The sequence below is a fragment of the Muntiacus reevesi genome, chromosome 3, assembly GCF_963930625.1.
Source record: "Muntiacus reevesi chromosome 3, mMunRee1.1, whole genome shotgun sequence".
NCBI classification, from domain to species: domain Eukaryota; kingdom Metazoa; phylum Chordata; class Mammalia; order Artiodactyla; family Cervidae; genus Muntiacus; species Muntiacus reevesi.
In genome coordinates, this window is record NC_089251.1 from 102,542,710 (window position 1) to 102,682,365 (window position 139,656).

General features: G+C 54.4%; 4 protein-coding genes and 1 long non-coding RNA gene across 14 annotated transcripts in view; 1 reads left to right on the top strand and 4 right to left on the bottom strand.

Annotated features, from left to right (window-relative positions):
• Positions 1 to 533: 533 nt before the first annotated feature.
• MFAP2 (microfibril associated protein 2) lies at positions 534 to 6,706 on the bottom strand. Of its 6 annotated transcripts, none has more exons than XM_065929902.1 (9): positions 6,588 to 6,706; positions 4,638 to 4,793; positions 3,188 to 3,274; positions 3,001 to 3,027; positions 2,807 to 2,893; positions 2,640 to 2,684; positions 1,405 to 1,492; positions 1,203 to 1,276; positions 534 to 1,014 (listed from the first exon to the last, which is right to left on the bottom strand). In XM_065929902.1, exons 2-9 carry the CDS (start codon positions 4,672 to 4,674, stop codon positions 911 to 913), a joined length of 549 nt encoding a protein of 182 aa, XP_065785974.1. In that variant the 5' UTR covers positions 4,675 to 4,793; positions 6,588 to 6,706; the 3' UTR covers positions 534 to 910. The 6 variants fall into 6 exon arrangements, with proteins under 6 accessions (XP_065785974.1, XP_065785973.1, XP_065785976.1 ...); XM_065929901.1 differs by having other exon boundaries at positions 3,188 to 3,277; XM_065929904.1 differs by having other exon boundaries at positions 4,638 to 4,713; positions 6,588 to 6,682.
• Positions 6,707 to 9,918: 3,212 nt separating this feature from the next.
• Positions 9,919 to 31,489, bottom strand: ATP13A2 (ATPase cation transporting 13A2). Of its 4 annotated transcripts, none has more exons than XM_065929864.1 (29): positions 31,302 to 31,489; positions 25,929 to 26,023; positions 25,439 to 25,621; positions 25,096 to 25,154; positions 24,819 to 24,933; positions 24,303 to 24,379; positions 22,478 to 22,555; positions 22,236 to 22,305; positions 21,300 to 21,434; positions 21,151 to 21,217; positions 20,940 to 21,068; positions 20,277 to 20,432; positions 19,772 to 19,882; positions 19,647 to 19,693; positions 19,373 to 19,561; positions 17,568 to 17,774; positions 16,769 to 16,864; positions 16,533 to 16,689; positions 16,329 to 16,449; positions 16,099 to 16,223; positions 13,443 to 13,603; positions 13,207 to 13,323; positions 13,029 to 13,108; positions 12,469 to 12,621; positions 12,292 to 12,388; positions 11,384 to 11,607; positions 11,149 to 11,300; positions 10,399 to 10,568; positions 9,919 to 10,307 (listed from the first exon to the last, which is right to left on the bottom strand). In XM_065929864.1, exons 1-29 carry the CDS (start codon positions 31,309 to 31,311, stop codon positions 10,173 to 10,175), a joined length of 3,516 nt encoding a protein of 1,171 aa, XP_065785936.1. In that variant the 5' UTR covers positions 31,312 to 31,489; the 3' UTR covers positions 9,919 to 10,172. The 4 variants fall into 4 exon arrangements, with proteins under 4 accessions (XP_065785936.1, XP_065785937.1, XP_065785935.1 ...); XM_065929865.1 differs by having other exon boundaries at positions 21,300 to 21,407; positions 24,303 to 24,385; XM_065929863.1 differs by having other exon boundaries at positions 24,303 to 24,385.
• Positions 31,490 to 31,598: 109 nt separating this feature from the next.
• Positions 31,599 to 34,987, top strand: LOC136164644 (uncharacterized). The gene is made up of 2 exons (XR_010662386.1): positions 31,599 to 31,998; positions 34,006 to 34,987. It is a non-coding gene; the product is annotated as an uncharacterized lncRNA (long non-coding RNA).
• A 4,241-nt stretch (positions 34,988 to 39,228) lies between these two features.
• Positions 39,229 to 69,826, bottom strand: SDHB (succinate dehydrogenase complex iron sulfur subunit B). Its single transcript, XM_065929894.1, has 8 exons — positions 69,528 to 69,826; positions 56,311 to 56,438; positions 47,749 to 47,834; positions 45,401 to 45,537; positions 44,640 to 44,756; positions 42,141 to 42,242; positions 40,746 to 40,868; positions 39,229 to 39,449 (listed from the first exon to the last, which is right to left on the bottom strand). Exons 1-8 carry the CDS (start codon positions 69,597 to 69,599, stop codon positions 39,372 to 39,374), a joined length of 843 nt encoding a protein of 280 aa, XP_065785966.1. The 5' UTR covers positions 69,600 to 69,826; the 3' UTR covers positions 39,229 to 39,371.
• Positions 69,827 to 93,525: 23,699 nt separating this feature from the next.
• Positions 93,526 to 139,656, bottom strand: part of PADI2 (peptidyl arginine deiminase 2) — a 56,654-nt gene continuing 10,523 nt past the window's right edge. The window contains exons 2-16 of one of the 2 annotated variants that reach the window (XM_065929893.1): positions 134,748 to 134,931; positions 133,327 to 133,399; positions 126,464 to 126,525; positions 116,797 to 116,914; positions 115,926 to 116,051; positions 110,523 to 110,701; positions 107,625 to 107,728; positions 106,824 to 106,935; positions 106,169 to 106,276; positions 103,684 to 103,835; positions 101,684 to 101,828; positions 100,859 to 100,952; positions 99,155 to 99,240; positions 97,172 to 97,300; positions 93,526 to 96,530 (exon numbers count right to left, since the gene is read on the bottom strand). In XM_065929893.1, coding sequence (XP_065785965.1) covers positions 96,297 to 96,530; positions 97,172 to 97,300; positions 99,155 to 99,240; positions 100,859 to 100,952; positions 101,684 to 101,828; positions 103,684 to 103,835; positions 106,169 to 106,276; positions 106,824 to 106,935; positions 107,625 to 107,728; positions 110,523 to 110,701; positions 115,926 to 116,051; positions 116,797 to 116,914; positions 126,464 to 126,525; positions 133,327 to 133,399; positions 134,748 to 134,931 — 1,906 coding nt within the window. In that variant the 3' untranslated portion in view covers positions 93,526 to 96,296. Of the gene's footprint in view, positions 96,531 to 97,171; positions 97,301 to 99,154; positions 99,241 to 100,858; positions 101,022 to 101,683; positions 101,829 to 103,683; positions 103,836 to 106,168; positions 106,277 to 106,823; positions 106,936 to 107,624; positions 107,729 to 110,522; positions 110,702 to 115,925; positions 116,052 to 116,796; positions 116,915 to 126,463; positions 126,526 to 133,326; positions 133,400 to 134,747; positions 134,932 to 139,656 lie in introns of both variants that reach the window. The other variant, XM_065929891.1, reaches the window with a different exon arrangement.

The following is a 139,656-nucleotide window of genomic DNA, read 5'->3' on the forward strand; positions in this document are numbered from 1 at the left end:
CCCGCCGCACAGGCTAAAGGCTCAGAGAGGACTGCGTGCTGACCCTCAGACGGAGCCTGGTCTCCCCGTGCTCGTCAGAGGGTGCTGTTCAAACGGCCGGCCTGCTTCTGCCCTCTGAAATGCACCAGGCCTCCCTCCCCGCAAACGCCCTTGACGCCAGAGCCCACGACCCAGCCCTGCAGCACCCTCAGGTGCCCGCACAGGCGGCCTCCACTCTGCCGGAGCCCTTCCCGGTGACGGGGGCCTCAGACCCCCCCGGCCCTGACGGCGAGGAGGCTGTGTTCCAGAACCTTCCGTTTCTGATACAGCCTCCTCCAACCACACAGAGCCCGGGGGCAGGGCGGTTGTCAGGGCCCACCTTTCTGGGCAGAGCTGAGCTGAGGCGGCCGCGAGGGGCACGGCTGGCACTGCGGGGGCCACGGCCAGAAACGGCTCTTCCCCAGGGGGGCTGGGCAGCCTCGGGGAGGACAAGCAGGGCTGGAGGTCCGCGGCCATCTCCTCTGCACTCCCCACCGAGAAAGGGACTCCACGTCTTTCATAAAAACCTGTTTTTAATTTTGTATAAAACAAAGGTAGTCTACGCCCAGGGGCTGTAGGAGATTCAAGCAGACCAGCTGGGGTGGGGGTCACCGCCTACCTTGGGGGTGAGGGATGGTCCTGGGGGGGGACGAGGGACGCACATCGGGGGCCCAGGTCCCACAGAGCGCCCGGGACGTCCCCCACCCGGGGGCAGAGACTGGCCCTTCGGGAGCCCCCTTGCGGCCCCGGGGGTGGCCCTAGGCTAGGGGAGCGGCCGCGGCAAGCCCCAGGCCCGCAGCTCTCTAACAGGACGAGAGGAACGTCAGACGGGAGGAAAGCACCAGGTCGGGCAGAGCCTGGGGGCCCCGGGTCGGCAGGGGGCCAGCTCCCCCTAGCAGCCCCCGCAGCTCCGGGCACAGGCGGCCGCCACAGACTGGCACAGGCCGCTGCTGGCCAGCACGCCGCACTTGGAGAACTTGTCACGGCACAGGTCAGCTGAGGGAGGGCGGAAGGGGCTGGGGTCAGCACAGGGCCAGGTGAGGGAACGGCCACGCGCCCCAGCATGGATGACCGGGTTGTCTGAGGATGAGACGGGCCAGGAGGGGAGCCTGGCTCGGACCCACGATGGATAAACGTCAGGCGCGGGCTGGGGCCAGGGGAGGGGCGGGGTGGGGGCTGCCTACCCCGCAGGAGCTCCTCGTGGGCGCAGACCGTCCGGACGCAGATCTCCTTATTGACGACATACACGCGGCGGAGGCTGAGGGGACGGGCCAGGAGGGCTCAGCCCGGGGAGAGGACCCCACGCCCACCCCCGACTGGGGGCTCACTTCAGGATCACTGTCTGTCCCCACCCCACGGGGCTGGCTGGAGCTCCCGCCCCCTCACCTGTAGAAGCAGACCTCATTCAGACACTGCTTGCAGGGCTTGTGTATGGAGTAGAGGCGGGTACACGGGTACTGCTCCTCGCGGCAGTCTGGGTGACACGTGGGGTCAGCGCACTGCAGCTCGGGGCTCAGAGCTGGGGGCCGCCCCCAACCGCACCCCCAGGGGCCTGGCTCTCGGGGCCAGGAACCCCTGCACCCTCAGGCCCAGCCTAAACACACGAACACACACACTTACAAAGACACACATGCCCACGCACACACACAGCACTGCCCGACCTTCCAGGCTGCCCAATTTTATCGAACACTTTTATACACATGTGAACTCACAACCGCACCAAGAGGCCTATATCCAAACAGACTGAAGTTCAAACACAAACCTACAGCCACACACAGGCCCAGAAACGCACGGCAGCCTCACAGGAGGGCCATCACACAGGACAGGTCCCCCACACACAGGCCAGCGGGCTCTTGGCCGGGGCAGCCCCGAAGAGCTGGGCTTCCTGCCCCCCAGCACCACCCAGCGGGGGGACTTCCTGCCAGCCACTGCCCTCCCCGTGTCTAGAGGCTCCTCCCAAGGCCACAGCCAGTCCAGACCCCTGCCCAGAGCAGGGCAGAGGGGTCTCCCGGAGCTGCCAGGGGCCCTGCTGACCTCAAGCAAGGGCGCCTCTGCAAAGCCCCCAGCCCACCACCTACCCCAGCAAGAGCGAGAGGCCTGGCTGTGTCTGACCTCCCGGGCCCCCCACCCCCCAACTCCCGGGGCCCCCTCTGTCTCCGACCGCGCGGGACCCCCCCACCCCCTACCTCCCGGGGCCCCCTGTCTCCGACCTCCCGGGACCCCCACCACCCCCTAACTCCCGGGGCCCCTCTGTCTCTGACCTCCTGGGCCCTCCTCCACCCCCTAACTCCCCGGGCCCCCCTGTCTCCGACCTCCTGGGCCCTCCTCCACCCCTAACTCCCCGGGCCCCCCTGTCTCCGACCTCCCGGGCCCTCCTCCACCCCCTAACTCCTTGGGCCCCCCTGTCTCCGACCTCCCGGGCCCTCCTCCACCCCCTAACTCCCGGGGCCCCTTCTGTCTCCGACCTCCTGGGCCCTCCTCCACCCCCTAACTCCCGGGGCCCCTGCTGTCTCCGATCTCCTGGGCCCTCCTCCACCCCCTAACTCCCGGGGCCCCTGCTGTCTCCGACCTCCTGGCCCCCCCCACCCCCTAACTCCCGGACCCTGCCCCGTCTCTCTCACCCAGAGGCCCCGGCTCCGTGGGCTCCGTCTCCACAGTCCCCGGTTCTGGAGTTGGGGGAGAGGCAGGCAGAGACCATTGGGACAGACGGTCCCAGGCAGGCTGGGGTCACCTCTCCAGTCTAGGCAGCCCTCCCCACCCCCAGGGTTGGCTGGAGCTGGCAGCCTACCTAAGGTGGGGGCTGGGATGACTTCCTGCTGGACTTGCTGCTGGGACTGGAACTGGAACTGCTCCTCGGGTGGCCGAGGCGTCATCTCTGCCAGGAGAGGGTAAAGGGGTCTGCTCCCTCCCCCGGGCCCCGCGGGCCTGCACGGACTCCCCACGCCACTGCCTGTCCATGCCATCCTACCCTCAGCCCTTTACCTGGGTAATCATAGTAGTCTGGATTGTCTGGAAAAAAAGATGTGGGATTGGTGGGGGTCAGGCTAGCCCCCAGGCACAGGGCAGCCAGGGCCCACAGCCCTGAAAGTCTGTCTCCCACCACCCCACCTGACCCCCAGCCGAGCCACGCCAATGTACGGAGCGGGCTAGGGGAGCCTGGCGGGCTTACCGATCTGGTCGCTGTAGTGGGTGTACTGCACGTGGTCTGGGTACGGAGGCAGTGGGTCCAGATCATACTGGCCCTGAGCCAGCAGGCCTGCTATGGGGAGACAGAGCTAAGTGGGTGTCCAGCAGGGAGAGGCAGCAGGAGCCCGGAGGACCCCTGAGGAAGGCAGAAGCCCCTCAGGTAGGCCTGCGAGATCCCCAGCAGACTCAGACCCACAGGATGCAAACGGCTTCCTTGTCCACAAAGGCCCTTACACGCCCCGGTTCTCGGTTGCCTCCCTGACCCGCTCCCCCATGCTGGCTCTTGGGCGCTCCTGCCTGCCCCAGGGCCTTTGCACTTGACTCTTCCTGGGCCTGACAGCCTGGTTAGCTTCTCCTCCTTCGAGTCTCTACTGAAGCTTCTGCTCTGCTCGGGGGCTTCCCAGGAGGCCCAGTGGCAAAGAATCCACCTGCCAATGCCGGGGACTGGGGTTCGATCCCTGGGTCGGGAAGATCCCATGGAGATGGAAACGAACAACACCACACCAGTGTTCTGCACTGGAAAATCCCACAGACAGAGGAAACTGGTGGGCTATAGTCCATGGGGTCACCAAGAGCGGGACAGGACAGGGACAGGGGACTGCCCTGGCGGTACAGTGGCTAAGATTCTGTGCTCCCGGCATGGGGCCCGGGTTCAATCCCTGGTGAGGGAACAGAAGCCCACACGCCTCGACTAAGGCCACTGCAAAAGATCCCACGGGCCACAACGAAGCCTGAGGTTCCCGCGTGCTGTAAGACGCGGCACAGCCAAAGAAATTAATATTGAAAAACAAGAGAAGCCTTCGCTGGCCTACCCACCCACACCATCGCATCTTCCTGTTTATTTCCATCACAGCACTCAACACAACCTGGTGTTTATCACCTCGCCCTTCTCTAGACCGGCAGGTGAACACCACGCAAGGCAGGCATTTGCCCGCTAGATCACTGTGTCACCAGGGCCTATCCCAGTGCCTGGCACAGAGGAGGGGCTCCACAGATACCTGTTAAATGAATGAATGTTAGACCTGGCAGGCCCTCTGGGATCCCCACCGACAACTCTTGCAAGTGACGACCAGGGGCCTCTCCAAGGTCAGGACTGTAGCTGAGTTGGCCCCAAAGGAGTGCAAATCCCAGGCCTTCAGACCCCCTTTCAGGGGCCTCCATTCTTGCACGGCGGCTCCCGGGAGGACCAGCCAGTAAGTGGAAAAGCGTGGACCCTGGTGCCTGGGCCTAGCCTGCTGCTGCAGAGGGTTGGGAGGCGCCCAGAGATGCCTCCAGACTTTGTGTGGGGGGAGTGTTGGCCAGTCCAGCCTGTGGTCCAAGGGGTAGGAGGCCCAGGGGTTTGGGAAACTGAGTTCCGGCCACAGGATAAGAGCTGGAGGCCAGCTCCCTGTCTGCACCCACGCGGGCGCCCCAATAGCCCAGGTGCCGCTTACCAGGCAGGATGAGCAGGAAGAGGGAGGCAGCTCTCATGGCTTTCAGTGAGTGGGCTGCGCCGGGGTCCGGGGACAGCTGGAGAAAGAGGAGGGGCAAGCTGCTCCCCAGGCCAACACCCCAGGGCTGCAGGGCCACTTCTGCTCCCGGAATTCAGCCTGGAGACGGGGGGCCCAGAACAGAGGCCAGGCAGACAGAGGGTTACGGAGAGTGGGCCTCGGGGGTGGCGACCACTTTGGAGGATCTGTCCCTGAGAGCCCACTGGGCGTTCGGCACCTGAGGGACTCCAGAGCTCCAGAGCTGATCGTGACAACAGACCCTACCCTGCGCGCCCACACTCCACGGGCATTTCTAATCCCTGGCCCTGCTCTCCCCGCCACACAGATGCCCACCCTCTGCTCAGCACTTCTCCAGGAATCTAGTGCCCAGACCACGACCCCAGGCCCATCCTTGGGACCCCAGTCCTGCCCAACCAACATCACAGCCCAGACTCAGCAGTCGGCCAGGCCAGATCCGCACCTGCTCCCAATTAGCCCGGGGCCCAGGCCTCCTGCTCAGCAGGAAACCACATGACCCCAGGCCTGCGGGACGGCCAGGCCAGGCTGGGCCAGGATCCCGCCCCGAAGACGCCTCTCCCGCCAGGCCTCCCAGGACCCGGCTGACTCCATCACACGCTCACGGGACTGAGGGCTATTTGTCTGCTGGGCAGGAAGCACTCAGGGCGGGGTCTGGAAAGCGTCTCTCCCGAGCCTGGAGGGCAGCGCTCAAGGGGACTGCAGTCCCAGGGGCTCTGGACCGCCTGAACGGTATGAGGAGAGTTGCAAGCGTAGTTATGGGGGGAGGGGGCAGGCTCTTGAAGCTCGAGAAGCCCTGGGTGAGTCCCGTCTCCGGTCTGGCCCCACGGTGGACTTGGCAGAGTCGACAAGTCCTCACGGCCAGCCCCAGCTCAGTGGGGGGCAGCCTCCAGACTGTCCGCCTTCGGGCGGCGGGGTGGGGGGGCTGGGAGAGAGTCCTGGGCTCACCCACGGGGGGCCGGCCCTCCCACAACATGAGAAGTACTTCCAGACGGTTAACTGGAAACCTGCCTGCCTACCCCTGCCCCCTCCAGGCCGCGGGGACTCAGAGGAGAGGGGGGGGACGGGGGCAGAGACATGGTACCTCTCCTTCTGTAAGCGCCTCCAGCCCTCCACCACCGGGTACCTCTCCTTCTGGGACCCGCTCACTGCACACACTCCTCATCTCACTCCCCTCTCAAGCCTTACTGAGGAGGGAAGGGGAGGGCAGGGGTGGGGAAGGTGAGGCCTCTGACCCAGCTGTCCCGCCGGCTGGGTGTCCGCTCTGAAAACTCCCGGCCTCCTCCTCCCCGGGGACCCAAGGCCTGGAGCGCCCCCAAGTCCTTCCTGTCCCCCAGCTGGCTCCCAGGCTGGTTGGCGCTGTCACCACTCGAAGGCCCACTTGGGGAGGTGGTTGGTGGGGTGGGTTGGGGTTCTGTCTGTTCCCAGAGCCCCTCCTAGGCCTCGCAGCCCCCCGCACGGGGCGCCCAGGCTCGCTGGGGGAAGGGGCCCCGGGCCAGGCCGTCTGGAGGAGAATCCCGCGGAGGAAGGGGCCCCTCCAGGAGACGCGTCTGCGAGCGCGTCCAGACGGCGGGAGACCGGGCGGGGAGGGAGGCCGAGCCTGCGGGCCGGGGGAGGCCCAGCGGGCCGGGGACGCACCCTGGGGGCCGGCCTGCCCTGCCCTTTGTCTCCGTCCCCGCCGCCCCGCGGACGCCCCCGCCGGCCGCCGCCCCTCTCCTCCGGGGAGACAAAAGCCGCCCCTCCCGAGGGCCCAGGCTTCCCGGCGCTCTCTCACATCTGCTTAGACGGCCCCGGGCCCGGACCCTCAGCCCCTGGGGGCCCGCCGACGTCGGAGCCCGCGCCCCGCGCCGCCCGCCCGCGCCCCCGGCCCGAGCCTACCTGCGGGTCCCTGCGCGCCGCTCCGAGTCCGCGCGCCGCCGAGCCGCCCCTCCGCCCCCCGCGCCCGCTCCGGGCCCCCGACGGGGCGGGCGCCGCCCTCCCGCCGGATCCTCTGGGTCCTAACGCGAGCGCCGCGGGCCGCCGTGCTCCGGGAGGCGGGGGGCGCGGGGCCGGCCTCGCGTCCTCGCGCAAGTTCGCACCTCGCAGGATGCGCCCCGTCCTGTCCCCGTCCCGCCTGGCCCGCGGTCACCGCGGTGAGGCGGGCGTACCGCCTCCGCCGGACACAGGACGGAGCCAGGCTCCCGAAGGGGACCGCGCGCCCTGCCCTCCGCTCCGGCTTCTCCCGGCTTCCAGGACGGCCTCCCGGGCCGCCTGCGTCTCCCCAGGCAGCTCGCGGCCGCAGCGGGCTTCCATAGCCAGCAATTCTCTGGACCCACGGGCCACAGGCTGCGGGCCCGGCCCCACCATGTCCCCCGGACCCCAAACTCAGCGAGGATTCAAGTCCAGAATCACAGCCTCCTGAGCCTCACCGGCCCGGCCTCGGCCCGGTCCGGAAGCTGTTCCCTTCAGGGAGTGAGCCCGCCACTCACACAGCTAACCCCCCACCCGCAGCCCGCCGAGCCCCCACTTCTCATCCTGCGTCCCTGATACCTGCCATCTAGGCCTGCCCACGTGGCACTGGTGGTAAAGAACCTGTCTGCCAAAGCAGGAAACGCTGGCTCCATCCCGGGTCCGTAAGATCGCCAGAGGAAGAAATGGCAGCCCACTCCCGAATCCTTGCCTGGAGAGTCCCATGGACAGAGGAGCCTGGCGGGCTGCAGTCCCCGGGGTCACAGAGTCAGACACGACTGAGCCAGTTAGCAGCAGGAGGAGGCCTTCCCGGACAGGCCCGCCCTCACCCACTCAGGGTGGGCGAGGGGAGGCTTCTACCCGAAGCCTTGCACGGGTGTCCCGAGGTACCTGGGAACAAGGCTGAGCTCCCCTGGAGACCCCAAGGACCCAACCTTCACCACAGCCCGGCTCTGCCTTCCCATTCCCTCTGCCTGGCCTCCCAACAGCCTCAGTGGCTTTTTGGCTGTTTCTCATCAAACCCCTTCCTCTGCCTGCCACAGGGCCTTTGCCCAAGCTGTGTCTCCCTCCTGCAACACCGATGAGTCGCTCCCCCGTCAGATGACAGATCAAACCCCCCATCCTGAGCAGAGGCACCCCCTCCCCGTCCCCAGCCATGGCCCCGGTGGCGCCTCTCCCCCCGAGCCCGTCCACCGCGTGGAGACCGGGACAAGCTCGGCTTCAGCCCATCCTCCGTTTTGCCCACTCAGCACAGAGCCAGGCTCAGAGCAGCTGTTCAGTAAACATGTGTGGAATGAATAAACTAACACACAGTGGGTTCTCCTGGGAGACGAGCCAGGTGTGGGGGTTGAGGTCTCCGGCCTCTGGGGCCGCCCTGCCTGGGCACAGGGGTCTAGGCCTGGCAGGGGACTCGGGCTGGGAGGGGGACTGAGACGCCCTCAGGCCCCCTTGCCTCGCCTCAGGCCACTTGCCCCTTAGACTCTGAGTCCTATCAGGCAGGACTGAACACAGTCCAGGGGTTATTTGCTCCCCAGTGCTGGTTTGTCAAATGAATGGGTGGATGGATAACTACCTGCCCCCCACCCACTGCTGGGAGAACAGTGGGGGTTTTTGTCACTGGGAGCACCCAGCCCCCTGCCCTCCCTAAGCACCCCCTGCCCTCCCTAAGCCGCCCCTGCCCTCCCTAAGGCCCTCCCCTGCCCTCCCTAAGCGCCCCCTGCCTGCCCAGCCCCCCTGCTGCCGGGCGCAAGCCCACTAGGGTGTGAGAAGGAACCCCCTGGCTGGTGGCTCAGTGGGTGAAGCGCCCTGCTGCAGGGCAGGAGCCCCGGGCTCCATCCCTGGGTCGGGAAGATCCCCTGGAGAAGGAAAGGGCGACCCACTGCAGTGTTCTTGCCTGGAGAATCCCACGGACAGAGGAGCCTGGCGGGCTACAGTCCACGGGGTCCCAAGAGTCGGACACGACTTAGTGACTAAACCACCACCACGCTTGACAAAGGGGGACACTGAGCCCCAAGCTGCTGCCTCTGGATATTGACCCCCAGACCCTCCACTTCTTGCACACGCCTCTGTCTTAGGGACACGCGCACACCGGTGGCAGCTCATTCTGAGTGGGTAGCAGGTAGGGCACTCTTGTCCCCATCTCCTTGGAGAGCTGCCCCTTCCCGGCCCGCCTCTGACACCACGTCTTACGAGCTGCACCCAGGCAGAGGTCTTGTCTTTGTTCGCTGCTGTGCGCTGTACCTGACATGTACATGGCTGCCCAGCGCAGGCAGGAGTGACCAGTTAGGGGCAGAAGGGACTCACGCCCAGGCCTGGCGGTATCCTCCGACCCCCGAGCAGCATCTGCCTCCTGAACTGCCGCTGAGACTCAGCGTCCGGCGGAGGGTCTGTGGATGCCCCTGGTGTCACAGAGGATGCCCCTCCACACCCCACGTCCTGGTCGTCAGTTTGAGCCAACATTCACTGATCTCCCACGAGGCAAGCTGGGAAGGGGGGGACCGGGGCTTCCAGGAATGAGGCTGGGGAGGGGCTTTTCTTTCCTGTCGCCCCCGCCCAGCACAGATGACTGGATGACCAGCCCCATCTCTACAGCGGGGCTCGGCCAAGGCCTACTGCTGGGATGACGTCAGGAGCACCCACCCTCCCTGGGGGACAGGGTACATGGTTCTAGCTGAGCCTGAATCTTCGTGTGAGGGAGGGACTGGACCACAAACACAGCCCAGGATGTGGCGGCTCCGAAAGCAGGGAGCTGCCCCCGTTAACGCCTCATAGGTGCTGGCCTCCTCTGAGGCGTCCTGTTCTCTCCTGCCTCCACAGGAGGGTAGAAAGGTTAAGAGCGTAGACTCTGGGGTCAAAGTGACCTGGTCCCAGCTCTGACTATGTGCTGCACGACCTCTAAGCCTCAGGTTCCGTGTCTGTAAAAGGGGGGCTGGCACCTCCTTGGTGCTCCAGTGGTTAAGACTTCGTGATTTCACTGCTGTGGGCCCGGGGTTTGATCCCTGGCTGCGAAACTAAAATGCTGCAAACTGCGTGGCACGACCAAAAATAAAACCTGAAAGAAGAAGGGGAGGAACAGTACTCCACAGTCCTAAGGATTAAATGACGATCCATAAAAACGATGAACAGAGCACCGCGCACGCGCGTGAGCTGGAACTGTTACTGTCAGAAGAGGACACGGACGCGCAGAAAGGGGCGCTCCACCGTCATCTGAAGAATTCAGGGGATGCCAGGGGCAGACACACGAGGGGGTACCCAGGTCTGTGGTGTCAGGCAGGAGGCAGGCACGGCCAGGAAAATAGGATGACTTTATTTGCTACGTTGACAGCAGCTCTGCCTGGGGCAGTGGCTGTCGTCTACATGGAATGTCCGGAGTGGGGGACGCGGATAGCTAGTGTCTCCCCGGGGTCGGCGGGAAGGCACGGGCTCGGGGCTGTGGAGGGGGATGGCGGAGGGGCTCGTCAGTCGAGGCTCAGAGGCAGCAGGTCCAGTGTGCAGGGCGCGGGCCGGCGGACGGCACTACCTGACGGGCCCGGCAGGCAGTGGCCACGGCCGCTCCGCCAGCTCCCGCTCCAGCTGCTTGAAGCGCTTCTTGGAGGCCCGTTTGGGCCGGAGCCGCCGCAGGCAGCCCGGGAGGTACTGGTCCAGCAGGCTCTGCGGGGACAGGGCGGTGCGAGGGGCGGCTGAGGCCGAGGTCCCCCCCCACCTCCAGGGCCCCCCAACTCCAGCCCGGGGCGGGCCCCACCTCCAGCATGAAGGCTGCCACGACGTTGAAGGCGACCAAGCCCAGCAGCAGCAGCTTGAAGCGGGTGTTGGTGATGCTCTTCAGCGTCAGCGGCCCCTGCAGGGGCCCGGGGGCCAGCACGAGGCCCACCAGGACGAAGCCCAAGAGCACCAGGGCCGCCAGGAAGGGCACTGTGGGGGACGGAGCCCGTCAGAGCAGGGGGCCCCGCGGGCGCCAGCCCCCCAGCCCATCGTCCAGTGCGCCACCCCCGTCCAGCACGTCCCCCCGTCCAGTGCATCCCCCACGTCCAGCACGTCCCCCCACCGTCCAATGCATCCCCCCATATCCAGTGCACCCCCGCCGTCCGCGCATTCCTACTCGTCCAGCACGTTCCCGCCGCCCAGCGCGTCCCCCCCACGTCAAGCGCGTCCCCGCCGTCCAGCGCGTCCCCCCCTCGTCGAGCGCGTCCCCGCCGTCCAGCGCATCCCCCCTCGTCCAGAGCGTCCCCCCCCCGTTGAGCGCGTCCCCGCCGTCCAGCGCATCCCCCCTCGTCCAGAGCGTCCCCCCCTCGTCGAGCGAGTCCCCGCCGTCCAGCGCACCCCCCTCATCCAGAGCGTCCCCCCCACGTCGAGCCCGTCCCCGCCGTCCAGCGCATCCCCCCTCGTCCAGAGCGTCCCCCCCTCGTCGAGCGCGTCCCCGCCGTCCAGCGCATCCCCCCTCCGCCTTCATCCAGCGCATCCCTGCCCAGCGCGTGCCCCAGCGTGGCAGCACCGTTGGTGTACAGAGGCCGCCGGAAGGGCGCGCCCTTGGACATGGCGGCGGCCAGGATGAGGTACTGGAAGCTGGACAGGGAGAAGACCACCGTGTTCTCGTAGTTGGGCAGGTTGTCCGGTGCGGGCACGGTCCCGTTCAGGGGCACGAACCTGGGGGCACAGCGCCTGGGGTGAGGGAACGCGGGGAGGGGGGACGGGCCGCGGGAGGACGTCGACCGGCTCCCGCTACTCACCAGGGCTGGGCTGCAGCCAGGAAGTAGCCCCCCAGCTGCACGCCGGCCACCAAGGCCACCTGCAGCAGTAGGCTGCCGAGCACCGGCCCGCTCAGCAGGGACCCGGGCGGCCGCGCCCGCCCCAGAGCCCGTGCCGGCCCCGTGCGGCTCATGAGCACGGCCACCGTGGTGGTGATGACCAGGTCCACGGCCAGGAACTGCAGGTCGCCCAGGTTGGTGTTGACCTGCCGGCGGGGAGGAGGCAGGACAGCTCCCAGTCTGCCGGGAGGACCCACCCTGCCCTGAAAAGCTCTGCTGCGGGAGGCGTCCTGGCGCCCTGCCTCTCCGGAGCCCCTTGCGGGTCTGGGGAAGGTGTGCCCGCTGACCTGGGCGGCCTCCGTCTGATGGGAGCACCCAGCCTGAAGGCGGTCCTGGAAGACCCAGAGCTCCCACCCTCCCAAGGCTGTAGGTGGACACGAGGCAGAAGCCAGTGCAAGGCCTCCGCTGCCCGTGGCGTCACCTGCTTCTGGGGGTGGTGCTCAGTGTGTGCTCCCAGCAGAGAGGGGACGATGCCCGCTGGCAGGATGCTGGGGGCACAGCTGAGGTCCGGGTCAGGGCACGTGGGGAAAGGTCGCTCCGTGGGGGAGAGGCCGCCGCCTCCTTCACCTCAGCCCGGGCTCTGCCTTAGTCTCCCTGCGGGTGGAAGCTCCCGGGGAGTGGGAGGGTAACGTGAGCCCAGGACAGCTGCTCTGGTTTCTGAGGACCTACTGTGCACCAGGGGCTCAGCGCTTTCACCATCTCAGACAATCCTCACCTCTGAGACCCACAGTGCCCACGCCACGTGGCTAGAGCAGGATCTGCAGCCACGCCGACTATCCCAGAACCTGCTGGCTCCTCACCCCCCGGCCGAGGGCCCAAGAGACGCTCACCGTGTATAGGATCAGCACAGAGATGAACTGGGTCAGGCTGTACAGGGCCATGTACTTGAAGACGCTGAACGACGTGTCCAGGGAACAACGGCCTTCCCTGGGGAGCGGGCATGGGTGTGGAGGGTCCAGGCCCCGCCCAGCACCCCCCGGCCCTTGCCGGCACCCGGCCCTCCTTACCTGATGACCATGGGCACACACTCGATGCTGGCCACACTCGAGGTGAAGGGCGAGACCACTGAGGCCTCGGCCTGGGAGAGCGAGATGCCCACGTCCGCCGCCTTCAGCGCCCCGCAGTCGTTGGCGCCATCACCACACATGCCCACACAGTATCTGGTGGGACCGGAGGGTGGGCGGCCCGGCTCACCCGTCAGCTCTGGGCCCACAGGGGCCTCCGTGGCTGGGACATGACCCCCCGCCCCGAGGCCTGCAAGCAGAGCAGGGCGCTGGCTGCACCCCCTGCCCACTGGGTGCCTGGGAAATGCTCGGGAATGGGGCGCCGTGTGCCCCAGCAAACAGGTGCAGTTACGGTGTCTGCGGGGCCTGAGTTCACGGACGCAGAGGGTGGACAATACTAAGGCCATTTTACGAAAGGGTCTTGAGCACCTGTGCGTTTTAGTATCTACAGGGACTCTTAGAATCTGTCCCCCGCAGATACCAAGGGCTGGGGTGCCTGTTAACAGGACGGACCCAGGGCCCGCAGGCCAGCCGCCCCCTTGGGCCCACCCGCAAGCACTCACTGGAGCTTCTGCAGTTCACACACCAGCTCTGTCTTCTGCTCGGGCGCCATGCGGGCAAAGACGGTGCCCTGGACCAAGACCTGGGGGCGCAGGGAGGTGGGAGGGGCTGAGGCAGCCCGGAGGAGGCAGCTGAGCAGGCGGGGGGTGGGGTGGCCGGGGGACCCCGGGGCGGCCCTACCTTGGGCAGCAGCTTGGGGAAGTGCTTCACAAGGACACCGAAGCTGGACCCGCTCAGGGCCAGGTGGCTGGACCGGGGGTCTGACTCCATGGTGTAGCTGGCGGCTTGGTCAGGATCCTGGGGGCCCGGGAAGCTCAGCTCAGTGCCCCCTGCCCCCTTGAGAGCTGGGTCCTCAGGCAGGTGACACAGGGGAGGGGGCGTGGGGGGCTGCGGCCGGAACTCGGGGTCAGCCTCACCTGGGCCCCGTTTGTGGCTGCGAAGGACTCCACTGGCTGGAGCTCAAGGGAGGCTGGCTGGCCCCGCTCGGGGGGGGCGGCATGGACGATAACCAGGTGCTCCCGGGGGCCCACCATGCCGCAGCCCTGGGCCACCGTGACCGCCGTCTGCAGGTTGTCCCCTGGGGGTACGGGGCAGGGTCAGGGTCCGGCTGCCCTTGGGGGGCCATCCTAACCCTGACGTGTGTATAGCTGGGAAAACTGAGGCTGGACGGACTCCGTCCACTAGGACTGGCTGAGAGAGCTCAGGCAGGGCGCCAAGGTCTCTGAACCTGGGTCTCCTCATCTGTAAAAGTGTGTGTCAAAGGGCCTAGGAGAGGGCTTCCCTGGTGGTCCAGTGGCTAAGAATCTGCCTCCCAACGCAGGGTCACCGGTTTGACCCTTTGTCTGGGAAGGTTCCACGCGCCACGGGGCAACCAAGCCCGTGTGCCACAAGCACCAAAGCCCACGTCCTGAGGCCTGCGAGCTGCGACCACTGAGCCCAGCGCGGCCACCGCTGAAGCGCGGGCTCCGCAGAGGAGCTCCGGGAGCCCGCGCACCGCAGCAAGAGGCGCCTTGCTCGCTGCAGCCAGAGCGCCTGACACAGACCCAGAAACGACGCGCAGCCAGGACGTGGGCCAGCAGACGTTCAGGCTGGTCTCGGGAAAGCGGGGGAGTGGGTTCCAGTTCCACACGTACTGTTTAACGCTGTGGGGCCTGCTGGGAAGAGTGTGTGTGTGTGTGTGTAGGGGCGGGAGCGCAAGGGAAAGGACACAAACCCACTGAGCCCTTCCGTGTGCCTGTGTGTGTACGTGTGTGTGTGTGTGTGCATGTACGTGTACATGTGTGTGTGTGTGTGTGTAGGGGCAGGAGCGCGAGGGAAAGGACACAAACCCACTGAGCCCTTCCGTGTGCCTGTGTGTGTACGTGTGTGTGTGTGTGTGTGCATGTACGTGTACGTGTGTGTGTGTGTGTGTGTGTGTAGGGGCGGGAGCGCGAGGGAAAGGACACAAACCCACTGAGCCCTTCCGTGTGTCTGTGTGTGCGTGTGTTCGTGTGTGTACGTGTGTGTGTGTGTACACGTGTGTGTCTGTGTGATTACGTGTGTCTGTGTGTGTACGTGTGTGTGTGGAGGGGTGGGAGTGCGAGGGAAAGGACACAAACCCACTGAGCCCTTCCGTGTGTCTGTGTGTGTGTGTGTGTGTGTACGTGTGTGTGTACGTGAGTGTGTCTGTGTGTGTACGTGTGTGTGTGTGTGTGTGTGTGTAGGGGCGGGAGCACGAGGGAAAGGACACAAACCCACTGAGCCCTTCCCTGTGTCTGTGTGTGTACGTGTGTGTGTATGTGTGTGTGTGTACGTGTGTGTGTGTGTGTGCGCGTGTGTACGTGTGTGTGCACGTGTGTGTGTGTATGTACGTGTACGTGTGTGTGTGTGTGTGTGTGTGTGGAGGGGCGGGAGCGCGAGGGAAAGGACACAAACCCACTGAGCCCTTCCGTGTGTCTGTGTGTGTATGTGTGTGTGTGTGTACGTGTGTGTGTGTGTATGTATCTGTCTGTGAGTGTGCGTGTGTGTACGTGTGTAAGGGCGGAAGGACAAGGGAAGGACACAAACCTGTTGAGCCCTTCTGTGTGTATGTGTGTGTGTGTACATGTCTGTGTACATGTGTATGTCTCTCTCTCTGTGTATACATGTCTGTGTGTATGTGTGTGGGTGTACGTGTCTGTGTGTGCACATGTGTGTATGTGTGCATATGTGTATGTGTGTCTGAGTGGGTGTACATGTCTGTGTGTACATGTGTGTGTGTGTACATGTGTACGTCTCTGTGTGTATGTGTGTGTACGTGTGTGTGTGTGTGTACATGTGTATGTCTCTGTGTGTACGTGTGTGTGTACGTGTGTACGTGTGTGTGTCTGTGTGTGTACGTGTGTGTGTGTGTGGAGGGGCGGGAGCGCGAGGGAAAGGACACAAACCCATTGAGCCCTTCCGTGTGTCTGTGTGTGTATGTGTGTGTGTGTGTACGTGTGTGTGTGTGTGTGTGTATCTGTGAGTGTGCGTGTGTGTACGTGTGTAAGGCGGAAGGACAAGGGAAGGACACAAACCTGTTGAGCCCTTCTGTGTGTATGTGTGTGTGCGTACATGTCTGTGTACATGTGTATGTCTCTTTCTCTCTCTGTGTGTATACATGTCTGTATACATGTCTGTGTGTCTCTGTGTGTACGTGTGTGGGTGTACGTGTCTGTGTGTACACGTGTGTGTGTCTGTCTCTGTGTGTGTACATGCGTGTGTATCTGTGTGCAGGGGCTGGAGGACAAGGGGAGGACCCAAACCCACTGAGCCCTTCCGTGTCGCCCTGGCTGGGGTCTTTTTTCCTCCAAGAACCGGGAGGCCGCCCGGGCTGACCTGCCCTTCCGCCCTCAGGGGCGCTCACCCAGCGGGTGGGTGCCTGGCTGCCACTCCTGCCCAGCCTCGCCTCTGTCCTCCGTCAGCTGGGGTGACAACTATCCTTCGGAGGTAACCGTGAGGATACTGGAAATGTCTGAAGAGGACCAGACCAGGAGCAGGAGCCCGGCAGAGACGCCCCGGAGCGGACGCCGGGCACCCTGCCCTCTCGGGGCCCACCCCGCCAGCGGTACCTACCTGTCACCATGACGGTGCGGATGCGGGTCTTGCGCAGAGCCTGGATGACGCCCGGCGTCTGCGGCTTCAGCAGGTTCCGCATGACCAGCAGCCCCAGGAGACTCAGCTCCTGCTCCACCGTGTCCCTGGGAGGCAGGCCCGCGTCAGAGGCCGCAGGCCACGCGCCTCCCCAGCCTCCACAGGGCACCAGGCCTGGCCCTGCACGCGCGAGGCGGGCGCTCAGTCCCCACCTGGGCAGTTGCTGGACGGCTTCCAGGCTGGACGGGACGGGAAGCGGCTTGCCCGCGAGGGCCACCACGCGGTAGCCCGCAGCAGTGTAGCTCTGCAGCCTCGGGGCGAAGTCGGCAGGCACTGCCGGGGGACAGGCGGGTCAGGGGGCGGGGCGGGGGCAGGGGCTGGGCGCCCACCAACCTGCAGCCCAGGGGCCCCTTCACCTGTCGCGGGGTTGCAGAGACTGGCCACCAGCTCGGGAGAGCCCTTGACGCAGGCCTCGGGCTGGGCGGTGCCAGGCCAGGCCACCACCACGCTCATGCGCTGCAGCGCCGACAGGAAGGGGAAGCGGCCAAGGATGCTGATTGGTGCCGGGGGCTCCTGCAGGGCAGGAGGGCAGCTGAGGACTGACTGGTGGGCCCCCACACCCCCACGCCCCAGGGGCGCCCCCGAGACTCACCATGTCCTGCAGGTGGGGCTCCTGGGGTGGGGGTTTCATCACCGCCAAAACCTGGGTCCCACATGTCGCGTCTGCAGCTGGCCCCTCCTCCAGGACCTGGGAGGCAGAGAAAGGATGCAGGTATCAAGGGGCCGGACGCTGGCTTGGCCTGGGGCAGCCAACCTTTGGGCCCGGGAAAGAGGCAGTAGGAGAGGCTAGAATTAGACCCGTGGAGGACTTCCTTGATGGGAGATCGGATGGAACAGATGTCACAAATGTGGGCTCTGGAGTTGGAAGGACCCGAGTTCAAACTCTGGGTTTGCCATTTACAAGCTGGTTGGTGACCTTGGGGGCTTCCCTGGTAGCTCAGAGTTTAAAGCGTCTGCCTGCAATGCAGGAGACCTGGGTTCAACCCCTGGGTCGGTAAGATCCCCTGGAGAAGGAAATGGCAACCCACTCCAGTATTCTTGCCTGGAGAATCCCATGGACAGAGGAGCCTGGTGGGCTACAGTCCACAGGGTCACAGAAGAGTCGGACACGACTGAGCGACTTCACTTTCACTTTCACTTGGTGACCTTGGACACGTTATTCCAAACCCCCCCATTTACTCCTAGTGAGGCAGCTCTTAAGCTTCCCCCCCCCGCCAAGATGAGGCCCCTGCAGCGGAGTGCTGGCACGGGGTCGGCACAGGCCGTGGCCTCTGCCGTTCCTGGTGGTGGGTGAGAGAGAGACCCCTGGGAGTCGCACAGTGGAGCTCAGGGGGGCCTCAGGGAAGGCCCGGGTACCCAGAGGCGGGGGTGAACCTGCTTGGGCTCCTCACCCAGCCAGTCGACTCCACCATCTTGAGGTCCATGGGGTCGCCCACCAGGGTGTCCCGCAGCCGGCTGAGCGTGTGGCAGGCGGCCAGTGCCCGGAGCAGGGGCCCCACGGGCAGGCGGCGGGGCTCCGAGACCAGCGGCAGGAACTCCTGCCCCTTCAGGGGCACCACACCCATCACATCCAAGCCGTCCTCAGTGAGGGTACCCGTCTGCAGGGGGCAAGCGGGCAGGTCAGTGGCGAGTCCTGGGTGAGCTGTCCTGCTGCGCGGGGCGCCCGCGTCGCCGCTGGGGGGCTGGGAGCCCCAGGGGCCAGGGCTGGAGCCAGAAGAGGTCTCCGTGCTTCCGGGCCTTTGGTAAAGCTGGTCCCTTGGCCAGGATGCCCCCCCAGGCCCCGGGGCTTCTCTGGCATCATTCCCTCCAGGGAGCCTGCTTCCTCGGGGCGCCCACCCACAGCCTCTTTATACCTTGCCACATGTCCACTGTGGCACCAGAGGGCCTGGCTGTACCCGGCTCCCAGGGAGATGAAGGAATGAATGAATGGATGAATGGGGTGAAAGGATTCCTGCATTTCCCGCACCGCGCTTCAGCGGCTCAGTTCCACACTGGCCCTTTCACAAGCCTGGGAACGCTGCGATCTGACCACGCTCCACTCTTTCAGTTTACATAATACCCGGGGCTTCCCTGGGGGTGCAGCGATAAGAACCCGCCTGCCAGCATGGGGACACAGGCTCGATCCCGGGTCCGGGAAGGTCCTACATGGCGTGGGCCACTAAGCTCGTGAGGCACAAGTACTGAGCATGCCCTGCGGCAGGAGACGCCGCGCAGAAAGGCGCCTGAGACAGGAGACGCCCCACAACGAGAAGCCTGCACACCGCCAAAGAGCAGCCCGCTCGCTGCAACGAGAGAGCGCGGCAACAAGGATTCATCACAGCCACAAACAAGCTGCGGATACCGTGCAGCCTGCTCACCAGGGCTGCCAGCCCTCGGTCAGCCAGGGCTCTGTGGGCCTCGTCTCCTCACTGCTTCCCACAGTCTGTTCCTCCAAGGAGCCAGGAGCCACACGGCGTACCCCCTCCGCTGGGCCAGCCCCGCTCTCATCGCGGTGGGGGCCACCCCTCAAAGATCACTGCGGGACTCAAGGAGCCCGACTGCCCTCTCTCTAAGGGTGTCCCCCCGCTGCCTCTTCCCATGTACCCCCTCTCTTCCCTCCCTAGAGCCCATCGCCATCTACAGCTCTCCATGGTCCCTGCTTCGCTCATGCTGGTGGCGGGCACATTTCTGAGGGGCTGCTTGCCGGATCCCCCGTGTTGCCAGCAGCCCTGGGTACCCAGGGTCTTCCCAGATGGTGCTATTGGTAAAGAACCCGCCTGCCAATGCAGGAGACAGAAAAGACACAGGTTCAATCCCTGGGTGGGGAAGATCCCCTGGAGGAGGGCATGGCGACCCGCCCCGGTGTTCTTGCCTGGAGAACCCCATGGACAGAGGAGCCTGGCGGGCTACAGTCCGTGGGGTCGCACAGAGTCGGACACGACTGAGCGACTTAGCACGCACACTGGGTACCCAGTAGGCCCTCAGCGGTCTTCAAGCAAATTAGGTGATTTCAGACATTTCTCGTTTCAGAACGTGAGCACACAGGTGGAGCTGAGGGTGGAGGGCGCCTCTGAGTGTCTCCCTCCCAGGACACAGGGTGGGGGCCGGGGCTCAGAGCAGGGGCCACGGGCTGGCAGCACGGACCTTGGTCAGCGCTGCGGGTGAGGGGTGTGTGTGGGGGGCCCGGCCGTGACGTCGGCGTCCCCGCAGCCCCTACCTTGTCGAAACACACCAGCCGGAGCTTGCCGCCCAGGTTGATGCGCGGCGGGTGGATGCAGAAGACACCGTGGCTCTCCAGCCGGCTCTGGGCGTAGAGCGTGCACATGGTCATGGCGGCTGGCAGGGCGGGCGGCACGGCCACCGTCACCACGTCCAGGGCCCGGATCACGATCTCGCCCAGGGGCACCTGGCGGGAGGCGCTGTCAGAGCCAAGGGCCAGCCCAGGTGGGCCGTGGGCCCTCCCTGGAGCCCTCCCAGCCCCCCAGGCTTACCTGGTTGCGGAGAAGGATAACAATGCTGTAGACAGTGCCGAGCAGAGCTGGGGAGACAGGAGGGGCTCAGCAGGGCTGGGCCGGGCTCCAGGCCCCTGCAGGGCGGGGGGCGGGGGGCCACTCACCCACGACCGAGAGGGCGGCCACGAACTTCATGCTGTGCTTGTAGAACTTGAAGCTCAGCGGCCGGGGGTGCAGGATGGAGCTCACCAGGCCCCCCTTGGCTGTGCAGAACCCTGGGAGGGGAAGCGAGGGTCAGGAGGGGTCACCTGGCCCACCCCCACACCTCCCACAGCTCTGGAGTCAGTGATCACCCAGCTGGGGACCCACAGCTCCTGCCCAGACTTCACAGGTTTACTTGACATAGAACCAGTAACACCAGCTACAAGCTGGGTGGTTTACTTCACATCCAGATTGCAGCTCTGGCTGAAAAGAAGTCCAATCTGGTGACACTGGGACCCCTTCCCATGCAGCAGGGGCCTCCTGGGGAGCACAGGGCTGCTCTCTCCCTCAGGGAGTCCTTCCTTCTCGCCAAGGTCCCGCCCGCTGTGGCCAGCTGCCCCCCGGCACTGTGTCCCCTCTCTCCCGGCTGCTGACCCTGGTGCCCCTGCCCGAGTCCCCGCCTCGCACCTGTCTGCGTCACCACTGCCAGGACGTGGGGTCCTACGAAGGCCCGGGCCTGCAAGATGAGGGTCCCGCAGAAGAGCGTGTGCCGCCGGTGGGCCTCTGGGAGGTAGGGCGCTGGGCCCTCAGGCAGGGCCGTCTTCAGCACTGGGACGCTCTCCCCTGGGGGGTACAAGGCATGAGGCCCAGGCGGCCCCCCCACCAACCAGATCGAGCCCTAAGCAGAGAACAGTTACGGAAGCCCTGGGCCTCATTCAGCTCTTCTAACTGCGTGTGAAGGAGTCACTGCCCCCATTTTACAGAGAGGAACACTGAGGCCTGGAGCGCGCAGAACACAGGCACAGCGAGGCAGTCTTGGCCCAGGACCCGTCTCTCAAGGGAGCCGGGAAAAGCTGGGGGGCCAGGGTCGGGAAGGCACTGCTGTCTGTCCACTGGGGTCACTGTAACCAGCTGTGTCACTCGTGTACTCACACCACCACAGAGACTGACTCCAGCCCGAGCGGCTGCCTGCAGACAGCAGGGCCTCGCCCGGGCCTGTGGGGCGGGAGGGGGTGAGGTCAGGACGGTTACCTGGGAGCAAGGGGGAAGAGAGCTCCAGCTAAGATGGCTCTGAAAGGCAGAGGAGCTCAGCGGCCGGGGTGGGGGGCAGCGCCCGGGGCAGGGGCTGACCTGTCAGGGAGCTCTCGTTGACCACGCACTCGCCGGCCACCAAGGCCGCGTCACAGGGCATCAGGCCACCCTCCTGGGGCAGCACCAGGCAATCTCCGGGCACCAGCTCGCTGGAGTCCACCCACTCCTCTGCGGGCAAGCCAGGGGTCAGCAGGGCTGAGGGGCCACTGCCTCCTCCCTCCCTCATTCTCCCTCCTCCCCGGCTTCTTACCTCCCCCAGGCCTGCACACGCACACCCGTACAGACAGCTGGACCATGTCCCTCAGGGTCTGGCTTTGCTGTGGGCAGGCGAACAGCAGGGCGCGGGTGGGTGGAGGTCCCGGGGACACCCACCCCATCCCTGCTGCCCCGCCCACCCACCTTTCTGGTCCTGTAGACAGACAGGCAGATGGAGACAGCGGAGACGAGCAGGATGCACAGGGCGTACCAGTAGTAGTGGTCAGCCAGCCACAGCGCGATGCTGAAGGCCTGGAACCCATAGTAGGGGTTCAGTGCCTGGAGGGGTGGGGAGGCAGCGTCAGGGCCCAGGGCTCCCCGGGGGCGACCAGCTCCAGGTGGGGCCTCCCGTGCCCCGGAGTGGAGGGACCGACGGCTCCGAAGGACGGAAGGCAGACCTGCTCCTGGTCAGTCCCGCCCCGACTCCCTTGGCCCCGCTCCCTGCTCTAAGGGGACACAGGTCTGCAGGCCAGGCCCCACCACGCACACCGTCCGCCTGTCACACAAGGGTGAGGGCAGCTCCACAGGCCGCTGCTGCCAGCTCCACCGTGCCGCAGGGGCGCCGGGGCACGGAGGGCTCAGTCTCTGCCTGACGGCCTGCACGGCCGACGGCCCGCACCAGGCCGGGCTCCGGGCCTCCCGTCTCGCCGGCGTCCGCCTGGCTCAAGGGCGTGTCAGCCCGTACTCCCGGTGTGTCGGGCACCGGCTTCCCTCCGTCCCGTGTGACCCTGCCCGTCGCCCCCAGACGGAAGCTCCAGTTCCTCGTGTGTGAAAAGTGCCTCTGTCCCGAGGCTGGGGGAGCAGGAAGGTGGGCAACGCATGCACGGACCCCGGCGCTGGAGCCTGGCCCTCAGCAAGGCGGGAGCCCTGGCCACGTGGTGTGTCTTGGCCTCTGAGCCCCGCCTGGACCAGAACTTCCGATCCCTCTCCCTGAGCCGACCGGGGTGGGATCTGAGTCATCTCCACTGCGGAGAAGAGGGCAGCAGGCAGGACCTGCCTCTGCGAAGGGGCCCAGAGAGAGCAAGCCCCCGGTCCAGGTCACAAAGGGCCAGAGCTGGGGCGAGGCTGGGACAGCCCTACCTCATCCACCAGCAGCTGGGGATAGGACTTGACTGGGACGCTGATCACGTTGGGGCCATAGATGGCCTTCCTGTAGATGGGTGACAGAGCCGTCAGATGGGAGGCGGGCAGGTGAGCCCTCCGGCGGGGATGGAGCGCCCCACTTCACAGCCGGGGAGACTGAGGCCAGGGAAGGCAGGAGACTGGAAACAGTCTACACCCCAGGGTGCAAGACAGAGGCCCAGCCCTCAGGCAGCTCCCACCTCACGGTGTGGTCCTGCAGGCTGAGGCCAGCGCTGGAGCAGTGGAGGTCATCACAGGTGCGGCTGTGGTCCAGTAGGCTGGGCAAGGGGAGAGGGGCTTGAGCGGGCGGCAGGGGCTGAGTCCCCCTGCTCCTGGACCACCTCTTCCACCCCAGCCCCCTGGAGAAAGCGCGTCCCACACTAACTCTGGGCTTGAAAGAAGTGAGTGTCAGTCGCTCAGTCATGCCTGACTCTTTGCCACCCCGGGGATGGCATTCTGCCAGGCTCCTCTGTCCAAGATCACTGGAGTGGGTTGCCATGCCCTCCTCCAGGCGATCTTCCCCACCCAGGGATCGAACCCAGGTCTCCTTCATTGCAGGCAGATTCTTTACTGTCTGAGCCACCGGGGAGGCCCTAACTTTCCCCTTTTGTTCCTCTGATTGGGCCTCAAACCCTGTCACCCAAGAAAAATAGTGAGAGATGATGAAAATACTTAGCAGGGACAACAGCTGCTATTGTTCAGGGACATTTAGTGCCGCTATTATTTACTGACATCAATGCCAGAATGAGTAAAACATGCATAACATATTTTAAGCATTGTTACAAGTCCTCCGTTAACAATTTGTGTGCCTGGTGCTCTGATTTTGAAATACATATATATATATATATATATATATATATATAGATGAAGTTGACATAAATTTTGTTAAAGCAACTCTTAAAAAAAGATGCCGCCTTAGGTAGGTCACTTAGCCTCTCTGGCCTCAGATGTTCACGTGCAGGATGGAGCCGGGGACAGCATCACGTCCCGGGGCTGCGGGTGGGGTCAACGGGAGAAGGTATGCACAGTGCTCAGACACTGACTGAGCCACAAACTCGGCAGTGACTCCTGCTCTCTCCCAGCGGGGGCTCCTGGGGCATCCGCATGCCCGCGGGGCGCTCGCCCCTTGGCGGTGCTGCCTTTTACTGCAACCACATGCGGTGGCTTCAGGGTCCTCCCGACAGCGTGAGCACGCTCTGCACACGGCCCAGGAAGGCCAGAATTGTCCCCGAGGTCGCGCATTGCGTGACCAGTGACGGCCGGGAGAGGACAGGGATGGCCCCCCGGTTTGCTTCTTGGGTGAGGGCACCGCCAGGCGTGTGCGCATCACTAGCTAAAGGGACCCCCGAGGCCTGTGCCCCGGGCGCCCACGACGAGCCTGCCACGCTGCCTTCTCTTCCCTGCCTCCTGTCCCAGGCGTCTCCTGGCGTCACCATCCAGACTCCCTGCACCTGAATCCTGTCTTGCGGTCTGCTTCTCGGGGCTCAAACTCAGACACAAAGTGAGCTCGCGTTTCTCAAGCCCTTAGTAGGTGGCAGGGCAGCTACAAGACCCTGCTCTGTGCCAGGAGGTCCGCGTCCAGCGCTGCCACCGTGGGCCGGGTGCTGGGTCAAGCCTTGCGCCCCAAGTGCGTGCTTTACATTCTAAACAGCGCTAGGATGGGGCTTCCTTGGTGGCCCAGCGGTTGAGAGCCCTCCTGCCTACGCAGAGAACACAGGTTCTAGCCCTGGTTGGGGAAGACCCCACGTGCCCCGGGGCAACCAGGCCTCCAGCTACAAAAGAAGGCGCCGCCCTAACTAGAAAACAGCGCCCCCAGCGGCGAAGACGCAGCACAGCCCGAAATAAACAACCGCAGTAGGCCAGAATCCCCTTCACGACTTATTTACAGAGAAACACTGAGGCCCTAACAGGCTCCGTGACCTGCCCGGGGTGGCGGCGGTCGAGGCCCAGAGCTGAGAGCGGAGTCCACGCGGGGCAGCCCCCCACCACCCCTTCTGCCCGGCCCAGCGCAGCCGCGGCGCCCACCTGACTTGGCGGAAGGCCTGATGCGTCTCCAGCCAGACGTAGCGCTGGCCCCGGAAGACGTAGTAGCGCAGCCTTCGCTGGAGCTGGGACAGAGAGAGGTGTGAGCGCCGGGCGGCGGAGGCGGGCTGGGGCACGGGCGCGCACTGGGGGGCGCGCAGCAGGCAGGGGCGGCGGGAGAGCGGCGGGAATGCAAGAGGTGACCCAGCAGGGACGCCCTGGGGCTCCGACGGCTGGGACCCCTCGCTCTCAACGCAGGAGCCGGGATTCCATCCCTGGTCAGGCAACTGCGAAGAGATCCTGCGTGCAACTAAGGGCCAGCGCAGCCAATAATTAATTTTAAAAAATGAATAAAAAATAAACTAAGTTCAAAATAAGAAAGGTAATCAGCCGGCATCCTGGCCTCTTAGGAGAACCAGAGGTGCCTGGAGCACAGTGGAGGCCAGCTCTTATAGCAGAGGGTGTGACACTGGGCCCCGGGACGGGCAGGGCGTGTCTGGAGCCCTGCTGTCCACTTACCGGCTCTTCAGGCCTGTGGAGCTCCGTGGTGTCCTTCCAGGCGTCCTCCGGCTCTGCCCCCACGGCCGCCTGGCTCCGGCCGTCCTCTGCCCGCGTCTGTGGGGGTGGCTGCAGGCTGCGTAGGGGCTGGGGTTACTGTGGACCCCAGGCTGGCCCAGCACCCCCCTGTCCCCAGCCACCCTGTCCCCACCCTGGGACGGGAAGCCCGGGTCAGCGCCTTCCACTCGCGGGAGGAGTGGGAGCGGGGCTCCTTGGAAGGGGGATGCAGCTGCCTCACCCGTCCGCACAGATGTCTTCCGTCTGCACTTGGACCGTACAGAGCTGCCACGAACTATCCTGGAACACGGAGGCATGGACTCGGTCCGGGAAGCGATCCCTCCCCTCCCCAGCCCCACCCCACGGCCAGGTGGTCCCCGCTGGAGGACCAAGGGGTCAAGGATCTTGGGGACCTCCTGCCCTGCCCCATCTGCCCACTGCTCAGATGGGAAGGCTGAGGTCTAGGGAGGAGATGCTCCCATGTCAGGCCCCACAGAATGCCAGCAGCCAGGCTGCGCTGGGAACCCAGGCGTCCTGCGCCCCGAGCCCGACGCACAGGCACCCGCCCCGCCCCGCCCACGCACCTCTCTGTCCCTTGTTTCGATGACGAGTGTTTCGGCGCGGGCCAGGGTGCAGGCCCGGAGCCGCAGCCGCACCCCCCACAGGGGCTTCCACCGGAACAGCAGCAACGGGAGCCCCGCCAGCATCCAGACCACGGCGTGATAGCCGATGGCTCTCCACGGACTGCCACAGTAGCCGCTGAGCCTCTGCGCGGCAGGACGAGGCCAGGGCGGCTGGGCGGGCTGCCCCACCCCCACCCGGAGCGCGCCCGCCCCTCCCCGTCCACATGCGCGAGTTCAGTCACATCCGACTGAGACCCCCCAGGTCACGACTGCAGCCCGCCAGGCTCCTCTGTCCGTGGGACTGCCCAGGCAAGAACACTGGAACGGGCTGCCATTCCCTTTCCGGGGGATCTTCCTGGCCCAGGGATTGAACCCACGCCTCCCGCGTCTCCCACGGCAGCAGGCAGGTGCTTAACCACTGCGCCCTGGGGACCCTGCCCCGCCCACGTACCACGGATGAAGCTGAGGAGCTGAGGGGATCCACAGACGTCTCGATGGTCAGGGTCCCATAGCCGGCGGGCGCGCTGCCCACGAGCGGGCTGCTGTCTGTGGGCAGAAGGGGAAACGTCCTTGGTGGGGGCTCCTCCTCCTTCATCAAACACGACTTAAGCTGATACACCCAGCAACTCGAGTCTTCCCGGCTCTGTTCTCCACGTCCTGCTGGCTCTCGCTCACAGCGTCTTTCTTCCTTGTGCCCCTGGTGATTTCTGACTGGCCGTGGCCCAGAGGCAGGGCCCCGGGCCCGCCCGGCTTTGCCAGCACGCACACATCCAGCCGCTGGCTTCCTGGGAGCGCTGCGCCCCACTTGGCACCTGGTCTCCACCCCGAGGGCAGGGGACAGGGCTCTTCATCCTTGATTAACCTTCACACCCAGCACAGGCCTGGCCGTGAGAATCCGCTCACGCTGAGAATCCGGACCAATAAAACGTTAAGGGCAGCCTCACCGTGGGGATGAAATGAGGGGGAGGGAAGAACCCCATCACTGGGGGTGGGCTGGAGGGGGGAATGAGCTGAGCAAGCCCCCAGGGCCCAGAGGAACAGCGGGCAGCTTCCTTCTGTGAGGAAGGGGCCCATTTTAAAGATGGGTAAACTGAGGCTCGGGAAACCATGGTGGGCATTTCTACTGCAGAAATCATTCTTCTCCTGCTCCCCCTACTGCAGAACTACGGTCCTAGCAGAGCAGGCAGACAGAGGGCGATCTGGGGCCCTGGAAGGGGTAGGACTCGAGGCTCCCAGCCTCTGCCAGTGGTCCCCAGACCTCTTGGAGAAGCTGTTAAGACATGACAATGCCCGAGCCCCTCCCAGACCCGCGGGCGTGAAGGCGGTGGTGCTGGGCAGCTGCATGCTTCCTGGGAAGAGCTCGCTGCGGGGGTGGGAAGCCGGGCAGGTGGGGAGCAGCCTGCTGAGCTTCTGGGCTCCCTTCCCTGCCTCTCCAGACAGAGCCCTGCAGAGGCCTGAGCTAAAGGTCCCACCAACAAACCCAAGGTGTCCCAGGCAGCTGATCCCGTCGCAAGCCCCAGCCCCTCAGGGGCTCTGCCCCCAAACACGCAGGTTTCTGCAGTTGCTCCAACCCCCAAGGCAGCCAGGAGGGCCAGCGTTTCCCAAGGACCCACAACGTGTGAGCTCTGCTCCCGTTGCTTCTTATGTGAGTAACAGTGACCCTGCCACGTGAGCACAGTAACAACCCCCTTTTAACAGAAGAAAGTTAGGCTCAGAGACATTAGGTAGGATTTTAAAGCCCATGAGATCAGACCAGTCTATTCTTTCCTCCTCTGGCCCCCATGCCTCCACCTAGGGATGGTGATAATAATTACTACCGTAGTGACCAGAGTCGGAACTGCCAACGTCCATTAAGCACCTCCCGGGTGACAAGACTGGCTTGAACCTGCCGCAGGAATGAGTTCCTTTCACTCTCCAGCAACACGAGGAGGAGCTGCTTATCTTTCCCGTGCGAGCAAACGGGGGAACTAAGGCTGAGTCACAAAGGCCCCCAAGCAACGGCGGAGCCAGGAAGTCACAGCCCAGATCCTGTGTTCTGGGGGCAGTGGGCACCATCGGAGCGCCCGGCACACACCTGCGCTGCCTGAAGCCTCGCTCAACAAGGTGACTCAAAACCCACACACACCCAGGCCCCGCCACGGCCAGTCCCCCCGTCCACTGGGCGACTCAGAATCCATGGGGCCGCCACCAGCTCCAGGAAGGGCCTAGTCTGGGGAATACACGCAGACACACACAGACACACACAGAGACACACAGACACACAGAGACACACAGACACACACAGAGACACACAGAGACACACACAGAGACACACAGAGACACACACACACAGACACACAGACACACAGAGACACACACACACAGAGACACACACACACAGAGACACACAGACACACACAGAGACACACAGACACACACAGAGACACACACACACAGACACACAGAGACACACACAGACACACACACACACAGACACAGACACACACAGACACACACATAGACACACACAGAGACACACAGAGACATACACACAGAGACACACAGAGACACACACACACAGAGACACATACACACACACAGACACACACATAGACACACACAGAGACACACAGAGACATACACACAGACACACACAGAGACACAGAGACACACACAGAGACACACAGACACAGAGAGACACAGAGAGACACACACACACACACACACACAGAGACACACACACACAGAGACACATACACACACACACAGACACACAGACGCACACACACTTGAAGCCTGCAGCTCTCAATCACCTGGCCTGGTCAGCCTTCCGCCCCGGGGCTCACAGAGCCCCCCGGGGGTGGTCCCGTTTGCTTCCTGGCCCCGGCCCAGTCGGCCTCTGAGGAAGGCTTGTCAGGGTCAGGGTTAGGGTTAGGGTTAGGGTTAGGGTCAGGGTTAGGGACGGCAGCGCAGACAGCAAAGGGCCCGGTCCTCTGCTCTCTGCGGGCGGCCCTCCTCTCTCTGCGGGCGGCCCTCCTCTCTCTGCGGGCCTGTGCGCCTCCGTGGCTGCAGGTGGGGAGCAGGCGGCTTGCCCTGGCGCAGGACGCTGGGCACTCAGGACCCATCCAGCCTGGCGGCCCGGCTCTCGGGACCTGGGCCCCCGGCAAGCTCAGCCCTTTTCCTGTTCCTGCTTCAAAGACCACAGTCCCCGCTGGCCTTCCCACCAGAGCCCCCGCCAGCCCTGGAGACCCGCCTCCTGAGGGGGCAAAGTGGGTGGTCTCTCCCCTTCAGGGCTGACCACGGGTATAAGGGGAAGAGCACCTCAAGGGGGAATTCCCTGGCGGTCCAGGGGTTAGAACTCTGTGCTTCCTCTGAAGAGGGCACTGGTTCAATCCCTGCTTGGGGAACTAAGATCCCCTGCAAGCTGCAAGGTAAAAAAAAAAACCCCAAACCACCACCACAACAAAGGGGCTGACACAGGCCAGGCACCGTTCAAGGGCTTGACACACTTCGATTCACTCCTTCCTCACCACTGTCAACTGGGAACTGCTCTTATCCCTATTTTACAGATTAGGAAACTGAGGCCCGGAGGGGTGGAGTAAGTCGCCCAAAGGGCACGAAGCCAGCGGGTGGTGGGATGTGATCCAGGTGGTGTGATCACAGGGTCCCCGCTCTTAACCGCAGCGCCACGCCTGCCATCACTGCCGTCCCCATTGGTGACCTATCACAAGGGCCTCAGCCTCTCCAGCTTCCCCCTCTCCAGGATCATAAGCCCGAGGCAGCCGGCCCAGGGGGTGTTTGAAGTTCCTGAAGCGTGGCCTACAAGTTCCTGAAGCGTGGCCTGTGCAGGAGGGCGTCACCGGCTCCTCTGCCAAGGAGGTGTGGCTTCCGCCCCGACCCATTTCTCGGGCTCCCTTCCACGCTCCCATCGACCGGTCTGAAAACCCATAAGCTGTGCGCGCAGCAGCCACTCCGCGGCCCCCACGCCCCCAGGCCAGCGGCCAGGCTGGTGCCCACCAACGTGTCTTACAACTGGAAAGGGCATTACTCCAAAGTCCTCTCTGCCCACTTCCCGCCTCCGCCGAGAGCAGCGCGTCAGGCCTGCACAGGCGTCACCCGCTCCTGCTCACAGCACCTAGAACCTACTGAATGAACGAATGAGGGAATGGCTGCACACCTCGGCATAACAGGGTAGGGAAGCAACGGGCAAGGGTCACTGAGTCCCTCTCCCGCCCTGGCCCAGCTGGCAGGTGCAGAGGGACCAGCCTCGTCTTGAAGGGCCCCGCTAGAGCCCACCTGGAGCTGCCCTCACCATCTCACTTCCCCCAGGATCTAAACAGTGTTCCCTCTGGAAGTTCTTCCTTGTGTCTATCACACACTCATCACTTCTCCCAGTCAACCTAGGGAAGGAGCAAGGCAGCTTGAAGGAGGAAGTCACATCTGTGGAACACTCTAGATTCCCAGCAAGGTCAAGTCCAGGGCCCGCTTTTGCAGGACACCTGTCAAAATACTCAGGAGGCTTTGATTATATCTTCTCGCGTCTCAGGCTCCCCAGGGATGGCACACGAAGGTCGGGGCAGTGTCTGATCTCTTTCGGGACCACTAGCTGCTTGAGATGAGCATACTTTCACAAATGACGGCATTGTTCTTCTCAATAACAGCAACCAATCTTCACGCGTAACCCTCTGAGGGAGGGACTGTTATTATCCCACTTTACAGCTGGGGAAACTGAGGAACACAGCTTCAAGGTCCCTTGCCCAGGCTCATAGAGCTTGAAAGGGGTGAAGCTGGAAATGAGTGGGTCTGAATGAACACATTCCTCCCATTCACCCTCACAGCCACCTCTCAGAAAGTAAGGATTAGGATCCCCATTTCAATGAGGCTCAAGGAGGTTGATTAACATGTCCAAAGTCACACAGCTCTGAGTGGTCAAGACTAGACTTGAACCTAGTCTGATTCCACAGCCCCGGGGCAATGCCACGAGCACTGCAGAGCTGAGGGCTGGAGTCAAAACCATTTGGGAACCTCTTGTTTCCTGCGGAAGCACTGGTTTCCTGCTGATGACCCGGCGGAGGCCCAGGGCAGCCTCCTCCCTCGCTGCGCTTCTCCTGCAGCCCAGGAGCTCCTCTCCCGGGCCAGGCTGAGTCAGAGACAACCTGCCAGGAGCTCCCTGACCTTTGGATCTGGAGTTCAAGAGCCACAGTCCCCCAGCCGGTCTGCACTCTAGAGTCAGGGCTGGGGGAGTGAGGTGGGAAACAAAAGGGAGGGGCCTGAAGGGTCTGAAGCTGCAGAGAGGATGTCCGGGTGTTGGTGGCCCTTGGCTGGGAAATGAGCACTCTAAACACCGGAGGTCTACTGGTCCCCTTCGCAGCAGACGGGATTTAAATTAGATGGTCTGCAGACACACGGCTTGGGACAGGTGACTTGGATGGTGTGGTCCGTGGACGGGGCACTGAGGCTTCCTCTGGGGGCCTGAAGTGACATTTGTACCCCAGGGCACTCCAGTCCAGAGATTCAGGAATCCTTGGCTCCTCCAGCTCCATTCATTCATTCAGCCCAAAGGAACACCTGCTCAGAGGCCCGGACGCAGCGACCTCCACGCCTCTCCCATCTGGACGCCGGTCTCCGCACGGGGAGGCCCGCGCCCGGGTTAACCCCCTGCACGGCGGTGCCGGGCGCTAAGCCGCCCGGGCTTCAGGAAGGTACCACCCCGGGCTCCCGGGCTCTCTGGGATCTGGAGTCGGGGCGGGGGGGCCCGGCGCGGGGGTGTCGAGGGGCCGGCGCGGGGGTCTCTCAAAGACAGTGGCCCGCGCCCGGGTCCCTTCTGCCCCGGCGGCGCGCTCACCTGCGCTCATGGCGGCTCCTCGCGCTCATCGCCGGCGCGGGCGTCGCGAGGCCCTGCGGTGGGGGCCGAGGCGGAAGGCCGGGGGCGCGGGGCGCGGCGGAGCCGGGCCGCCCGCAGCACCTGCGGGATCGGGAAGAGGGAGCGGCGGCCACCGTGCCGCAGTCGGGTCTGCGCCCCCCGCGAGCCCCGCCCCGCGCCCCGCCGAGCCCCGCCCTCTGCGCCCGCGCGCCCCGCGGGCCGCCGGGACTTGTAGTCCGAGCCGGCCGAGCCCCGCCCTCTGCGTCCGCGCGCCCCGCGGGCCGCCGGGACTTGTAGTCCGAGCCGGCCCCGCAGCGGGCAGGGCCTGGGCTCCCGGAGACAGAGGCGAGGACCTGGGGCAGAGGCGCACGGAGAGGGGAAGACGGGGACCCGACAGGACGACCCTCAGACGCATGAGCACAGGCGCGCTCAGAGAACTGGTCCTCAGACGCACGCGCGAGTGCGCAGCCCTGCCCCGCCCTCCGGATTCGCGAGCGGGGTTGTGACGGCTCCATGCGGGGAAACTCACGGCCTTGTTACACAACCACCTCAGACACACGCGCGGACTCGCACACACAGGCCTGGCTCCCGGAAGGCAGACACAGCTCAGAGCCACACGCAGGGTGATGCTCAGACGCCAGACACCCGCACCTGGGAGCGCGACCCTCAGGAGACACGGGTAAGCCCAGGCCGCCACCCCCCCGTTAGGTACAAGGCACGCCGGCTCAAGCTGCGCCCCCGCTTCCCGGCCCTGTGACCTCGGGCAAGCCACTGGGCCTGGGTCTCAGGTTTCTTTCTCTTCTTTTTAAAGCATAGTTACATCTTATTTATTTATTTTTTGATGTGGACTATTTTTAAAGTCTTTATTGAATTTGTTACAAGGTTGCTTTTGTTTTATGCCGCTTGAAACACACCCCACCCAAGTTGAAAGGCAAAGTCTTAACCACTGGACAGCCAGGGAAGTCATTTATTGACCTTTAGGAGGGTGTCTGACGTGAGCAACACCTGCTTGGTACTGTTGTGAGGCTTACAAGAGGAAAAGTATGTAAAGCACTTGGGACAGTGTCTGGCACCTCTGGATAAATGTCAGAGGAAGAAGGCCCACCTGCCCAGAGACTCACAGGCTCAGAGACGCCCCCCAGAGCTGTGTGTGCACGCCTTGCGGCCCGGCACTGACGCACAGAACGCGTCTGACGTGCCAGAGGAATGGCAGCGTTAGGGTTGGGGCTTCCCTGGCGGTCCGGTGGTTAGGAACCTGCCTCGCAGCCCAGGGGACACTGGTTTGATCCTGGTCCAAGAAGATCCCACGTGTCTCGGAGCAGCTAAACCCACACAACACAACCACTCAGCCTACATGTCGCAGCCGCTGAAACCCGTGTGCCTAGAGCCCGTGCTCTGCAACAAGAGAAGCCGCCACAGAGGGGCCTGCGCCCTGCAACGAGAGAGACGCCCCACTCACTGCAACAGGAGGAAGCCTGGGCGCAGCAGCCAAGACCCAGCACAGCCAAAAATAAATAGATAAGAATTTAAAAATAAAGAAATAGAGGCATAACCTGGATCTCAGAAGCCTCACAGCATACTGCAGACAAGCCTGCACAGATGGGAACAAGGAAGCCCCTCAAAAGCACCAGGGCCCCGGGCTTGTATGCGGCGTTAGCACGTTGTCCCATCGCGACAGGCTCAGACATGGTGTCCCCTGACCCGGGGGTCGGTGGCTTCTGGACTAAGGATCTCCAAAGGATTAGAGACCCCGGGCTCCAGGGCAAACCAGGAAGGGTCACATAGAGACCAGAACTGGGCCCAGTGCATCATTACGCATTTCTGCAATGCCAGGAGCTGCTCTCGGAGCTGGGAACAGAAGGGTGAACAGACAGACATGGGCGGCAGCCGGGGCAAGCAGAGGAAAACTCCAGAGTAACCTAAAGGGGAAAGGGCTGCAGGGAGACAGGGCTGTGATGAGGAGCACCGGTGCGGGGAGAGACTCCAGGGGAAGGCAGAGAAGGCCGTGGCAGTGTCTGGTACATACCGGACTCCGCCCATGCGTTTGATAAAGGGGGCGGTGCTGGCAGGACTTGCTGATGAGTGGGAGGTGGAGGTGCAGGTGTGGAATCAAAGGTGCCTCTCCTCACTGAGTTTGCTCTGAGCAGGTGGGGAGCAGTGGCGCCGTTTGCTCGGCTGGGGCTGGGGGAGCAGGCTGCCACCGGGGGGGTGGGGCCGGCTTCCCTCGGTTCAGGTGAGAAGACCCGTTTCTTCTGCAGACGCTCCAGGGAGGGCAGCCTACTCCTCTGAGCCCCCGTTTCCTCCCTCAGAACTTAGTAGGTGCCTGTGCAGATCACTTAACCAGGGAACCCTGATTTCTGTGGCATGCTGGATGGCTGGTTTTGCATAAATGACTTGTTCAGATGCCCCTACCAGGAGACTGTGTGGTACAGTGGCAAAGGGCTGGACCTGGCCCCGGGGAGACCTGGGTTTGGATGCGCATCAGCTGTGTCTACTGTGAGAGCTTTAAAAAGTCACTTTCCCCTCTGAGCCTCTCTCCTCATCTGTGAAATGAACTCTCGAAACGAGGTGGCAGGAGCCAGCTGCTTTCATGAGACCCTGGCGCTGGACTAAAAGCTTCCTAAAAGCAGGGGGCTTGGGGACTGTATCTCAAGATTTGTCCCTTATTTTTGATATTGCTTTTTAGGGCTTCCCTGGTGGCTCAGATGGTAAAGAATCCACCTGCAATGTAGGAGACCTGGGTACGATCGCTGGGTTAGGAAGATTCCCTGAAGAAAGGAATGGCCACCCGCTCTAGTATTCTTGCCTGGAGAATTCCATGACAGAGGAGCCTGGTGGGCGGCAGTCCATGGGGTCACAAAGAGCCGTACATGACTGAGCCACAAACTCTTTCAGTTTCACTTGGCATTTAAAAGACTGCAACCTCTGAGCCATCTGGGAAGGAGACACACCTGTCACGTGGTCCACGGTCTTTATGGGAGGAGGCCAAAGGAGGCTCCCTTCCAAACCACAGAGGATCTGGGAGGCCCTACATCTGCCCAGGGTCACCTTTGGGGAAGCGGCTCTTCCTGTGGTCGTCGGGCGGTCTGTGGGCTAGGATCCATGGAGGAGGTTCCCTCCTGCGGCTGCTGCTCCCTCGGGGACCCACAGGAAGGACATAATATACCTGGTTCTGTAATCCGATAGCGTAGGGGAGCCCTGGGGGAAGAGCATCAGGCATGGCTTTCTGGACATAAGAGAAACCTTTTTGGCCCAAGCTGTTCTGTGATCAAAGCCTGTTCACGATGCTTGCCCTAGACCAGGTCTCAGTAACTAGTGACCTTAAGGGAACAAAAGAATAAAGGATTGTTATTCGGCAAGAGAAGTAACACTAGCAAAGATAATACATCAATTGTAAAGACTCTCAGTTCTGTATCAGCGATGACGATTAGCCTGAAATGCTCAACCACCAGATCAACTGGAACCTGACGTCGACCTTCTCCGACCCTTGTGACTTCAGTCAACTAAAGCTTGGACTCTGCTGACTGCCCAGGCCCCTTCATGAGTGTGCGTGTACCCTTAGCTTAAAGCTTCCCTAGTGTTGCTGTTTGGGAAGATGCTGCTTTGGGGCAGATAGATTCCCTGGTGTTCTCTTTTCTCTGCAAGGAATAAATCTTTCCTAATCCGGATCTTTTGGCTTGACATTCCCCAAGAGGCAAACACAGTTTTCGGGTAGCAGGCCCAGTGGCAAAAGACTTGAGAATGCACTTATCTGGCCTGGTTTACTACAGAGCATCGCCTAACTTCTCCATTTCCCTAGTTTCACTAGATCTTTGCAACAGAAGGGATTTTCTCATGTAGTGACAAACCCCATGACAAGATGATTGCTGTCTAGACAGATAAAGGGGAGTTTCAGCAGTTTGTCTTGCAGTTTCCCTGGCAGGGAGGAGGTGGGAAGAAGACCTGCCTGTCCCGTGTCGATGGCACACCCCCTGGCACCCGGCCATCCGTGTGACGTGGGCGGTGAGAAGGTGAGAAGCCTTACACAGACAGCCCCCCCTCTGCACAGGGGGTCTCCCCCTCTGGCCACGTTGGAAATATGCCAGCAGTGACAGTTCTGATGGCTGGCGCCCAAATCTTGCAGGATCTCAGTTCCTGAATCCAGGGGTCTAACCTGGGCCCTCCAAGGTGAAAGGGTGGTGTCCGAACTGCCGAACCACCGAGGAATTCCCAGGGGATTAATCACCTTGGAAATGTGACTCAATCTTCCCCACAGTAGGTTTTTGAGACAAGCCAGTTAATTGAGTTTACAGAGCATTTACTCAACTGCAAGCGAGAAGCTTCTTTTTTTACATTATTAGTTTTTTAAACTCATAAGTGTTAGGTATTTATTTTTAAAGTTTTTTTCAGCATAACTGAAGTGTAACTGAAAGCAGTGTGAGATATTTAAAGTGCATGATGTGGTGATTTGCTATACATTGTGAAGAGTTTTTCCCTCCTCAAATTCAATTAACATATTCATACCCCACAAACTTTTTTTGGGGGGGATGGTAAGAACTCGTATTTATTCTTCTTTTTAAAAATGCTTGTTTATTTATTTTTGGCTGTACTGGGTCCTGTTGCCGGTACACAGGCTTCCCGCTGCAGTGGCTTCCCTGCTGCCCAGCACTGGCTCTGGGGCAGTGGGCTTCAGTGGTTGCAGCTCACGGGCTCTGGCGTGCAGGCTCAGCGGTCCTGGTGCCCGGGGGCCTGCAGCATGCGGGCTCTTCCTGGACTAGGGACTGAACCGGCCTCCTTTGCACTGCAAGGCAGATTCTTAACCACAGGACCACCAGGGAAGCCCCACATTTATTCTTATGGAGACTTTACCCACAATTCTGAGAGGCGAATGCACTTAATTCCCATTTTATAGATAGGCAAATAGAGGCTCAGAGGTTCAGCAACTTGCCCAAGGCGGGTAAGAAGGGATGGCTGACTTCAGCCCGTAGGGAAACTCGAAGTACTCCACAGGATGCCTTTTTGTGGATGGAAGCACATCATCTGGACCAATTAGGGCACAGAAGGAGCGTGAAGGACAAAACACCATCCCTGTTCAAGCCTGCAGTGTTATTAGAAAAGTCTGTGTGACTTAAAATAGAACATCTGCCTGCAGTCCAATTGAAGATTAAATAAGCAGTAAATTAAACGATCAGTCGATAACATATTCTAATTTAGCTCGAGTTTAAATGGGGTGAGAGATCTACGGTTGCAAACGACATCTGATGAAGCTGATTTGAAGTGGCAGCTCCCCTGCTTCTTGTCAGTAGCTGGCTGGCGCAGAACTCATCTATAAAGCCATTAAATTAGTCCCGAGAAAACCCATCTTTCCCTACAGGTCTAGAGATTAGAAGCAAAATCAAATTATCCAGGAATGCAACCTCCCCGCGAGGCTGTCGGAGATCGGTTACGTGTGAACAGAGCTGGAAGGCCGTTTGTGCCCTCCTGCCACCCAGCCCGGGGTAGGGAAGCTGTAGAGATTTTTCCAGGTCTCACTTCCAAACCTGGAGCTTGAACATCTGAAGACTGTGTACTGCGTGGTCTTACTGAGGTGGTCCACAATTCTGAGATGCTAATGTTAGGGCTTCCCCAGTGGCTCAGATAGTGAAGAAGCTGCCTGCAATGCAGGAGACCGGGGTTCGATCCCTGGATCGGGAAGATCCCCTGGAGAAGGAAATGGCAACCCACTCTAGTATTCTTGCCTGGAGAGTCCCATGGAGAGGAGCCGGGTGTGCTGCAGCCATGGGGTAGCAGAGTTGGACACAAGTGACTCAACAATAACAACAGCAAACGGAAGGGTGAAGACTGTGTTTTCTAAAGTTCTAATAATTTAATGTATGTTCCTGTTTTCTTGGTGACCTTGGCTCCTAGGGGGGAGGGGACAGGCCTTGCCCCTCACCTCTTGTGGTATCAGACGAGTGCCTTTGAATGGTCCCCTTTCATTTATGGGCTCAGTCTTTGTCACGGTACACGGGCCTCCTCTAGCAGCAGGAGCCTGGGGTCTCCCTGTGATGTCCCTCCCTGCAGGCTCTTGGGGAGCGGGCTTCCTCTAGTAGCAGGAGCCTGGGGTCTCTCTGCGGTGACGCCCCTGGTTGGGGGCGCAGGCTCTCGGGGAGCGGGCTCAGCAGCTGCAGGAGCCTGGGGTCTCCCTGCGGTGACGCCCCTGGTTGGGGGCGCAGGCTCTCGGGGAGTGGGCTCTAGGGCAGAGGCTCAGTAGTTGTGGTGTCTGAGCGTGACTGCCCCTTGGTCTGTGATCTTCCTGGACCAGGGATCCAAATTGTGTTACCAGCATTGGCAGGCGGATCCTTTTTTTATTTCTTGCATGGCATGTGGGATCTTAGTTCCCCACCAGGGATCAAACCCATGCCCCCTGCATTGGAAGTGCAGTCTTAACCACTAGACCACCAGGGACGTCCCACGGCTGGCCGATTATTAACCGGTGGACCACCAGCTAAGGCCAAACTATTTAAGCCAGAAATGCCCATTAAGTTTCATTCTCAGTGAGTCAGACATTTTTCTTAGCCTCCTGATACAAGAAGCCTTTGTTTCCTGGATAATCTCAGTGCTACAACTTGAAAAAACAGCCTTGGAGTAGTATTCCTCAGAGTGAATGCACCAGAACGTGTATTTAAATGGGTAAATGGGTAAATAAGTTACATCCTTGCCAAAAAGCAGAGAACCAGTGGGTAAATAAGCTAAAGTGGAAGGTAGATTTCACACACACACACAGATCTTTAGTAGCACCGTGGACCTCATGTATCCTGGGGTAAAAGAAGAAAGCTACTGTTAGTCACAGTAGCTAAAACATGGAAGCAACCGAAATGTACATCAACTACTGGATAAACAAAATGTGCTGTGTACATACAATGGGATTCTTCACTCTTAGAAAAAGGGATTCTGACACTTGCTGCAACAGGAATGAACCTGGAAAACTTTATGCTAACTGAAAGGTGTTACAAAAAAGACAAACACCATTTAATTCCACTTATATGTGGTAGACTAGTCGAAGTCACAGAAATACTAAGTAGAATAATGGTGGCTAGGCGCTATGGAAGGAGAAATTTTAAGTGTTTGACAGAGTTTGAGTTTTGCAAGATGAAAACAGTTCTGGAGATGAGAGGGCTGTGCAATAATGTGAATACTAATACCACTGAATCGTCCACTGAAAAATGGCCGAGGTGGTAATTTTGTTATGTGCATTTTACCACAAGGAAGAAAAACAATAGAAACTTGCTACTATCTTGAACCTCATTTTTGAAGGGAATGAAGAACTCCACACATCTGAGATGACAAAGCTCTAGAGGAAAGAAGTGAACGGTCAGCAGGGGATGTGAAAGCTGGCGAGCTAGGGGGGGTTTCCATTTTTAAGTTGACAAGCTGCCACCTTTTTCTCAGCGTTACCACTCTGGGGGCAGCAGCAGAGCCAGGGCGGCCGTGGTGGGAATCCATGCTTCCCGAGGTCGAGGGCTCTGGAGGGCCCTGTGGAAGTGGAGTTCACAGCTGTGCTGGGGGACTCTGTAATGCTGTCTCCACGAGACGGAGACGGACTTGGCGAGACGTGGTTTTAAGCAACTCTAATACTGGGAGCTGTAGAAACCGGGACGCTGCACACCATGGGCCAGAGCCTGCGGAGCACCCAGGGTGGGAGGCGCCCGCACTCCAGGGGCCGAGGAGATGCCCCTCCCAGACGGGCACGCGGGGCAGCAGAGATGCCGTGTCCGGGGTCGTCCAGCTGGCAAGCGGCAGAGCCGGGAGCGAGCCCACGCGGCACCGGTCTGCGCCTGCGCCCGCGCACGCCCCACGGCCCAGCTCTGGATGCGGGTCCCCTTCTAGACGGGCCCCTCCTCACGGCACCTGCACCTCCCGCTGCCGCACGTGTAAGGAACAGGCTTGCTTTCTTTTGTTAATAAACTAGAATAACGTTTATTTCTTGGACTGTTTATTGTACATGCTCTATTTGTGGGAAATCACGACCTCTGAAGGAACTCGGAGGTCAACTGCATTCTGAGCCTGCTACAGTCAGGTTGAGCTCAGCAGTTAGGCAGAAGCCTGCTTCTCTTTGTAGGTTGCCATCATCTTCTTGATTTCAGCAATAGCTTTCCCAGGATTCAGCCCCTTGAAAAAAGGAGAAGAGCATCAATATGACATGGAAGTGGCACTGAACGAAGAGCCCGATGACCTTGGGCGAGACTCCTGCCCTCGCGGGCGCTGGGAGGCGGGTGGCGGGCCTCTAGCCCTGCCCCAGCCCGACACCGCCCCGGCTGCGGGCTCCGCTTCCCCGTGTGTGAAAGGCGCGGACTCGATGGTTTCAGGGCCTGTGTGCAGCCTCCGAGCGCAGTGCACGCCCCCGCTTTACCGAGGGGCGGGCGGGACGCTGGGCCGGCCCCTGGCTGGCCCGTCTGCTGCCCTCTGCAGTGCACACGTTCACGCCCAGGAGTCTCTGCGGAACTTTTAAGAAACATGCACACAAGCCAGGCCGCCTCGGAGCGGCTGTTCTCTGACGGACCGGCCAATCCGGCCCAGGACCTAGTTTGTTCTGAATAGCGGAAGGTCCCCTTTCCTGAGCGCTCACTCAGGAAAGCGCTCACACTGTCCTGAGGACCCGCCTCCGGGCCACACGGCTCACTGGGCGGAGCCGGGGAAAGGCAGGCAGCGTGCCTGCGGCCCGCGCTCTCCGCCCGGCAGCACCCAGCAGGCCCGCCAATCCCCGCGTCGACGCCCCACGGGCAGGCTGGGGCCGGGAGCCCAAAACAGGGCCATGGCCCAGTCTGGACTTCACTTCCGCTGAGATATGCCGCCTTTTTTTTTTTAAACCGCTAACTGGCTGGGCGCGAGTCTTCCATCTTACTGCCTGTCCTTTAAAAGGAAACTGCTCTGCCCACAGTCCCGCGCGGAGGGCGGTCCTGGCGGCTCCCCGCGCACGGGCCGGAACACAGCGGCCGCCATGGGCTGTGCTGGGAGAGCTGAGCTGGGCCACGAGCCTCCCTGAGAAATGAGGAGACAGGCAGCTGCTGAGGCGGTGGGCAGGGCGACCCCCAAGGTGGGAACAGGAAGAGGGAGTGAAAGCTAAGCAAGCAGAGCTCCGAGGAGGAGCGCGGCGGGCAGAGCCCTCGGGCCGGGGGACCGCAGCCCCCACGGCTGCCTGTGCTCGCAGCTTCCCCCCGGCTGCCTGTGCTCGCAGCTTCCGTCCTGAGGTTCCTGCAGTCAGGGCGAACCCAGCGGATCCGAGAGCAGGAACCTGTGACCCGGCCAGCGGGAACCCTGCCCGAGACCCCTCCGGAGGGGCCGTGTCTGCGCCCACGGGACCCTGCGCACAGCGCCGAGGTGCCGACACCCCCGGGTCCACACCGAAGCGCCCGCGGGCTCTGCCTCCCAGGGGAGGCACACGCAGGCGCGGGCCGCGGGCCGTACCTTGGGGCAGGTCCGCGTGCAGTTCATGATGGTGTGGCAGCGGTACAGAGAGAAGGGGTCCTGCAGCTTGGCCAGGCGCTCCTCCGTGAAGTCGTCCCTGGAGTCGATCATCCAGCGATAGGCCTGGGGGGGCGGGCACTGGTGAGCCGGGCTGAGCCCTAACTAGCGAGCAGCCCTCTGGCTGACACCAAAGCTCCCGGCGCGCAGAGCCCCTGCTGGCCCGGCCTAGAGGTGGTCTCCACACCCTTCACTTCCCGTCCTCTTTCAGAGAAAGGCTCTCCACCCTTTCATAACATCTTCTGATCACATCGACTAATGCGGCCCACGAACCTCTGAACCACAGCACCTGGTCCCTGGTGCTTAATTATACACCAGTGGGCGTCATGTCTTCAACTACTGATCTCCTGCTCTCATTAGCCTGCTTCCTAGACATGAAAGAGCAAAGGCAAGAATGGGATGCTTGACTCTCTTTAACTGCCTCCCCAGCACCCACTCACCTTCTCTGGGTAAACAGACAACTTAAGGTTTATTCTACTTATTGATTCTTTTAATTAGCACAGCCAATCGCAGCCTGAGACCAGCCATCTGAGCGCTGACTAAGCTCCCGACCACCAGGCCTGCTCCAGCAGTGTGACCGAGAGGACTTCTCCGCCTCCCAACAGCTCAGACACTGGCCTGAGTGCCAGCTATGAACAGGCCTCACTATTCAATCTTTAACTTGGGCCAGGATCAGTACTGCTAACTGGTCACAGAACCACAGAACTTCTCTTTTTGTGGGAAAATGAGAAACAAGAAGTTGTTTTTCGAGCTGCTTAAGGGTCTATGAAAAGCACTGACCACAAATCTAAAAAGTATGAGCTTTCTGGGAACAAAGACAGTGACCCTTGGCCATGAACTATACATCCAGTCAGAGGCCATGAAAAGCAGCTCGCCTCGACCCAGCGCTGCGGGCTTTCATCAGCCGGGAAACCACCTCCAACTTCGCACTGGGTAATTGCCCCTCAAAGAAACTTCTCTCTGCCCTGCCTGCACGCTGAAAATCCCTGAGGGAGGTGAGGACCTTTCTGACAGATGGAGTCAGGGAAAGCGGGCAAGTGGGCAGCAAAGAGCCAGCTGCACAGGAAAATGTCTGAAACACTTGCACGGCACGGCCTGCCGACCTGCAGCCACCAGCCCCTGGTGTGGCCGCTGCCACATTCAATGAAGGCAGCCTGCAGAGGAAGCCCCAGATTCATCGGAAGCCAAGTGAGGGCGCCGCGCCCCATGACCCTGTTTGTAAGGGTGCCAGGGAAGGACACCACCGCCCCTCGGAATGGCTGCTTTCCAGCACACTGTCCTTCTGGAGTTCTGGATGCCCGAGTTTCAGCCTCCCTCACGGTAACGAGGGCACCTCACCTGCATGAGGACCGCGGGGCCCAGGTACTTGTCTCCATTCCACCAGTAGCTCGGGCAGCTGGTACTGCAGCAGGCGCAGAGAATACACTCATAGAGCCCGTCCTGTGTGGGGAGAAAGGGCAATCAGGAGCCCATCACGGGAGAGACGGCTGTGACCTGAGCTGATTAAATGTGGCATGTGGGGTCAGCACACGGACAAACTGCACTGAGTTTTGTTTGTTTTGCACGAGTTTTCTTGGCGAAACCCTAGGAGTGGTTTGCAGAGATTTACCAGGTTCATAAAAAAGATCTTGGAACTATCTTCAGACATGTGCTGGATTAGAGCCTAGAGTTCTTAAGCCCACATGTACTTATCCTTTAATAAATAACACCTCACTTATCTTAGAAAAAACCAAAAAACAAAAAACATGAAAAGAACTTACCACCTCAAATGCAGTCTAGCAGAAATTAAAAAGCCCCCAAGTGCTGAGGCATCCGGAGTGTACACCAGCTTCTGCCCGGGGTCAGCAGGGGTCTCAAGGTTTCCAGGGGGACACCAATACTGTCCCAAACAGTCAACCCGCACTGAGCACTGGGTGCCTCACTGCCTAAATGACCTCACTTAACTGGCACAACAACCCTGGGTGAGTGTTGTTAGATTCCCATTTTACAAGTGAGGCACAGAGGCTCAGAGCAGTTAGGTCCCTTGCCGAGCATCACACAGTTGCCAACAGCAGAGCTGAGACGGGCCGCCGAGCGGCCTGCTTTGGAATGCCTCCTCTAACACGGCCACGCTCACAGACTCAACCTGCTCAACAGGCTTCAACAAACCGGACTTTGATTTGGGGAACAACAGAAACTGCTTACAAGTGGCGAAACAGAAGGGCAAGCTGACACCTGAAGTGACAGCTGTAAGCAGACAGCAGAGCTGATGGTCACCACGGTAACCACAGCTCTCCAGCAAAACCTGTGTTCTCAGCTGGTGAGCGTGTAAGCTGGCCCCACGGTCTAGAAGGCGTAAGGTCACAGCTTTTATGACCTTTTATTAAGGTCAAAGCCTTAATAATAGTCATATTATTTAGTCTACTTGATATGATAGACTCCCTGAAGTTAGAAATTAGGGGTAGCTACGTCCCGAGAACAAGAAGCTCTTGAAAGAGAAGTTGGCTGCTTGCTCTGACCTACATCACCATGCTGACCCTTGACGTTTCCATGATGACAGGCCTGGTTCGCACCACGACTTTCCATTTGCTCTCTGAGCTGCACCGTGTGGCACATGGGGTTTGGTTTCCTGACCAGGGACGGAACCCACGCCCCTCACGGGGTTCCTGACCAGGGACGGAACCCACGTCCCTCAAGGGGTTCCTGACCAGGGACGGAATCCGCGCCCCTCACGGGGTTCCTGACCAAGGATGGAATCCGCGCCCCTCACAGGGAGCTTGGGGTCTTAACCACTACACCACCAGCAAGTCTGAAGGACTTTCCTTTCCTAACGTTTTATGGGGAAGAGGTATGTGTGAGTGCATGCTCAGCTGTATCTGACTCTACGTGACCCCATGGACCGCAGCCTGTCAGGCTCGTCTGTTGGTGGGATTTCCCAGGCAAGAATATGGAGCGGGTTTGCCATTTCCCTCTCCAACAGGGAAGAGAAGAGAGGCTAAATATTCCCCAGGACCTAAAAAGGCAAAATTCATTTACTCACTCACACAGTTAGTATTTGCTGGTAAGACGGCTCATGCCATGGAACCCAGAAGGGGTGAGGCACGGCCCGCCGCTGAGGCGGGCTCGGTCTGCCAGTGGACTGTCCCGTAAATGAACGAAGCGGTGACCTGAGGCAGCGTGAGTCCCTGCCTCATGCAGAAGCAATGCTGGGACCTGTCTCCGTCTGGTCCCCCTTTCCACCTCTTCCTCTCCAGAGGAGTGTCCTGGGAGTGTGCAAGCCAGAGACTTGGAGGAGGTTAAAGTGTGCGAGAGACTAAACCCTTGATAACAACCCCGTCACCTTCGGAGACTTCACAGCCTGCCACAGGGGTGGCACCTCCCAGAGAGAGCAGGCCCGTCGCAAGCCCACCCCGCGTTACCAGAGCGCGCAGCAAGTCCTAGTCCTGGCTCTGCCATCACCTCTCACTCCCGTCCCTAGATAGAGTGGTGGCAGCCGGGCCGCAGACGGCCAGCATGTGCTCTATTCGCCTGCACTGTTACGGGAGTAACTGACGCAGCTGTCACTTGTCAAAGCCTGGCAACCGACAGACTAGCTTCCTGTGAAGAAGACGAGGGTCTGGCGCCGCGGCGGCATCGTGCTGCTCCAGTCCCCAGTCCTCTCTGGGTCCTCTGTGGGTCCTCACTACCCACCTGGCTCTGACAGGCTGTGTGTCCAACCCTTGGACAGTTAGTTCTGAAGTTCCTTTCCGGAAGATGCTGAAGTTCCACACGCCAGCCTCCCCACCCCCATCCCAGCCCCCTGGGTAAACATCTCTGCAACAAAGTCCTCAAGTCAGACAACAAGCGGGGACTAATGACCAGTTTCTCACGGTCTTCTATGGACTGCAGGTACTGCTCCTTGCCTCCCTGGGACTCATCCTTCTTCTTTAAGTAAGGCTCGATGGACTTGTACTGAGCATAGAAGTTGCTCAAGTCCTGAGGTGAAGAGGAAGAAGAGGAAGAAACGGGTCAGATTCCACCGCCACCCTTAGCGTTCTCATTTACCCATTTCTTGGACACTGTCCCCGTTCCCGCCCTGTGAAGCGTTCTTATTTCCCCCACTTCTTGGACACTGCCCACGCTCCCGCCCCGTGACAGCAGCAGCCAGCCTCTCTTTCTTTGGCACAGCTACACGCAAAGACCACGAAAGGAGAAATGGTCGCATGTAAGCGTGGTCAGGAAATCTCTCCTTTAGCCATGTGAGAAACTTTCCCATCCTGCAGTCCTTTCTCCTGATACCCTTGAAAGCACCCAGTGAGTGAAGGGAAAGGTGGTCAGACATCAGGACATGGTAATTCAAGCACACAACAACGGCTGCTTTCCCAACGGAGATTTTCCACATGAATTCTTTGTCGTTAGGGTCAAATTGTTCATTTCTGAAACTGTTTCAAGTGTAAAATCCTGTGCCCTGTTATTCCCAAACAATCCTCACCAAACAAGCGGCTGGAGGACCTTCTAGGCCAGTTACCTTCTGCCGTTCACATTCCTTAATTACACTCACGGCAGGAAAGAAACCTGCCCTGAAGAACTACAGCGAAACACACACACCTCCCAACCCATTTAGCAAATAGAAAACTTACAGGAACAAGATCCTTTATCACATACATATGTGGCAGAGGGTAGATTTTGGAAACTTTGTTGAGGTTGGTGTCAATCCTGCGGGTACACGCCAGAGTGTTGCCTCCGTTGATGTTCATGGCACAGGAGCCGCAGATGCCTGGAGAGAGCATGGGGCGCCGTGACCGCTGCGCCGGCTCCCTTCCAGGCTCCAGCAGCCACGGGGGTGCCCGCCGCCTTTCCTACCCGCCCTTCCTGGAACGGAGACTCTGGGCAACCCTGAGGCTGGAAGGTGCCCGCCCAGGACGGCGCTGCTGGCGCCCGAGGGCCCCCCTGGTCCTAGCTCCTCGCCCCATGTCTTCGGAGAGAAAAAACCGCCTTTTCTGTGTGTGTGTGTTTAAAGTCACTGTTACTTGAATTATTCTTAAAAATTTTAAAAACAATTTATTTATTTCTAATTGAAGGATGACTGCTTCACAGTGCTGTGCTGGTCCCCACTGAACCAAACTTTCTTTTTTGGTGTAGCCATGCTGCATGGCTTGTGGGATCTTAGTTCCTCAGCCAGGGATTGAACCTGGACCCTTGGCAGTGAAAGCTCAGAGTCCTAACCACTGGACTGCCAGGAATTCACTAAACTCAAACCCTCAACAGACTAAGACTAAATAAATCAACACTGTCTGGGTCATCTTAAAGCTGAGGCCTGGACACAGGGGCCTCGGAGGTTGCTCTGAGTCTGTCTCCACAAAGCAGCTCGGTGCCTACTCTCTGGGTATGAAGCCCATTTGAGTTGCCTTAGCACCGACTTCCCAAGGAGGATGAACTAATGTGAAACCAACCAAAGTAAGCAAAATAAGGTGCTGAGTAAGCACCATGAAATAAGAAACTCCTTAGCTTGCACTCATTTCCTGTGTATGGAATTTCCTAGGTATTTCAGGGTTACAAATGACTACACAGTCTAACCCGCGGCCACCACATCTCTAATTAAAAAAAAAAAAAACAATGAAATTTCCAGGGCTTACCTGGAAATTTTCTTTACAAGAGAAACAAAAGTAGCCACAGTCACTATCATCCTGCCTTTTTTACTTTTAGCTCACATGGGCCACACCTTGTGTTCTTGGCTCAGAAGGATTACTGAAAAGTGTCTTTATTTCCTGTGCTGTGAGGCTGGTATTCAATTACAGCAGGATGTTCCCTCAACAGCAGGATCCAGCCAAATAATCATACGTGTCAGCAGCATAGGCTACATTAAATCCAGCCCTGTAAGATTAGCTGAATCAAAACAGACGTCTTAGCAGCAGGACTTTAAATGCTTGAGTCTACAGCAGGACACAGATGAAGCGGGTGGGCTGACAGCTGTCACGACCTTTCCTTGTACGGAAGGTATTTTAGGGAGAAAGTCAGCCACAGCCCATGGTCGGCCCCAGAGACCCTGTTCTGGTTTTACCCCAGGCTTCCAAGCCAGGCTAAGTGAGTGTACCGCCTGAGAGGACTAATTCCAGAATCCGACAGCTCTGCCTAAGTCCTGGCTCCCCACTCCGGGGACCACCTCCGGGGCCGTCCGGAAGCCCAGACCCTCCCCAGGCCTCCGTCTCCTCACATGTCCGCAGAGTGTCGATGACCGCAACGCCTGTGTGTCTCACGTGAAGCGCCCAGCATGGAGTGCGCGCAGTCTGTGCTCCACAACCGGCAGGATCGTCAGCCGTCACAGCACTCCTGTGGTTTTCCCCACACCAGAGAACTCTCTGGATGATTACTTAGGAGTTTTCTTTAAATCAGCTCCTTTTAACTTAAATTCTTATTAAAAAATCGTTTCTATCACGGTTCCACTGTCACAATTATATTTTTCTAGTACGTAGCTATGAAAGTAAACAATGTCGGTGCACACTGCCTGGAATCAGCAGCGCAATGCAGCAACCGCTGTTCCCACCCAAAACTTCCCACTGACCACCTGCTCTGGGCATGTGTGATGCTGGGAGCTGGCAGGGGACGCGCGACTCCCCTGCTGGACAAGTGGTGAGTGTCTAGAAATCCACCCCCCACCACCTGAGTGGAGGGGCTCTGTGGCTGCCAGGCAGAGTATCTGAGCTGGTCCCCGAAGCGTGCAGCTGCTCACAGAGGCCGTCAGACGCATTAACCATGCAAGTGAAAGCTCCTCAAGGGAAATAAACTCAGAAACCCGAACCTGTATCCGGAGTGCAAACTCCTAACACTTCTGCCCCAGAAAAGCAAGTGTGACTTGTGGCGGGGCTACCTGGCAAAGCGCTACAGCCACCGTCCAGGTAGCCCCAGTATTGGTTCTGGCCAGCCCAGGCCTCTTTTGGGAACCAGGGCAAAAGTGTTCGAGCCTAACAACAGGGAAGCAAAGGCTTACCTTCTCTGCATGATCTTCGGAAGGTTAAAGTAGAATCAATTTCATTCTTAATCTTGATTAAAGCATCCAACACCATAGGACCACAGCTGACCAAAAGAAAAAAAAGTCACAAAAATATCAGATGCAGCTGTATTCATGTGAAGCCCAATCTCCTGACACATTACCATGATATAGCCTGAGACAGCGACACGTGTTAGCGGCTCTTCTTGCCCACCTGGCCTTCTGAGGTCACCTTCATCCCAGTTTTCACTGTGCGCACACAATAGAACGTGCACTCTCACAGTTTAAGGACCACTGAGCTCTACTCTGAGGACCGCACCGCACGTACATTTCTAGGAAACGGAGCGTGAAGAAATGGAGACGTGTTTAGACTAGGGAACAACTTCTACACACTGGCAGCTTTTGTTTCTTCCTCTAAAGCTCTCTGAAGAGTTTTCCCAAATAATTTATTTCAAATTTCAGTTTTATTTTTTTGGATGAAAACAGTAAGTAGCTTTAAATGGTTAGTTAACAGCTTCTCAGCTCTGAGGCACAGAGAGCAATCACACAGGACTGCTGCAGGTGAATTAACACACAGTGAAAACAAAACACTGAAGAGCAGTGTCTGCCACATACATTCAGTCTAACTGTGACCGCAGAGACTTTGATTCAATGAAAATGGCTTATTCTCTCAGAGCCTCAGTTTCTGCATCTGTAAAATGGAATTAATATTTATATCAAATTATGAAGATTAAATAAAAACATGCAACAAGGTCCTACTGAACTATATTCAATATCCTGTGATAAACCATAGTGGAAAAGAAATGAAAAATAATATGTGTAACTGAGTCATTTTGCTCTACAGAAATTAACATAATATTGTAAATCAACTACACAGTACTTCAATTTTTAAAAAAGTGCAATTTTCAGAGTAGCTGGCAGATACATGTTTAGCAAACCTATCTCCTGGTTGACACCTCCACCCTATTCTCAGTATTTCTCTATGCATGAGGTTTAAAAAAATATGCCCCCTCCCACAATTTTCTATATGCCGTCTTTCTCTCCCCTACCCAACTCTGAGACTACGGACATAGACTGTGTAAACTTAAGGCATGCTGTCGCTACTGTTCAGTCGCTCAGTCGTGTCCGACTCTCTGCGACCCCATGGACTGCAGCACGTCAAGCTTCCTGTCCTTCACCAACTCCCAAATTTGCTCAAACTCATGTCCATCGAGTCAGTGATGCTCTCTGACCATCTCATCCTCTGTCGTTCCCTTCTCCTCCGCCTTCAATCTTTCCCAGCATCAGGGTCTTCTCTGGTGAGTCAGTTCTTTGCATCAGGTGGCCAAAGTATTGGAGCTTCAGCATCAGTCCTTTCAATGGATATTCAGGACTGATTACCTTTAAGACTGACCTTTAAGATTACCTTTAAGATCTCCTTGCTGTCCAGGGGACTCTCAGGAGTCTTCTCCAACACTACAATTCGAAAGCATCAATTCTTCGATGCTCAGCCTTCTCTATGGCCTAACTCTTATATCCAAACATGACTACTGGAAAAATCACAGCTTCGATGAGACGGACCTCTGTTGGCAAACTGACGTCTTTGCTTTTTAATACCTGTCTAGGTTTGTCATAGCTTTCCTTCCAAGGAGCTAGCGTCTTTTAATTTCATGGCTGCAGTTACCATTTGCAATGATTTTGGAGTCCAAGAAAATAAAATCTGTCACTGTTTCCACTTTTTCCATTTCTTAAAGTGTATAACATGATAATCTGATATATAGTGAGAGGACTGCCATAACAAGGTTGGTTATTTAACACATCCGCATTATCTGTTATGTATTTCTACCAACAATATGTCACACCCTTTCCACTGTACCTCTGCTAACACTGGGAATTGTAACCTTAAAAAAAAAAAACCCTGCTATTCTAAGAATGGAGATGTGTTATCACTGTCACTGTCTTGAGATTTTTGAACACTCCAGTGGTTGAATATGTGGCATAAATTCACTGATCTTTCCTCACATCAATTATTTATTGAAAGTCTGCTCTGTACCAGCTTGTGTTCCAGGCGTTAGACATCCACCAGAGGACAAAGCAGATACAAATCCCTGCCATAGGCAGCACTCATTCCAGTGGACTAATCTCACAGACTCAGTCTCTCCACGCTGTCTGCCTCTTTGTTTACTGAAGTCTGGGGAGTTTTCCTTTTTAAGGTCTGAACCACCAGCTTCCAGGAGAGAAACTCCTCTGTTTCTCTCTATGCTCCTCACTCCCAGGACTTCACTCCCGGCCACCAACTGTGGGTGTTTTCTCCATGCCAAGTGATTCTGCAACATCAAGTGGGAATCCCAGAGTGGAACTCAAAGCTGACACTATCAACTGGAGGTCCTTAAGACCCGCTCCTCGCCTGCTAAACTGACCCCCCAGAAATAACGAGCGAGCCGCCTGCTGACCAGCTCCCTGGTTGTTACCAGCAGTCTCGGGGAGAGGCGCCGGGGGAGGCGTAGGCAGGGCGCGGGCACCCGCGCCGTCTCCATGCAGAGGCCGCTCTACGCTGGCGCCCCGGGCTCTGAGCCCTGGAGGCAAGCGTTTCAGTGGGGGCTTCATCACGTAGGGAGGGCTGACTACACCCCTGGTCACTGGTAAGGGTTCAACCTCTAGCCCCGCTCCCCTCCTGGGAGGGCAGCCCTCCAATCTCACGGTTGGTTGTCCGAGCAACCAGTCCTAACCGAGTGGATTTAGGGGCTTTTAAGAAATCACTTAATAAAACTCAGGTGTGGTTGAAACGCGCGTGCTATAACAAAAAATACCCATTTCACCTCTATTACTTATCCGAAGCTGTCTGAGGAACTGAGAGTGAAAACAAAACAAAAGATGACCCTATAGTTGTTTGAGATTACAAGGGTTTTAGAAACCAGAAACCCAAGACCAAATATATACCACAGTATCACACATCTAACATCTGATGCTAATCCTGCTTCCTCCCTCAACCAGCAATTGGCTATGTGACTTCTGATTTTGGAAGTCAAAATTTTAAAACATGCAAAAAATTTAAATGTTCACACTGTTAAAAGTCGACCACTTTTCCTTTTATGATACTGTCCTCTTTTAAGTCTAAAAGACCATGCTCCTTCCTGAGGCCAGATGAATATTTTGTGTTTTCTTCCATTTCTTAACATTTTCAAAGTGTGTGCATGCATGCAGAGTCGCTTCAGTCATGTCCGACTCTTGCGACAGGCTGCACTGTGGCCCCCCAGGCCCCTCTGTCCATGAGATTCTCCAGGCAAGAATACTGGAGTGAAAACAACAACAACAACAACAAAAAGAAAAAGAATACTGGAGTGGCATGCCAGGCTCTCCTCCAGGGGATCTTACGACCCAGAGACTGAACCGGGTCTCTTGTGCCTCCTGTATCGGCAGGTGGGTTCTTTACTACTGGTGCCACTAGGAAGCCCTCTTTTCTGCCTTCCTTTAAGTAGTATTTTTACATTAGTATTTTAAAAATTCTATTTTAATATATATTTAATTTATATATTCCAATTCCATTTTACCTATGTCTCTTGGCATTAAAAACAGTTGTGTGTGTGTTCAGTCACTAAGCTGTGTTCGGCTCTTTGCAACCCCATGGACTGCAATATACCACGCTTACCTGTCCTCCACTATCTCCGGGAATTTACTCTAATTCATGTCCATTGAGTGATGCTATCCAACCATCTCATCCTCTGCTGCCCCCTTCTCCTTTTGCCTTCAACCTTTCCCAGCATCAGGGTCTTTTCCAATGAGCTGGCTCTTTGCATCACGTGGCCAAATTTTAAAGCTTCAGCATCAATCTTTCCAATGAATAATCAGGGTTGATTTCCTTTAAAATTGACAGGTTTGATCTCCTTGCCATTCAAAGGACTCTGAATAGTCTTCTCCAGCACCACAATTCGAAAGCATGAATTCTTTGGCATTCAGCCTTCTTCGTGGTCCAACTCTCACATCTCCATGACTACTGGAAAAACCATGTGTGTACCAAGTTGCTTCAGTCATGTTCGGCTCTTTACGATCCTATGGACCATAGCCCACCAGGCTCCTCTATCCAGGGGATTATCCAAGGAAGAATACTGGAGTGGGTTGCCATGCCCTCCTCCAGCGGAGCTTACTGACCCAGGGATCGAACCCAGGTATCTTGGGTCTCCTGCATTGGCAGGCAGGTTCTTTACCACTAGCGCCATCTGGGAAGCCACAGCTTTGACTATACAGACCTTTGTCGGCAAAGTCTGCTTTTTAATACGCTGTCTTTTAATTTTGAGGCTGCGGTCACTGTCTGAATTGATTCTGGAGCCCAAGAAAATTAAAATTTGTCACTGCATTCACTTTCCCCCCTTCTATTTGAAGTGATAGGACTGGATGCCATGATCTTAGTTTTTTGAATGAGGAGTTTTAACCCAGCTTTACCACTCTACTCTTTTACTTCACGCTCCTTTTTTACCCCTCATCAAGAGCCCCTTTAGTTCTTTGCTTTCTGCCATTAGAATGGTATCATCTGCATATCTGAGGTTGCTGGTATTTCTCCTGGCGATCTTGATTCCAACTTGTGATTCACCCAGCCTGGCATTCTGCATGATGTACTCTGCATATAAGTTAAATAGAGTGACAACACACAGCCTTGTCATACTCCTTTCCCAGTTTTGAACCAGTCAGTTACTCTAGAATTATATGTCCTTAACTTCTCAATGGATTGAGAGTTAATACTGTATCACTTCAGGTAACCACCTTCCAACTTTATAGGTGAACTTGCTCTCAGTTCTTATGATGGATAGCAGTTATCAGGACTTCCCTGGTAGTTCAGCACTAAGAATCTGCGGGCCAGTGCAGGGGACGTGGGTTCAGTTCTCGGTTTGGGAAGATCCCACCTGCTGTGGAACAACTAAGCCTGAGCGCCACGACCCCAGAGCCTGAGCTCCACAGGGCCCGGGAGCCACAGCTGCTGCAGCCTGTGCGCCCAGAGCCCGCGCTCTGCAGCAGGAGAAGCCACTGGAATGAGCAGCCCACGCACAAGACCAAGAGTGCCCACCGCCCGCTGCGACTACAGAAGACCCAGCGCCGCCAAAAACACAGGAGACAGTCACCACACGCACTGCATCTGTGAGAGTCATACTGTATGTAATACCTTACAGATTGTTTTAAGGTTATCATCTACTTTAACAGTTAAGAGGAAAAGGTTTTATATTGATCATATCTGGTGCTTTTTATTATTTTCCTAAGAACTGAGATTCCACAAGGTATTTTTCTTCAGCTTGAAAAACTTTCTCTTTCATGTGGCACAGGTCTCTGGCGATTACTTCTTTCACTTTTTGTTATCTGAAAATGTCTTAATTTCATCTTCATCTTGAAGGATCTTTGTGCTGAATATAAAATTCCAGTTCACAGAGCTTTCTTTTTAGTAATTTAGAGAAGTCATTCCATTGTGTTTCAGCTTCTGCAATTTCTGATGAGTAGTAAACAATCATTCACATCTCCGCATGCAATGTGTGTTTTTTCTCACGGCTTTCAAGATTTCCTCTGTATTTTTATCTTCAGTAATTTGACCATGATGTGCCTGGTGGTTTTCTATGTACTACCCTGCTTGGAATTCGTTAAGATTCTTGAGTATGTCAATTATGCTTTTCACAGTTTGAGTGATTCTTGGCCATTACCTCTTCAAATATATTTTTTGCTTATTCTTCCATTGCACTTCTTCTGGGACTCCAATTCCACGTGTTAGAGCTTCTGATACTGTTCCATGGATCAATGAAATGCTTTTTAAAAAGTCTCTTTTTTCCTTTTTGTCTTAAGAACAGACAATTTCTAGTAATTTTCTTTTTTTAATTTCTAGTAATTTACTTTCAGATTCACCAAAGTTTCCTACTGTCAGTTTCAACCTGCTCTTAAACTAAGCCCATCCAGTGAATTTTCTACTTCAGATATTGTACTTTTCAGTTCCAGATTTTCCATTGGTTCTTTAAGTTTCTAACTCTCTGCTGAGATTTCCTACCCAACTATGAGTATATCTTCCTTTATCTAAGAACACAATTGCTTAAAATCCTTCCTGCTAGTTACCACAAGTGGGTTGGTTCAAGGCTGGTCTCTGTTGAGTGTCTTTTCACTTGAGCATGTACCAAGTCGCACTGCTTCTGTGTATGAGTAATCCTGTGTATCAGTAATTCTGGGTTGTATGTTGGACCATGCAAATAACACGATGCAGTAACCCTGGACTGTACTGTGCTTCTCAGAATAGTGATGATTTTTTTGTTGTTGCTAAAGCAACAATTAGTATGACTGAACTCAAGATCTGGGCAGTTCATGAACAGAATTTGGGACTCCCCCTCTGCACCCCTTTCCAGGATTTCCTCCTCATTTTCTGGTTGCTGTGGTAGCTTCCAAATGCATATTCTGGTTATGGAAGCTAGTGACCACAGTAAGACTGGTTTTTTAATTGCCTTTTAGCCCTTGCACTCCCGCATCAGTGGGGGCTTGCCCTCAGTTAAAGAACATGCAAAAAGAGTTGATTTTTCCAAGTAACATTCTATACTTCCAACTGTCAACTCTGTCTCAGCGTCTGCCTGCTTCCGTTGCTCTCCTGAGCCTTTGCTTTTTTTTTTTAAGATTTACGTATCTTGCTTGTGCTGGGTCCTGGCCGCAGTGCATGGGCTCCTCGCTCAGGGCCCCTGCTGTGGGGCAGACTCAGGCACACGGGACCAGGACTTGCGGCATGCAGGCTCCTCCCGAACCAGGAGTCAAACCTGTGTCCCCCGTGGTGGCAGGCAGATTCCTAACCACTAGACCCCGAGAGAAGCACCACTGCTTCTTGTATTTATTTTATAAACCAGAGGAAGGGTCAGGGCTTCCCTGGCGGCTCAGATGGTAAAGAGTCTGCCTGCAATGCAGGAGACCTGGGTTCGACCCTTGGGTCAGGAAGATCCACTGGAGAAGGAAATGGCAACCCACTCCAGTATTCTTGCCTGAAAAACCCCATGGATGGAGGAGCCTGGTGGGTTACAGTCTATGCAATTGCAAAGAATTGGACACGATTGAGCAACTAACACTTTCACTCTCACGAAAGCTATTCTGCCATTACCGGAACTAAATGTAATTATCAAAAGAAATTTAAAAAAAAAAAAATTTTTTTGTCATTAAAAATGTTATAAATTTAACTCCTCCAGTTTTAATCACATTCTGTTTTAATTTGCAAAGTTTTTATTTTTTAAGTATCTGATAATATTTTTATTATTCCTTAATCAAATACTTATTTAAGAGTGTTTTTTAGTTTCCAAGTAATTATGGTTTTTTGCTGTTAATATGAAATTTTAGTTTTATTGTATTATGGTCAAAAAGTGTGATCTATACAATTTTCCTTTATTTGGATTCTATTAATAATTTTCAGTTGCTAAATATTTTATAATTTTGTCTGAGAAGATCATATATCAGTTAACTCTATTAAAAGAGCTTATGGGTTGACAGAATTTAAAAAAAGCATTTAGAATATTGGTAGTCTTCAAACATTTTTTTTGGTGCCATGGAAGCTTTTGTTCAAAGGAAATACTCACTTATAAATAGAACAGTGCTGGTGTTACTGGAGAGGCAGAGGTAGGCGGTAGCGGGAAGCTAGAGCCCAGCTCACTAGACTCTTCCTTCCTTGGCTCTCCGTGAGCACCTTTAAAGATGACGGAGTGGTTCAGAGATGTAACATAAGGGACGTGACCTGCTGCTGCTCTGAAGACGTGGACTATGAGCCAAGGACTGAGCTGGTCTCTAAACACTGGGAATGGCCCTCAGCTGACTTCTGCCAACAGCTTGAAGGAACAGAAAAGATTCTCTAGTCTCCAGAAGGAACACAGCCTGCTGACACCCTGATTTTAGTCATGAAACCTTTATCAAACTTCTAACCTATAGAACTCTAAGAGAATAAATCTATGTTGTTTTAAGCCACTAAATCTGTGGCAATTATTACTACAGAAAGAGAAACCTAATAAGTAGGAATGGATCACTTTTAATATTTTAACTACATCCTTATCTTGGCCCATCACCATTCCGGACAAGTTTATGGTGCTTATAAACATACATCCGTATTCATAAGTTAACATACAAACAATGAGTATTTTTAACTGTTAATGTGTTAATGGCTTCAGATCTATGCATAAAACCTTCACTACTGTCATACTTTGAGATGGAAGTATTCCTAGAAACGGTTACACTTTGATTTGGAAGAAGGAAAAGAATTTCATAAAAGCTGTTCTTCTTGGTATTATTGTCTTTTAATCTAAAATCCCAGATTCTTTTTTTAAATTTAATTTTGATTGAAGGAGAATTACAATATTGTGTTGGTTTCTGCCAACAGAAACCAACATATGGATTAGCCATAGGTATATATATGTCCCCTTCCTCTTGAGCCTCTCTCCTGGTATTATCTTTTTCAATCAGGTATCGACGTCATTCTTGTTTTAAAAACTGGATACTCTCAGTTTTAAAACCTTCCAAGGATGGGAAAAATGTGTCCCTGAATCACATCAAGAGCTCACCTTCATTTATCAAATAACTAGCTTTCACAGAGATACTCACTTATTCAAATCAATCTCATAAGTCTGCATGTGAGGTTTGTCTCCAGTCTTGTCTGGGTCCCATCGATAGATGGCAAATTTTTTGATTCGTGGTGCTGCGGCTGCAGCTGTCTGGGTCCCACGGCAGGCCTGAAATTTAAAAAGTTCACAAGAAGGGGAAAAAAAAAAGAATCATTAAAAATGCAAGATAAATCATTCTTAGTTGGAACTATAAACTACAATACTCGATAGAAACTCGTACATTACTGATACAGTGTTCCTAGGAAACACAGCCATCCAAGATCCAACCACGGCACTAAGCAACTATAATATGCCAGCGATGGCGCTGGGGCTGGTGGAATGGCGCTTAATAAACACACACAGCCTTTGTCCTCACAGAAACCAGTGTGCAGTGAGCCAGAAGAGAAATGAAATACTCATAATAAAATACAGCGAGGGAAGAATGCAGCAGAGACTTACACTAGTCTAAGTGGTCAGGGAGGTCTCCATAAAGGATACTTAAGCTGAGGCTTGATGACCAGGGGTGAAGGGCAAGGAGAAGGGGCATTACGAGCTGAAGGAAAATGTGCAGAGGCCTGGGCGGGAGAGCACAGATCCCTGTGAGGACCGAGAGGCCCACTGTGCAGCAGGGTGACCTGATGAGGGATGGGATGGGGCCGGCTCCAGGAAGTCAAGAAAGACAGATTCTAAGTTTTGATCTTATCTTAAGAGCAATGAGAAGCTAACAAAATCTTATCAGGTGGATGACATAATCATTTTATTTTTGAGAAGACCACCACTGGCTTACAAAGGAAGACTCATCAGATGACATCCAGGGAAACCAGTTAGACAGCGACTGTGGTGGTTGAAATGAGATGCTGGTCAAAATTAGATTGGGCATTTTAGTCTGAGCCACTGTTCAAAAAACACCAAAGACTAGCGGCTAACACAACATTTACTACTCATGGTTCTGGAGGCTAGAAGTCCAAGGCCCAGCTGTCAGCAGACCTGGTGTCTAAGTGAGGACAGACAGCTGCATACTGCTCTATCTTCACATGCTGCAAAGAGAGCTCAGGTCTCTCCTTCTCTCTATAAAGGCAGTAACCCCATCACACAGGCCCTGCCCTCATGACCTAATCTAACCCTAATTCCCTCTCAAAAGCCCCAAGTTCAAGTACCATCACACTGGGGATTAGGGCTTCTACGTATGAATTCTGGGGGAACACAAACTATCCACCCATAGCAGGACAGCAGCACAGGAAACACAATAAAGCATACTGGATCTGAAAACGAGATAAAATCTGGGAACTAACAAACAGCAGAGACCGGCACTCTGCAGGGTCTGTCACAGCTCCTGGGCTGTTACATCCTGTGATGGTCGGTCTCACGCGAGCCACGGGGCCCTGGAGCGCCACCAGGGGCTGGGAGACAAGGGTGAGGGGGCCCGGCCTCCCGCCCTCCTTCCAGCAGAACAGCCTCCCCACAAAAACGCATTTGCAAAAGGGTGCTTTGCTCAAAAAGTTTCCTATTTAAATTTATACTCATCTTAAAAGTCACTATTTATTATTGCCAGGCACTGTATTAAATGCTTTCTTTATATTAATGACTCCACTGAATCTTCATTTTTAAAGATGAGACAAATGAGGTTCAGAGATCAAGTGATGGGCCCATGATCAAAAGCTGGTGAGTGGAGCCAGGACTGGAACCCAGGTCTGGCTCCAGAGCCCATGTTCCCAGACACTATTCTGTTTATTTGGGAATCGTCTCAGGTCTCTTCTTTTATTTCTCTTGTTTTCTTTTTACATCCTACCTCCTTAAGCTCAAGAGTATTAGTCAGGGTTCTCCAGAGAAACAGAACCAATGGTGTGTACCTACATACACACACGTGTAAGAAGAAATTTAGTATAAAGAATCGGTTCATGTGATTATGGGGAATTGGCTCATGTGATAATGGGGATAACAAGTCCCAAGACCCTCAACTGGCAAACTGGAGAGCCAATGGTGCAGCCACAGTTCAAAGGTCAGCACGCTCAAGACCCAGGAAGAGTGGTTACTTCAAGTTCAAAGGCAAGAAAAATCAATATCCCAGCCTGGAAGAGGGACTTTCTCTAATTTGAAGGAGGGCCAGTTTTTTGTTCTATTCATAGCTTCAATCGACTGGATAAGGCTCATCCATGTTAGAAAGGGCAATATGCTTTACTCCGTCTATCATATTTTTTTAAACATAATTAAAAACTTTTTAAAAATTTAAATTAAAAAAAATATTATATTTTCTGGCCACATTGTGCAGCTTGTGGGATCTTCAGTTAAGGGCTGAACTCGAGTCTTCGGCAGTGAAAGCCTTAAGTCTTAACCACCGGATCACCAGAGAATTCCCTCAAATATTCTAATACAACTTTAAGGCTTACTTTCCATTTACAGTTATTACAAAAGACTGGCTACAGCCCTCACGTTGTCCGGTACCTCCCTGAGCCCATCTCACACCCAGCAGACTGTACCTCCACCCCCCCAACTGCCCCCTCCCCCGCCCCACGGGTGACCATGTTTGTTCTTTGTATCTGTAAATCTGCTTCCTTTTTCGTTTTGTTCAATATTTTGCTGTATTTTTAAGATTCCATGTATAAATTATATCATATAATCATTGTCTTCCTCTGTCAATCTATCAATTAAAATGTTAAACTCATTCAAAAACACTCTCACTGAAACACCCAGAAAAACATCTGACCCAATATCTGGGCGCAGTCAAGTTGATACAGAACATATAACAGTATGGAACCTATACTTTACATATATTTTACGTCTCCCAGCATACCTGGTCCAGGCCTCTGCATATAGCAATTCAATCCACGGTTAGGAAAGATTGAAGAAAAGAGCAAAAACTGAGCATTAGAATAATGCAAAAATGTGGTTTATTTTAAATGTACCTTAAAAGGCTGAATAGTGCAACCTACAGCAAGCCATTAAGAAATGAAAATACCCCTCTGTTTGTGGCATTCCCGTATAACGAATGCTAAGCCGCCCCCAGCCCCTAGTCCTTGAAGCCCTTTTGCATTTAGGCAGACAAAACAAGGCAGAGACCACACCAAGTCCTGCTGAGCTTCTACTGTGGCTGTAAGGAGGAGGGAAGGATCTTGCCAGTCCAAAGAGTACTTTGCAAAATTCAAACTATATTCCAGGCTAGCTAATTCTCTTATAAACTGCTAAAGAAAGCAAAAACTCTTAAAGTTCACTCAGTAATTACAAGAAATGCACTGGAGTTTACTACTGGCTGGCAAAAACCACCCCAAATTAAATAAAGCTGAAGATATCAGCCCTCAGTACGGGAAGAAAATGTATGAAGAAAATGAAAGTGAAGGTGAGGATGAAAACTGTATTTTATCAAATCACCAAGCTGGTGAAGATCATTACAAAAAGGAAAGTCATTTCTGCAAATGAACACTTTCCAACTAGGGACTCCATTTTGTGAAATGTCAGGAGTGCTTGGCTAACGGCACCTTGTGGTGATTAAGAGAAGGTGAACATGATTCTTGAAGACATTTTTTGGCCGTGTCCTGACAGCTTGCAGGATCTCAGTTGCCCAGAACCTCTGCCCTCGGCAGTGAAAAGGGGCATCCTAACCACTAGACTGCCAAGAATTCCCGGCTGAAGGTATTAGCTCCAGCAAGCTTTTGCTTGCTTAACACCCCCTCCCCCAACCCCCTTTTGGGGGATTTCCCTGGTGGCTCAGACAGTAAAGCATCTGGCTACAATGTGGGAGACCTGGGTTTGATCTCTGGGTCGGGAAGATCCCCTGGAGAAGGAAATGGCAACCCACTCCAGTATCCTTGCCTGGAAAATCCCCTGGACGGAGGAACCTGGTAGGCTACAGTCCATGGGGTCGCAGAGAGTCAGACACGACTGAGCGACTTCACTTCACTTCTTCACTTTTTTGTGAGATTTAATGAGGTATATTCATTATGATAAATTCACCAATTTTAAGTGTATAGTTTGATGAGTTTTGGTAAAATTGTATAACCACTACCACAATCACAACAGAACATTTCCATTAAGGAAGTTCTCTAGTGTGTCTCTGCAGTCAGCGCCCTTCCCCTACCCCCAGCAACGGCCTGGCTTTCTATCACTGCAGATCCGCCTCTGTCAGAACTCCATATAAATACCATGAGATCACACATCGTGGGCCTAGCTTCTCTTGCTCCACAAAATGCTTCTGAGATTCATTCATGTAGTTGCATATACTCACAGACTGCTGTTTTTTTTTTTTAAGTTAACACCTTTCATTTGGAAATAAGTGTAGAATCCCATGCATTTATAAGAAACAATACTGAGATCCCACCTGTCCTTTACTGGATTTCCCTCAGTGGTAACAATGTACAAAACTACAGAACAACAGTATAACCAGAATATTCGCCCAGAGATAGTCAAGGTAGGCGTCCCTGGTGGCTCAGCTGGTAGAGAATCCGCCTGCAGTGTGGGAGACCTGGGTTCAATCCCTGGGTTGGGAAGGTCCCCTGGAGAAGAGAAAGGCTGCCCACTCCAGGATTCTGGCCTGGAGAATTCCATGGACTGTATCATCCATGGGATCGCAGAGTCGGACACATTACACAGAGTACAGAACATTACTTCCATCGTCACAAAGATCTGCGTTTTTACAGTCACAGTCAGACCCCTCAGGCCTCCCATCCCCACTCCTTCACCCCTAGCAATTACTAATCTGTTACATTTCTATAATCCTGTCATTTAAAAAAAGTTATATAATGTAATCATCTCTTATGTAACTTGAGGGGGGGTTTCATTCAGCGTAACTCTCTGGAGATTCAGCCAAGTTACATGCCTCAACAAATTTCTTTTTATTACCCAGCAGTGTTCCATGGTCCGAAGCACCACAGTTAAGCTGTTCAACCATTGGAAGACTGTTTCCACGTTTGAGGCCATTATGAATAAAGCTGTAATGAACAGTTGTGGACAAATTTCTATGTGAACGTAAGCCTCCATTTCTCAGGGGTAAATGTCCAGGAGTGTAACTGGTGGGTTTAGAAAAGGCAGAGGAACCAGAGAGCAATTTGCCAACATTCACTGGATCACAGAGAAAGCAAGGGAATTCCAGAAAAATATCTATCTCGGTTTAGTCGATTACGTTAAAGCCTTAGACTGTGTCGGTCATAACAAACTGTGGAAAACTGTTAAAGAGATGGGAATACCAGACCACCTTACCTGCCTCCTGAGAAACCTGTATGCAGGTCGAGAAGCAACAGTTAGAACCGGACATGGAACAATGGACTGGTTCAGGACTGAGAAAGGAGTATGAAGAGGCTGTCTGTTGTCACCCTGTTTATTTAACTTATATGCTAAGCACATGAGAAATGCCGGGCTGGATGAGTTATAAGCTGGTATCAATACTGGCAGGAGAAACATCAATAAACTCAGATATACAGATGATACCACTCTAATGGCAGAAAGTGAAGAGGAGTTAAAGAACCTCTTGTTGAGGGTGAAGAAGGAGAGTTAAAAGCCAGCTTAAAACTCAACATTTAAAAAACTAAGATCATGGCATCTGGTCCCATCATTTCCTGGCAAATCAAGGGGGAAAATGTGGACAGACTTCTTTTCCTTGGGCGCTAAAATCACTGTGTGGTTACTGTAGCAGTCACGGAATCAGAAGATGATTACTTCTTGGCAGGAAAGCTACGACAAACCTAGACAGTGTGATGAAAAGCAAAGACATCACCCTGCCAACAAACGTGCATACAGTCCAGGCTACAGTCTTCCCAGTGGTCACACACAGTTGTGAGAGGCACAACTCATGAAGAGGCAGAGTGCCCAAGAATTGATACCTTTGAACTGTGGTGTTTGAGAAGACTCACGACAGTCCTTTGGACAGCGAGGAGATCCAACCAGCCCATCCTAAAGGAGATCAACCCTGAATACTCATCGGAAGGACTGACGTTGAAACTGAAGCTCCAATATTTTGGTCACCTGATACAAACAGCCAACTCATGAGAAAAGACCCTGATGCTGGAAAAGATTGAGGGCAGAAGGAGAAGGGGGAAACACCGGATGAGATGGTTGCATGGCTTCACCAATGCACTGGACATGAACCTGGGCAAACTCCGGGAGTTGGTGAGGGACGCGAGGCCTACTGTGCTGCAGTCCACGGGGTCTCGAAGAGTCAGACATGACTGGGCGACTGAACAACGATGATAAATGGTAGCAGAAGGTTTAACTTTCTATAAACTGTGTTCCAAAGTGGGGGCTGCTGTGCCTGAGCCAGGTAGTAGGGGGAGAGGGCAAATACCTCTATAAAATTAACTTCTGCAAAGTTTAAACCAAACATTAGCTAAACTGGGAATTTAAAAAGAACCTGGAGCTGCGGTTGTCAGCTACAACTCCCTGGTTTTAAGACCTGATTTGATAGTACTGTCAATGGGCATAGGTATCCGGCTCTATTAAGCTCAGTTTAACTCCCACAAAAGGCCTGTCAAAAATGACCATGGTTACTGCAATGGACCCTCACTTTTAACACCTCTAATACTTACATATTTGCTTCCTGTCCACTTTAAAAAGAGGCAAAGGTCTAACCTTGATCATGAAGATCGTCCCAAAGAAACTGCGTTTGCTTAGAAATCATTAAACTCTCTTATCATAAGGATGATGTAAGACAAAAACAAAACAAGTATGCACTGCAATAGAATATCAGAGTATCAGAAGGTGGTACAACCCAACCTAAGTTCTGGGGTGCCCCAAAGTGTCACTGATTTTTTTCCCAAAACAACTAATTTAAATTAATTTTGAGTTAAAACCATATTTTATACAACACTTGATACAGTAGGGGGGAGGGCTAACAGGCATGAGGATAGAAGACACTGACATCAAAATGAACAGAGCAGGCTGTGGTTCTAAAAGCGGAGGCGCTTTGCTCATCCTGAGGACGGCACTAAGAGCTGGTCCACAGGATCGCGGGAGAAGTGATTTCAAAACACTCCCTGAAGAGAAATCTAGACATTTGTTCTGCAGGTGTTTGCAGTGGAAGTAAAAGTGGAAATAACAGCTTTCATCATTGAGCCCTCTACCATGTGCCTGACATTGTACTGAAGTATCTCTAATCTCCACGACATCTTTATCGGGACAGCTTTTTTATTCTTAATTAAACAGTAAGAAGGTCATAAAACAAAAGAGACAGCATTCAAACACAGGTCATCTAACCCCAAAGTCCACCTGGTAGCTGCTATATGTAGTGGTGAAAATGCAAATCCAAAACAGAACAGCACAAAAAGATAATTCCTTTCCCCCAAACAGTGTAAGTTTTTTTTTGACTCATATAATCATCAAGATTTCAGGTGGCAGTTGGTCCAGATAGGCAAATTTGGCCTTGGAGTACAGAATAAAGCAGGTTAAAGGCTAACAGAGTTTTGCCAAGAGAACGCATTGGTCATAGCAAACACCCTCTTCCAACAACACAGGAGAAGACTCTACACATGGATATCACCAGATGGTCAACACCAAATATATAATCAGACTGATTATATTCTTTACATCCGAAGATGGAGAAGCTCTATACGGTCAACAAAATCAAGACCGGGAGCTGATTGTGGCTCAGACCATGAACTCCTTACTGCCAAATTCAGACTTAAATTGAAGAAACTGGGGAAAACCACTAGACCATTCAGGTATGACCTAAATCAAATCCCTTTCACTTATACAATGGAAGTGACAAACAGATTCAACGGATTAGATAGACAGAGTGTCTGAAGAACTATGGACGGAGGTTCATCATATTGTACAGGAGACAGGGATCAAGATCACCCCCAAGAAAAAGAAATGCAAAAAGGCAAAATGGCTGTCTGAGGAGGCCTTATAAATAGCTGAGAAAAGAAGAGACGCGAAAAGCAAAGGAGAAAAGGAAAGACATACCCATTTGAATGCAGACTTTCAAAGAATAGCAAGGAGATAAGAAAGCCTTCTTCAGTGATCAATGCAAAGAAATAGGGGAAAACAATAAAATGTTACAGATTAGAGAGCTCTTCAAGAAAATCAGAGATATCAAGGTAACATTTCATGCAAAGATGGGTTCAATAAAGGACAGAAATGGTATGGACCTAACAGAAGCAGAAGATATTAAGAAGAGGTGGCAAGAACACACAAAAGAACTGTACAAAAAAGATCTTCACGACCCAGATAATCACGATGGTGTGATCACTCACCTAGAGCCAGACATCCTGGAATGTGAAGTCAAGTGGGCCTTAGGAAGCATCACTATGAACAAAGCTAGTGGAGGTGATGGAATTCCAGTTGAGCTATTTCAAATCCTGAAAGATGATGCTGTGAAAGTGCTGCACTCAATATGCCAGCAAATCTGGGAAACTCAGCAGTGGACACAGGACTGAAAAAGGTTAGTTTTCATTCCAATCCCAAAGAAAGGCCAGGCCAAACAATGTTCAAACTACCGCACAATTGCACTCATCTCACACACTAGCAAAGTAATGCTCAAAATTCTCCAAGCCAGGCTTCAACAATACGAGGACCATGAATTTCCAGATGTTCAAGCTGGATTTAGAAAAGGCAGAGGAACCAGAGATCAGATTCCCAACATCTGCTGGATCATTGAAAAAAAGCAAGAGAGTTACAGAAAAATATCTATTTATGCTGTATTGACTATGCCAAAGCATCTGACTGTGTGGATCACAAGAAACTGGAAAATTCTGAAAAAGATGGGAATACCAGACCACTTAACCTGCCTCTTAAGAAATCTGGAGGTCAAGAAGCAACAGTGAGAACTGGACATGGAACAACAGACTGGTTCCAAATTGGGAAAGGAGTACGTCAAGGCTGTATATTGTCACCCTGCTCATTTAACTTATATGCAGAGTACATCATGAGAAATGCTGGACTGGATGAAGCACAAGCTGGAATCAAGACTACCGGGAGAAATATCAATAACCTCAAATATGCAGATGACACCACCCTTATGGCAGAAAGTGAAGAAGAACTAAAGAGCCTCTTGATAAAAGTGAAACAGAGTGAAAAAATTGGCTTAAAACTCAATGTTTAGAAAACTAAGATCATGGCATCTGGTCCCATCACTTCATGGCAAACAGATGTGCAAATAGTGTCAACAGTGACAGACTTTATTTTTTGGGGCTCCAAAATCACTGCAGATGGTGACTGCAGCCATGAAATTAAAAGACGCTTGTTCCTTGGAAGAATAGTTATGACCAACCCGAAAGTGAAAAAGTGAAAGTAAAGTCGCTCAGTTGTGTCTGACTCTTTGGGACCCCATGGACTGCAGCCTACCAGGTTTCTCCGCCCATGGGATTTTCCAGGCAAAAGTATTGGAGTGGGTTGCCATTTCCTTCTCCAGGGGATCTTCCCAACCCAGGGATCGAACCCGGGTCTCCCACATTGTAGGCAGATGCTTCACCGACTGAGCCAACAGGGAAGTCCTACCTAGACAGCATATTAAAAAGCAGAGACATTATTTTGCCAACAAAGGTCTGTCTATTCAAAGCTTTGGTTTTTCCAGTGGTCATGTATGGATGTGAGAGTTGGACTATAAAGAAAGCTGAGCGCCGAAGAATTGATGCTTTTGATCTGCGGTGTTGAAGAAGACTTTAAGAGTCCCTTGGACTGCAAGGAGATTCAACCAATCCACCCTAAAGGAAATCAGTCCTGAATGTTATTGGAAGGACTGATGCTGAAACTCCAATACTTTGGCCACCTGATGGGAAGAACTGACTCATTTGAAAAGACCCTGATGCTGGGAAAGATTGAAGGCAGGAGGAGAAGGGGAAAACAGAGGATGAAATGGTTGGATGGCATCACTGACTCAATGGAGATGCGTCTGAGTAACTCTGGGAATTGGTGATGGACAGGGAGGCCTGGTGTGCTGCAGTCCATGGGGTCGCAAAGAGTCAGACATGACTGAGCAACTGAACTGAAGCAATGTGAAGGATGGAGCTACCATCAACTGAGACGGGAGGAGAAGGCCGGTGTGTGTCTGTCAGGGGGAGTGTCAGGATTTTGGTTTCACGCCAGCAAAGTTTACTAAATACCCATGTGGAAATTCTGAGAATATAGTGGGTGGCCATCTGAGTCTGAAGATTTGGGGTGATGTCTCAGCTGGAGACATAGATTTAGGAGGCATCTAAAGCCCAAAGGAGTGTCTATGAAGACAAGGTCTAAGGACAGACTCCAGTATTTAGTTTGGGGCAATGAGAAGAAACCAGCCAAGGGAGAGAGAGAAAGGACCGCCAACATGTGAGGAGGAACACCTGGAGCCTGGCAGGCATGTTTTGAGGAGGGAGTTAACAGTATGCTTCAGGGAGCAAAGTACCACAAGAACTGACATTGGAGTTAACAAAGCCAAAGTCACTGGTGACCCTGACCCAAGTTATCTTCCATGAAGTGCTAAGGGTGAAAAGTCTGACTGGAACAGGTTCCTGAGAAGATGTGGAGAGATGAACTGTGGTTGGTGAGTTTAGACACCTCTTGGGAAATTTTTCTATAAAGACAAGTGGAGAACTGGGGTGGTGGCTGGATATGGCTTTCTCTGAGATGAGAAAAATTATGCCATGTTTGTGTGCTGCTGCTGATTTGATAAAGAACGAAAACTTGATCATGAGGGGGCGAGAGGAGAATTTCTGGAAAGCTCTCTGTGAATAAGTGATGGGACGAGAGCATGAGTGAATGGCAGCCAGAGGAGTGTTGCCAATTTTCCCACAGTAACAGGCAGAAAGGGCCATTTACGGGCAGACGTGAAGAGGTGGGCAAAAATTTGAGGTTTTTTTTTTTGGTAGCCTACCTAGCAATTCATACTCCAAACTCAAGAGCAAGGTGGGTCCTTCAAAAGCATTTCTACCTCAATCTACAAAACTAAAGCCATGTTCAAGGCTGAGAGCACCTTTGTAGGGCACCTTAGATAAGATGAAACGCACAGTTTAAATTTAAGGGGAGAAGCGAGATCCTCAACAACTGAACTGAAATGGAACTGAGGATAAGAAGTGTGGATTCTCCACCATACTGGAGGCAGCCGGTCTGTTCTCTAGGAAAGTTTCCTTAAGGGGCAGGTCTGGAGGGGCGACAGAAAGGTGAGAAATGGAGAGGAGGGCAGGGAGGTTTGTACACACCTGAGGGGAACACAAGGTCAGGCTTGTTTCTGATGTGTGAGTGGCACTGGTGCAAATCAAAGCTCTACCACTTGGGGGTTGAATGTTCTTTGGCAAATTACATAACCTTTCTGATTTTAGTTCCTCTTTTGTAACAAGGCGGGGAGTATTAACATCTACCTCAGATGATTAAGTGGAAGGCCAATCTCCCAGAATTGTTCAGAAAATAATTTCTGCTTTTCAATTCTGGCAACCATATCAGTTCCTGTATTGTTCTGATTGGCAGACAGATATCCTAACCCTGCCAGTGCTAGGAGCAAAGATATACACAAATGAAAGTAGGTGGTAACTGCCCTCAAGGAATACACAGTCTAGACAAGAAAATGAAGCAACATCACAAGCAACAATTAGTACATTACAGTTAAATACTTAGAGGCGGAACTGTGGTTCAGTGGTGCAAACTAAAGCATAAAAGGAATTCAGAAGAGAAATCCTACTATGTTATAGATTCCTAGGAACCTGAACACACCCGAGGTAATACACCACGCTCATTACTTTTCAGGTGGCTTTTGAGGTATGAATGCATACGTCAAAGAAGATAGTGAGAGTGGGGGCGGAATCTTCTGTTTTCTCTGCCCTCAGGGCCCTAGAATGGCCTCCCCGGAAATTACAACACTGACCTATGAAACCAGCCTTCTCTAGAATTCATTCTTGGAAGAGGGACCTGAGCTTTAGAACTCATTCTCATTGGTGGGGCTCTCACAATTTGATTGCTTGCTCAGCAACTATAAAAGGAACTGGTAAACAAACAAGGTCATTATCAATCACCAATTTAATGCTCAGAGGGCACCAGCTTGAGGCTCTGGTAGGCAGGCCTCACTCCCATCCCTGTTTTTCAGAATGACTATAAAATGACTTGTCCAGGTTCACAGACAGCATATTGGTAAGAATTAGCATAAGAAGATGGGCCAGAGGCACTGTGTTGTAAAACCAGAGAAATTAGTTAATACTAGATGTATTTTCACAGGCGTGCAAGAAGAGGAGAGAAATGAATATATTTTGTACACTTATCATGTGTCTTGATCTGTGCTAAGAGTTTTTCACACATTATGTTCAAAACAGTGAGTTTAGGTCCTAGATCAACTGGTTCTTGGCTGTGATATTTCGAGCAAGTGAAAAATAATCTTTCTGGGGGCCTCAGTTTTCAAAGGGAGAAGGAAATGGCAACCCACTCCAGTATTCTGGCCTGGAGAATCCCAGGGACAGAGGAGCCTGGTGGGCTGCTGTCTATGGGGTCGCACAGAGTCGGAAACGACTGAAGCAACTTAGCAGCAGCAGCAGCTTTCAAATCTCTAAAAAGGAGGTTGGAATTCCTGCTCACCCACCTCACAGGAATTTTTTCCAGGGGAAAAAGATGTGAAAGGGATTTGTACAACCTTAGTCTTTGATATACACAGACTGCAATGGCAGTTTCCCTTCCCCTTCTCCATGTTCCCATTTTCCTGACAACACAAGGGATGTGGCGAAAAACTACCAACGCACCCTGAACGATATAAATAAGAGCAGCGCCAATCTCAGGATTCGATCCAAGTCCAAACTGTGAGGTCGGTACACGACCCTGAGGAGACCAGTGTTTTTCGGGGCGCTCGGGTCCCCGGGGGCTAACTGGGTCCCCCCGCTTCTCCCTTCCATTGTGCCTTCCCTCTTGCCCGAGTTCCCAACCGTGCGCCCTGCAGGGCTGCCTCCCGGCCCTGCCCTTCACGCCCCGGCGGGTCTGTCTTTCCCAGGGTGATGGCTAGCGGGCAGAACAAGGACCTGGCGTCCGAACGCTTGGATTCGCGCTCTGCTTCCGCTAGTCAGTCGTCACCCGCTCGCCATGTGACCTTGGACAATCCAAGGGACCTCCCTAACCCTTTTCCCCCACTATGTCTAAAAACCCCCCTTCGCTCTGACCACCTCGCAGGCGGCAGAAAGGTGCAGAAAGAAACCGGCCTCGGGACCCCGGGCGGCGGGAGCGGGTCGCGCTCCTCCCCGCGCCCCGCCCCGGGGCCCCCTCAACCTCCGCCGCCGCCCCCTCACGTGCAGGCCGTCTCCGCGACCTTCACGCCAGCCCTCGTCCCCGCCCCGCGCCGCGGCTCACCTGCAGGCGGGCAGCGCCGAGGGCTGCGGCCGGGAAGCGGCGCCTCAAGGAGAGCGCGACCACCGCCGCCATCTTGGCTCCTGACGTCGAGCCCCACCCCTCGAGCCGAGGTCACGCTCCGCCGGCGTCCCGCCGAGCACCGCGGCGCCACGCCAGGGCCCACCGGGTCCCCGCTAGCAGCGCAGGCGCCGCTGAGTGGGCGGGGCTTCCGGTCCCCGAGGGGCGAAGGGAAGGCTGGGGACCCAACGCGAGCGTGCGCAGGTGCGGGGGCCGGCGCAGGCCCACTCGGCTTCCCAGGGTGGAAGGTGACCTTCCCAGAGGAAGGGGGCGTGGCTTGAGGGTGGGCCAGTGGGAGGGGCGGGGCTAACTGCCTGAGGGGGCGGGGCCGTCCGATCCAAGTCCTGTCCCGGTTTTAACCCCTTTTTTCTGTTCAGTTCAGTTCAGTCACTCTGTCGTACCCGACTTTTTGCAACCCCATGAACTGCAGCACGCCAGGCCTGCACGCCTGCAGGCCTCCCTGTCCATCTCCCGGGGTTCACTCAAACCCATGTCCATTGAGTCGGTGATGCCATCCAACCATCTCATCGTCTGTGCGTCCCCTTCTCCTCCCGCCTTCAATCTTTCCCAGCATCAGGGTCTTTTCCAATGAGTCAGTTCTTCACATCAGGTGGCCAAAGTATTGGAGTTTCAGCTTCAGCATCAGTCCTTCCAATGAATATTCAGGACTGATTTCCTTTAGGATGGACTGGTTGAATCTCCTTGCAGTCCAGGGACTCTCGAGCGTCTTCTCCAGCACTGCAGTTCTTTCTTCTGTAAAATTTATCAATCATATCACTCACTCAGTCTCTGAGTAATTTCTGTGAGACACAGTGCAGTTTGCCTGAGACTTTACAGGTTTCAGCACTCCTGGGTTCGGATAAACTCCTCGTGCCTGCTAAGTCGCTCAGTCGTGTCTGACTCTGCGGCCCTGTGGACTGTAGCCCACTAGTCTCCTCTGTCTATGGGATTCTCCAGGCAAGAATACTGGAGTGGGTACCATTTCCTCCTCCAGGTGGTCAGTCCCGGGCAAATCAGGATAGCTGATGAATGAACCAAGGGGACTTAACAGACGGCGGGCAAAGGTGTAATTTATTCACTCATTATTCATTTTTTCGTCGTTTGTTCAAAAATATATATGGAGCTCCTATGTTCCGGGCGCTAGGATGCTATGAGTGGGCAGCCAGGTGAGGTTGCGCCTCACTGAATTTACTCTCAAATCGGCAAGTAACTGGACAATTGCAGTACCATCAGCTCTGTTCTGGAAAGCGGGCTAAGAGGGAAGCGGGCCGTCCATGGCTTAGTCATCTAGTGTCAGCACCCATGTTTTGAGCATCTGCTATGTGCCGTATGCTGTGACCCATCCTCCTAGTCCCCACGCCAGTCTCATGGGCGAGCTGTGTGTTTGTGCTCACTGGCGCTTCACGGTGTTCTGTTCCTGTCTGCTGTGCAGCAGAGCTAATCAGCTGCACGTGTGCATGTGCTCACGCTGCAGATTTCCTTTCTGTTTGGGTCACCAGAGTAGAGTTCCCTATGCTATACGCTACGCTGTGCGAGTGTGTTTTAAGTTCCACTTCAGTCGCCTCAGCAGCTTTTTCAGACCCCTGTCCCATCTCAGACCTGGGACCTGGGACCCTTTGCTGCAGTGTTTGCATGGAGACAATTAGCTTCTGGAGCAACAATACAAAGAATTCTCCAGGCAAGAATACTGGAGTGGGTTGCCATTTCCTCCTCCAGGGGCATCTTCCTGACTCAGGGATCCAACCGGAACCGTGTTGCCTGTGTTGCAGGCAGATTGTTTACCAACTGAGCTACCAGGGAAGCCCCAAAGAAACTATCAGGGACTAAGAATAACTGCATGCATGCTGCAGTTGGGGAAAATTATGAACAACATGATACAAAAAGACCAAAAACCCAACTGCCACTCCTGAAGGGCAAAACCAGGGTATTGGGAGCAAAAGCAGGGTTCCATGCATGCCCCCTGCACATAACACTGCCAAAAGCGTGGGCAAACCACCTAAGCCACCCTCCAGGCTGACCCCTGGTCACACCCTGGTCACACCCCTACCCTCCCCTTACCCACAGGTAAGGAGCCAGCTCAGTGACCCCCACCCTCCTAACCCTCCCCTCCACCGGGAGTGAGCAAGGGAACAGTCAGTTGTTCTCACTCCGCCTGCTGCCACAGGATCCCCAGTAAAGCCTTGCCTGAATTTCTTGTCTGGCCTCTTGTCACTTCTGTTGATTACGGAGGCTGAGAACCCTGGTTGGTACCGACTCTGGTGGCTTGATTACCTTGGGCAGGTGCGGCCTGTGTCTGCCAAGTCACTTGGTCTCGTCAGTCACCTCTACAGTCTATGTGGTTAGCTAACTTTACAGGTACGTGTGTCTCCCAGAAGAATGTTCTTCCTTCTCTGCCTACTTGTTTTTTGACACACGAAAGCCACCTTTTTAAAATATGGGCTTCCCTTGTGGCTTAACTGGTAAAGAATCCGCCTACAATGCAAGAGACCTGGGTTTGATCCCTTGGAGAAGGGAAAGGCCCCCCACTCCAGTATTCTGGCCTGGAGAATTCCACGGACTGTAGAGTCCATGGGGTCGCAAAGAGTTAGACGCGACTGAGCAACTTTCACGTTTCCCTTTTTAAAACACTGAGGGAGTCCCCTGGGAGCCTAGTGGTTAGGATTCGGCACTTTTACCACAGAGGCTGGAGTTCAGCCCCTGGTCAGGGAACTGAGACCCTGCAAGCTGCATGGTGCTGCCAAAAGAAAAAAAATTGAAGTTATAGTTTATTATATAAGTTTTGGGTGTATGACATAGTCATTCACAAAATCTAAAGGTTATGTTTCATTTATAGTTATTATAAAATATTGGGTATATTCCCTCTATTGTACTACACATCCTTGTATCTTATTTATTTTACATGGTAGTTTGTACCTCTTTCCCCTACCCTTGTGAAAGACTCCATTTTATAGTCTTCGGCTTCCACGTTCACATAACTTAAATGCTACTGGAGAAATTAAGATGGTCAATTGAATTGGTGGATGAGGCTTAGTTTGTGGAGTCCTGGGCTTCCCAGGTGGTGCTAGTGGTAAAGAATTCACCTGCCAATACAGGAGATGTAAGAGACGTGAGTTCAATCCCTGGGTCAGGAAGATCCCCTGGAGGAGGGCAGGGCAATCCATTCCGCTATTCTTGCCTGGAGAATCCCAAGAACCAGAGGAGCCTGGCGGGCTGTGGTTCATGGGGTTGCAAAAAGTTGGACACAACTGAAGCGACTTAGCCGAGTAGCTCAGGCTAGAACTGCCGGGTGGCCTCATTAGAGGAGGCGTGCAGTGAGGCACCAGGAATAACCAGCACCCCTGGTCTAACCTTGACTCTTCCCCTGGAGGCTGCGTGACCATGGACTGGTCTTCCCGTGGGAGAGGCCCTCATCTCTGGCCTCCCTTGCCTGTATCATCAGTATGTTGGACAAGCTGATTTTCTGTGAATCACATGGCTGCCTCGGGGGGGCTGCTTTGAGGGGCTGGCCTAGGGGTAACTGGTGATAGGGCTGAGGTCACTTTGACTTTTCACTGGGGCTGACCCAGCATTGAAATAGAGCTCCTCCATGTCTGCCCCAAGGGGCTGCCCTAATTGGATGGAATCGTGGAAAGATTGTCACTTTCCCTTGAAGTCCTCCTAGCTGCCTTACCTTCTGAGATGAACGAAGAGTGACCTCTCCCTCCTAGGGATATGTTTCTTGAGAACTGATCCTGCAGGCGTTTTAGGTTCTCTCCTCTCAAATGCAGATGCTACTCCTAGGTTAGGGACTGCCCCGTTACTCTGGCCAGGTCACCTTGGACAGAGCAGTCTGAGGCCAACGGCAGCGAGACCTTGATTTATGGAGGGGCTCTTGGTGTCAATGAACCCACGTGCCCTGCGGTCACATCATTCCTGGGCTTCATAGGGATTTGGGGAGCTCAAATTTATGGAGAAATAAATTCCTGGGTGGCTGTACCTCCGCCCTGAACTTTGGGATTCCAGAAAGGCACAGCTGCAGGAGGACTGAGAGATTTTCATGGCCTGCTCCTGACGTATCTTCCCAAGGTGTCTTTGTGATAAGACCCAAAGTTTCTTGGCCTGTTTCCATTTGTCTAGCTAGTAAAGTATTGCTTTTCGCCAGTCAGCTAGATGCTTTATGCTTATTCTGAATCTCATCACTCACAAATGTGTTTACATAAGCAGTCTCCTTTACTCCTCGTAACAACCCTTTGGGGTTGGCATGACCAAACTCCATTTCAAAGACTTTAGTCTTTGGATAATGAAAAAGCTTGAGCAATCCTGGGTGGGAATCTTGCTTTAGGACCTCTTTCTTCTCCAAGGGCTGGAAATTAAAAATTTAAACCAGGAAGCCTAGAATCAATTGTCGTTTGTACACCCAACTATATTTTGAGTGTCTTGTGATTTAGGACAACCTGACTGCCCACCCCCCAGGCAGAGGTTAAAGAAGGTTGGATTTAGGGGGGGAATACCTGATGATTTTATCGCCTAGGAGATCTATTTGCCTCTGAGAGAAACTTACTTCACCTCAATAGACCCCTGTGGTGGGACTCAGGGGCCTTCTCATCCAAAATTCAGGGCTTTCTTTGCCTTTGACCAATCGGCCTTTGTCTTCTGTCTGTCTGGCGGACCCTTTCCCGTTTCCAGCCATCTTCTGAGCCCAGTGGCCTCCAAGACTGTCCTCTCCTGCCTCATCCCTGTGATAAAACCAGCTCTGTCCCCTCCTCGCCCCTCACCTCCAAGTCTTCGCTCACATCTACGCTGGGATCGGAGTGATCTTTCTCCCTTTGCCACGTGGCCAATTTAAGGTTCAGCTTCAGCTGTCTCCTCTCTAGGAAATCACCTCTTGACCACCCCCATCAAAGCATCCCTTGCACCTGCCATCCAGGCACATCACTCCTGGTTTCATAGTTACCCATTTACATGTCTGTTTCCCCAAACTGTGGGCATCTTGAGGGCCTGGACCATTCACTTTATTTTCTTTGTAGGACTGATTGCTATCTGCAAGTTTGTTTTTAATTCTTTTGAATATATTTATCATCTCAGCTTCTCATGCCAGGGGTCAAGAGCCACGTCTTTCTTGTTCACTGTTATGTCCCCAGCATCTGGCACAGTGGCTGGTACCCAAATGGTGGCCAGTAAGCATTTAATGAGTGAACAAGTTCGTCTTTGTTTGCAAAGTGCCTGGCTTGGGACCTAGCACACAGGAGGTATGTGGTCAATGTTGGTTGAATGAAGGAGTAAATAAAAATATAGGATGAGCTGTCCTTGTTCTTCTTAGAAGGTGGAAAGGGAGGCTGGGCTTGAGGGTGGGTGGCTGGGGGAGGAGGGAGCCCCCTGGAGACCCAGGCAGCTTATCTCTGGGCCAGGACTTGGGCAGAGTGAGTGCATGGCATTTACAGTGGCAAAAAAAGAAAGAACAAACTCAGTCATTAAGATATATTTTAATGCACTATTAAAAATGCAAAAATGTCACGACTGAAACATCAACATTCTAAGTAAAGACAGCATTCTTCAAGAAAAACCAGTGAACTGAGTCAGTCGAGGGAGCTGGGAGCAATTCACCCTGGTTCCGTTTTGCCCTGGTGAAGACCAGAGACCACTCTTTCTTGACTTATTTTCAGTAACTTCTCCATTGTGTCTTAGTCTTGCTGACCCCTGTTTGTTTCCTTGTGGTTAGCACCAGAGAACTTTTAGGACACAACAAGGTGGTTGGGTGCTTTTTCAGGGACCAGGGTGAAGGAAGGAGTGGGCGTGGGTGGGCAGGAATGGAGGGAGAAAGTGGTAATGGCGATCACAGCCCAGGCCTCCAGCTGGTCCGGCTGTCTCATCTACAGGGAGGCCTTGGGTGCCCGGGGATAGCAGGACAGCCTTACAGAGAGGCTGGGGGCTGAGACGGTAGGAAAGTGTTGCCTTCTTTCCCTTCAGCTGGGGAAGGAGTCCCTTCCGTGGAGACCCGCAAGCAGGCCTGCCACCGCTGTGAGATTTGCAAACATCTGGGCTTCTCCAGGTATACCCCAGCTCCCTGCCTGGGGTCTTTTTCTTCCAGGAAGCTGCTTAATTTGTCACTGTGGGGCTCTATGGAGAAGAAGAGGCAAAAACTGTCCCCCAGAACTGGAATAGACATAGTAGGGAAATGCTGTCGGGGGGACTTCCCTGGTGGTCCAGAGGTTCGGAACTCGCCTTTCACTGTGGGGGATGCGGTGCGCTCTCTTGTTGGGGAACTAAGATCCCATGCGCCTGGAGCAACTACTCCTGAGCATTGCAACTGCTGAGCCTGCATGCTCTGGAGCCCATGTGTCGCAGCAGAGGCTCAACGCAGACAAGCAGACAAATAACAGTACAAAAATAAAATTAGAACGGATTACGATTCACTGAAGGCTCAGATGATGGTTAACATTAAAAAAAAAAAAAAAAGCTGTTGGCCACCTGGCCCCAGTCTCCAGCCCCCGCCCCTGCCTGTCTGCGCTTACTCTCCGAGGGGCCCTTCTCCCTCCGCCAGGTCACTCAGGGGTCATCCTCACTGCCGCTCAGGATGCCAGGGCAGGCGGTGAGGGGGCTGTTGCTGCCGCCGCTGTTCATCGTCACTGCCGCATTAAGAAGACTTAACTGCCTCCCAGGACCTTTACAGAGCAGCTCAGGTGCGTTCTCTCTCTTTGATCATGAAGTAGGGATTTTTGTGCTCAACAGTTGAGGCTGCTGAGTCCCAGAGAGGGTCACCAACTCACCCCGAGTCACACAGCTGGGAGGCGAGCATCTTCTGTTGGGAGCTGGGTGGCTGTGGACTTGCCCCCACGGCCCTCGGGAGCCCAGCGGTTGCAGGCCCTCCGATTGACCTGCAGAGGGCGCTCCTGTCGCACAGACCGACCCAGGGCTCCCCCAGCCCCTTCCACTCCGCCCTTAGAATCTCAGCCCTCTTCCCTTCAGCTCTCACCGTGTAATGAGCCTGCTCAAAATACTCTCTCTGAGTGGGATGGGGACAATCATATGCTACAGACTTCTCCAGTCTCATGAGCTGACTCTATGGAACTCCCGGAGCAAAAGTCACGAGCCACCCCACTCCAGACGGGGCTCTGTTTACAGCTGAAGTCAGCTCAGCTGCTGGACTTAGCAAGTGGCCCGAGGGCTTCCGGGGGCTGTCTCGTCGCTGGGCCCTGCTGCGCCACACACAGGTGCGCGCACACACAGGCACGCTCGTTTACTCCGCTCCCCGGGTCTCCTCTCGGCCTGGCACATCGCCAGCATGCTCTCAGATTAGCCGTGAACTTGATCCTCTGGCTGTGTGTGGGCGTGTGCTTTTTAAACACGGCATGTGATAAAACTCCCTTTCCAGCTGAATCTGAATTTTGAACATCCCTTACATGGCTCAGAGACAGCGCCAGGTAATTGAAACACAAAAAAGGGAATGGTGGTGAATATGCATTTGCTGTGGCTAGATATTGGCTTGCTGAAAGCAAATCAAATCAGAGGAATGCAGAATGTTAAAAGCAAGTTGAGCGAATTCCTGGCAGTCCAGTGGTTAAGATTCTGCTCCCAATGCAGGGGGTATGGGTTTGATCCCTGGTGGTGGAACTGCCCGCAGGCTGTGTGATGCGGCCAGAAAAAAAAAAAAAAAAAGCAAGACAGGCAGGAAGGTAGGAAGATGACATGGTTAAGTGTGAAGACCTTTGGGAGATTCAGCTCCTATTGTATCAGACATCATTATGTGACGTTCAGCAGGTTACTCCTGTGCAGTCGTTTCCTATTGTGTAAAATGGGGTTAAGAATAATACTCTCCTCACAGGGAGGAGAGTAAATGAATTAGTATCAGTAAGGAGCTATCAGTCTTAAACTAGTGTTGGGAAGCCCAGGTTGTGGGGTGGAAAAAAGTAAAAGGGAACTGTGAAGTATTAGGGGGAAGAGACTGCTAGTCAGGATGGAAAGATTTCGGCATAAATAAGATGCCAAGGGTTTCAGGCAGCTTTAAAAATATTTAAAAATATACATGTAATTAAATTCTCACTATGTAAGAATTTCAAGTAACACAGATAAAGTTTAAATCCCCTCTGTCACACTTCTTTTTCCAAGAAGTGATTACTATTGTCAGTTTCATGGGATTGCTCTCGTATCTTTTTCTTTGCATATGTATATACATATGTATGTCTTTAGAGAAATCCAGGGGTTTGCTTGACTTTGAAAAAACATATTTCTTTCTTTGTTTTTGCCTGGGCTCGGTCTTCGTTGCTCCATGTGTGCTTTCTCCAGCTGTGGCGAGCCGGGCTGCTGTCTAGTGGTACGTGGCTGCTCATTGCTGTGGCTTCTTCTTTGTTCCTTTTTTTTTTTTTTTTTTTGGCAGAACGCAGCCTCTAGTCATGTGGGCTTCAGTGGTTGCAATACCCAGGCTTAACTGGCCCGCAGCACGTGGGATCTTAGTTCCAGACCAGGGATCAAACCTGTGTCCCCTGCATTGGCTCCCCTGGACCACCAGGGAAGTCCCAGACTTTTTTTTTATTACCAACATCAAGTGCTCTGTCTTGGAGCTCTTTCGTTGTCAGGACACATAGTACTTATTTTAAGTACATAAGTTGCAGAATATGTAAATGTGGGGATGTACAATGGTTTGATCATTCCTCAGGTAGTTTCTTAATAGCAATGAAGATATATATGTTACTGTGCTCTTCCTGAAATGCAGAATCGGTCTAGTGGCCGCAGCTGCCGTTGCTGCGGGGCTCCCGTCGGTCAAAGCCTAGTATTTCCAGGATGGCTTCAGTCTATATCTCTGCCATTCTCTGTGGTCACTTAAACCTCTCATCCCCTCCACCTCTGTGTTCCTGTCCAGCTTGGCGGCCTTCCCTTCCTCCTCTGCCCAGTCCTTCCCCCCTGCATTCACTCATCCTGGCTCAGCTGAATGTCAGGGCTGCCCTCGGCCACTCCCCCAGTGGGAAATAATTGTGAGTGTGTGTGCATGTGACTCCACAGCGTTTGTGCCTTGTTCGTCCCTCCATTCAGCAAGTACTTATCAAGTGTCTACTCTATCATTTTGCCTCTTTGCTCTGCTGTCTCCCTGCCTCTCTCAGTTCCTTGAGGGATGAGATCATGTCTCAGACACAGGTTCCCAGGGAGAACAGACTTTCTGGTTTGCTCAGCATGGTTCCAATTTTCACCTGTTAAACTGGTAGGATTATTACTATTGTTGTTCAGTGGCTAACTTGTGTCCGATTCTTTGCCACCCCGTGGACTGCAGTATGCCAGCCTCCTCTGTCTTCCACTGTTTCCTGGAATTTGCTCAAATTCATGTCCACTGAGTCAGCAATGCTAACTAACCATCTCATCCTCTGCCGCCCCCTTCTCCTTTAATCTTTCCCAGCACCAGGGTCTTTTCCAATGAGTCGACTCTTTGAATCAGGCGGCCAAAGTATTGGAGCTTCAGCTTCAGCCACAGATCTCTCAATGAATACTCAGAGTTGACTGGTTTGATCTCCTTTCAGTCCAAGGGATTCTCAAGAGTCTTCTCCAGCACCACAATTTGAAAGCCTCAATTCTTCAGCACTTAGTATTCTTTATAGTCCAACTCTCATTCTGGTTTAGATGAAAAATTATCTGATCACTCTAGTTTTACACACAATAGATGCATACAGTCAATCTTAACAAAAAATGAATGAGTGGATGAATGAATAAAATTTTTTTTTCATGATTTTGAGGTACCACTCAACCGAGTGGAAGACTTGAGAGCACATCCTGTATTGTTCAGTCTCCAAGTTGTCATTGCGATTCCATGGACTGCAGCATGCCAGGCCTCTCTGTCCCTCCCCATCTCCCGGAGTTTGCCCAAGTTCATGTCCATTGCATCGGTGATGCTGTCCAACCATCTCATCCTCTGTCGCCCTCTTCTCCTTCTGCCCTTGATCTTTCCCAGCATCAGGGGCTTTTCCAGTGAGTCAGCTGTTCCCATCAGATGATCAAAATACTAGAGTTTCAGCTTCAGCATCAGTCCTTGCAATGAATATTAGGGAGTGATTTCCGTTAGGATGGACTGGTTGGATCTCCTTGCAGTCCAAGGGACTCTAAGGAGTCTTCTCCAGCACCACAGTTCAAAGGCATCAATTCTTCGGCGCTCAGCCTTCTTTATGGTCCAGCTCTCCCAATTGTATGTGACCACTGGGAAGACCATGGCCTTGACTATATGGACCATGATCCATTCTGTACTATGTAGAGGTTATTTCACTCTGGACTCCACTGTCTTTGAAGGGTTTTGCTGTTATTCAGTCGCTCAGTCATGTCCAACTATTTGTGACACCATGAACTGCAGCACGCCAGGCTTCCGTGTCCATCACCAACTCCCAGAGCTTGCTCAAACTCATGTCCATTGAGTCAGTGATACCATTTAGGAATCCTATTATCTCCTATTATCCTATTATCTTGTTTGTAGGTGTTCTTGTTGTAAGATTCTAATAGTTTCTCTAGTATGCTGAAAAATGACGGGTGCAAAGGCAACATTTATTAATTAAAAGGATGGTGATGCTACTGAGTGAAGTAAGTCAGACAGAGGAGGAGAAATACTGTATGACATCCCTTATATGTGGGATCTAAAAAGAAATTATACAGATGGACTTACTTACTAAACAGAAAGAGACTCACAGGCTTAGAGAATGGACTTATGGTTGTCAGAGTGGGTTAAGGGATGGTTAGGGAGTTTGTGATGGTCGTGTATAAACGCTGTATTTAAAACGGATAACCAACAAGGACCTACTGCTCAGCACATGGAACTCTGTTCAATGTTATGTGGCAGCCTGGATGGGAGGGGAGTTTGGGGAGAAATGGATACATGTATATGTATGGAAGAATCCCTTAGCTGTTTACCTGAAATTATCACAACATTGTTAATAGGCTCTACCCCAATACAAAATTTAAAAGTTTTTTTTTTTTTTAAAGAATGACTCACTGAACTTTAGTTAGAAAGTTGTTCCTAAGATGCAATAGTCAAGAGCAGCAGCTCAGCCTGTGGGCTCTGGAGTCAGACACCTGAGTACGTCAGGGTTCGGCTGCTTCCTGCTGTGTAAACTGGAACAAGTCACTTCTTTGCTGAGCCTCAGTTTTCTCATCTATAAAGTGGGGATAATAACCTTGCTGTGGCACAAATAGAAATGAGACTTTTCTTTAAATGAGGAAACAATAACCCGGCTGGGGAAACAACATAAACAGGCTTGAGAGAGTTAGGCAATCTTGGTTATTCTTTAGCTACTACTTCTAACAAGGAGATCCAACCAGTCCGTCCTAAAGGAAATCAGTCCTGAATATTCATTGGAAGGACTGATGCTGAAGCTGAAGCTCCAATACTTTGGTCACTTGATGTAAAGAGCCAACCCATTGGAAAAGACCCTTATGCTGGGAAAGATTGAAGGCAAGGGAGAAGGGGGCTTCAGAGAATGAGTTGGTTGGATGGCATCACTGACTCATTGGACATGAGTTTGAACAAACTCCAGGAGATAGTGAAGGACAGGGAAGCCTGGTGCGCTGCAGTCCATGGGGTCACATGGAGTTGGACATGATTGAGTGAGCGAACAACAACAACTAACAAACACTCACAGCTGGACTTGCCCTTCCCAAAGCTAATCACGCTCTGACTCCATCTGGAATGTACTCTGCACCTGACCTTCTTCTCCGCCTGCACTCTCTTGTAGTATTCTTCATTTCAGAAAGAAGACCACAGGCCGCTAACTTCATAAAAGACCACCTCCAGTTACCAAGTTGCCTCATGCCAACCATGGCTGTTTTGAAATTTTGCAAAAGGAAAAAAAAAAAAGCAAGAACCTCGTGAGGATATGAAAGCAGGGAGCGGGGGCACAGTGGTTGAGGTGCTAGCCAGATGTTTCCCCTTTGCCTGGAAGAGAATAAAGTTACTACTCTTTTTTCCTCCAGACTCTGTCTCTGTGTTTCTACTTGGCATCAGTGGACAGTGAACCAAAATTCTGGCATCAACCTCAGAGCTCTGTTGTGAGAATTAGATGAGGTAATGAATGTGAACTGTTAGGCTGAAACATATGAAGCCATCTCTGTTTGACCCTTATCAGCTTAAAATGGCATATCACATAGTTTAACATGGCAGGTGCCTGGTAGGCAATCAGCATTTGAGAAACGGTGGCCAATGCTGCAAGCCTGGGGCCTGGGGCCCTCTGCTGTCAAGCTTGCACCTGGACTCACCTCTCTTCCCGTTATAAAACACGAAGCAATGGTATGGAACTGAAAATTGTGTGCATATGCAGCTGGGGGAAATTCTGGACCAAAAGTAACAAAAAAACACCCCCCCAAAACCCAATTGCCATTTCTGAAGAGCAAGGAACAAAAGCTGAATGTTGGGAACAAAAGCAGGATACTGAGCTTGCCCCAGCTCAGCCCCACAAAGGAGGGGGCAACCACCTAGGCCACGCCCCCGGCCCACCCCGGCCCACCCCATCCTCACACCACCGAGGAAGGAAGAGCTTGCCCCCGGCCTCCACCCCCCGGGGAAGGGAAGAAGCAAGGGGACCTGTTGCTTGTTTTCACTCCCTGCTGCAGTCAGCACAAGAGTCTCAATAAAGCCTTGCCTGAATTTCTTGTCTGACCTCTAGACAATTTCTGTTGATTGGAGAAGGCCACGAACCCTGGTCGGTATCAGTCTGACTGGACTGATATTTCGGCTTCTGTGGCCTAACTGAACAGGAATTTCATTCTTTCATTCAAGACACTTTCTGAGCACTGACTATTAAGAGACACTGGTTTCTTGGAAGAAAAGCTATGACAAACCTAGACAGCATATTAAAAAGCAGAGACATTACTTTGCTGACAAAGGTCCGTCTGGTCAAGGCTGTGGTTTTCCAGTAGTCGTGTGTGGGTGTGAGAGTGAGAGCCAGTTCCTAGGCAGGTTGGTAAGAAGTCTGGGGTCCCCAAGGAGGAGAAAGGGGTCTGTAGTTCTCGAGGAGGAGATAGGGGTCTGGAATTCTCAAGGAGGAGGAAAGGACAAACTTTTTTTCCTCTTCATTCCTTAGTCTTAGCCACATAAAACAGTTTTTTCCTTAAACCTGGAACTGATGATTACACAGCTCAGTTTAAGCTCTGTACTACGGATTATATAACCACAATGTACCCTGCTTGAGGACAGCTTCTCCTTCCTGAAAACCTTCTGACTAGTCCTGATATCTTAGAATGTATATTATGGGAGTGGGTCTGGTAGGATCTATTAAATTCTAATCCTGGTATCCTAAAATGTAAATTGCGGGAGTGGGTCTGGTAAAATTTTCACAAGCTTTTGATTTATTGTAATAACTAATTTAAAAGTATGCAGCTCCCTTGCTAACACTCGCGAGGGGGACACTCACCGTCCCCCTGCTGATGTCTCTGTCAGAAGCTTTCTCTGTCCCTTCTCTTTGATAAAACTCTGCTACACAAAAGCTCTTGAGTGATCAAGACTGGTCCCTGGTCCCTGGTCCCTGGTCCCTGGTCCTGAAGTTGCATCTGCTTTGGAGGTCACCGTCCACCGTCAGCTACCCTCCTGGGGGCCCGTCAGGGACCCTCAGGACGAGGTAAGGACACTCCGAGCTCTAGCTTCTCTGCTTTCTCAGTGGTCACTCGTTCTGCTTCACTTTTTAACTCTTCGGTGTCCTTGTGTGAATGAATGACTCGCCCTGCGCGAAGCAAGTGATGAGCCCTGCTCTGCGGTTTTGTGGTGCCTCGTAATGACTGAAGGCAGCCCCAAAAAGGGGAGCCTTGTGGGGTTTATACCGACCTGCCAAGGCCAAGAGACACCCAAGGTCCCTGCCAGGGGAGCGGCCAGAGACGGGCAAAGCGTGTGGACTGAGCTTTGCTTTCTCGGTCATCTTTTCCTGGTCTCTTTGACCATTTCATAATTGTGTGGGGAATTGGAACTACTAACCTAATCTGTCAGATCACAGACTTTCAAGGGAATTGTGATCCACGTTGTTACTATGCGTTTTTACTCAGACCCCATGTGTGGAAGCGCCTGGCGTCCTAGGAGCCGGAAGTTACAGGAGCATGTTTGGAGCGAGGCGGAGCTCTGGCTCCAGGACCGGCTCTCAGGCTAGAGATCACCCACTGTGCTGCCTGCCCCAGGGGCCAGCGACCTGAAAGTGAGTCTTGTCACGGCCTGACTCCTATCTCTGTGGAGAGAAGCGCTGGGGCTGACCCTCAGGCTTCTGAGGTCACAGATCGGGAGTCGCAGGATCTGGTCAGCGTGGAAACGCAGTGGGCTTCCTCCTTTGGAAGCGCTGGCTCTTACTGGGCCAGGGGAGGCTCTCTGACGTCCTCAGATATTCTTTCTGTGGAATCTGGGGGAATGAACTGGAAGGATTGGCCCTAATAGCTCAAGAACAAAAATCACCTTTTCCTCGCTGGCCCGCCCTCCACCACCTCTTTGCTGTCACATACACTGGCGTGACACTCAGGAGGGACGCTTCGGTTGCCGTTCATCGCTTTATGACTCTCACGCTTCCCGAGGAGTCCTAGCTTGGGAAAAGCTACTCTGCTCCGCCCTGGGAGGCGTCGGAAGAAAGGGGCAGGCCAAAGGTCTTGGTGGTATGGGATAAGTCAGCCTGGGGTGCCATCAGGTCTACCCCTGGGGTGTCTCCACCCCGCCTTGGTGGTAGAACTGGGAGGGACGAATAAGATGCCTGCGTCGGTAACGGACAGACTAAATCCAACCAGGGAAGGAAAGTTGCGCTGGAAAGTATGTCTACACTTCCATCTAGAGCAGGGAGGGACGCTTCTGGTGGAAAACAGCCACGGCTGTGGATGCCGCTTTTCTCTTACAGATGGGAGCCAACAGTTCCAGAACTGCTCCTTAACAACATATTTTAAAAAAACAAGGGACAAGTTCGATCCCCAGAATTTAAAAGACACGCCTGATCTGTGATACTGAATGGCCACAGCATCCTTTGGGAGATGGGGACACTGAGCTGTTGAAGGATCTCAAGTATTACAATTTTATACCTAGACCGGCTCTGTATGAAATAAGGGAAATGGGGAGAAGTGCCTAGTGTGTGGTTCTTTATCTCTCTGCGAGACAGGCCAGACTTACGTCCTCAGGGCGCAGATCTGGGTGTGAAACCTTCAGCTCCCTCCTGTTCTCTAACATGGCCCCTGTATCCAGGGCTCCCAACTGAACAGGCTGGGAGTCAGCCACCCTTCCAGGACTGGTTGCCTCAGTCTCGGCAGAAATTCAAACCGTTCCAACTGCAGTCGAGACTATTTAGAGGATCCAGAAAAGTATATAGAAGCCTTTCCAGGGCTAACTTTACTTTATGACCTTACTTGAAGAGATGTAATTGTATGTGTTAGGACAGACGCTGACTCCTGACTCGAAAATTTGACTTTTGGAGAAGCTAGTACTTCCGGAGATGAATGGCTTGAGCGTGAGGCAAGGGGAAAAGGGAACATGAAATGATTCTCCTTCCTACTGGGAGCCAAGCGGTTCCAATAACAGTCACTTTGCCGGAGGTATTCTTGAAGGAATTTAGCAAGCACACGCTGAGACTTTAGACCATGCTAGGTTGGCTGACATAGAGCAGGGAGAGAAGGAAACTCCTGATAAACTCCTAGATGGACTATGGAGGCTCTCCACAAGTTTCCTGACATTGATCTTGAAAGTGCAGAAGGAGGAATGATCTTAAAAGATAGATTTCTCACTCAGTCAGCTCCAGATAACTGCGGTAAGTTATGAAAACATGTATTTGGACCAAATCAGTCTTTAGATAATCCGTTGCAGCTGGCTCAGACGATATATTATGGTAGAGAATATGAAGAGGAAAATAAGAGGAAAAAAAGAACCAGGCAGAAGACTGATGCCCCTTCAATGGCTGTGAGACCTGCTCTGAAACAGCCTGAGAAAAATGTCCAGAGGGACCCAGGTGAAAAGGGATGGGCTTGCTATTACTGTGGAAAGGAGGGGCACCTCAAGCGGGATTGCCCTCAGGTATCTAAGCCGCCCCTGGCTCCACGTCTGGTCTGCGAGGGACCACACTGGAGGAGAGACGCCCCCAGAGGTGAAGGCCCCAGGGGTCGGGCTCTCAGGGCAATCAGGAAGGTGCCCGGGCGTCCCCACGCACGCTCCCACCTAATCACACCTGAGGAACCCCGGGTATTAATAACTGTGGGGGCAATCTGTCAGTTTCCTTTGGGACACTGGGGCAACTTTCTCTGTGCTCAATGAAGCCCCCGGTCTGCTTTCCTCCCGATCCAATACTGTAACGGGACAGTCTGGACGAGCCAAACATGATTATGTCAGTCACCCTTTAAGCTGCAACTGGGACTCTGTGCTGCTTTCTCAGGAGTTTCTGATCATGCCAGAGTCTCCCTCACCCCTTCTGGGGAGGGATATACTGAGCAAGGTCCAGGCCTCTGTTTTCATGAATATGGAACCCACTCTTCGTAATGAAACAAACTGTAAATCCTAGAGTGTGAGCTGATGAAAAAACTGTGGGTTGAGCACAAAATGCCGTTCCTGTCATTATCAAGCTCAAAGACCCTCACCTGTTTTCACATCAAAAGCAGTATCCACTAAAGCCCGAGGTTAAGGAATGGGCAAAACCTTACTGTACTCACTTCTCATGATGTAAGTGGGATCTTAAACTCTAAAGTCCAGAACGACAATGGGGCCACCTTTAAAGCTGCTGTAACTCAAGGGGTGTCAAATGTTCTAAGAATAGAATATCACCGACCCTGTTCCTAGAGACCCCAAACTCCAGAAAAGTTTGAAAAGGCTAATGACACTATTAAGAGACATTTGCATAAGTTAACTCAAGAGACTCAGGACAATTGGCTTAAAGTTCTACCCTTAGCTTTAATGAGGGCTCGGACTGCCATTAAAAAGGAAGGACTGTCCCCCTTTGAATCTATCTATGGAAGACCCTTCTTATGCACAGACATTGTTATAGACCCTGAAGCCTTAGAAAATTAACTACGTGAGTCAGCTTTCAGCCTTTCAAGAGACATTTCAGAAACTCTGGGAGGTGACGTCTGACCCAGCCTTTGAGCCAAACAAGCCGCTGTTTGATCAGGAACTGAGATGGGCCTGAGGATCTGGGTGGGCCTGCTTCTATCTTCACCAGCGATCATGTGTGATGCTTCTCTTTAATCTGATGATATCTAGCAATCCTAAAATGGACTGGTGCCACACTTTGTACTTTAACTATGGACATAATGTAACTTTTAACTTTGATTATGTTTTAACTTGGTTTAATGACTATTTTGCTGCACATAATAAGGTAAATGGGTCTAGATCTAGTGGTTTTCAACCTGATGTTTAACAAATATGGGATGAGGTTATATGGCTAAGTCCTAAAAAGGGACGCCTACTATCTCAGTTCAGTTCAATTGCTCAGTCGTGTCCAGCTCTTTGCAACCCCAAGGACTGAAGCACACCAGGCCTCCCTGTCCATCACCATCTCCCAGAGCTTACTCAAACTCATGTCCATTGAGTTGGTGATGCCATCTAACCATCTCATCCTCTGTCGTCCCCTTCTCCTCCTACCCTTAATCTTTCCCAGCATCAGGGTCTTTTCAAATGAGTCAGTTCTTCGCATCAGGTGGCCAAAGTGTTGGAGTTTCAGCTTCAGCATCAGTCCTTCCAATGAACACCCAGGACTGATCTCCTTTAGGATGGACCAGTTGGATCTCCTTGCAGTCCAAGGGACTCTCAAGAGTCTTCTCCAACACCACAGTTCAAAAGCATCAATTCTTCAGTTCTCAGCTTTCTTTATATTCAACTCTCACATCCATACATGACTACTGGAAAAACCATAGCCTTGACTAGATGGACTTTTGTTGGCAAAATAATGTCTCTGCTTTTTAATGTGCTGTCTAGGTTGATCATAACTTTTCATCCAAGGAGCAAGTGTCTTTGAATTTCATGGCTGCTGTCACCATCTTCAGTGATTTTGGAGCCCCCAAAATAAAGTCTGTCACTGTTTTCCCATCTATTTGCCATGATGTGATGGGACCAGATGCCATGATCTTAGTTTTCTGAATGTTGAGTTTTAAGCCAACTTTTTCACTCTCCTCTTTCACTTTCATCAAGAGGCTCTTCAGTTCTTCCTTTCTGCCATAAGGATCTGTATATCTGAAGTTATTGATATTTCTCCCAGCAATCTTGATTCCAGCTTGTGCTTCATCCAGCCCAGTGTTTCTCATGATGTACTCTGCATATATAAGCTAAATAAGCAGGGTGACAGTATACACCCTTGACGTACTCTTTTCCCTATTGGGAACAAGTCTGTTGTTTCATGTCTAGTTCTAACTGTTGCTTCTTGACCTGCATACAGATTTCTCAGGAAGCAGGTCAAGTGGTCTGGTATTCCCATCTCTTTCAGAATTTTCCACAGCTTGTTGTGATCCACAGTCAAAGGCTTTGGCATAATCTATAAAGCAGAAGTAGATGTTTTTCTGGAACTCTCTTGCTTTTTAGATGATCCAGTAGATGTTGGCAATTTGATATCTAGTTCCTCTGCCTTTTCTGAATCCAGCTTGAACATCTGGAAGTTCACGGTTCACGTATTGCTGAATGACTTGGAGAATTTGGGGCATTACTTTGCTAGCGTGTGAGATGAGTACAATTGTGTGGTAGTTTGAACATTCTTTGTCATTGTCTTTCTTTGGGATTGCAATGAAAACTGAACTTTTTCAGTCCTGTGGCCACTGCTGAGTTTTCCAAATTTGCTGGCACATTGAGTGCAGCACGTTCACAGCATTATCTTTCAGGATTTGAAATAGCTCAACTGGAATTCCATCACATCCACTAGCTTGTTCGTAGTGATGCTTCCTAAAGCTCACTTGACTTCGCATTCCAGGTTGTCTGGCTCTAGGTGGGTGATCACACCATTATGCTTATCTGCGTTGTGAAGATGTTTTTTGTATAGTTCTTCTGTGTATTCTTGCCACCTATTCTTAATATCTTCTGCTTCTGTTAGGTCCACACCATTTCTGTCCTTTATTGTGCCCATCTTTGCATGAAATGTTCCCTTGGTATTTCTAATTTTCTTGGAGGATCTCTAATCTTTCCCATTCTATTGTTTTCCTCTATTTCTTTGCATTGATCACTGAGGAAGGCATTTTTATCTCTCCTTGCTATTCTTCGGAACTCTGCATTCAAATGGGTATATTTTTCCTTTTCTCCTTTGCTTTTCACTTCTTTTCTTTTCCCAGCTATTTGTAAGGCCTCTCAGACAGTCATTTTGCTTTTTCACGTTTCTTTTTCTTGTGGATGGTCTTGATCCCTGTCTCCTATACAATGTCATGAACCTCCATCCATACTTCATCAGGCACTCTATCAGATCTAGTCCTTTGAATCTATTTGTCACTTGCCCTGTATAATTGTAAGGGATTTGATTTGGGTCATATCTGAGTGGCCTAGTGGTTTTCCCTACTTTCTTCAATTTAAGTCTGAATTTGGCAATAAGGAGTTCATGATCTGAGCCACAGTCAGCTCCCAGTCTTGTTTTTGCTGACTGTATAGAGCTTCTCCATCTTTGGCTGCAAAGAATATAATCAATCTGATTTTGGTATTGACGATCTGGTGATGTCCATGTGTAGAGTCTTCTCTATGTGTTGTTAGAAGAGGGTGTTTACTATGACAAGTGCGTTCTCTTGGGAAAAGTGTTAGCCTTTGCTCTGCTTCATTCTGTACTCCAAGGCCAAATTTGCCTGTTACTCCAGGTGTTTCTTGATTTCCTACTTTTGCATTCTAGTCCCCTATAATGAAAAGGACAATTTTTTTGGGTGTTAGTTCTAGAAGGTCTTGTAGGTCTTCATGGAACCATTCAACTTCAGCTTCTTCAGCATTACTGGTCAGGGTATAGACTTGAATTACTGTGATATTGAATGGTTTGCCTTGGAAATAAACAGAGATCATTCTGTTTTTGAGATTGGATCCAAGTAGTGCACTTCAGACTCTTTTGTTGGCTATGATGGCTACTCCATTTCTTCTAAGGCATTCCTGCCCACAGTAGTAGATATAATGATCATCTGAGTTAAATTCACCCATTCCAGTTCATTTTAGTTTGCTGATTCCTAAAATGTCTACATTCACTCTTGCCACATCCTGTTTGATCACTTCCAATTTGCCTTGATTCATGGACCTAACATTCCAGGTTCATGTGCAATATCACTGTTTACAGCATCGGACCTTGCTTCTATCACCAGTCCCATCCACAACTGGGTGTTGTTTTTGCTTTGATTCTGTTTTTTCACTCTTTCTGGAGTTACTTCTCCACTGATCTCCAGTAGCATATTGAGCACCTATCGACCTGGGGAGTTCATCTTTCAGAGCCCTATCTTCTTGCCTTTTCATACTGTTCATTGGGTTCTCAAGGCAAGAATACTTAAAGTATTCCATTCCCTTCTCCAGTGCACCACGCTTTGTCAGAACTCTCCACCATGACCTGTCCGTGTTGGGTGTCCCTACATGGCTCATAGTTTCATTGAGTTAGACAAGGCTATGGTCCATGTGATGAGATTGGTTAGTTTCCTGTGACTGTGGTTTTCAGTCTGTCTGCCTTCTGATGGAGAAGGATAAGAGACTTATGGAAGCTTTCTGATGGGAGAGACTGACTGAGGGGGAAACTGGGTCTTGTTCTGATGGGTGGGGCCATGCTCAGTAAATCTTTAATCCAATTTTCTGTTGATGGGTGCAGTTGTGTTCCTTCCCTGTTACTTACCTGGGTCCAAACTATGGTGGGGGTGATGAAGATAATGGCCACTCCTTCAAAAAGTCCCATGCAGACACTACTAGACTCAGTGCCCCCAACCCTGCAGCAGGCCACCATCACCCACGCCTCCGCCGGAGACTCCTGGACATTCACGGCAAGTCTGGGTCAGTCTCCTGTGGGGTGACTGTTCCTTTCTTCTGGGTCCTGGTGCACATAAGGTTCTGTTTGTGCCTCCAGGAGTCTGTGTCCCCAGCCTTGTGTAAGTTCTGGCAGCTCTGTGATGGGGTTAATGGCGACCTCCTCCACGAGGGCTTGGGCCATCCCCAGGTCTGCTGCACCCAGAGCCCCTGCCTCTGCAGAAGTCCCCTGCTGACCCGGCCCTCCTCAGGAGACACATACACACAGCTCTGTCTCAGTCTCTGTGGGGTCTCTGGGTCCTGGTGCGCACAAGATCAGGGTTGAATAGGAACCCAGTTGGCTGGGGAGTGAGCCACAGGTGAAAATCACATTGCTCACATCATCCAGGCTTGGGACAAGGTTGCAGAGCTGGGCTTTCTGCCTGAACGTGTCTTTTTTCTGGTTGTCCAGCTGGAGAAGGGATACCACACGCCGTCATTTGGTATCACCACACTGTATTGAGTTTTCAGTAACATTGCCGTCAGCCCCTTGAACTGATGCCCCTTGGACGAGGATCCTGGATAAGTCCTCCTGGGCAGGCAGAGTTCATCCCTGGCTGCTCCTTTGCTTGGGGAGGAGGGGTTCCACTTCCACAGGCTTCTGGCTACACCAGGGTGTGGATCAGACCCCATCTGGAAGGAAGAGGCTGATATACTGGGCACCGCAATGACCCTTACCTGGGAACAGAAGACATATTAAAATGCAGAACCAAGCTGTATCCCAGGGAATGGGGACAGGAAGGAGGCTGGAGGTGAGGGAGTTATGTTTTCCTTTTCCATGGTTCTGATGGGATTCTCTTCCTGAAGTGAGCAGAGGGGACTTGGCCAAAGGCACTCTGTTTGCCAAGAGGCCAGTCCTGGTCATGTGGCAGCAGCCACAATTCAGGCAAGAGAACCTTCTGGACGGGCAAGATGCTGCAGATCAGGGCCAAGGAGGGCTGATGTCTGCTCCATCTCTCTTTTGGGCATTATAACAAGCAACTTTTGTTAGCCGTTGCAGTCAGTCTAGCTGGATTCTGAGGGTTTAAGGAATGTATCTACTTCTATAGCTGGGACTCAGCCTGGTGGAGATGACTCTATAACTCTGCCATCCAGTGGGAGCTGTGGCCAAGCTTGCGCTCAGCCACTTTGGTCATGTACGACCCCTGGCAGCCTATGGACTGCAGCCCACCATGCTCCTCTATCCATGGGATTTTCCTGGCAAGAAAAGTGGAGTGGGTTGCCATGCCCTTCTCCAGGTCATCTTCCCCACCTAGGGATCAAATCCACATCTCTCACATTGCAGGCAGACCCTTTACCCCCAGCCACCAAGGAAGCCCAATATGGTAGCCACTTGTGGCTACTGAATGCTTAAAATGTGGTTTTTCTAAGAGACACGTGATTTAAATATAAAATATATATCAGCTTTTAAGAACTTACTATCAAAAAAGAGAATGTGAAATATTTCATTAATATTTAAAAAATTCGATTACCTATTGAAATGATAATAATTTGGATATACTGCAATAAAGACATTATTAAATTAACTGCACCTGTTTTTCACTTTTTAAAAATGTGGCTACCAGGAAATTTAAAATTACATATGTGGCTTGCACTGTGTTTCTATTGGAAGCTGCTGTTCCAGAAGCCTCTGGATGACTTTCAGCAATTCTGAGGTGAGTGAGTGGCCAAGATGTGAAAACACCAGCAGGATGGATTTAGCACCTAGCATCCCTTGGGAAGTTCCAGACATGGGTGAGTCAGGAAGCCCCCACTGAGGATGGGTTCAGGCCATGCTACTTGGGTATAAAAGGGGAGGATGACCTCAGAGGACTGGACCCGTGGGTGACATTCAGGAATAAGAGAACCGGTGATTTTCATTTCGCACCAGGATATCTGTCCAGAAACCCAAGATGGGGCTGAGAGGTAAGAAGCCCCGAGGTGCATCCCAAAGAGCTTGAAAGTGGCTTCCAGTTTCAGTAACCAACTAAGTGATTCTATTTTAGGGCCTTAGGAGCGTATTCACAAAGACCTGGGTGATCATGGCTATGGATTTTATATGTGTGTTTAGTCGCTCAGTCATGTCTGACTCGTTGCGACCCCACGGACTGTAGCCCGCCAGGTTCCTCTGTCCATGGGATTCTTCAGGCAAGAACACTGGAGTGGGTTGCCGTGCCCTCCTCCATGGGATCTTCCCAACCCAGGGATCGAGCCCAGCCTCCCGCATTGCAGGTAGATTCTTTACCGCCTTAGCCACCGGGGAAGCCCATGGGTTACATCATAAATCCTGTGCAACAACTCCGTCTTACGAGAACATGCTATCACTCAGAGCAGTGGGCACGCTGGTGCTTTGCCCAGATCCCTTTCCAGTTCTGGGAACCCATCCCCCAGCTCCTTGGACTCTGCTGCTAACAAGCACAGCTGCGGGGAATCTCCTGGCCATCCAGGGGTTGGGACCCTAGGCTTTTACAGCCACCTGGGGTGCGGTTCAATCTCTGGTCGGGGAACCAAGATCCTGCAAGCCGAGAGGCATGGCAAAACTACAGCTGTGATCCCTTTAGATCATTGCCTGTGGGCTACAGGTACCCCCTTGCCTGTTCAGAGAGTTGAAGTCCCCACAGCCAGCCACTGACTGGTGTAGGTCATGAGACTTGGCCCCAGATGGAATGACTGAGCTGCCACTTCTCTCAGAGCCCCCCTGGGACCAGGCTGAGGCCACATCTGAAATCACACTCTTGGCTTCTTCCCCTTTCTGGTCCTGCTCCCCGCACTCCTCTGGTTTCTCCTGGAGGCACTTCCTTAAGTCACTTGTTCCCAGAAGCTCACCTCTGCTTTTCCTTCTGGGGAACCCCACCAGAAAACAGACTTGATTGTGGGTGTGGTCTTGACCTAGGGTGGTGGCCAGGTGATACACACCCACTGACTGCGTGTGGGATTCCAAACCCTCGGGATGCTCTTGCTGAGAACCCTGGTTGTGTGTGCAGAAGGGCAGGGACCGCAGGGGCCAGGAGAGGGCCCGTGTGTGGCCTGCCTCACTCCAGGCCATGGCCATGAAGCAACCGCGAACATCACACCAACAGCCACATGACTTCCCTCCGACCATTTATTTTGTTGCTGTTTAATCAGGCTCTTTCCCAAACATGTCGTGATCTCCTGCATCGGCTCTCATCCAGAAAGTTGAAACCATGTCCCACTTCTCATCATCTTCACGATACCCTCTGCTCTCTTATTTAAAGTATTTCAAAGTAAAGATCGAAACAGGACCTTGGCTGAGTTTTGAACACGGAAGTGTATTCTAGGCCTACGTTTATAGATAAAGTGGTGGGTGGGGAAGAATGATGAGTCCAGGGATGCTGGGGGGAAAATCCACAGCAAGGGTAGTCACACAGGTGGGCAAGCAAGATGGGGAAGGGTGTCTGAGGCCGGGGGCTTCAGAATTATCAAACTGCTGACTTAATGATGGGGAGAGCCTTAGAAAAATCTAGAAATACACACTGTCTCCACATGGGAAGTGCCACTTCCCCTTTAGGAAGACTAAAAAAAAAAAGAAACCCCCAAAACACACATTAACCAAGCAGAAAAACACACAGCAAACTCTAAGTCTCCAGATAAACATTCACAAATAGGCACTTGGTGTCTGCAGCTCTGGGGTTGGAGAAACCTGGGGCTTGGGCCCCCAAAGGCAGAAGCCACTGTTCCCAAAGCAGGAACAGCAGCTTCCGAAGGCGCTGGGGTCCCATCTGCTGCGGAAGTACTGGCCCCGCTGGAAGGGCAGAAGGCTTGTTTAAAGAAGACCCGCCCCTCTCATTTCACTGAGACAGTGACTTATGGAAGCTCTGCATCCTGTTCATTTCCTGAATATAGTGAAGTGGCATTTCTAAAGAGCACATTGCGGAAAGGGCAAAGGCTGGCCATTTAAATGCGGGTGGCTGCCTCCTGGAGGCAAGGGCCAGACCCCGTTTGCTACTGGGCCCTGCACCTTCAGAGCCCACCACTGTGCCTGGTACTCAGGCACACAATACAGGTTTGTTGAATGAGTGAATAATCCAAGAAGAAAATCTCAATTCTTCAGGAATCCAAATTTACAAACTTTTCATTGGTTATAAATCAGCTCCTTTTTAACCCTCAAAGTGGAATTATAATTCACTTATTCTCCAAAGTCAGCTGTCCTCAAAAGGAAATTTTAAAGCTGGAACTAAGTCTTTTCAGTGGGAGCCAGGGAATGAATCTGATTATGTCCAAATGAAAGGATTTTCAGCAAATGTACTAAGAAACTTCAGTGGGGGTAATCGGTCCATCTCTAAGGCCAGAAGCTGGCCCAGAACTGGCTGTTCGGGCTGGAGGTTAGGGCAGGGTCTTCATGTCTTGCGCCTGACATCTGGAGGGGAGAGGTGGGTCTCTAACTGTGTCCTGCGGTGGGGAGGTCTGAGCCTGGCTGGCGGGGATGAAGTCCTTGTCTAGCTGCCTGGAGAGACGGCATGGGAGCAGGAAGTAGAGGCCGTGAGAGGAGAGGGGTTGGGGCGGCCAGAGAATTGAGAACCCGGCAGAAAAGATGGATTACACAGCTCCCCCTGGGGCATCTTTGTACAAGGAACTCTTGGGCCACAAGGATGCTGGTGTGGGGAGGAACTCCCGAACATCTGGGAGAGCCTGGGTCCATGAGAAAGATGAGGCAGAAGGAGCGTCTTGGAAACTGAGAAGGCTGTGCTGATAAAATCTGCTGCCAGCAAAGGTTCTGAGCTTGATGATTGGACACTCAGGGAGTCGGGGGCTGCCAGTGGTACCTACACTGCAGAGGACAAGCCAAGGGGATCTGAGGCAGGCTGGAAAGGAATGAATAAATGGGGGCTGCCCCCTGGACACCCAAGGGCAGTGAATTCCAAAGGATGTGGCAGTTCAAGGTACATCTGGATTCTAGAATCCTTTTCCAAGCTGGCTGCCTTGACCCTTGGGGTGTGGCTACTGGGCAAACTGGTCATCCCAGAACGTCCTTCCCTTCTCCTCTCATCCAGTTTTGGACAACAGACTAAAGATTCTGGGGGAAGGTTTTGGGTCCTGGGATTTTTTGTTTGTTTTTCACATCAGGGCTATACAGACTCTGGCCAAATGTTCAGCTATTTTCAGGAAGGTCAGAATGGAGGCTCACAGGGGGAGGTGACATGGTGGATGCTGAGGCCCTTCTGAGAGAGGGCAAGGCACGGATACCCCAAACCCCTCCCCGCTGCTTGAAGGCCCCTCCGTGGTGGCCTGCAGCCCCGTTCAGGCAGGGGGTGCTCTGGGGAAGTCTGGAGAAGCCAGGGAGGGAGGGGGCACCCGGGCCCCTGTGTGTCAGCCCCGACAGCTGGGTTTCCTCCTTTCTGTTATCCAAGCGCCTGACTCAGCTTTGGTGCTGAGTACTCACTCCAAACACGGTGACCTTGAGTAAACACGTTGCCAGCCACGCGACTAGGTAAGGAGCCAGGCTGCCTCCCCTCACGGAGGCCCTTTCTTCCAGAGATCTTAGTAGGTTCTGATAACTGACAATTGGGACCACCTTTTCCCCCTCTTCCCTTGCTTTAAATTTCCACTCTTCCGTTTAAAACTCACCAAGACAGAGAAAGCCCTCAAAAAACCAGACCCCCACCCTCAACCCCCGAACGAGCAGAAGCCGGTTTTGGGGGTTCTCTCCTCCCACGACCTCGCTGTGTGGCCCCTTTCCAGGTCCTGTAAGTAAAAGTAAAATTGAAAGTAGGAACGTTTTCCCCCAGGTTCCCTGATGGCTGTCGCTGAAAGGCACCCTGCAGTCACACTGAGGACCACAGAGGCTGGTCAGGCCCCGGCTCGGGGAGCCGACGGGCTGCGACCGGCTCACGGCAGCCCCGGGCAGCTCAAGGCTCCATGTGCCACCACTTGAAGGCGAAGGGCTTCCGGCGCACGTTGGTGCCGCAGTGCACCTCGCCCAGAAACTTGTGGTAGGCGGAGATGTCGTCCACGAAGGTGCAGCAGAGGCCCAGGGGCTCCAGCAAGGAGCGCACGTGCGTCTCCAGGCAGCACACCTCCTCCACCTGGGGCCCGAACGGCTTGGGGATGCCCAGGTCCTTGTCCAGCACGATCATGTTCACCTGGGGCGGGGAGGCGGGGCCGCAGTTACGATTGGTGAGCGCCTGCTCTGCCCCGCCCTGTTCCGGACCCTCCAACCACCCTGCGATCTAGGGACTGTGATCGTCCCCACTTTACACATGCAGAAACTGAGGCTCAGAGGGGGCTAAGCACCCCATACACAGCAGAGCTAAGTGGAAAGCCTAGCACCCCGCCCCTGCATGTACGTGTACGGACACACATGTGCATGCAGCTATACATGTATGCATCTGTGCGTGCATTGCAGGCATGCGTGTACATGTGTTTTCATGTGTGTATATACACATCTACATTTCTGTGTGTGTGTTTTAACCTCTTTCTAGCTCACAGAAGACTCTCCTCTATGATAACAAGAATCTCTCTTGTCTGTAAAGGCCTTTTGAATTTGCAAGGCACTCTCCACTGTGTTAAGGTGAAGGCTCCCCCAGGGCCCCAGGGGGCGACCAGGATGAGCAATCCTCCCAGCAGGGTGAGTGCCGGGGTGGGAGGGCACACAGCGGCTCAGCCGGGCCCAGGGCCCAGGGCCTGGACCTCGCGATCGGCCAGCCTCAGCCGAGGGGTCCCTCTGGGTCCAGCCCGCCCCCATTGACGGTTTGGGTGAGGTCCGGAGCCCGGAGCACCTCACCATGTTTGGGAAGAAGGCCCTGGCCTGGCGGCTCTCGTCCATCTTGAACAGGGCGGGCAGGTCGATGATGTCCTGCTCTGTCAGTCCCAGCTCCTTCTTGAGGATGTCGCGGTTCCAGTCCAGGCAGCGCTGGGTGATGGGGAAGAAGGGAAGGCGGGCGGGTGAGGGGCGCCCCGACACCTCTGCCCACCTCACCCCTGCCTGAGGCATCAGACCTGGGGCCCCAGCACTCCAGGGAGCCTGTAGGCTCCTCCAGCACGGGGCCACCTCTCTGGTGCGCCTCCCACCCGTACGAGTAATAGAGAGCGAGAGAGAAAGTTACAGAAGTCACACCAGAAGCTCACAGAAATGACACTCAGTATTCTTTCACTGATCACCAGCTACGAGTCGGACCCCAAGTGCGTGCCATGCAGTATCCCGCTGAATCCTCAGGCCACCCCAGGCGGTAAGAATGACAGCGACAATGGTTTTGATTAGTAATGATAAAAACTAATATGTACAAGTACCCTAAGTGTATGTTCTAAGTGCTTTACATACGTCCCTTATTTCAACCTCAATCTCATGAGGTGGACACTATCAGTATCCCTTACTAGAGATGAGGCGGCTCGGTGATGAATCCGCCTGCCAAGGCAGGTGACGCAGGAGACACGGGTTCAGTCTCCAGGTCGGGAAGACCCCCTGGAGGGGGAAATTGCAACGTACTCCAGCACTCTTGCCTGGGAAATCCCAAGGACAGAGAAGCCTGGAGGACTATAGCTCATGGGGTCACAGAGAGCCTGAGCGCACACATCCTGAGTGTTAGAGATGGGGGAACCTAAGACGCAGGGTCCTTAGTGAGTGGCCCAGAGTCCTAGCCGAAAGTGAGGGGTCATGGTATGACCTCAGATCTACATGACGCGAAAAAATGACAACAGAAAGGAGTCGTGATAAAGTTAACTTTCAAATAGCCGTGAGGCCTTTGGGGAACTTTTGGAATCTTGGGGTTGCTTCTCTAGCATCCACTCCACCCCTCCCCTTGAAAAGTAGCAGCCAGTTATTGGGTTGGGTTTCACAGCTAGTGCCCCTACCTCTTTGTTCCAGGGATCAGTTCAAGGATGGGTAATAAACTAGAATTAAGGCAATCAGGATATGGAATTCCTCTGGCTACAAGAATTGGTTCAGGTTGGCACAATCAGAGTGAAATGCAAGGCTTTTGTTTAATTGTTGGGGGTATATAAGACCTCTCTCTTTCTGGATGGTATGGGGGGTGGATGGGAGACCTTGAACTGCTGCAACTAAGCTCCTGCCTTGAGGGTACCTGCAGAGCCCAAGAAGTGCAGAGAGATGGAGCCAGAGCCCGGATCGACCTACGCCTGAAATCCACACCACTGTTGAACTTTCCACTTGTATGAGCCAATCATGCCCTTTTGTTTAAACATGTCTGAGTTTTTTTTTAACTTGGTGCTTTAAATATGCCCATGCAAATAAAGAGAGATCTAATTCAACTAAATAGGACCCTGTTGACTGGTTTCTACTTCTGGATACAATTTTGAGATTGAGGGATTCAGAAAGTAGAATTCATCCATAGATAGAAAACTTCAGGAATCTGTGACCCCTAAAAAATAAAACTTCAGGGCATATCTTCATATAAGAGTTTTTCTGGGAAGTAGGTCTGTGGTTTTCATATTTTGGTGTCTGTGGGTCTCCCCCAAACGTTGCGGGCTCTAGCCTTACAGAACCTTCGACTCTTGAGCACTGCTTGATACATTTTCCTGATCTCCTGTCTGCTTCCAGCCTCTGCCGACCTGCACATCCCCCCGCTGCCACATCATTCAGCTTCTGGTACAGGAGTAAGTCAGGAAGGCGGGACCGCAAGCTCGTTGAGGCCCTTCCCTCTGTTGTGTGCCCTGGATTCCTCGCCATCCCCTAGGGCAGCCCCAAGGATGTGACAGGCGCCAGCGGTCACAGCCTCTTCCCTCCCACAAGCCCTGGCCCTGCGCTCACCTGGAAGTACTGGTTCTCCTGCACGAGGCTCTCATTAGACAGGATCTTGTTGATGGTGATGCGCTTGCTGCTCATCCCGCCCAGGCCTGTGGGGTCGGAGGACAGGGGATGGTCTATGTCCAGCCTGGTGCTCCTCTTTGCCAAGACTCTCAGCTTCTGGGCTACCTCTCAGGCTGAGGGCGACAGGCCAGGGACAGGCAGGAGCGTGGGAGGGCAGCGCCCATGGACGCTCCTTTCCCCAGGGCTGGCCATATCACTGGGACCAGGGAAGCAGGGGGCTGCTGCCTCGCTCTCTCTCTGGTCGGAGGGTGGGCTGGCACAAGAGGCCTGCTTCCAAAGACGAGTAGCAGGCCAGGGGCGGGTGGCAGAAGCAGGGTGCCCGGCAGTGACACCCTCCTGTTTCAGACCTGCCTCACACCCCGCCCCCTACTGTTCTGAGCCTGCATCTACCTCCTGTCCCCTTGTGGTGGCCCACGTGGCTTCTGATTGGCGATACCCAATGCTGAAGGAGCAGCTGCTAGGTAGTAGGGAGTCTTCTAGATGTTCACTCGGATTAACTCGGTAGTCCTCCCCCCACCCATTTCTATCAGGTAGCTTCTAGCATTAAGATGTAGACGCAGAGGCACAGTGAAGTCCCACGACGCGTCCGAGGTCTCAGTTGGTGGCTGAGCCAGTAAGCAGACCAGGAAGTCTGACTCCAGAGCCTAAGCTGCTAACCCCTCTCCCCTGTCTGACACGGGGGCACTGTTTCCTAGTCTTAAAGCTTGGCAGTGGCAGACGGGGGCTGTCGCTGAGCTGTCTCCAACCCCTTGGACCTATTTGTACAAAGATAATAGTTCCTGTACCCTATGGGTAGCTTTGAGGGGTTGATGTAGAAGGAAGCTTCCAGAAAGTTGAGACTCATGCCTGCCAATCTAAAAAAAATGTCCTATTGGTGGGAATTAAAAAAGGATAGTGGTCTTAAATTCATCTTGTCCGTCCCTGACACCAGTCACTAACAGGAACAGAGGAGGGTGGTCATGTAAGTATCAGCCAGCCTGAGGGATACAGACTTTTGGGAGTGGGTGGATTAGAGAAGCCAACCTGAAAAGGGACAAAAAGTAATGTAGGAAAAACACTTAACAACCGGTCATGGTGTCTCTAACCTGGCTCACTGTCTCTGCCTCATCAGCTTTCTTTCTTCCACAATTAATTTAAGAGCAAAGCTCATCCCAGTTTGTCTGTCTCAGTTAAGTGGATGCCTGAATGAAGCAGACGGTTTCTCATTCTGGGACTAGCGGTGATGCCGTCTGACCTTGCAGCGTGTCTGCGAGCTCCCACTCTTCTTCCTGCCCCTAAACCGCAATGTGTATGCTCTTCCCTAGCTTCCTTCCAAAACACAAGGTCCCAGAATGCAGATTGCGCTTCAGCTTTGAAGCATTTAACTCTCCTCGGGGGCTGGTGCCATGTGAAGCATCCCACACCGGGTCCCGAAGAACCTCAGGCCACTGTCGATGATCATAAGGGGCAGTGGGCGGCTTGAGGTGGGGCTGACCACAGCGCAGAGGCCAGGGCTGCCTCCCGCCAGGGTGACCCCACGGCCTCGGGGCGGGCTGGACGGCCGGGAGTGGAGCTGGGTGTTGGGGGTCAAAGCGCTCCCCGGCCCCGTACTCCCAAAGGCGCCCCTGGGGGCCCGGCTCGCTGCCAGGCCCCATGGGCACTCACCTTTGAACATGATGGCCTCCCCGTGGCCCTCCTTCTGCTTCTCTCGGAAGAGCTTGTAGCAGGCTGAGGTGCTGGCCATGAGCATCCGGAACTTCTGCGAGAGACCGTCCAGCTGGCCGGTCAGCAGGGGGCCGGTGGCCGAGCCGCGTGGGGGGCTCCTGCACTGTGGACCCGGGCGTTGCCTGCATATCGTCTCACGCCACCCGCGCTGAGCGGCGAAGGCTGCCTGGCAGTGTGTCTCTATTTCAGAGGACTATTTCTCACCCTTCCTGCTACAGAAATTTTCCTGCCTCAGCAATGCAGTTGAGTTGAAGCTCAGTAAAAGGTGACCTTGGGCAGAGATGAAGAGCTTCTCCAAGGGGCCAAGAGGCCCGGCCACTTGCTCCAGATTTCCAGGGTATTAAGTTGCAGACATTTCTTTTCACTTCAGAAAACGAAAGAATCTCTCTAGAGCCCCAGGCCCACATCCCATTGCTCTCTAGGGCATTACGGCCAGTACAGTGGCCACTAGCCCTGTGGGGTTACTGGACAGTTGAACTGTGGCTGGTCTTAGTGGAGATGTGTGAACAATAAAACATACACCAAAAAGAGAATGTAAAACCTCTCATTAATAATTTTTATAATGGCTACATGTTGAAATGCTAAAACTTCAGATTTATTGGCTTAAACGTTTACTGGCCACAGCAACAACATACAAGCCAGCTTCAGCCTACTTCCTTCTTCCTCTATACAATCCACTTCCAGCAGACCGCCCCCGCTGCTGACAAGAGCTGGCAGTGCAGGGGTTCCGCACGAGCCTCCTCCTCAGCCTCAGCATCCACTCACCTTGGTGCCTGGGATGGGGACGAAGGTCATGAACTCGTCCACGTGGCCCACGGTCAGCCAGTCTGAGTAGAGCTCCACGGGCGGCTGCACCTGCTGGGCCTGCAGGAAGTCCCGCACGACCTTGGTCATCCTCCGACCTCCGGACCTGGGTGGGGATGGGAGGCGCAGTTCAGAAGGTCGCCCGTGGTGCCTGTCTCGCCAGAGGGCTTGTAGGAGGAGTTCAGCCCCTGGAAGCCAGCCTGGGCCCAGCATAGCATCAGCAGAAAAGTCACAAGGAGGAGCCTGAGTTGCAGAGACAGTGGCTCAGGCAGAAAGGCACTTAAGTCTGGGGGGAAGAAGGAAGTGCCAGCTGCAGCCACGGTCTGTGTGAAGGGCAGGGAGCCCGGCCTTTAGCCCCGGAGGGCGTCAGTGGGTACAGGGAGGCCAGCTTCTGTGCTCAGGACTGCCGGAGGGGCTGAGGCTCAGGCAGGGCTCCAAAATCTGCCCCCGCCTATGTCCCTCTTGGCTAGGAACTTCTCAGTTTCAATCTTCAATCAAGTGATGCCTCTTCCAGGCAGCCCTTCTTGACTTTCACACTTCCTGAGGTCTTCAATCTCCCCATTACCCTTACACTATAACCCAAGACCTTCATAGTGGCTGGCAAATTCGTTTTTGATCTGTCCCCTGCCTATCTCTCCTACTTCATCTTATTCTTCCTTGTTCTGTCTGATCCAGCCAGGTGCTAAGGCTGTTACCTTGAAGGTTTCGCCCTGGCTGTTCCTTGGATGTGGAATGTGCTTTCCCTTTGATCTTTCCATGGCTGCTTCCTTCTCATCACTCAAGCCTCAATTCCAGAGTCATTTCCTTAAAACCACAAGAGCCAGAGTGCCCTTGGCTTGTCACTGTTTACCATGTACCTATTTTATCTTCCTCACTGCGCTGATTAGCACCCAGAAGTATCTAACTTATTTGCTGGCTTCCATGTTTATTTTCTATGTTGCCCCGATCCCTAATCGAAAACTCCCCAAGAGCTGGGGCTTTGTTTTGCTCATGGCTGCTTCCTCAGAGCCTAGAACAATGCCTAGCACAGAGAAGACCCTCCATAGATGTTCGTTTCTAAGAAGCCCCCTGAGCTCCCCTGAGGGGTAACTCCCTCAGGGGCTCCTCTTGGGTTTCCCTGGCTCTGTTATCCTGTCACTGGATGCACCCACCCCCGGTTATCTCCACCATCTCCACCCCGGTTATCTCCACCATCTCTGGGAAGGTGGGGGCTGGGCTTCATGTCTGAAACCACATGCCTGTCACAGGCTTCAGAAATATCTGCTGAATGGATGGGTGATGTGTGAGAGCAGGGGGAAGTGGGCAGAGGGGGCAAATGGTCACTGTCTGCGCCGGTGGCCTCCTCTCTGAAGCCAAAGCATCCATGTGGCCCACAGGGAGCCAGATCCCAGCTGGCCCCACACGTGCGGGTTCCTGGCGGCCCCTTTGGTAAAGTGAGGACCCACGGTACTCACGTCCTCCCTGGTGACTGCCCTAACTAAGGACGAACCTGCCTTTTCGTTGGCTGGTAGGCCACCTGGGGAGGGACGGGGTGTGTGGACAGGCCGGAGAGCCAGGGACCCAGGCCTCAGGGCCGGCCGTGGCTTCTCACGTGTCTTGTGTGTGGGCTTCCTGGGGGTTTGCTGGCGAGCCCCCACTCATCTTCTCTCAGTCCTGTTCCTTCTCTAACTCCTGCATCCCTTCCCCACCTTATTTATGACCTCATTATATACCCTCCCATTTGGGGAAGAGGGTCACTTACTCAGTTTTATGTTAGATCCTAATTCATACTAAGATGTAAAGGCTAACTTGATTTTCTTTCCAAGAATGTCTGTATCTTGTCTGTCACGGACGAGGTTAATTCTCCCAGCCAATCACTGCATGTCTGAGCAACCCAGCCTGCCCCAACAGAAACGACAACTACCCCCCAACCCCTGACCTCACCACCCCCCCTTCTCCAGCCCCTCCCTGCCTTCTCTTACAGAGGAAAGCTGCTCCCGATGAGGATCCGGCCCAGGGGGTATGTCTTGCCATTCACGGTCACTGGCGGACTGACCTCCAGGTTCCCAAAGGAATCAAGGCTGGTGACAGGTTCAAAGAGCGGCTCCCGGGTCACATAGCCAAAATCTGGGCCCTGGGCAGGGGGCACACACCCGTGGTTAGTCCCCCGTGGCCAGGAGCCCTTAGTCCCAGCCCAGCCACCCCCTGACGACCACTTTCCACCACCTTTGGTCTGGCCCTGTGAGCACTCATCTTCCGGGGGGTTACCCATGTGCTTCTTATTCCCACTGAGAGCAGCAGCCTGGCACGCGGAGGCTCAGTTTGTGAGCACGTCAGTACGAGTGTAAATAAGAGTGTGTGTGTGTGCGTGCACACATCTGAGCCTCTGCACCTGTCTTGATTTCTTAAACACAGTCACTTCAGTTCAGTTCAGTTGCTAAGTCGTGTCTGACTCTTTGTGACCCCATGGACTGCAGCACGCCAGGCCTCCCTGTCCATCACCAAATCCTGGAGTTTACTCAAACTCCTGTCCATTGACACAGAGAGATACTGGTGATCTCATGACTGGTCCTTGTTTTGTGCCATTGACATGCCTATTCCTCTATTAATGCAAGCAAGAAACGGACCTCTACTGATGTTCGCTATTGAGGGATGGGGGCTGTTTGTTATTACAGTCTTATCAAGTGAAAGCTGACCAATACCTGCAAGAACGTCAGATAAGTAACATATATACAGTTTTGACCCATCTCCAACCAACCATATTTGTTCACTGAGCCCAGATGCAGCCTCAGACTCCTCAGCACAGAGCTCTAACAGACTGGAGTTGCAGGATGCAGCCCCGTGATGAGTGTGGTGAAGCCGCTGCCACTCCCTGAGTTTTAAGTTTCCTTTCATGATTTTTCTTTTTTTTTTGGTAAAAAGGTATGTATCTTGCTTGAGAGCTTGCACTGGGGCTGGAACGAAGCTTGTCTGACAAACATCCTTGCTAATAAAAATCTTAGAGTGAGAAGACATGGCTTATCCTGGCCCAGCTTAGAGGCTCAAGGGACAGCTGTGCCCAGAGGGGTGAATGGCTGCAGCTTAGCGCTTTCTCTCCTGGGAGCCCCAGACGGCAAGGTGTGATCTGCCAGAGGCTGGGGCAGCTGGGTTTTACAGCCTCACACAGGCGGGCAGGCACGCAGCGCAGAGCCGGGCTTGGCCCGGGCCTCCAGGAACAATGCAGCCCAGGGCACTGGTGCCAGGCCAGCCTGGAACACTGCAGGCAGGTGGTGACCCGGGGAGAAAGTGAGAACAGGATCTGAGAGACCCCGGTCCTCAGGCCTGTGGCACCTGCTGACCGGTTTGACTGCCCCTCGTGTTGGAGGACGTGGACAATCCACACCGAGGACAGTGTCCAGGGCCGTGGAATAAGAATCAGAACAACAGCTAATAATAGTCATCGTGTCGGGAGCAGCACGGGTGTCTTAGATCACGCCTTCAGTCTTCGCAGCAAGTCTGTGAGATGGATACCGTTTCGATCCCCATCTTACAGATGAGCAAACTGAGGCTTGAGGAGGTTAAGTTGCTTGCCCAAGGTCACGCTGCTGCTAAGGGGTGAAAATGGGACTCAGGGCCAGCTCCATCTGGCGTTCCAGAGCTGTGTGCTCACACCGCTGGTTCTGCCATCTCCCTGTGATGAGGGGACAAGGTTAGTGAATGTTCTCGAGCAGCAGGTGTGGACTTGGTGAAGGGCTGCCTCTGAGCAGCTCTGATGTCTCATGGGAGGCTGTCCTGCATGGTACCTTGGGAAAGACCCCTAATCTACATTTTATGCTCCATCCAAGCTCCCCTGCCTGTCCAGGGCAGAAGGTCAGGACAGAGAAGACTGATTCTGGTTCTGTCCTCATTCAGCTGGTTGTTGAGGGCATAAAAGGAGAGCGGTAATGACCTCTAGGATCAAGGGTGGGGGTTAGACTGCTTTTTTTAAAAACTCATGAACTGAAAAATAACAGCCTTAATGAGCTTTGAAGTTGGAACCATGCTTTTCAACAATTGCTTATAATTTTCCTCCTTGAAATGTATTTTGCTGCAAGTTGGAGGTGGGGGCAGGGGCAGGTCTCTGCCTGCCACAGCTCTCACTTCTCCGTTTTGGAAAGGTATCAGTTATGAGAGCAGGAAAGGATGTTTGAGGTTGCTATTCCAATGACCCATTCTGCAGATGAGAAGATGGAAGCAACAGACTAATTTGCCAAGGGGCTTCCCAGGTGGCTCAGACGATAAACAATCTGCCTGCAATGCAGGAGACCCAGGTTCCGTCCCTGGGTCAGAGATTCCCCTGGAGAAGGAACGGCAACCCACTCCAGGGTTCTTGCCTGGAAAGTCCCGGGGACAGAGGGGTGCCCGAGGCCTCCCTGCTGCTCTGCCCTGTAGCACAGTCCCAGGGCTGCGCCCCGACCCCATCCTGCAAGGCGGCCCTCAGCCTCTCACCAGGAGCTGCTTCACCGGGAAATCCTTCAGGTTTCCGTCTCTGGGGGAGTCCAGCACCACGGGGAAGCCTTTGTGCGGGGCCTCGATGTAGCCAAACTCGATTTCATCCTGTGGGGACCGCGGAAAGAGCCACCCATGAGCCCAGGGGCCCCCGGGGAACGCCAGCCGGCCTGCCCAGTCCCCCCAACACAGCCCACACAGTCCCCCCACCCCCCACAGGCTGTGTAAGAGACCCCCTGTGGCTTCTGACACAGCCCCCTCGGCCTCTGCACGCCCCGCATGTGCCTGCACTCACTGGCCCCGCTTTAAAACACAACTGGAGGCGCCCTGTGTACATCTCCCTGCAAGGAACACTTAAACGTGAGTGCATTTACAGACTGGCTTCGTTCTGTCGTATAGTACGCCACAGAGAGGCCATCCAGTCCTACGGGTGTCCCCTTCCCCGAGGACGGACGTTTCGTCTGTTTCACAGCCTTCTGCTCCTCTAAGAAGCTGCAGTGAGTCGCCTGGCGTGTTTAGACCCTGTGCACATGCACACGTGTGATCTGACATAGAATTCACACGTGCGGAGCAGCTGGGTGCCAGGTGCTGACACTAAGCCGCCTCTTCTGGCCTGAGTCCTGAGCTGCGTCCTTCCCAGCCTGGGGGGCCTCACCTGGATCCAGCGGTCTCCCCGGTTCATGTACTGGAAGCAGACCTTCAGTTCGCAGTTGGTTTTCTCCACCAAGTTCTTCACCTCTTTCAGGAACAGGTAGTTGTCCTTCATGCTGAGGAGCGTGGGCAAGAGGGAGAGGCAGGAGGGAGCGTGAGGAGGCACAGGCCCGCCACGGGGGAGGCCCTGCGGGGCAGATGAAGCCCCTCTGTGCTCACCGGTGCAGAGGCCACTGGAGTCAAGGGCCGCGCAAACTCAGCCCTTCCTGCAGTGTCTGCCAGGGTCATGAACAGACAAAGCGAGGAGGGGAATTCTCACCCCGCTTCCCAAAAGCCTTCCACCTCTGACTCCCAGGTTTCCAAGAAGAGCTAAGCTGACCCAGAGGCAGGGGCTGGCTCAGCACACGGGGCGTGTGGCCAGCATCGCCTGCTCCTCGTCTCGCGGGGCCTCTAGCACATAACACGCTCAGTGAAAAGCTGCTGGATGAGTAAGATGAGCTGGATATCCATCACAGAGGAGGGTTCCCTGCTATATGGCACGGGCCCAAAAGATACGGGAAAGAAAAGGTAGCTATCATTTTTAGAGCACAGAAGAACTCTGTGCCAGGACCCTGACGAATTCTTTGCCTGCTTCATCCCACTTAGTCCTCGCAGGGGCTCGGCGATGTCACCGTCTCAGAGACACAGAGGCACAGAGAGGTCACGTGAGTTTCTCGAGGTCACACAGCTGAGAGGGAACAGGCACGACCGCTCCTGAAGCCGCAGCTCTGGCCGCCCTCCCATCCGCAGCGTGCCTGCCGCTTACCAGCACACAAACACCGACACGGGAGGCAGGATGTTGGGGGTCATGATCCACGGGGCGACGCGGAACGCCACGGTGTCCGTGAAGATGGGCGTCAGAGGGATCGCCTGGGTGTGGGAGGGCAGAGGGCAGTCTGGTCAGGGGGTTTTCCCTGCTGTCTAACCACGCAGGGAGACCAGGGATCGCTGCTCAGCCGCTCGGCTGCGTCCCACTCTCTGCAACCCCACTGGCTGCGGCACGCCAGGCTCCTCTGTCCCCCACTATCCCCTGGAGCTCACTCAAGCTCACGTCCATTGAGTCAGCGATGCCATCCAACCGTCTCATCCTCTGCTGCCCCTTCTCCTGCCCGCAGTCTTTCCCAATAGTAGTACATTATTGAGCGCTTACTGTATGCCAGGTCCTGTTTTGACAGGTGAGACTTCACTTCTGCCATACTCAGGGGTAGATACTATTTTAATCCTTGTTTGTAGGTGGGAAAACCGAGTCACAGACCTCTGACTCACAAACTGTATACAGCTGTCCAAGGTCAAGTGATCAGGAAGGGGGCAAGCCTGTATTTAAGCCCGGACTGTCTGGCTGTTGAGTCCAATTTCAACCGCTATCTGATCTCATTGCATCAAAGTTCTTTTCCTGAAATTGGCTCATGTGATGACTGAGTCAGACCCAGCTTTCCTCTGTGTTTACTCTGGGTATCTTGGTCTTTTCTACATGTGAGCATTTTAACGTTACTGGGGGAAATTTTGCTCCGTCCAGATTTCTCTTTAAGGAAAGGTTCAGGAAGCTTGCCTGGAACCTGAGAGAAGATGAGATAAGATTTCTTTGCATGGCTGGCTTTGGAAAGCTACAGGAAACCGTGTCCTGCCCTTGGCGGGGAGCATGGGGGTGGCCTTCCCCACCCGGGTCTGCCTTTTGCTGGTGTCTGTTGGAGGGGCCGCTCTGAGACCCTGATGGCCAGGTGCTGTAGGCACTGGGGGTGTAGGAGCAGCCCCTCCCCGCCCCGTCTCGTTATCGCCGTTTTCTCTGCCTTGCCCTCCTCCCAGGGACTTGAGAGCACTTTGTGAATGAGGAACAAGCTTGGATGCTTACAGTCACCCCAGGAAGCAGAAGCACTTGTCATTTCTATTTTCCAGGTGGGGACAGCGAGGCACACGGGGTCAGCTCACTTGCCCAGCGTCTCGCGGGCTCAGACCCAGGCAGCCTGACTCGAGCCCCTTCTCGTAACCCTGAGGCCCAGCTGCGCCTGCGGCGGAGCCCACGGCATCTCGCCTTGCAGTGGTCTAGAGGCGAAGCAGAGGAGCAAGCTGGTGTCTGAGGGGCAGCCGGGCCCCCCTCTATCTGGCAGAGGGGGCCTGAGAGCCAGGGCTCCGGGGCTGCAGTTTTGGTGAGAGGTCCTTACGGGTGGGACGCAGCCTAGGCTGGGGCACTGCTCCCCGAGGGGGCGGGTACTCGCCTCCCCACTCAGTTCCTGCAAACCAGGAGCGCGGGTGTGGGAGACGTCTGGCCGCAGGGAGGGCACGTGGTTCGGGACTGGGTTTGGGGTTCGGCCTGTGGTCAGAGTCGGCAGCACCCACAGCGAGGGTGCGGGGCCAGTTAGGGAGGGAAGAACAGGGCACATGCACATGGCCTAGTTGGCTCCGCGTGCTAACCGCTGGGCCCCTGTGCCCAGAGCTACGCCCACCCTAGACAGCGATGCGGGCTTCCCGGGTGGCTCAGCGGTGAAGACTCTGCCTGCCTGCAGGAGACGCAAGTTGGATCCCTGGGTCAGGAAGATCCCCTGGAGAAGGAAACGGTAACCCACTCCAGACAGTCTTGCCTGGGAGATCCCGTGGATAGAGGAGCCTGGCTCCTCAACTAACGTCTGATCTTGTTGCATCCCAGTTTTCTTCCTGAAGTCAGCTCACATGATAATCGAGCCAGACTCGGCCTTCCTGTTTCTGCTCTGGGCACCTCACTGTAGTCCACGGGGTCACAAAGAGCCAGACACGACTGAGTGACTGAGCGCACACACTCACACACACACACACTCACACACATACACACTCACACATGCTCTCACACACACACATACACTCACACACACACAAACTCACTCACACTCTCTCACACTCACACTCACTCACACACACACATACACACACTCACTCACACTCTCACACTCACATACACTCACACTCACATCTCACACACACACTCACACACACTCACACACATACACACACACTCTCTCACACTCACACACACTCACACACACACTCACACACATACACACACACTCTCTCACACTCACACACACACCCACCCACACACACTCACACACTCTCATACACACACTCACACACATACACTCACACACACAAACTCACACTCTCTTACACTCGCACACACACTCACACTCTCTCACACTCACACTCACTCAATCACACATACACACACACATACACACACACTCACACTCACACACATACACTCACACACACACAAACTCACTCACACTCTCTCACACTCACACACACACTCACACTCTCACACTCACACACACACATACACACACTCACTCACACTCACACACACACTCTCACACTCACACACATCTCACACACACACACACATACACACACACACTCACTCACACACACTCACTCACATTCACACACACACACACTCACACACACACTCACACTCACTTCAGGGAGCAGGCAGACCTGGGGATAGGCGTGAGGTCAGATAAACACACGAAGACCATCCTGCGGAGGAGGTACAGTGAGGAGGACCCCCAGGGCGGAGCGGAGGACCCTGGCAGATGTGTGCAGGTGGTGGGAGCATTTACATCTCCAAACCTGGACTTCCTCCAAGGGGAGCCCGCTCCAGCCCCCGGGAGCCCCTCCCGGCGGCGGCCCTCACCTCGGCCATGTACTCCAGCAGGCTGACGTGGATGGAGACCAGGCCTGAGAATCCCTCGTCGGGGAAACGCAGGCCTTCCACGAAGAACAGCAGCTCCGCGGAGCCGCCTGTGTACTTGACCATGTGGTAGAGCTTCCGCCGGCCCAGGATGTGGACGTAACGCTGGCCGAAAAAGGGGTCTGGAGGAAGAAGGACCCAGGTCAGGCCCAGCTCCCCCAGCCGACCGTGGGGCGGGATCACCGATGGGGGTGTGACAGCAAAGCCCCTTGTCCTCTAGACGCAGAGAGGAAGCACAAGCGGCGAATGGCACCGGAAGGGCCGCGGCCTGTTCGTCGCGCCTGCGGACCCTAGCCCTGTGGCCCCGAACCAGACGCCCTCCCTGGCTTCCGGCCTCCTCGGCTATAACGTGAGTGAGCTTGCCCTGGGACGGAGACAGGAAATGAGAGAAGCTGAGGACTGGGCAGCCAGTGGTGGCGAAGAAGGGAATCTCTGTTTCCATTTCACAGAGAAGGAAACGGAGCCCCAGAAGGGAAAACGGCTTGTCTGGAGTCCTATAGCCAGTACGCAGCTGAGCTGGGACTCAGATCCCTAATTCTATCCCCACCCTCTCCTCCTGTTTATATGAAGAAAACACCCACTTGTGCCCTCAATTCCCCTCCGTATAGAGGAAGCCATATCAGCATGCGGGTCTCTCGCAGTGCATTTTTTTTTTCCTGGTTGCACACATTTGTGGCTGGGAGGAAAGGCCGGTTTCTCCCACGCTCCTAGGCCACTGAAATCTCCTGGCTCCTTGCAGCGCTGTTCCCTCTGCTTAGAAGACTTGTCTCCCTCCTTTCAGGCCTTGATGTGTCGCTTCTGGGAACTGCGCCCAGATCCCCCAGAGACCAAGCCAGGAGCTCTGTCTGCAGCGTCTGCACCCCCGTCCTTCCCTGTCCCAGCCGTTAAACGGACATGGTCTCAGTGTTCAGCTCTTGGCCCCTAGAGCCTGTCACCTGCGTGATGGCCGAGACAGGCCCGGCCAGGCCCAGCACAGGTTGTGTCTGATAAACGTCTACTGAATGCACCAGTGTTCCCACATCACTCCGTACGGGAGAGCCTTCAGGCCAATTCAGAGCGCATATACTGAGTCACTTGTCTCTGACCACATGGGCAAGGACCTCTGGAGGAGACAGAGAGGGTCAAGAAGCAGACCCCCGAAAGGCTCAGCTTATGATAAGATCACGCAGATGAGGGAAGCATCGTGGTAGAGCTCTGCGGTGAGTGAGCCTGAGGGGTTACTGGGAGGCAGAGGAAGGGAGGGGGGTGGGAGGCATTTGAGCGGAGAAAGGCAGCCTTTGAGATGCCCTTGGGGGCAGCAGAAGTGGGCACAGCGAGGAGACGGGATACTTGCATTGCCAAACACACGGAGATAGGACCCTATGCAGCTCCAGGAGAAGTTTCTTTATGCCCTGCAAAGCTGAAAGGGCAGAGTCAGGCTCAGCTTAGTACTGTTGTCAAGAACAAAGGGAACAATTAATGAGCAGGCACCCGAGGGCTACAACAGGTGACTAGAACTGCATGGATAGGGCGCTTGATTAAAACACGCAAAATGAACAGAGGAACCAGTGAAGCCTGGGCTCAGGATGGCGCCTCACGTAGGACAAGGCGCTCAGTTAGATCCTGGATATATATACATCTCTCTGAGGGCAGGTTACCTTAGTGGTTATGACTTCCAGAGTCAGAGAGATGGGGGTTCAAGTACCTCTTTGGCTTTCAAGCTGCAAAACCCCAGGGAATTCACTTAACCTTCCTGAGCCCCAGTTTATTCATCTGTTAAGTGGGAGACAGTAACACTTCTGCCACAGGGTCCTCGCAAGATAAAATGACGCAGCATTAGGAACTGAGGCAAGCTTGGTAACCAGGGGTAACGAGTGGTTACACAGCTGGGGCCTGCCGGTATTACTGTATGAGAACTTGTGCATGTGTCGGCAGACCCTTTACTGAAAAACTCATGACCTTCTCGTTGAATGGTTTAGGAATAGAAGGCAAAGAAAAAACACCTCACCTCCCTTTCTGTGGGTGGGCCCAAGAAATGAGGAAGACAGACCGAGACACTGCGTGTCCCAAGGGCTTCCTCACAGCTCAGTGCAAAAGGTGACATCCTTCTCACGCAGAAAAGACACGTGCCCTGTGTCCCAACCACCAAGGAGGTCCAGATGGCTCTGCTTCATGAAGGACAATTCTCCCCCAGGGACCCAGGGCCTCCCATGACCACGTGTCCCAGGCTGCACTTGAACTGATGCTGGGAAAGTGATCTCAGGCCATGAAGCTGATCTGTCTTTTCAGAAAGCTCTGGAACTTCCCCACAGCTCGGGGCAGCTAGGTGGGACGTGTGTGCGTGTGGGCTCCCCCTGGGCCTGGGAGGGTGGGGCTCTGGCAGGGGAGCTGGGCGGGGTAGAAGGACGAGTCTTGGCCCATCTGTGTGTAGTCTTTTCTGTCTGTGGCCCGCAGTAGGTCGGGCCAGCTCCGGGCAGATCGATCACTCGGTGGGAACAATCAGCCACTGTCTCCGGAGCCTCCTTCCCCTGTCTCCCATCTCCAGCTGGACGCAGGCCTGCCTCCATGTGGCCAGCTCCCCCTGCAGGAACCAACAATGCCCCTCTATGGCGCGGCCCACGTGCCTCGGGCTGGCCCCGCCGGGCACCCTGACCTCTCTTTAGCCCCAGGCGTTGGCCCGCAGGCTGGCACGTGCCATCACCCTTCCGGTCAGTGTGGGGTCATTCCACCTCCCAAGGAGACTCTCTGATAGTGTGATCGACTGTCCTGGTTTGCCCGAGATTGAGGGGTTTTTTCAGAATGAGGGATTTTTAGTACAAAAACCAGGAAAGTCCTAGGCAAACTGGGACAAGCTGGTCACTGCAGCCTTGTAGAAAGAGGTCAGGTGTTGACCTCTGAGATCTGAGGGCAGAATCTGAGGCTGGGGTACACACTCTTGGGTCTTCCTAACAGCAATGGGGACGCCTGTCTACGTCAATGAGTGTAATTAGCAATCACAATAACAACCCCCTGAAAGAAGCAAGTGTCATCTGTGGGGAGCGTTCCAGGACCGGCTACTGAGTGCTGACACATTTCTTATTTGATCTCTGTCTCCAGGGGGGACAGTCAGGCCTCTCCTTAGCCCTGCGTGACATCCCACACGAGGTACCCAAGGCTTGGCCTGCTGAGGAGACTTGCCCACACCCAGGATCTGAACGCCCTTGGCCCCAGAACCCCTCTCAGGGTCCCTGAGCCCCCAGCCCAGCCCCCGGCCATTGGGGAACATGAGTGACACGTGACATTCGTGTAACAGCACACAGCCTCACCCACGGCGCACTTAGAGTTTGACAGAGACCTCAAGCTCTTGCGACCCAGGGCTTCAGTTCTGGGGGAGACGGAGTCTCCTGGGCTCATCGCTGTGTCCGTGAGGCGTGCCCCCCACAGCCTGGGGACGGCGCGGCGGAGCGCTCCCAGCGGCGGCTCCTGTCTGCTCAGGGCCCAGCTCGGAAGACAGTGTGGGGGACGGAGGTAATCACGAGCCAGACCTCAGCCTACCGCCTCCCTCGGAAAGGCCTCCAGGTCACGGCCAGGGGCCGCCGGAAGCAGCAGGCCGAGTGTCACAATGTGACCTCGGGGGCTGCCCGCACCCCTCCCGCCCCGGCCAGCAGCCCCACCCGCTGTGGCAACCCTGGCCTGCATGGGGTAAACAGCAGCAGCTCGGGCCCCCTGGGGCTGTGGAGCCGGCCTGACTGGGGACCTTCCAGCCCGCGGAGGTCACTGCCCGATCCCGGGGCGGATCAGGAGGACGGGCTTCAGGTGGCAGCTGTCCACTGCAGTCCTGGCAAAACCCCTCCCGGAGGTGAGGGTCCGGGGCCACCGGGACCTGCCCCGGTTCTGAGTGGGCCTGTTCCGAGGTGGATTCCAGAGCGAGGAGACCCCAGGCTCCCGGAGGGATGTGCACGCAGGGCAGCTCCACCCCGCACCATGGCAAATCACAAAGAGAGCTGTTTTGCTGAGAGAGCTTTTTAACACATAAATCAGAGGTTGACAGTCACTTGCTTAAAAGTCTCCAATGGCTTTCTGCTGCACTTAGAGTCAATCCAAGCCGTCTCTCGGCCCTGGCCCCTGCCCAGTTCACTGACCTTGACTCCAACACGTCCCTAGCTGTGGTCTGTTGTCTGCTCCCCTAGTGCTCCAAACCGGTTCCCTCCTCTGGGCTTTGCACGCACGGTTCCCTCTGCTTGCAACACTCTTCCCTCAGCTCGGGAACGGCTGGTTCTTTCTCACTGTCGGGAGACCCCGGCTCGATCCCTGGGTTGGGAAGATCCCCTGGAGGAGGGCATTCTTGCTTGGGAAATCCCCATGGATGGAGGAGCCTGGCGGGCTGCAGTCCATGGGGTCGCAGAGGGCTGGACACGACTGAGCGACTGAGCACTCAGCACTTCTCATGACCGGTTTGGGTCTTGGCTCAGACGTCGCCCACTTGGAGGGGTCCCTCGACCCTCCAGGCCAGCGGCTCCTGCCTCCACCTGCTGTCCTCCACGACTCACTCTGTGTCCTTGCCTTGTCATTCTCCCCGAGATGTCTCCCTCACAGGCCGTCCCCTCCCTGAGAGCAGGGAGCTGACCCAGGGATCCTGCTGCTGAGGCCAGCACCCAGCACAGAGGGGTTCAACACCCAGTCACAGAAGGAACGCGACAGAGAGGGCAGCCTCGGTGCTAGCCCCTTGCAGAAGCATGTTTCCCACACCGGGGGTCCGGATGCCCTGTCCTTGGCAAAATGAGCAAGGGGTCTGCTCCTCGAGGGTGCCCACAGCACCATCAGGGGCTCTTTCACAGTCGGGGGGCAACTTCCCTGGGTGGTCCAGTGGCTGAGACTTCATGCTCCCACTGCAGGGGCCCTGGGATCGATCTCTGGTCAGGGAACCAGAGCCCACGTGCTAAAACTAATGATCCCCCATGCTGCAATGAAGACCTGGCGTGCCAAAAAAACAAAAAGTTGGGGGCAGTTTTTCATTTTCAGAAAGTCCAGATGAGCAGAAAACACCTGGCCGGGGGAGAGGGTGGGCACCTGCCTCAGGCGTCACGAAGGCGATGTGAGTCTGCGAAGGGTGACTCACAAAGCCTTCCTGCCCGGTTCACGAGGCGCTCCTCTGGCCCCGTGACTGTCACCGCTGACTCCTTGAGGGTGGAGAGGCCGCGCCCTTGGGGCCCTGACTTCACAGGGCCACGGTGACCCTGGCTGATGGTTGGTCCATTACCAAGAGGCCAGTCCTGGAACTCTCCGCCACCTGCCCCCGTGATGACCAAGGGGGCCCTGGGGAGCCTTAGAGGGTGGAGCACGCTCCCCGAGGGGCAGGAGCCGCTGGAGGGCGGCTGGGACACTCACTCTCCACATAGAACACGCCCACTTTGTCCGAGTCCGACATGGAGATGTAGAGGACGATCTCGTAGCCGGCGGGGAGGTGCTCAGGGCCTTTGGTCCGCAGGATCATCTGGGACATGTCCTTCAGGTCTGGGGGCGGCAAGAGGAGGTTGGAACTGAGAGAACCGCTCCGGGGCGCGGGGGGACCGGATGAAGGTACTCAGGAGGTACAAACTTCCAGTTATCAGTTATCGGGGGTGTGAGGTACAACACGACTAATCTCACAAACACTGCTGCATGTTTCACGTGAAGGTCGTTAAGAGAGTCAATCCTAAGAGGTCTCCTCTCAAGAATTTCCTTCTATTTCTTTAATTTTGTACCTATATGAGATGATGGATGTTTACTAAACTTCTTGTGATACTCCATGATGCATGAGAATCAAATCACTATGCTGTGTGCCTTAAACTTAACACAGTGCTGTCTGTCAACCCTATCTCAATCAAAACAAAACAAAGGAGAATTGTGGCTGGAATGCTGGCCTGTTACTTTTATAATCAGGACAAAGAAAACCCCAAACATATATATCATAGAAACTATAGAAAAGCGTAAAAACTAGTTGCTATCTCTAATATCACAGATGACCTCCCATAACATATCTGGAACATCCTTCTGCTCCGTTTTGTAACATACACGCAACTTTGTAGAAAGTGTGGTTCCAGTCCAACCGAATGGTATTGATAGTTTTGTCATCTGTTCTTAGCAAGAGTGGATACCTGAGTCCAATCCTCAGGAGAGCCAAGGTCACGCCTGCCTGCCCCTTTGCCCAGGACTTGGCGTGAGTGTCCGCCTGCCCCTCCCTGCCCCTCTCCCAGCCCCGAGTGCAGACCCCGCGCACCTTCCTTGCTGTAGACCTTCTCATCACTGCAGTCCTCCTTGGGCAGCCAGGGTGTGTCTCGGTCACAGTTCACCAGCAGGATGGCCCCCTGGCCCTCAGGGCCCCAGGTCCAGGATGCCTGCGTTGGCGAGGAGAGAGGTCAGCCCTGTTTCCTCTACTTCGGCAGGTGTTCCCAGCCTCAGTGCAGACCCCTCAGGACACTGGGGAGGCAGCCCAGGGTGAGACTCAGGAGCAGCCACGGGGGCAGCTGTGGCGAACACGAGTCCTGTGTCTGATACCTGGAGAGGGTCAGGGTTAGCACCAAAGGCGGGTTCAGGGTGGGGATGGACAGTAGCTGAGAGACAGATACAGAAGGCTGACTCAGGCATCACGAGCCTCACATCTGGTGTGCCCCTGCCTGGAGTGGGGCGGGGGAGACACGATGAGACAGCCAGAGAAATGGACATGCAGACGTTTTGTGACAGCTCTAAGGTACCCAGAGGGAAGGCAACACAAGCCCTGACTGCAGACCATACGACAAAGCTACGGTGATCAAAGTGGTGTGGTGAGGGCACAGAGACAGACACAGAGATGAGCGGACAGAACAGAGAGCCGGAAATGAAGTCACACTGACACGGGCCACCAGTCCTCAACAGGGGAGGCAGGACCACACCGGGAAACGACGGCGTCTTCAACAGAGGGTGCTGGGCAAACCTGGGCAGCTGCGTGCAAAAGAATCAGACGGGGCTTCTTTCTCACAAACACCACACAAAACAATAAACTTAGAATAGGGGCGTAAATGTGAGCTTGGAAAACAGAAAACTTCTGGAAGGAAACACAAGCGGGGTGCTCTGTGACATCAGTCTTAGTAACGGGTTTTTTTGGATATCTCCTCAGGCACGTGCAACAGAAGCAAAACCAACAAACAGGACCACGTCAAACTAAAGAGCTTGTGCTGAACAAAGGAAACTATATATAAAAAAAAAAAAAGAGCTGCTTACTGAATGGGAGAAGATATTTGTAACAGATATACTTGATCAGGGGTTAATACCCAAAATATACAAAGAACTCATAAAACTCAAGGTCAAAAAACAACCTGATTTTAAAAATGGACAGAAAAGCTGAATAGAATTTTTTCCAAAGAAGATATACAAATGGCCGGCATGCATGTGAAAAGATGCTCAACATCTCTAGTCATCAGGGAAATACAAATCAAAACCACAGTGAAATACTTCACACCTGTCAGAACGGCTACCACAACAAAAGACAACAAATAATAGATGCTGGCGAGGGTGTGGAGTAAAGGGAACCCTTGTGCACTGTTGGTAGGAATGTAAATTGTGCAGCCACTATGGAAAAAAGTGTGGAGATTCCTCCAAAAAATTAAAAATAGAACTTCCATACGATCCAGAAATTCCACTCTTAGCTCTTTATCTGAAGAAAACAAAAACACAAATTAGAAAAGATATATGTACTCCTATGTTATTGCACTATTATTTACAATAGCCAAGATATGGAAGGAACTTAAATGCCCATCAATAATGAATGGATAGTGAAGACCCAGTACATATACACAATGCAGTAGTACTCAACTACAAAAAAAAAATTAAAATCTTGCCATTTGCAACAACATGGATGACCCTAAGTGAAATAAGTCAGAGAGAGACAAATACTGCTGTATGTTACAAGTCAAAGCTGTGAAGAGAGGAAATCTTAAGTGTTTCCAACAGAAGGAAAACTTTTTTTCTACTTCTAAAGTTTAGGGGAGGAGGAGAAGGCGGCAACAGAGGATGAGATGGTTGGATGGCATCACCCAAACAACGGACATGAGTTTCAGGAAACTCCAGGAGATGTTGAAGGACAGGGAAGCCTGGCATGCGGCGGTCCATGGGGTCGCAGAGGGTCGGACACGACTGAGTGGCTGAGCAACAATTCTGCATCTGTGAGAGATGATGGGTTTACATGGAGCTGAGTGCGGTGAGCACCCTGTGATGATTGTGAGTGAGATCACTAGGCTGTGAGCCACAGAGCCCACGATCACAACCAGGGAGCCCACGAGTCACAACCAGGGAGCCCACGCACCACAACCAGGGAGCTCACACGTGTAACAACCACGGAGCTCACGCGTGTAACAACCAGGGAGCCCACGCGTGTGACAACCAGGGAGCCCGCGCGTGTGACAGCCAGGGAGCCCGCGCGTGTGACAGCCAGGGAGCCCGCGTGTGTGACAGCCAGGGAGCCCATGCGTGTAACATCCAGGGAGCCCACGCGTGTGACAACCAGGGAGCCCACGCGTGTGACAGCCAGGGAGCCCGCGTGTGTGACAGCCAGGGAGCCCACGAGTCAGAACCAGGGAGCCCACGCGTGTGACAACCAGGGAGCCCACGCGTGTGACAGCCAGGGAGCCCACGCGTGTGACAACCAGGGAGCCCACGAGTCAGAACCAGGGAGCCCATGCGTGTAACAACCAGGGAGCAAGCGTGAGTAACAACCAGGGAGCCCACGCGTGTGACAGCCAGGGAGCCCACGCGTGTGACACCCAGGGAGCCCACGAGTCAGAACCAGGGAGCCCACGCATGTAACAACCAGGGAGCCCACGTGTGTAACAACCAGGGAGACCACGCGTGTGACAGCCAGGGAGCCCGCGCATGTGTAACAACCAGGGAGCCCGCGCCTGTGACAACCAGGGAGCCCGCGTGTGTGACAGCCAGGGAGCCCGCGCGTGTGACAGCCAGGGAGCCCACGCGTGTGACAACCACGGAGCCCACGAGTCAGAACCAGGGAGCCCACGCGTGTAACAACCAGGGAGCCCACGCGTGTGACAGCCAGGGAGCCCGCACGTGTGACAACCAGGGAGCCCGCGCGTGTGACAGCCAGGGAGCCCGCGCGTGTGACAGCCAGGGAGCCCGCGCGTGTGACAGCCAGGGAGCCCGCGCGTGTGACAGCCAGGGAGCCCACGAGTAAGAACCAGGGAGCCCACGCGTGTGACACCCAGGGAGCCTGCGCGTGTGACAGCCAGGGAGCCCGCGCGTGTGACAGCCAGGGAGCCCGCGCGTGTGACAGCAAGGGAGCCCGCGTGTGTGACAGGCAGGGAGCCCGCGCGTGTGACAGCCAGGGAGCCCGCGCGTGTGACACCCAGGGAGCCCGCGCGTGTGACAGCCAGGGAGCCCACGCGTGTGACAGCCAGGGAGCCCACGAGTAAGAACCAGGGAGCCCACGCATGTGACACCCAGGGAGCCCGCGCGTGTGACAGCCAGGGAGCCCGCGCGTGTGACAGCAAGGGAGCCCGCGTGTGTGACAGGCAGGGAGCCCGCGCGTGTGACAGCCAGGGAGCCCACGAGTCAGAACCAGGGAGCCCACACATGTGACAACCAGGGAGCCCGCGTGTGTGACAACCAGGGAGCCCGCGTGTGTGACAACCAGGGAGCCTGCGTGTGTGACAACCAGGGAGCCCGCGTGTGTAACACCAGGGAGCCCGCGCGTCACAACCAGGGAGCCCACGTGTGTGACAACCACGGAGCCCACGCGTGTGACATCCAGGGAGCCCACGCGTGTAACAACCAGGGAGCCCGCGCGTGTGACAACCAGGGAGCCCACGCGTGTGACAGCCAGGGAGCCCACGCATGTGACAGCCAGGGAGCCCACGCGTGTGACAGCCAGGGAGCCCGCGCATGTGACAACCAGGGAGCCCACGAGTCAGTACCAGGGAGCCTGCGCGTGTGACAGCCAGGGAGCCCACGCGTGTAACAATCAGGGAGCCCACGCGTGTAACAATCAGGGAGCCCGCGCGTGTAACAGCCAGGGAGCCCGCGCGTGTGACAGCCAGGGAGCCCGCGCGTGTGACAGCCAGGGAGCCCGCGCGTGTGACAGCCAGGGAGCCCGCGCGTGTGACAGCTAGGGAGCCCGCGCGTGTGACAGCCAGGGAGCCCACGCGTGTGACAGCCAGGGAGCCCGCGCGTGTGACAACCAGGGAGCCCACGAGTCAGAACCAGGGAGCCCACGCATGTAACAACCAGAGAGCCCGCGCGTGTAACAACCAGGGAGCCCGCGCGTGTGACAGCCAGGGAGCCCGCGCGTGTGACAGCCAGGGAGCCCGCGCGTGTGACAGCCAGGGAGCCTACGCGTGTGACAGCCAGGGAGCCCGCGCGTGTGACAGCTAGGGAGCCCGCGCGTGTGACAACCAGGGAGCACACGAGTCAGAACCAGGGAGCCCACGCGTGTAACAACCAGGGAGCCCGCGTGTGTAACAACCAGGGAGCCCGCGCGTGTAACAGCCAGGGAGCCCGCGCGTGTGACAGCCAGGGAGCCCGCGCGTGTGACAGCCAGGGAGCCCGCGCGTGTGACAACCAGGGAGCCCACGAGTCAGAACCAGGGAGCCCACGCATGTAACAACCAGAGAGCCCGCGCGTGTGACAACCAGGGAGCCCGCGTGTGTGACAACCAGGGAGCCCGCGTGTGTAACACCAGGGAGCCCGCGCGTCACAACCAGGGAGCCCACGTGTGTGACAACCAGGGAGCCCACGCGTGTGACATCCAGGGAGCCCATGCGTGTGACAACCAGGGAGCCCGCGCGTGTAACAGCCAGGGAGCCCACGCGTGTGACAGCTAGGGAGCCCGCGCGTGTGACAACCAGGGAGCCCACGAGTCAGAACCAGGGACCCCGCGCGTGTGACAGCCAGGGAGCCCGCGCGTGTGACAACCAGGGAGCCCACGAGTCAGAACCAGGGAGCCCACGCATGTAACAACCAGAGAGCCCGCGCGTGTGACAACCAGGGAGCCCGCGTGTGTGACAACCAGGGAGCCCGCGTGTGTAACACCAGGGAGCCCGCGCTTCACAACCAGGGAGCCCACGTGTGTGACAACCAGGGAGCCCACGCGTGTGACATCCAGGGAGCCCACGCGTGTGACATCCAGGGAGCCCACGCGTGTGACAACCAGGGAGCCCGCGTGTGTGACAACCAGGGAGCCCGCGTGTGTAACACCAGGGAGCCCGCGCGTCACAACCAGGGAGCCCACGTGTGTGACAACCAGGGAGCCCACGCGTGTGACATCCAGGGAGCCCACGCGTGTGACAACCAGGGAGCCCGCGTGTGTGACAACCAGGGAGCCCGCGTGTGTAACACCAGGGAGCCCGCGCGTCACAACCAGGGAGCCCACGCGTGTGACAACCAGGGAGCCCACGCGTGTGACATCCAGGGAGCCCACGCGTGTGACAACCAGGGAGCCCGCGCGTGTGACAGCCAGGGAGCCCACGCGTGTGACAGCCAGGGAGCCCGCGCGTGTGACAGCCAGGGAGCCCGCGCGTGTGACAACCAGAGAGCCCACGAGTCAGAACCAGGGAGCCCACGCGTGTGACAGCCAGGGAGCCCGCGCGTGTGACAGCCAGGGAGCCCGCGCGTGTGACAGCCAGGGAGCCCGCGCGTGTGACAGCCAGGGAGCCCGCGCATGTGACAGCCAGGGAGCCTGCACGTGTGATAGCCAGGGAGCCCACGAGTCAGAACCAGGGAGCCCACGCATGTAACAACCAGGGAACCCGCGTGTGTGACAGCCAGGGAGCCCGCGTGTGTGACAGCCAGGGAGCCCGCACGTGTGACAACCAGGGAGCCCACGAGTCAGAACCAGGGAGCCCGCGCGTGTGACAGCCAGGGAGCCCGCGTGTGTGACAGCCAGGGAGCCCACACGTGTAACAACCAGGGAGCCCACGCGTGTAACAACCAGGGAGCCCACGCCTGTGACAACCAGTGAGCCCACGCATGTGACAACCAGGGAGCCCACGCGTGTGACAACCAGGGAGCACACGCGTGTGACAACCAGGGAGCCCACGCGTGTGACAGCCAGGGAGCCCGCACGTGTGACAACCAGGGAGCCCACGAGTCAGAACCAGGGAGCCCACGTGTGTAACAACCAGGGAGCCCGCGCGTGTGACAGCCAGGGAGCCCGCGCCTGTGACAACCAGGGAGCCCACGCGTGTACATCCAGGGAGCCCACGCGTGTGACAACCAGGGAGCCCACGCCTGTGACAACCAGGGAGCCCGCGCGTGTACATCCAGGGAGCCCACGCGTGTAACAGCCAGGGAGCCCACGCGTGTAACAGCCAGGGAGCCCACGCGTGTGACAGCCAGGGAGCCCACGCGTGTGACAACCAGGGAGCCCACGTGTGTAACACCAGGGAGCCCACGCATGTAACAACCAGGGAGCCCGCGCGTGTGACAACCAGGGAGCCCACGTGTGTAACACCAGGGAGCCCACGCGTGTAACAGCCAGGGAGCCCACGCATGTGACAGCCAGGGAGCCCACGCGTGTGACAACCAGGGAGCCCACGTGTGTAACACCAGGGAGCCCACGCGTGTAACAGCCAGGGAGCCCACGCGTGTAACAGCCAGGGAGCTCACGCATCATAACCAGGGAGCCCATGCGTGTGACAACCAGGGAGCCCACTTGTGTAACACCAGGGAGCCCACGCATATAACAACCAGGGAGCCCACGCATCACAACCAGGGAGCCCACGCGTGTAACAAAGATCCTGAGTGCTGCAACCAAGCCTCGATGCAGCCTGAATAATAAATTAAGCCATCCTGCTGTATACCTTAAACATGCACAGTGATATACGCCAATTATACCTCAATAACACTGGAAGGAAAAGAGCCGTACCCAGAGGGGCTCAGGGTTCTTGGGTGAAGATTATCGGCCATTTTCAAACTTGCTCTGAGTGTTCCCAGTGGGACCTGTAAGGTGAACCCTTTTCAAACCTGCAGCCAGAGTGATATTAGGACAAACTCCAACCAGATTGCGTTGCTTCCCTGCTTCAGGCCTTGTCAGGGGCCCCCCGCTGACTCGGGATGAAGCTCCCGGCCCTCACCGTGGGCTGTGGGCCCCTGTGGGACCTGCCCTCCTCGGCCTCTCTTCCTGTCTGCCTCCCCCTCGCTGGCCGCCTCCCAGCTCCCAGAAGACTCCAAGCTCAAGCGTTCGCGTGCTGGTCCCTCTGCCTGGAAAGTGGTCCTGTCTCGCTTCACCTGGCCAACTCCACCCCTCCTTCTGGTCACAGAGCATAACCACTCCTTCCTCCTGGAAGCCTCTCTGATATTCTAGACCAAAGCAGCTTTCCCTGGGTTCACACTTACGACACTGTACACGGTCCTTCTGGGGTGGACTCAGGACAACTGTGACGAAACCACCACCAGAGTCACTCTTCATTCAACGTGCCCCCCCATCCCTCCTGGGCTGCAGGCTCCCTGACAGCAGGGGCTGCCTGTCTCCCCTTCTCCTGGCATCCCCCAGGCCCGACCCAGTCCTGAAACATAAGAGATGTTGAAAAAATATTTATGGGATGAATCAAAACAACAACGAGATACCTCACACTGGTTAGAATGGCCATCATTAAAAAGTCTGCAAATAACAAATGCTGGAGGGGGTGTGGATAAAAGGAAACTGTGGGTGGGAATGTAAACTGAGGCAGCCACTGTGGAGAAAAGTATGGAGGTTCCTCAAATAACTAAAAATAGAGTTGCCACATGATCCAGCAGTCCCACACCTGGAGATATTCCCAGACAAAACCATAATATATAAAGATATATGCCCACCATGCTCACCGCAGCACTGGTCACAGTCGCCAAGACATGGAAACAACTACTCGTCCACCAGCGACAAATGGAGGAAGAGGGTGTGGAACACACACACAATGGAATATTACTCAGCCACTAAAAGAACGAAACAATGCCATTTACAGTAACACGGATGACTTAGAAATTATCATACGAAGTGAAGTAAGAGAAAGAGAAAGGCAAACACCAGTGATACCATTTATAGGTGGAATCTAAAATACGACACAAATGAACACATCTACAAAACAAAAACAGACTCCCAGATACAGAGAGCAGGCTTGTGGCTGCCGAGGTGGTGGGGCGGGAGGACTGGGGATTTGGGATTTGCACACGTAGACTAGTATGTACAGGGAGGCTAGACCACAAGGTCTGACTGCTTAGCACAGGGCGCTGTATTCACATCCTGCGAGAAACCGCGATGGAGAAGAACATGAAAAAGATCACACGGGTGGATCCAAGTTACTGTGCCGTATAGCGGAAACTAACACAACACTGTAAACCAACCATACTTCAATAACGTTGGTATTTACGAGATGAACGAAGAAGACATTAAACTGCACTGGCCCAGATGAAGGAAGTCAGGGTAAGTCCAGGGCCACAGGGGCTGGGTGACCCCCCAGCTCCTCGGGGGAAGCAGGGGCGCCCTGGGACCTGCCGTGGTGTGGCGGCAGACACTGGGCACAGATCTGTGGGGCTGACTCGGCCTCAGGAAGGCGGGGCTGGGCAACCAGGAACCTCGGGGAGCGGGCTCCCCTACAGGCTCGAGGAGCCCCCAGAGGCGCATGGAGAGTTTGGAGCTGGCTGCCCGGCCCCAGGCTTCTCACTGGGCTGTATTTACTTACTTTTTAAAGTATCCATCTCCACATAATTTAAACCAGGCTACAGGTTGCTATTATAAAAGTAATGTATGCCCACGGCAAACATCTAAGTGCTCTAGAAGAGCAGAAAATGGAAAACAGAAGCGCAGATGTGCACAGAGCAAAACCAGCAGAACTTAAAACTGGGGTGAGATTCACACTACCACACGTGAACTAGACAGCCAGCGGGGGTTTGCTGCATGACTCAGGGAACTCAAACCAGGGCTGGAGGGGTGGGAAGGGGTGGGAGCGGGGAGGGAGGTTCAGGAGGGAGGGGCGGCATCTTCACCTGCGGCTGACTCATGCTGAAGTATGGCAGAAGCCAACACACACTGTAAAGCCATTATCCTTCAATTAAAAATAGATAAATCAAAAACAAAACAAAACGGGGGTGAGGAAAACGACTTGGAGAACACAATGCCGTCTGCACAAGTTAAAAATACACACACCCTGACCACACCGCATGTTTCGCAAGAATCACAAGAACGGAAAGTGACACATTAAAATCATTCAAGTGGTCCTTTGCAGGGGAGCAGAATGGGAGTGAGGAATGTAGGATCGAGGAGAATAAATGAATGAACAAATGTGCTCAGTCGTGTCCGACTCTGTGACCCCATGACTGGGGCCTGCCAGGCTCCTCTGTCCATGGGATTCTCCAGGCAAGAATACTGGAGTGGGCTGCCAGGCCCTCCTCCAAGGGATCTTCCTGACTCAGGGATCGAACCCAGGTCTCCCACACTGCAGGCAGTTTCTTTACTCTCTGAGCCACTAGGGAAGCCCAGACGAACAAATAAATGAATAAACAAAACCAGGAAGAGGATGTGCGTGCATCATTAGAGATGACACGCCTTGAATTGGGAATGATTATTGCAATCTTCTGCTCCTGATGGCCAAAAAACCCCCAAAAAGGCAAAACAATAAGAGCAAATGCTTTGGCAGCACTTCCTCTGTGGCAGGACGTTCATCCTTTACACCAACTGCATGAACTGGGTGTCCCCACCCTCTGGGCCACTGAGACTTGGGGACCAGCTCCGTGGCTGTTCCTCTAAGGAGCTTGCTCCTCGGTGGACTCTGTCAATGGTGTGTGTGTGTCTGGGAACTTGTCTTCTCATCTGTAAAGTGAGAGTTGTCGAAGTTTGCTGGGAGGACCAAGGCTGCCTGCAGGCCCCAGCCTGGGGCTCCGGCCCGGGAAGCCCCCATTCAGGGCCGCCTGCCCTGGGAGTGAGGTACCTTTTTTGGGTTGTTCTTCTCCACCACGCCGTCCCGGTCTGCATCCACATCCAGGGAGATCTCTGCGGACAGACACACGGGTGAGCTGCTGGGCTGCCAGAGAGGGTGGGGTGGGGACAGGAGGAGGGCCTATGGGGTTAGGGTGCAGCTCACCCGAGGGAGGAGCTGTGCTCAGGTCACCTTAGCCAACCCCCCGCCTCAACACCCCACTGCTGGATGGGAACATGAGTGGACACCGTGCAGACCGCGAAGCTCAGGGAGGTGCCGCCAGGTGGGTCTGGGGTCTCCTGCCCCCTTGCTGCTCCTCTGCAGCTCTGGGTGGTGGGAGGGATGGGCCGCACCAGACGGATCTGGGAGTTCAGAGAGCTCAAGGCGTGTGCGGGGCACAAGGTCACAAGGTCACAAATTCACACGAGGAGATCTGGAGCATAGACTGCGTTCAGTGTGAATCAAAGCTCAGATGTTGGAAACTTTCACGGGACTCCCTACCTGCCTTCCTGGCCTGTCCTGGGTGTGTGTACACACGTGCATTTGTGTTTCTCTTCCAGAACTCCCGGGGTCTAGACCCCACCTCTAAGGACTGAGGGTTTTACTTTGGATGGCAAATTGGATCTTCAGCTCCTATTGATCTGACTGTGCCCAAGAGGCCAAGCCGCCAGAGGACCCAGGGTGGGGTCCTCGCTGTCCTTCCTCTGGGGGAGGGACCTTCTCTGTCCGTAGGCCTGCTATGCGGGGCAGTGAAATGAGCCCAAAGTTCAGCATCAGACAGGACTGAGCTTGAACCGTGGCTCTCGGCTTATAACCTGTGTGGCACTGGGCAGCTCAGGCAGCTTTTCTGAGCCCTGGCCGCTCCACCTGTAAAATGAGGCACTTTCCTGTTGGATGAGCTGCCCTAATTGCTCGCGTTGTGAGCCAGACTGTTGCTGTGTTGTTGTTGTGGGTCTACTCTGTGCATTGTAGGTGTTTGGCCGCACCCCTGGCTTCTACCCTTGGATGCCCATAACATCCCCCAGCTGAGACAACCAAAAGGTCTCCAGATAGTGCCAAAGTTCCCCTGGGGGAAACACGGTCCCCCTGAGTTAGAGATCAAGAGGGCGAGGCAGGGGAACTGTTGGGAAGGTGGTGGCAGCAACAGGCAGAGTGAGGCGAGCTGGGTCCAGGTCGAGGACGGCCCGTGGGTTCGGCCTCAGGCTGAGCACGACCTGGACGGAGGTCGGAGCTGGGTGAGAACGAACAGGTTCCTGGTCAGTTCTGCTGGCAGCCGAGCTGTGTCCCGGGGGAGGGAGGGGTGGCAGGCGTGCCTCCTCTCTCTCTTAAGTCAGGGACTATACTGAGGGCCTCCCTTTGCCCACAGTCAGATTCCCTCCTCACCCTGAATGCGGCTTTTCCAGGTCTGGAAGGAGGTGGAGGGGGGTTCCAAGGGCGCCGAGTCCTGGGGAGAGGGAGGCAGCATCCCCACTTCTGCAGCCCCATGTTAGATGCTGTAGGAAGTGATTACATAAACTCCTCCCACTGATCCCATTCACCCAGCAAATCACTACTGAGCATCGACTGTGCTCTAGGCTCCACACGTGGGGATCGGGGAGGGCAATCGGGCCGCAGCGCCTGCTCTCAAGGAGCCCCAGTCTCACGTGTGTGCGCTTAGTCGCTCAGTCGTGTCTGACTCTGCCACTCCATGGACTGTAGCCCTCCAGGCTCCTCTGTCCATGGGATTCTCCAGAAAAGAATGCTGAAGTGGGGTTGCCATTCCCTTCTCCAGGTGATGTTCCCGACCCAGGGATCAAACCCGGATCTCCTGCATTGACAGATGGATTCTTTACCGTCTGAGCGACCAGGGGAAGTCCTATGAGATAAATATTATTGTTTCCACTTTACAGACGAGCAAACTCAGACTTGGAGATGTCACTTGTCAGCAAACTGGTGATCTGGGGGACTGGTGCGCGATAAGAATTCTACAGAGAAAGCGGGAAAGGCGGCCCCACCAGCTACTGTTGGAGGCAGAAGGCTCAAAGGGAGGACCGATATTGATACTGGCTCCTAGACAGCCAGGAACTTTCCAGCGGGACACTCCCCAGGGAACGCTGCTGTTCAGGGAGGCTGGCTTCCCGAAGCTTCTCCCAGGGGACCTGCTGCAGACCCAGCCCCTCCAGGAACCACTCTGTGCTTTTCAGGATAACAGTCTCTCCTGGGTGTACAGTTCTTTGCGGACAGTAGAGCACTTCCCATAGGTGTTTTCCCTTCAGTCACCACCCTCCCAGCCATCCTGCCATAAACAGGAGGAAGCGAGGCAGCCAGCAGGGCAGTGACCGTGAAGACCCCAGGCTGTGCAGAGCCAGGGGCTGCTCTCGGGCCTCGGGCTCCAGACCCGCCCTTGGCTGCGTCCCCCACAGTCTCAGGCTGACCTTCGCCCTGCCTTGTTTCCAAAACCGAAGTCCGCCTTCCAAGACGCAGGAGTCACTCCTCTAGAGGTCGTGCCCAGAGGAGGGGCCGACTCCCCACCCTGGCGACCCTGTGGCTTTGGTCTCTAGGCTGCAAGGCGCCACCGCATCATGGCTCCTGTGGTCCATGAAAGCAGTGGCCACAGGAGAGAAATCAGGAGCGCTTCCCTGAACTTCACTATGAACTTCTCGTCATTCTGGGTCGCACCACGCGGCTTGTCAGCTCTTAGTTCCCTGACCAGGGACGGAACCTGCAGCGCATGCCAAGTCCTAACCAACAGGGCGGCAGGGACCTCCCCATGATGAATTTCTTACATTAAATTTTTGTTATCAATGTAATATTTGCACAAGTGCAAAAAAAAAAGATGTCAAAAAGAGTACCAAACAGCTTCTAAAAAAACCCAGGGGTTCCTTGTTTAGCCTGTCCCCTCACCTGCCTGAGGCAAGCTCTATAATACCGAATAATAGGCCTATTATTTTTTCTCGGTTTATTCAGCTGGGACAAATTTCACTGACTTCCTGTTATGAAATCACATAGTCAGACTCCCTTATCGCCCACCTCCCACTTCCCACGGTGCTTTGACATCTTCTCTCTTGTGACTCTTGACAAAACCTCATGGTCAGATGGAACGGCCTCCTCACCCCGCCGCCCTCGCTCAGAAATTCCCTCAAGTTACAAGTCATTCCTTGAGGATTTCTCCCCTTCAAAGCTTCCCTCAAGGTCCAGTTTAACTGGATTCCAGTGGGATGCTCCTGAGGAGATGGGAGCAGGCTTGCGGCCCACCCAGGGCTCTGCCTTCTGGCACGGCTCTATCTTCTCTAGGGAGGGGGAGGCGATATCTGTTTCAGGGCTTCTGGGCTCCAGACATTTCCCGGAGGCTCCAAATCCTGCCTCAGCTCCCCAGAATAGCCCCAAGGTGTCAGGTGGCACCCAGGGTGTGGGGCAGATTAACTGGAAATGTCACCAGGACTGGACTCAAGGCAGCCTGCCTTGGAATCAAGACACCAGCCTCAGCTTCCGCACGAGCGCTCTGGCGGCCACCAGCCCCTGGACGGTGTCGGGGCGCCTGGCCTTCCTGCTGGACAGGGCAGCTTGGAGTGTGGCAGGGAGAGGACTCGCTCCCTGACAGTCGCCGGGGGCGGTTATCCTGGGTCTGGGAGGGGGTGCAAGGAACAAGGGCCTTAGGTTGATGTGAAAAATCCTCCAGGGTCCCGTCCACATGCTCCTCCCTTTGCAGGACCTCGGCAAAGAGGGTGAGGCTATGCCCCTCTCCACCATCCTCCCCTCAAACCCCCTTAATAGCGAGGATGTTGCAAATCAGCCCTACCCAGGGGCTTGGAGGCTCTCCGGGATCAATGAGCTCAAAACTCACTTTACAGCCACGAAAAAGTGACATCCAGGGAACTCCCTGGTGGTCCAGTGGTTAGGACTCTGTGCTTTCATGGCCAAGGGCCTGAGTTTGATCCCTGGTTGGGGAACTAAAGCCCCACAAGCAAGCGGCACAGTCCCCCCAACACACACACACACACACACACAAAAGTGAGGTCTACAGGGGGAGGGCATATCACAGGTTTTTGGCGAGACTGGGACCGAGAACCACAGCCTGATTTGACCGAGGGCATCATGATTTTGTTCTTGATACCAGGAAGAAGACTGAGGAACAATAAGGTTCTTCAGCGTCACAGAGGCAGAGAGAAAATGGGCTGCCCCATGCCCCAAGAGGAAGGGACAAAAGCAAAGAGCATTAACTGAGCACCTAGCCCCTGCCAGGCCTGGGGATGCCCCATCCCATTGAACCCCTATAAGCACTATGCATGAGTACACTGGAAACCCATTTTACAGATGAGGAAACTGAGGTTCAGCAGAATGGTGTTCATAATGTGGCTGGAGGGGAGAGAGCCAGAATTTAGACCTACTGTATTTCTGTCCACTCTGAGGCCAGGGCTCTTTTCTACCCAGTGCGGACTCAGGATAGAAGTAGGGTGAGATGCACATTAATACATCCCTGGGGGACAGTCCCACCATCCTGGGTCATTCAAGGCATTCTTGCCTCTGAGCTGCCACCCCCAAATGATCACTCAGGCCGTGGGGCTCCTGGGGCAGATCCCTGAGGGAAGACAAGACCCAGATGGGTCAGACAGACCAGTGGGTGGGTCCCAAGGGAAACCTAGTTTTCACCAGGCTCCCTGGGGAAACATAAGTTCAGTGGGGTGAGTTTTTCATAAAGCTTTACTTCTGCAATGTGAACGACTGTCTTCTGCTTTGACATTATGCCCTGCCTACTTTTCGGGTGCTAACATGTTAACACGATGGTGATAATTGATGGTAAATTGCTTTATTAATGTCTTTTTTGGGGCCAACCTTCAAAATCGTTAGGTTTACTAATTTGGTGGGGAGGGGACATTTTACTGACCCATGGAACCTAAATATCTGGAACTTGTGGCAGTTAAAAAAATAGCTCTTCAGTGAGAGCGTCAGCACCCCAGAAGGACGAGCCTGGTCATTCATCATGAGTTCGGTATCTTCTGCAATCTCGGCCCTATGGCACCCTCACTTGTCCTTCAGTCGCTAAGTCAGGTCTGACTCTGTGACCCCATGGACGGTAGCCCGCCAGGCTCCTCTGTCCATGAGTTTCCCAGGAAGCATGGAGTGGGTTGCCATGTCCGCCTCCAGGAGATCTTCCCAAAACCCAGGGACCGAACCCACGTCTCCTGCATTGGCAGGCAGATTCTCTGCCCCTGAAGGGCCAACGAAGCCATGCCTGCCTCCTCACAGTGTCACTGCGCCGCCCGTCCCGGGCCCGCGCCGGCCTCCTCACACTGTTACTACACCATCAGTCCCGGGCCCGCGCCGGCCTCCTCACAGTGTGTTACTGCGCCGCCTGTCCCGGCCCGCGCCGGCCTCCTCACGGCGTCACTGCGCCGGCCGGCGCGGCCCGCTGTGTTTGGTGGGAGCCCCGTCAGTGGCATCATCAGCCCCCTGGGAGCTCCCGCCTCTGCCAGGCTTCGGGCCGCTGCCTTTCCCGCTAGCGTCCTCAAGTGTCCTTGCCTCTTGGGATTGGGTTTCCTCGGGACGGTCACCTGAGACAGCCTGGGGCACCCTGTACCCGTGAGGCTCTCACGTGCCAGCCCTCGGCCGCAGCACTGGGAGCTTCAGTTTCGTCTCCCGAGGCGCCCTCCCTCCCCCGCCGAGGAGCCCTGAGGACCGTCGCCCTGAGACCGGCACTCACTCGCTCAGTGCAGAAGGAGGGGCAGGTGACCAGCAGTCAAGCCCGTCGGGAATCAGCTCAGGAGTGGGAGAGCAACGCTACCGAGCCTATTTGGGGCTATAAGCACAGGGTTGGGGAAGGAGAAGGGTTCTGAGACCCCCAGGGGGAATATGAGGTAACTGAAACGGCTGGGTGTCCCGTAGACCACTTTCCGGTGTGCGGCCCCAGGCAGACCTTGGTTTTCTCATCTGTAAAATGGGGACTATAATAGTACGCACTCTGAGAATAGATGTGAAAACAGGCTGAGCGCATGCTAGCTAAACCCCCTGGTGCTGGAGCCTGGCTCACTGCAGGTGCTCAGCAAACGCCACCTCTGCGCCAGAGTCCCGGACACAGCAGGCGTTCAGCAAATAGACATCACTGTTATTTTTAACGCCCTCAGGACATAGCTGACTCTCAGGAACAGATAGCTTACCTTCCCCTGACCTGTGGCCACTTTGTCAATGTTAAACAAAGGACTCACTGAAATGTCCCCCTGGCTTGAACATTATAGGAGCTAAACTGAAAGGACAAGTGATACCTTCACTGCAGATGAGCCCAGGGAGTGAAGCCCCAGAAGCTCGCATCCCACGTGCCCTGGCATCCAGGGGAGGGGAGTGCGGTGCAAACGGGAAGAACCTGCAAAGGAATGAGCCTGAGCTCTGGACCCAAGCAGCACCGCGTTGCTGTGTGACTGAACCAGGTCCCTGGCCTCTCTGGGCCTCAGTGTCCTTGTGAATCAAACGAAGGGCTAGGACGAGGTGGGTTAAGGACCCAGGCTGCATCTTTGCGTCCTGAGGGCTGGGTCTGGGGACAGTGCAGGCTTTGTAGATAGGCCATTCTCCTCTCCGCAAGCGAGCTCTTCTCCAGGCTGCAGGGCAGAGGCGGGGGAGGAGCAGCCTTGGCTGTTTCTCCCCAAGGTCCCCAGAGCCTGCGGCGGGGACTCCGACAGCCTGCTGAGTTGCTGGAGGACCAGGGCACGCCTCCCCCCGCAGCACTCCCCATGCCTGGACAGAAGGGCCTGGGCGCCGGCGGCATTGCTCCGCAGGCCTGCATTGTTAGAGGAAGCTCCAAGTGCCAGGCTGGCAGCACTGAGAACAGCCCAAGCGCCTGGGAAGGGCAGCAGTGCCAGCCCCTGGGGAACAAAGGCACCCAGGACAGAGCCACGCTGACTCACCAATGGCCGTGAGGAAGAGCCCAGCCTGGTCGACGGGTGTGATCCCCTCCTCCTCATAGTAGCTGACAGTGACCTTGACGGGGGCGGGGGGGCACACGGGGAGGGAGAGAACAGAGGTCACAGGTCACAGGCAGGAAGACCTGCAGGGACCACCTCACAGTCTGTCAAGCTGATCCGCTCTAACCAGCTGAACCCTCTCCTCCAGGAAGTGCTCCTGGCTTGGTGGGTTGTTTCTCTCAGAATATCCAACTAGACCGGGGGCTCCCCTCTCTCAGAGGGCATCCAGGGTGTTGTCTGCTACTTGCCCCCCGGCGCATTCTGCTGTCGGTCCCCACTTCTGCCGGGGTGTGTACCTAGCTCCCACTCGGCAGTGATGGGGCTTAGGCTGTTCTCACTGGATCACCCAGTGCCATCACTGACATGGGACACATGGGACGTTCCTGTTAATAATTAGAGAACCCAGGGAAGAAAGGGTCTGGTCTCGGCTCTATCTCTTGGACGTGGGCACCCAGCATCCTGTCTGATACACGATGAGACCAAGGACGTTCGTGGCTGTCACTTCCAGTAGTCTAAGAGTCTGTGCTAAGAGTCCCGTGATGTTAACCTGCCATGAGTTCATCCTTCTGTGGCTGTAGCCATGAGCTGAGGGTTTGCTGCTAGGCTGCTGCTAAGTCACTTCAGTCGTGTCTGACTCTATGTGACCCCATAGACAGCAGCCCACCAGGCTCCCCCGTCCCTGGGATTCTCCAGGCAAGAACACTGGAGTGGGTTGTCATTTCCTTCTCCAATGCAGGAAAGTGAAAAGTGAAAGTGAAGTTGCTCAGTCGTGTCCAACTCTTAGCGACCCCATGGACTGCAGCCTACCAGGCTCCTCCATCCATGGGACTTTCCAGGCAAGAGTACTGGAGTGGGGTGCCATTGCCTTCTCGGGAGCTGAGGGTTTACTGAGCACTTAAAAAGTGGCTAGTTTGAACTGAGACAGGTGTGAAATGCACAGAAGATTTAGACTTGGCGTGGAAAAATTCTTGGTCATGTTTTTTATATTGACACCACGTTGAAATGACAGTATCTGGATGTATGGAGTTAAGTAAAAACTATCATCAAAATTAAGTCCATCTGTTTCTTTTTGCTCTTTTATGTACTTACTTATTGGTCACGCCGCCCAGCATAGGGGAGTCTTATTAACAGTTCCCTGACCAGGGATCGAACCCATGCCCCCTGCAGAGAACGTGTGGAGTCCTACCCACTGGACCGCTGGGGAGGTCCCTCATTTTGCTCTTTTAACGTGGTTGTGAGAAAACTGAAACCGACGTGTGAGGCTCATGCTCGGCTCCCCCTGGCCACGCGGATCCGGCCGTCCGGATACCCGCGTGGCCCCCAGCCCCCAGGCCCGTGCAGGAGCACCTCCCCTCCCGCAGCACCTTGTCGCTGCTGGCTTCAGGGCTCGCCTGGCTCATGGTGAGTCGCAGTGTGGTGCTGGGCGACAGGGGCCAGCGCTGCTTGCCGTTGGTGGCCACCTCCTCGGCCTGCCCGTCGCGCACCACCTCCACCCGCACGCGCTCCGAGTGCTTCAGGCTGAAGGTCTGGGCGCCCGCAGGGGCTGCGCTGTAGGGAGAGAGGAGGCTGCGTCACAGGGACCCCTGGGCGGGCGGGGTGAGGGCCTTCAGGAGGAGACCCCTGGGGGGGCAAGGCTGCAGGGCTCCCCCAGGCTGCAGGGGCTCCCAGAGGACTCAGCTGTAGGTAATCACCTGGTAGTGAAGAGGGCATTGGCTAAAAATACAGATTCCTTCAGTGTGGGAGGGACAAATTAGGAGGTTGAGATGAACTGATACAGACTACTATACATAAAGTAGATAAACAACAAGGACCTAATGGAGAGCACAGGGAACAATATCCTCAATAACCTTTAGTGGAAAAGAATCTGAAAAAGAATCCACATGCATGTGGCTTCCCTGGTGGTGCCAGTGGTAAAGAATCCGCCTTCCAACGCAGGACACGTGGGTTCAACCCCTGATCTGGGAAGATCCCGCATGCCAAGGGGCCACCAAGGCTGAGCAGCACCGCGGCGGAGCCTGAGCTCTAGAACTGGGAGCCCGCGCTCCACGAAAGGAGAAGCCCACGCACCGCGCTGACGAGCGGCCCCACTCGCCACAGCTAGAGAAGAGCCCGAGCAGAGATGAGGACCCGTCACAGCCAAGAGTAAATAGATAAAAGAAAAAGATTCCCTGGGCTCATCTAATACCCACTGATTCAGAATACTCCAGGTTGGGGCCTGGGGAATCTGCTTTTTCTTTTTTTGAATTAGTAGGCTTTGTTTTTAAAGCAGTATGAGGTTTACAGAACAGTTGATCAGATGGTATAGAGAGTTCTCATATACCCCTTCTCCTCTATGCAGTTTCCCATATTATGGATATCTTGCATTTGTGTGATACATGTTATAATTAATGAAGCAATATTGACGCACTGATATTAGCTAGAGTCCATAGTTTACTCTGTACTGGACTCTTACGAGCTTTGTCAAATGCGCAGTATCAAGCACACACGCTTACAGTATCATACAAGACAGTTTCACTGCCTTAAAAATGCCCCGTGCTGCACCTTATCACCCCTCCTGGGGACCTGAATTCTTGACAAGATTCCTCGTATTTCTGGTGGGCAACCAGCTTGGAAGCCACCTGCTACTGTAAGCCTGGGGGTCTGAGGCTCAGACAGAGGACTGAGTTTGCAGCAAAGACAGCGCGGGCCTAGAACTCTGTCTCCCAAGCCATGTTCAGTGTCTGAGCTGAAGACCAGGGGAGCTCGGCTGCCAGCGAGGAGGCAGGCATCCAGGTGCTGGGTTTGCACACAGATGGAGCCGCAAACTAGGAGCTTGACGGGCAGGGGTGGGCAGGCTCTTCACAAAGACACCTCCTTTCCACTGCAGCTTTCATGGCTTGGAATTCTCCTCTTCGAGAGTCATTCCTTGGGGTTCTGGAGGAGTTTTCTATTAAATGGGAAATAGTCTTGGAATTCTTGAAAAGCCATCAAGATTTCAGGGCAGGAAAGGAACTGGTTTGAGCTGGTTGCTGTGGACTAGACGTTTGCGTCTTCCCAAATTCAGACATTGAGGCTCTGACCCGCAATGTGACTGTCGTCAAACATTAGATGAAGTCACGAGAGTAAGGTCTAAGCGACAGGGTTTGTTTCCTCGTAAGGCAGAGAGAGTGCAGTCTCCCTGCCGTGGGCACCGAAGAAGGCCCTGGCTGCGGACCAGGGTGAGAGCCTTCACCAGAGCTCAACCAGCCTGGTGCTCTGATCTCAGACTGGGAGAAATAGTTTTTTTTTAAGACACTGAGCCTATGGTATTTTGTTTCGGCAGCTCAAGGAGATTAAGACTCCAACTAACACAGTGATAACAGGAAGGACCGGGAGACAGAGGAGGAAAGCACCCAGGGCTGACAGTTTTGCTAAATCTCCAGCCCACAGTCTGAAGGTTCCCAAAAGCTCAAGAGGGCTCAGAGGGATTTAAGCGGATTCTCGTGGGGTTTAGGACTAAGATATAGGTGCAAGTGTCTGCCTCAGAGGTACAGCTGCTATCTCGAAGACCTGGTGCTCTTGGACTCCCAAAGAGTTCTCCACTATGGGCATCAGAATCATCAACGGGTACTGTTTAAACCTTCATTTTCTTTTTTTTAACCGCTACAGATTTGTGGGTGCCATTCTCAGAGAGTCCGGCTAACATGACGGAAGTGCGCCTGGGGCAGTGGCCAGGGATAATAAGAGCTTCAGAACAGCGGTTCTCAGAGTTCAGGAGCAGCAGCAGCAGCAGAACCATTACCTGGAAGGCTTCTCAAAGCACGGATTGTCTGGCCCCTTCTCAGCATTTCAGATTCTGGTTTTCAAAGAGGCAGAGGAACCAGAGATAAAATTGCCAACATTCACTAGATCATGGAGAAAGCAAGGAATTTCCAGAAAAACATCTACTTCTGCCTCATTGACTAGATGAAAGCCTTTAACTGCATGGATCACAATAAGCTGGAACATTCTTAAAGAGATGGAAATACCAGCCCATCCTATCTGTCTCCTGAGAAACCTGTATGCAGGTCAAGAAGGAACAGTTAGAACTGGACACGGAACTGACTGGTTTAAAACAGGGAAAGAAAGCTGTATACTGTCACTCTGCATATTTAACTTCTATGCAGAGCACATCATGCAAAATGTCAGACTGGATGAAGCACAGGATGGAGTCAAGATTACAGGGAGAAACATCAACAACCTCAGATATGCAGATGATACCACTCTAACTGCAAAAAGCGAAGAGAAACTAAAGAGCTTCTTGATGAGGGTGAAAGAGAGTTCAGGCTGGCTTAAAACTCAACATTCAAAAAACGAAGATCATGGCATCCTGTTCCATCATTTCATGGTAAATAGAAGAAGAGAAAGTGGATGCCATGACAGATTTTATTTTCTTGGGCCCCAAAATCACTGTGGACAGTGACTGCAGCCATGAAATTCAAAGACGCTTGCTTCTGGGAAGAAATGCTATAACAAACCTAGATAGTATATTAAAAAGCAGAGATATCACTTTGTTGACAAAGGTCTGTCTAGTCAATGCTATGGTTTTTCCAGTAGTCATGTATGGATGTGAGAGTTGGACCATAAAGAAGTTTGAGTGCTGAAGGGTTGATGTTTTTGAACTGTGGTGTTGGAGAAGACTCTTGAGAGTCCCTTGGACTGCACAGAGATCAAACCAATCAATCCTAAGGGAAATCAACCCTGAATATTCATTGGAAGAACTGATGCTGAAGCTGAAGGTTCAGTACTCTGGCCACCTGATGAGAAGGGCTGACTAATTGGAAAAGACCCAGAAGATGGGAAAGACTGAAGGCAAAAGGAGAAGAGGGCAGCAGAGAATGAGATGGCTAGATAGCATCACTGACTCAATGGAATTTGAGCAAATTCCGGGAGATAGTGGAGGACAGAGAAGCCGGGTGTGCTGCAGTCCAGGAGATCGCAAGGACTGCGATGCCACTTAGGAACTGAACAACAAGGCCTGAAGTGGGGCCTGAGAATCTGCATTTCTATCATATATCTAGGAACTGTTGGGACTGCTGGTCCACAGACCGCAGTTCGAGAACCACCAGAGTGACGTACTCTGGTGCTTAGAGTCCTGGGACAGGATGGCCACGGTCCTGACTGTTTGCAGAGACCGCCAGGCAGGGCCTCTCTAACCCAGGCCACGGACTGGGAGGGTTCCTGGCAAAAACTGCTGCTGGCCCCAGGCACTGGCAGGGGAGGGTGGACAAGGGTTGGGCAGCCGCATGCCCAGGGCTGGAAAAGGAGATTGTAAAAAAAGCTTTCAGGATCACTCTGCTTCTTGTCTGTCTTCTTCCAAACCACTCAGCCCCTCATGGGGACACTTGGCTATGGTCTGTTGCGGCAGAGTCAGGGCAGAAGGCAGAAACCCTGGCTTGGGGGGAAATGTGCAGAAAATCTGGGTTCAACCCCAGTTTTGCCACTGACGTGCTGCGGGGGACTTGAGTGTGTCCCTTGCACCTTCTGAGCGTCCACTTGCCAACCCATAAGATGGAAGATGACCACCCACCCTCCCGTCCCACAGGCGTCTCTTTCACCCCTCGGGGTGGGGTGCGTCTCCTGCTGCCTCGGCTCGTCTGTCTCCTCTGGATTGTAACACCCCGAGGGCAAGGTCTGCTGTCCTCCAGAGCCTAGCGCAGGGCCGAGCACATCACACCCACTCAGCAGAGGGTGGAGCTGAGCAGGACGGACGTTCCTGGTGGCTCAGAGGGTAAAGAATCTGCCTGCAATGCAGGAGACCTGGGTTTGATCCCTGGGTCAGGAAGACCCCCTGGAGAAGGAAGTGGCAACCCACTCCAATGTCCTTACCTGGAAAATTTCATGCACAGAGGAACCTGGTGGGCTATAGTCCATGGGGTCACAAAGAGTTGGACGTGACTGACATTTTCACACGTTCTGAGCAGGACAGAACTGAACCTTTTAGATGTGCCACGCAGGAAATCCCAAAAGGAGGTGTGGGTACCCATGAGATACTTTTAGGTGGCACATGGATGCATAATTTAAAAGAAGATATATATTTATTAAATGTGTTATCTTTTATGGAAATTGATAAAGGTTTGGCATTTATGGTAATAAGATCTCCACTTAAAGTTATAAGAAAAATAAGAGATGGTTTAAAGAAAAATTTTAAGTCAATGATACTAGAGTTAGAATATGCTTTTGGTAAAAATCATGGGAGTCTGGGTAGTCGTGGGCTCAGATCTAGGAAATGTTACTCTAGTGCCAGCCCTGGGTTTGACCACAAACCTGCTGGGA

Coding starts and splice junctions, on each gene's coding strand:
- MFAP2 (XM_065929899.1), bottom strand. CDS start 5,874: ATGAGGAGTGTGTGCAGTGAGCGGGTCCCAGAAGGAGAGGTACCCGGT. Junction 4,714..5,793: donor AGGCGCTTACAGAAGGAGAG/GTACCATGTCTC, acceptor CTCTTTCTCCAG/CTGTCCCCGGACCCCGGCGC. Junction 1,015..1,202: donor CCACGAGGAGCTCCTGCGGG/GTAGGCAGCCCC, acceptor GCCCTCCCTCAG/CTGACCTGTGCCGTGACAAG.
- ATP13A2 (XM_065929863.1), bottom strand. Junction 11,608..12,291: donor CTGTGCTGATCCTATACACG/GTGAGCGTCTCT, acceptor CCCCGCCGGCAG/GTCAACACCAACCTGGGCGA. Junction 11,301..11,383: donor CTGGCTGCAGCCCAGCCCTG/GTGAGTAGCGGG, acceptor CTGTGCCCCCAG/GTTCGTGCCCCTGAACGGGA.
- SDHB (XM_065929894.1), bottom strand. CDS start 69,599: ATGGCGGCGGTGGTCGCGCTCTCCTTGAGGCGCCGCTTCCCGGCCGCA. Junction 47,835..56,310: donor TATGAGATTGATTTGAATAA/GTGAGTATCTCT, acceptor TCTTTTGGTCAG/CTGTGGTCCTATGGTGTTGG. Junction 44,757..45,400: donor TGATAAAGGATCTTGTTCCT/GTAAGTTTTCTA, acceptor TCTTCACCTCAG/GACTTGAGCAACTTCTATGC.